This window comes from Carettochelys insculpta, chromosome 2 (assembly GCF_033958435.1).
Source record: "Carettochelys insculpta isolate YL-2023 chromosome 2, ASM3395843v1, whole genome shotgun sequence".
Lineage (NCBI taxonomy): Eukaryota > Metazoa > Chordata > Testudines > Carettochelyidae > Carettochelys > Carettochelys insculpta.
In genome coordinates, this window is record NC_134138.1 from 68,003,734 (window position 1) to 68,147,912 (window position 144,179).

General features: G+C 42.8%; 2 protein-coding genes across 4 annotated transcripts; one reads left to right on the plus strand and one right to left on the minus strand.

Annotated features, from left to right (window-relative positions):
* Positions 1–7,201: 7,201 nt before the first annotated feature.
* Positions 7,202–41,584, minus strand: MTFR1 (mitochondrial fission regulator 1). 3 transcript variants are annotated; one of them, XM_074987131.1, is made up of 8 exons: positions 41,430–41,584; positions 30,180–30,325; positions 25,815–25,913; positions 21,152–21,270; positions 13,852–14,090; positions 10,920–11,160; positions 10,573–10,738; positions 7,202–8,987 (listed from the first exon to the last, which is right to left on the minus strand). In XM_074987131.1, the coding sequence occupies exons 2-8, from the start codon at positions 30,243–30,245 to the stop codon at positions 8,928–8,930; spliced, it is 990 nt and encodes a 329-aa protein (XP_074843232.1). In that variant the 5' UTR covers positions 30,246–30,325; positions 41,430–41,584; the 3' UTR covers positions 7,202–8,927. The 3 variants fall into 3 exon arrangements, with proteins under 3 accessions (XP_074843232.1, XP_074843233.1, XP_074843234.1); XM_074987132.1 differs by lacking the exon at positions 41,430–41,584 and adding an exon at positions 23,487–23,526 and having other exon boundaries at positions 30,180–30,211; XM_074987133.1 differs by lacking the exons at positions 30,180–30,325; positions 41,430–41,584 and adding exons at positions 23,487–23,526; positions 26,742–27,111.
* A 4,945-nt stretch (positions 41,585–46,529) lies between these two features.
* Positions 46,530–92,748, plus strand: ARMC1 (armadillo repeat containing 1). Its single transcript, XM_074987134.1, has 8 exons — positions 46,530–46,790; positions 47,296–47,424; positions 48,352–48,541; positions 56,731–56,822; positions 83,884–84,073; positions 89,642–89,758; positions 89,868–89,942; positions 90,509–92,748. Exons 3-8 carry the CDS (start codon positions 48,368–48,370, stop codon positions 90,698–90,700), a joined length of 840 nt encoding a protein of 279 aa, XP_074843235.1. The 5' UTR covers positions 46,530–46,790; positions 47,296–47,424; positions 48,352–48,367; the 3' UTR covers positions 90,701–92,748.
* Positions 92,749–144,179: the final 51,431 nt, after the last annotated feature.

Here is a 144,179-nt window from a genome sequence, read left to right on the forward strand (position 1 = left end):
GTGTAAAATGAAGTGTCCTCTGTTATTTGCGTCCACAACTCCACTACCTGACCAGAATCAGCAGCTGCAATTTAAGTGAAGACACTCGCACTGCTTTTCCCAGACTATTTCTGACACACTGCTGTGCAAAGAGGAGTTACCCACCTGGGTGGTAAACGATGATTCTTCAAGACGCATCCCCATGGGTGCGCCAGATCACGTGTTGAGCCAGCCCCGGCACTGCAGATCGGAGATACGCAAAGCAGTTGCTGCTTGGATTGTGCATACGCAGAAGCACGCCAGGATCTTTGAGCATTTCTGGTCACGTGCGCAATCTGGTCTGAGCCAGTTCCTCAAAGCCTCCGTGAAAGTATGCATCTGAAAGACATAAGACAAACTCCAAAGCAGGGAGGATGAGTGAGTAGTGGCGCACCCATGGGAACACATGTTGAAGACCCATCATTACCACCCAGGTGGGTAACTTCTCTTTCTTCGAGTGGTCCCCATGGGCGCACCATATCACATGAGTATATAGCAGGTTCCCTGCCCCCTCCCCCGCAAAGTATGGAGGTGGGTACTGGAGTTAGATGTCAGTAGCCACTGACAGCAGGCATGTTGAAAGGCTCATGTCTCCTGCCACCAGCCAGCGTATGTCATAATGTTGCTGAAAGTGTTGTAAGATGTCCACATCGCTGTTTGGCAGATACCCTTCAAAGGGATGCCCTTGAAGGTGGCTGTGGATGCTGCCATCGTGCTAGTAGAGCGAGCTTTAGGAGGGACAGGTAAAGCTGCCTTCTGCAAAGACCACCACATAGTTATGCACGACGTGATAATGTTTGAGATTCTCTGTGACAAAAGCACCTTGCCCTTAGATCTCTGTGCAAAAGACAGTAATAGCCTGTCTGTTTTTCAGAAGGGCTTTGTTCTTGCTAGGTAGAATGCTAAAGCTCTTCTCACATCCAGTCTTGTCTCCTTACTGGAAGCATGTGGTCTCGGGTAAAGAAGACAGAAGTATGATTGGCTCACTCGAGTGGAACTTGGACGCGACCTTTGGGACAAAGGCAGGGTGAAATCGAAGCACTGCCTCCTTGGTAAATATTGTACATGGTGGAGAGGCCATGAGGGCAGCCAGCCTGCTAACTTGACAAGCAGATGTGATAGCCAGAAGGAATATCCTTTTTAAGGTAAGGAGACGTAATGTAATAGTCAGTAATGGTTCAAATGGAGGTTTGGATATTCTATCCAGAACTACGTCTAGCCTCCAAGTCAGTGATATAGGTTTACGAGGATGGTACAGATTGGCGAGAGCTTTTAGAAAGCATGCTGCAGTTGGGTGTGCAAATACCAATGTCCCATCCAGTGTACGTCTAAAAGCTGAGATAGCCGCTAAATGCGCCTTTAAAGATTGAAGAGCAAGTCCCTCTTGCTTAAGTAAGTAGTCCAGAACGGGGGCTTCTTCTGGATGCGTGCTCCATGTGGAGCACCATGCCACAAAACATTTCCAATTGTATGTACAAGGCTCTCATGGAAGTTCACCAACTGTGCATCAAAATGTGTCTGACCTGTTCAAAGCATGAGGCCTCTGAGGGATCAAACCAATTATCAGCCAAGCGATAAGGCGAAGCTTGTGTGGCTGTGGCTGTGTCAATAACCAGTGATTCTGAGTGAGCAGGTTTGGAACAACAGGGATCAACTGTGGAGGCCGTGCTGACGTGCTGCAGGATCGGACGCAGTATTGTTGAGCCCATGCCGGAGCTATGAGGATCAGATCTGCTCCCTCCAATCTGGCTTTCTCCAATACTTTGCCCACAAGGACCACTGGGGGGTGTAGCCGGAGAGAACCCGTCCCCCCTTTTGCTCTACTCCATCTTGCCTTCCCTAGGTGCTTCAGAGCACAAAAGGGTTAAAAGGAATAGCCCAGCCCTGGAATGCCCAAGAGCGCAGATGGGCTTATCTTAGCCACGGCCTTTGAAGCTCCAGAGCAAAGCTAAGAACAGCAGGCTAATTAACAGCTGGGCCTCGGACTGCCCTTGGTAATTACCATCAGTTGATTCGCCAGGACGCTTGTCCCAGACAAGAGGAAAAATCTCCCAGCCCATGAGTAAACAAATGCCCTCAATTGTCTACCCCACAGGTGTGAACTACGCCCTTGAACTCCCTGTGAGAACCAGCATCAGACAGTTTAATTCAATTAAACCAAGAAAGAAGCCTACGTGACCCAATGGGTATAAAAGAGGGGTCTGGCAGACTCCCTATTTGAGCTCCAACCATCTTTCCTGCCGGACAAGAGGGTGGGAATCTCCCCAGGTCCCCGGGGATGCCCAACTCCTGGAGAAAAGGGACAAAGGACTTCTTCCCAAGGGATTGAGAGGAAAACTGGCCAAGCCACATTGGTAAACACAGGGATGAGGATAAGACCTGCTAGGTATTTTATCTTTTGCTTTTTCTTTTGGGCGCATTTAACAAGTATAGATCTATGAATTAGAGTGTATCTCAGCTATTTGTAATCAAAGTATAAACCTTGTAACAATTATAACCACGAGAGCTTAACTCGCTAGGTAAACAAGCAACAGTTGTAACAGTAGGCGATTAACTTGTTAGATAAATAAAAAAGGAATTGATTAAGTGGTAACCTGACTCCTCCTGTTACTGTGCAAGTGGAACACAAAAGAAAGAACCCAGCTGCTTTCAGCTGCTCTCAGCCTGGTCACTGGTGGGCTCTGCCATAGACAAGGGCATAAGTGGCATCTCACCTGGCCATTGGCTAACAGGGGGAAACGTGTATGAGAGGACTTCTCCATGGGATAAGAAAAGCCTTGCCAAGAGACCCCCACCCTAGGCCTGCTCTGGAGCAATAAAGGCAGCATTTCTTGTTGCTGTAGGTTGCAAACAAGTCTGTGAATAGAGTGCCTCAAAACCGAAACATAGGATGGAGAATGTAGGACTGTACCTCCCATTCATGGTCTGGTGCAAATTGTCTACTGAGCAGATCGACCATGCATTGTTTACCCTGGGTAAGTATCAGGCCACCAGTGTTATGCCACTCTGTATGCACCAGTTCCATAATCGGCGGGCCTCCGCACAAAGACAGCAGGATCTCGCTCTGCTTTGCCAATTTATAGAATACATTGTGGTAACAGTGTCAGAGAACATTCTTACCAAGGCCCCTCACATGCGGGGCAGAAAGAGCTTACAGGTATTCAACACTGCTCTCAGTCCCAGAAGGCGTACATGAAGGGCCAATTCCCATTGAGACCAATCGGCCCTGGACTGACATGTTGCCCATATGCGCACCCCAGCCCATGGTGGATGTATCGGTGGTTATGGATACAGCAAGTTGGGGTTGGTGAAAGAGTACCCCAGATAACAGATTACTTGGTCTTGTCCGCCACTGCAGGGACTGCAACATGTGTGATTGGGGATACTTGATTGTGACTTGTGTGCCTCACAGGCATACAGACAGTTGCCCGCCAGTATTACAGGTACCAGAAGTGCAGCCTGACAGTCTGAACTACGTATGTAGTGGCAGCCATGTGACCCATCAACTATAAAGAGATCATTACCTACTCCATAGGGCTGCAAATGAGGACCTCGATTAAGCATCAGATTGCTTGGAAGCGCTGGGCAGATAAGTACACACTTGCTGATATTAAGTAGAAACAAGCCCCTGTGATCTCTCTGTTCTGTGTGGGCATGAATGTTGATTTCTGTAAATTGTCACTGAGGCCCAGAGATTGGAAGGTCTCCATGGTCAGGAGTATCAACTGGAGGACATCTAATGAGGAGTGGCCTTTCAGAAGGCAATTGTCCAGGTACGGGAATATTAGAATGTCTAGATGACACAGGTATGCTGACACCACCATAAGGGTCTTCAAGAAAACTCCGGGTGCTGTAGAGAGGCCAAAAGGCAGTACCCTGTATTGAAAGTGTTCTGTTCCCACCATAAACCAGAGGACGCATCTGTGAGCCAGATGAATTGTTATATGAAAGTATGCGTCCTGCAAGTCAAGGGCTGCAAACCAATCACCAACATCCAGAGCAGTGCTTATGGAAGCAACAGGAATTATTCTGAAGTGTTGTTGGCATAGGCAGCAGTTTAATGCCCATAGATCCAAGATGCATCTCCATCCCCATCTCTCACTGTGAGGAAGTAACAGGAGTAGAGACCTTTCCCTCTGAATTGGTGAGGTACTCGCTCCACCACTCCTATTGCAAGGTGGTGGTTGACCTCTTAAAACAAGAGGGTCTCATGGGTGGGGGGTGTCCCTGAAGAAGGACAGAGTGGGCGGAGTAGTAGGTGATATTGTGCAGAACAGGATGGCATAATCCTCTGAGACTATTTCCAGCACCCACTTGTCTGTTGTGATCTTGAACCACTGATGGTAAAAGGGGCATAGCCGATAATGAAAGAGTTGTTGAGCCAGTGGTTTGCATTGGACCATGGAGATGGTAGCACAGGCCTTGATGGAGGAGTCAAAGTTGTTCCCTTGGGTTTTGTGGAAGTGGATTGTGTTGTTGATTATGCTTTTTACTTGGCCTACAGGGTTGTCTGGATTGATCATAGCCCCTCTGCTGATAGGATTGCCATTGGTACGGGTAATTGTATCATCTCTGATATGGGCACTCTCTCTTTTGTATGGTGGAGTATACATCCCTAAAGTTCTGAGTGTTGTTTGAGATTCTTTATTGGAATGTAATGCAGTATCTGTACGTTCAGCAAATAATTTGCTTTTGTCAAAAGGCAGGCCTTCAACCTCTTTCGAAGTCTTTAGGTACCCCGGAGGTCTGGAGCCAGGATACTTGTGCCACATAACCACAGCTGTTACCATGGAACATGCAGCAGTGTCAGTGACATCCAAGGCTATCTGTACACCTGTATGGGACGCTGCATAACCCTCTTGGACAATCGCCTTAAGAATAGGTTTCTTGGAATCTGGTAAGTAATCCATGAGGGTTGTTAGCTCTGTATAGTTATAGAAGTTATTAGACGAATGATCAGCGTAGCTAGCCATGGGCAATAAGAGGGTAGAAGAGGCATAGACTTTTCTCCCGAACAGGTCCAGCCTTTTGGCATCCTTGTCTGAGACTGTGCATTTATATTGGGGTGCCTTAGATCTCTGCTGTGATGACTATACCAGAGTTAAGGCTGAGGATGTTTGAATAAAAATTCCAGCCCCTTGGATAGCACAAAATACCTTTTTGTCAGACCTCGTTAGTGGCTGGGATGGAGACAGGGGTTTGCCAGAGGTTATTCGCTGCATCCCTTATAGCATCATCACGGCAATCTTGGATGGTGCTGGAGGTCTCAAGTTCTTTAAAAGCTTGTGGTGTTTTTCTGGGATTCCAGCTATTTGAATGTCCTGGCTCTGAGCTACTCTTTTAAAGACAGTTCTTGAAATTGTCTTAAGTAGTCAGGGAGGGAAGAATCATCCGGAATAACCACTTCACCCAGAGACAGGAGGATGTGTCTGTCTGGTAAGTTTCCATGCATTCTTCTAAGTCCCCTGATTGGTCCTTCGCTGGTTCCAATAAGGCAGGAATTATGGATTGGGCCCGTAGAGATGGAGTGATGGTGGTGGTGGAGGGATAGTTGAATGCCTGTATCCTTATCTGGATTTGGGAGAAACATCTTGAGATCTGCCGTGATAGTGGTGGTGTTGTTGGTGACCCCTGTAGGCATGAGGGTAGCAGCATACCTGAGTATCTGGGGATGAGGAGCGAAAGTGTCTCCTGTATTTGTGATGGTGATAGCAGTCAGGCAGGTATGATAACCTCGAAGATGGTGGAGGTGAAGGGGACCTGCAGTAACCACCGTTGTAGGTGCGGTTGCTCAAAGAAAGGTGGTGGTCTCAGGAATGGTGACAGATGAGGTGTTGGACCATGAAATGACAGTAGCATGGGAGAGCATGAAGACATGGGTTGAGGAGAGATGTCAGAATTGGTGAATGAGGTGGTGGGCTATAGTACTGAATTTTGGCCTGTGCCTTTTTCGGCACCCTCTGGGGTGCTGGATAAGCCAATGCGGGTAGCTCCAGTGCTGTACTCTGTGCTGAGACAGTCAGTGCCACTGGCTCCGGTGCCGCTGGTGCTGGGGGCACAGTGTGTGGTGCTGGTGGTACTTCTGGTGCAAATTGATCTTTTTATGTCAGCATTGATGAGCTCTGTGAACCCATCAGTTCCAGGCAGGATTCTTGCATTGGCACGGGTGGAGCCAGTTTTGTAGACTTAGGCTGCTAGTCTTCCTTAGTTAGCGAGGAAGCTTGGCGCTCAGTATAACTCGTCTTGTCACCAGATGAAATGGGCAAAGATTGTGTTGGAGAGAATTTCTTTTTCTTATGGTCTTCCAGGGAGACCAATGAGACTGCTTGGCATCTTTGACCTGCTGCCATGCCTTCAGATATTGGCTGGTCTGTGGTATCAGACTGGAAAGCTTTTTCCAAAGAGAATCTGTCATTTCTCTGTCTTTCTAGCTATCGCAAGTTTAGAACAATGCGGGCACTTGTGAGGCACATGGGACTCTCCTAAATGACACACACATTGAGAGTGGCTGTCTGAGGCGGGCATTGCCTCCTGGCACCGGTCACACTTTTTAAAATCTGATGCAGGCATTTCAACTGAACAATAGAGCTGTTAACAGCTTAGCTCTTGGAATTGCAAACAAGGCAGTAACACAGCTATCAAACCTACTAGATACTAGACAGCTGGTTATACAACTGATTTTAACTTTCTTTTTACTATAACTATTAAATATAAAATTACTACTATTAGAAACTTGTTAAGAACTATGAATGATAAAGATCAAAAACTGCTTTTCAGATGTGCTGCTGAGGAGTGCAGGAGAGTTCGTCTACAGCCGAGGGTGGTTGAGAGGGCCTGGCTCAGACTGGATCGCGCATGTGAGTAAAAGCACGTGACAGGCCCAGCATGCTTCAAGCAGCAACTGCCTTGCAAATCTCCAATTTGCGGCACTGGGGCTGGCCCAACATCTGATATGGAGCACCCACAGGGACCACTCAAAGTAGTATCAGTTTTTCATATTATACACACTAATCTTGTGACAGAGTAAAGTGTCATACCAGATACTCAACTATTCTAGGAGGATGCAACTAGAGTCCTTTAAGATCACCACCACTTAAGTTTGGTTGAAATCTGACTGATCATTTCCCCTTAAAGCCAGCCAACTAATGCACACGTGATCAAGTAAGACACCGGCAAAATGAAGTCAGCATTTTTTTTTTTTTTTTATATTTTGTTCATCTCAATATAACATTAAATACAGAAACTTTCGAGACCAAATAATCTGACTTTGGAAAACGTCGTTCAAAGCTCTTAAAGCAAAGTAACAGGAATTTTATTTAAAACATTTATCTTTCTTTACTTTTAAACAGCTCTATAAATATGTGTTCAAGTATTACATCAGAAACAAAAGCCTTTATTGCTCTATTTAAATTTCCATTTGTTCATAGTGACTAGCATGCTTTATACACCTTCCATGGCTCCAGGTGGATGGAAAATGTACTTTTCTAGTAGCTGAATTTGGGAACAAACACTCCTACCCAGCTACAGCAGCCAGTTTTTCCTTTAGAATGTGACTGACTCCCCTGCTCTATCCATAATTAATCAATTCAAAAGAAACTTGTTGCGAGCTTACTTGATGCCTAGCCAAGTTAGTTATATTGAATTCCTGCTTTTTAATTTCCTGGATGCTAGAATGTTTTCTACCCAAGTCTTCAATACCTGAGAAAACTGGATTGTGTTTATGTACAAAGACTCACATCATTTCCCCCCTCCTCCCTGATGATCCACCTCTGTGCTGATGAGACATTGTATTAACACATTACCAAGAAACACCCAATAGTTCATTTCTAAGTACTTACTTTTTCTCATCTCTACTACTGTGTAACCTCCCAGACTTACACCTTTGCTTACACAGACACATACCCTGACATTCTGTCTCAAGCAGTGCTTCTCCTATGCTGGTCCTGAGTACTGGCACCTCAGCAGCCCCAGCCATGGCATTGGCTGGGCAGGGGGGTAGGGAGCCAGCTGAGTACCAGCACCTTTTTTTGTTTTCCTTCTCTTTTTTCAAAAAAAAAAAGGCACTGGTCTCAAGTATTTTAATCTATACTGCTGCTATTCTACCCTATGTCACACACAGGACTGAAAATGAAGCTAGCTGTGACCAGCTGCTCCAGATGACTGAAGGTCACCTTTAAGGCACTATATATTCCATTTCCATCACCCTCATCCCCACTAACATTCTGAATTGAGAGTCTTATTTGCAAAACCTTGCCTTTTTTGAAGTGTTGTATTCTATACAACTCATCTCTGTAGCAAGTAAAATCAATAAAGCTAATCAGAGTTTGTTTCTCCTTCATCACTAACTAAACAACCTGATACCCTGGCATGAGCTACTGATGGTACTTAGGCTAAAAACAACTATTGCTATGTTAATCTAATGGCATCTCCTTTGGAACAGAAGTTTCTAGTTGCAGACTAAATGTTGCAGAGCAAGAAACCTGTTAAATCAGCTACTACACGAAATAGAATGACAGTAACTTAACAGTACTTCATTCCCATTATCATCATTTACACAAACTGTCTGAAGACTGTCAGTCATGTGTATAAGAAGATTTGTACAGATTAATTAGTGTTAAAATAAAACCACCACGAGAAAGTCTTAGTATTTAGGTACTGAAATATTTTAAAATTGATTTGATAGGTTTTAAAATGTGCACGGTCTCCCAACGCCCTTGTTAAAAGTCACATATGGACAAGTACCTCCAGGATTCAAACATGTAAAACAAAGGCACTAATTTTTTATAACGTTATGCCAGGGTGGGTATTTTTGGATTGTTTCATAGCAGAGCACACAACAATGAGACTCTACCGGACACTGATTTCTCATAAAAGCAGCTGAATAGTCTCTTGTTGGGATGTATAAACAGTTAAGATTTTTCAATTAAGGTCTTCATTTTTCCTGTAGGCTTCAGCAGGTGCGGTCCAAACTGAAAAGGGAAAACCAAGTACAAGATCAAATGAACAACTACTGGTAATTGTAGCAATATTTTATAAGCCATGTTCATAAGTGACCCTAAAACTTGGGCCAAGGTAACCCAGCATTTGTCCATTTTGGCCTGCTTCCACAGGTGCAAATAATGGGAGTGGGTTTAGATGAATCTTACCCACAAAGGAATTAAAAATGGTTTCCAAGGAAACTCATATGAGGAACCAAGTGACAGTCAGATTAATCAGATAACTCTTCTCTTAGCACAAGTTCTGCTGACAGTTTCTTCTTGCACTCCAGCCACAAAGGTAACTCTTGCCAACAGTGCTAAAAATCTGTTGCAAGTCCTCTGTAAACCATGCATAATAAAATGCAAGGACTAGGCAGGGAAATTCCTAAGGGTCATTCATCGTAACTGATAAGATTAAAAATGGTACTAGAACTAACTAGTGTTTGCCAGCAATCACAATATTCTCTGTCGAAGGCTTCCAAGAACTCTGAGTTGCATTAGTCTCTGCTGTCCACCATCCAATCAAATCCCTTGCCCCAAAAAAGGAAGGGTCATAATCGCAAAGCAGAAGTAATGAATACTCTGAGAAGTAAAATGTTAACTCATTATTTTATCTCTTGTCTTGTGACATTGGTTCTATTAAAATTCGCAGCTCCTGAGAAAGCTCCTCAGGTATGTAAGTAGAGAATCTCAACCCACAGTCATAAGATATATTTTGACCCTCCTGGTTATGGAGAAGGAACTTCAGTTGACCTGAATGCACCCCAAAAATTCAAACAATAAAACAAATCAACTTTTATTTAGTCTCCTGATTTTTGAAAGCTTATGGATTTCTATTCAAATTTTTTAAGTCAAGGCTGATAGATGCATGGCAATCACTAATTGAAAGAATTCCTGAACACAGTGTCTGTTTAAAAAAAAAAAAAAAAAAAAAAAAAAAGTTATTTCAGTTTTCGTCTTTTCTAATTGAAGTTTTCCCTGCACCATGTTGAATTTTTTCCAGACGGAACCAGGTTGTCTTTAAAGGTCTCAGTGATAAAACCTCACTAGCCAGCTCACAGGTAGCTAGTCAGCAGACACTATACACAGTTGCCCCTTGCACTGCTTTGAACAGCCGCCGTTTCTCTGCTCTCCAACACCGCTGATGCACAGGCCAAGCATTCTTGATTCTCACTCAGTTGTCTACCTATTCTCAGTAGGCATGTACTGTATTGCCAATGCTAGGCACTCAAAAAAAAAATATCACAAGGCAGGCCTCAGTCATTTAACACTCACTCTCTCTTTTTCTCTCCCTCCCGCCCCTTTGGTTTGAATCCTTATGGTCCACATTTCATTGAATTTCTACAACTGTCTCATATAATCTGATTTCTTAGAAGTCCCAGCTCACAGAACTACAACCACCCTGAGGTTTGTAATACAAAAGATCGAACTGGCGGTCTGTGGCACATCTCTGAATGCTTACTGGGATTTTGTGGAGATGGCGATGGTCTGATAGTCTAGAGAGTCTGCTGATTGATACTGGCTTCAGTGTACCTAGGACTGAGCCCTACAACGTGTCAAAAATCTCAGTACTCACCAGCATTTCAGACTTTGCCTTTGTTCCAGATTCTGGAATCGGTTTCTCAGTTTCACTTTGGTTGTCGCTTCTGTATCGATAAGCAAATTTCTTTTTGAGCGCTTCAGCTATTAGTGCTGCAGGATCAGTCAGGTCAGGTGATTTGCATTTTGTGCCTTCAGCTGGTCTTCAAAGGGAAAGGGAAATTAATCGCACAGGCTTTAGAATGCAGTTAGTGCCCTCTGCAGTCCTGTGTGGCCATGCAAATGCAAGGCCAGCAACAATCCAAAACACAAATATTTCTTCATGAAAAAAAACTAAGGCTTTACAATTTGCATTAACAGTTACATAAGTAATTTTGTACTCACCTTTTCACTGAGCGCAGTTTGACACTGTTCATGTCTTTGAGGATCTCTAGCATGTTTGGTATTTCGGGTTTCTTTGGACCACTATCTATCAAAGTGTGTCCCACGTTTATTTTCTTGCTTTTCCTCTCTTTAATTAAATCAATAGCAGACACACTCGGATGGATCCCCGAAGGTGGAAGAGGTGGTGGTGGAGGCGGCGGAGGCGGAGGCACAGGAGCTGATGCAGTAGGACTTAATCCAGCTAAAACATACCCATACATTCATTCCAAGAAAGAACTGAATGCCCTTTTAAATAAAGCTTGAATATATCAAGCGTTTTGAAAAGGAACAAATTTACAGCACTATCAATGTATATTTTTATCTTTGAAGACTGTCTTGTCAAACGATTAACTTGGATTAAATTCTAAATCACCCAAAGAGGACAGCATTAAACCAACCAACTTTTGGGATTAATTCTTACTATTTTCAGAAACGAAAAACATCTCATGTGAGAGTCTTAAACTTGAATGACAGAACTGGAAGAGTTGTGTGAATATGAGCTAACATCATAACCTTGTGAAGACCAGTGGTGTGTTTTTTTTTTTTTTTTAAGTTTTCTGAAAGTCTGCCTAAGTCTCAATAGCAGAATGTGGCAACTTTCTGAACCAATTAGGTTGTCACAAAACATCTAATATTAAAGCGTCTTAAGTCACTTTAGGTGAACAGTAACTCAGTGTTACAGAAGTAACCAAAGATATTACAAAGGTCTTAGGCAGAAAACTTCCCAAATACTTTGTTTGGACACAAGACTATGGAATTTAAGTCACTGATTCTGCTCCTGAAAATTGGTACCTTATATTTAACAAAATCTTCACCTAACCATCCACAGTTAAAGGGCAACCAAACCAACTGAGACAGACAAAGGTATAATGTTAGCATATTCAAAGTAGATGCCATATCCTACCAGAAGAGGGAGGTAAAGGAAAGCACTATTTAAACTGAAGCCTAGATTGTAAGCCTTCTAATGAACAAGAAGGAAAAAATTAATCACACCTAGAAAAATTATTAACCAAGAACATTTATTGTTTAGGTCGCTTTGGTATGTTTCGAAGTGCACTAATTGTACACTTGTGGTAAGTGTATCATTGTGGGTTTCAAAAGGAGGAATGGAATTGAATTCCTTTTAAACTACTCCAGTCCACTGAGTTAATGTGTAGTGACCTTCCCCTATCCACTCACAGGTCTGGGTATTGAACCTCATCAGGAGAGCCAGCATGTGTGAGCTAATGGCTAAAAAACTCAAGGGCCGGGGGGAGTCAGTATACCTAGCCCTACCTTTCCCACACATTGGCTAAGTGACTTTGGCCCAGTTATTTAACTTCTGTCAGTTTCTCAACCCTTCATTCCATCCTGTAATGGGTACAGAATAAGTCCCACTCTCCTTCTGGAGCTAGGAAAATTCAAGTCTAAACACATCATGCATCTCAGAGGAAGGTGCTATAAAATTTAAAAGTATTGTTGGAGGTTGAAAGGGTGTTGACTTTGGGACTGAGGTTAGGATAGTCACCGTGAGGGCTCCCTGTAATTTTTAGCTTCTGTCTGAATAGAAACTGGCATTCAAGAGCCCTCAGACCAACTGATCCTGAGGATGGCACCTGTAACAGTGCAAGCATTTCTCCCTGCCCCAAAGATTTTGTGTGTTATTGTATTCACTGGTATAAGCTCATTTTCATGAAGAGGATTTAACTTGTGAACTTCTGCCCCAGAGCCAAGTGAGTTAGTAGTATTAGAAGCGAATGCTAAGAAATAAATCACCACTGTAACACTATCAGGAGTGTCAGGTCTGTTATAAACTGTGAAAAGATATTCCAAGCATAGTGCTTATTTAGTCCCAGTCAAGTAATAAGCATTGAAAATAAGCATAGAGGCTTCTGGTCACTTCAAACATTTCTAGCTACAAGTTGTTGCTCTTTCAAAAATGATCTGAAATATTATACTCAAAAAGCAAAATTAATACCTCAGCAACACTAGACCTACCTACTGGTACTCTGTCGGACTGAAGTATCCTTATAATGCTTATGCCCTTGGTTTCATTTCATATTTGTGCTCAGCTTTGTTCTAGACCCTCCTATTAACTAATTTTCTTCAGAATTCAAAACTCAAAACACTTTACAAACATTTGAAGAAATTCTAAAAAAAAAAGGAGAAAATAAGAACCTATAGGTCTTAGTCCCAACTCTGCTCTTCCATATCTGTGTGGTCCCTTAAGGTACTGTGCCCACTCATTTGAATGAGTTAAGTGAAAACAACATGAAGTCCTAGCAGAAGTTAATACTAAACTTGATCTGCAGAAAGTTAGGGCTGTGAACAACAGAAGTCTCATCTATTTGATGTTTAACAGATAATTTACAGTACCACTCGGGCAGTTTTTCTGGAGTTTCCAATCGCACTGTTACACACATCTAAGTTACTACTCATACGGTGAAAAAACACCATTTGCTGTTTACAAAAAAAGGTCAGATAACATGACTGGCTCAAGGTCAATTCCAGTTTTAGCCTTCTGCAGCAGGTCACAACTGTGTACGAATAAACCCATACATTTACAGCGGGGCTGGGAAAGAGCACACCCTGTATTCGTCTCTCAGGTTTCCTTTTCCATCCTATAAATCCAGATGGAATTTTTCAAAAGGCTTTTCTCCATCACTTGCAAAGTTATTTTGTGATGGAGTTTTCACAGTGAGACAGCACAGATATCCTGGAATCTTCATGAAGATTCTGTACAACTGCTATAAATTAAATTTGGTGATAGCACTTCTTACAACCCTACGAAATCACTTTCAATCCTGCAACATCTCACAAAAATGACTTCATTATATTTACATGGGTTGGTCAATCAGTTTAAAAAAGGAACAGGTTCCTTTTAGCTAATTTGATAAGAAAGTGAATTTAATACCTGCTGGCAGATTCTGCTGTTCTTGCAAGGTTACAATTTTGGCTATTTGTGCCCTTAAACTGGCAAGTTCATTTTCTAGAGCACTAATCTTCTGCAGCGCTTCATCATTCATGGTCATCACGCTCTTAGGAGCTGGCTCTCCTAACAGGTTTGGTAAGGACACTTGTCTACTTGGTGGTCTTTCAGAGCAACATGGTTCATGTGGAAGAGGTGGAGATGATTTTGGCCAGACTTCTGATCTGTAGCAAAGCAACATAATTATCAAACAAGGCTGCTTCGTGGTAAGAGCTTCTACCTAGCAGCTAAGAGGAGAGAGCAACACAGTTAAATATGAGCCTTAGAGCCAAAAACATTAAGAACTGAACTTAAAACCAAAAATACTTATATTTGGCCTTTTAAAAGGAACCAAAAAACCCCCACAGATTTTTATCATCTGCTTCAGAAGTCTTGTATTTTTACCTCCCTCTTCCCACAAAGGAATACTTGCAAGGAACGTCTGGCAGAATCAGACTCAAAGCCCTAAAACTAAATGGCATTGGTTTTAAGTATTTGGGGGAGGGAAGGCAATGCTGTCTCAAATACAGAACCTAGTAACATCGCTGACATTTACTGGTACAGGCTGAACACCGTAATCCAGCACCCTCTGGTCATGCAACATCCATAATCCACCATGGCCTTCCCTCCCCAGTTCACCAGTCCTACCTCTCAGTATTCTGTGCTGTTATTTAGCTCTACTTACCCCTAAATGTCTTCTAAGAACCCAGAAAGCAGCAGTAGTGTTGGTAAATGTGCTACACAATATTTACCTCGTGGTTCAGCAAATTCTCTGGTTTGGCACTGTTTAGGTACCAAGGATGCCAGACTAGGGAGGCTTAATCTGTAATTATGCTATACAAATTACAGGAGGGAGAAAGATCTTGATATGACCACATTCCACGATTGTGTAATAGCATGAAGAAGAAAAACTTACACTAAGGCAGCGATTCCCAAACTTTTTGCCATCATGCCCCCTTTTTGATTTTTGAGAAACCCTCATACCCTTCCACCTCTTCTTCACCATCATCCAAAGCTCCATTTTAACAAAAAAAAATTCAATTTGCAATTTAAAATACATACAAAAACTTGGTATAAAAGCTTTATTTAAATTAAAAATACTCAGTTTTTCTTGGCCCAAAAATTTAATAAAAATGTAATTTAACATCAAATAAAATTTAATGCGAAGGATGATGATGCATTTTCTTCACGAGTTGGGAAAAATCCTAGGTTTAAGGACGGAAGTGCGCTACACAAACAGTTTGACCATCCAGTCGATTTCTGTTTTGTTTTTAATGTGACTGATCTTGAAAAGCTTCCCCCCCCCCCAGCCCACAGAGGTATGTTGACGAAAACAGAACGCACAGAACTTCTCCAACTTTTGAGTACATTGGGAAATACTTTACCCAAAATTCCTCCAAACTTGAGTTTTCTAAGTTATCTTTTGCACTTGAACCACATTTTATTTTGAGTGCTTATTCTTGCAATGCTTCTTGCAATGAATAGACATCAACGTTGAATGGATTGCATACTAATTTATGAACGTGGTCTCCAGAAAAGTTGTCTGGAAACCAGCAGATGAGTTCATCATCAAGGCAGTCCAGAAGAAACACAGTTTTGTTCATGTCCTCTTTACAAAGTTCTTGGAAACCTTTATTTTCAGCGAGTGATGCAAATGTCAAAAAAAGATTAAAAGTTAGGCATCTGAGCTTGTGTTCAATGTTTCCAAAGCTGGATTTTCTGTTGTAAATGCTTTGATGGCATTGTGGCATGCTATGATGTTTGGAGCATTTTTTCCTTGCAGCTTCAAACTGAGGGTGTTAAAGATTCAAAAATGTCCGCAAGGTATGCCAGTGAAAGTTGAAATGTTTGGTCCATAAATGCACGACATCACTTCTTTCTTCTGTTGCTTGAGGAAAATTTCCACTTGATCTTTCAGTTAAATAATCTGGAACGCATGTTCCCTTTGGAAAACCATCGTACCTCCATGTGAAACAAGAGTTTTATGATCCGCTCCCAAATCCATGCAAACAGCAGCAAAAAGTCTCATATTTAAACCACTTTTCTTCACAAAATTGACAACTTTGATGGCCAAATTCAACCAAGTCACATAGGTCATCTGGAAGGGTTTTAGCAGCCAACACTGTGTATGACGCAGTGAGTTGTGGTCATGGCTGGATTTTCTTTCACCAATGTCACAAATCCAGAACAAGAGCCATGCATCGCTGGAGCACCAACCAGTTTTCACCATGAAAGTCTATTTTCTTCAAAAATAGAAGTCAAAAATCGTTTTCATAACATCAGAAGCCTCTGATGTGGTCAGTTCTTTAAAAAAAAAAAAAAAAAAAAAAGCACTAATTCTTTCACGTTTCCATTGTTAATAAATCAAACAGACAAGCAACTGACAGCATCGTGCTACATGAGTAGTATTGTTGCACTCAATTGCAAAACAAAGGAAAAGCCAACATTGTCTCCACAGCTTGAAGTTTAAGATCTTTCGCCAGGTCATCAATGCAATGCTTCACAGAACTGTTGGAAAGCAAAATTTCTGACTTTTTTTTCTTGCTTTTGACACCAAGCACAATAATCAGCTGATTTCAAAAGCGAGGCTTCACAAGAGTTTCTCCAGTTAGGTGTGCATTCTTAGTTTTAGCAAGGAGTAATGACAGTTCATAAGATGCTTCTATGGTCAATAAGATGCTTCTACCGCTTTGGCTGACATTTGATGAAAAGCTCCAGTAGTGTCCAGCTTCGTGCATTTCAAATTTTGAAGTTAAGCAACCAAAAAACTCTGTTGGCTTGTCTCTCAAAGAGCTGTGGTTCTTTGTCAAATGACGCTCAAGACAACTAGGTCTCAAAGCAGCATTGCTAGGAAATGTGTAGCATACGATGCATTGAGGATGATCAGTCCTGGTTTTTTCCATGTCAGTGAAGCCATACTTAATACAGTAATTGCACTTCCTTTTCTTAATTGTGGCCAAAACATATTAATTTACCAAAAGAACCCATAAAAACAATTTTCCTGATTAGAATTAATTTAATGGATGCAAGTTACTTTGATAAGTTATAGTGAACATTTACTACTACTACATATGGATGCATGCTGCTTTATATATACCCCACCACCAGTTAGCCGTGCAAGACCAGCTACCTACTCCTATGAAAGGACATTCCCACAAGCATGCTAAAAAGTTCAAAAAAGTTCCATTGCCTTTTACATCATTCTTTAGCCTTCCCACCAACTGAACCGCTACCCCTACACATCAAAAGGAAAAACAAATTGCACTTTGTGGTACAAAATTTGAAAATTTAAATTTTTTACAGTAGTCGCCGTCAATCTTTTTACATCAAAGGTCACTTTTTAAATGTCAGGGCAAGCCCAAAGACACCACCTTTTTCTTGAGGCCCTGACCTCTCTCTTCCCTTCCTCTCCATCATTTGCTGTCCTCAACCCTTACTCACGCTCACTGGGTTGAGACAGGGGTACGGGCAGGGGAGAAAGGTGCAAGCTCTGGGAGGGAATTTTGGTGCACGAAGCGGTAAAGGGGCTGCTGGCTCAGGGAGAGGGCTCCAGGCTGAAGAGTGCTGGGGTGCTCAGCAAACCACAGGCTTGTGGATATGAGGGTGCCGGAGTTCAGGCTGTGGTGTATGAGGGGCTCAGGGCAGACGCATTGGAGTACGACAGGCTCAGAACACAGATTTGTCGCGTTCAGAACATGCAGTAGTGTTGTGGCAGAAGACTGGGGATGTGAGAGGCTCAAAATAGGTGGTTCTGGTGTAAGCTCAGGAATTAGTGTGTGTGAGTGTGAGTGTGTGTGTGTGTGTGTGTGTGTGTGTGTGTGTGAGTGTGAGTGTGAGTGTGTGTGAGAGATATGCTGTGGACATATAGGGGCTTGGCCCTGGATGGGGGCTTGTTGGCCAAGCTTTTAAATAAAATATGTCCATTTCAGCCGTCTTTATTTATGGGAAGGGCAGGAAACCTGTTTTGGGTCAGGGACCACACAAGGGCAATGCGAAATCCCCCCCACTAAAAACCCTCTAAGCCCCCGATGTGACCCCAACTGAGATGCCTCCCTCCTCTGGCATCCCAGCCCCATGGGGGGGAGGGTAGATAGGACTGAGGTTCAAGGCCTCAGGCCAGATTAATTCTTCTGGGGTTCCACGGTAGCATCTTTGATCCTTTTGGTTTCCTGTACAGCTTTTAGAGCTTCATTTTGCATGGCTACAAATAGTTGAGCACTAGCTACATACCACTGGAATGTGAAGCACTCAACATAATTAATTGGTACAATAAAATATCTACTCAAGAGTCCACATTTCAGCATGCATAGGTGATGAATTTCTGCCTGGCCTGGGGCCATTATTGCCAAATTATTTATACTTGTCAGAGCCAACTTAAAATTATGCCACTGAATTTTTAAATTAACAGCAGTTTATTTACACAAATTAAACTAAAGACATTCAATACTACTTTAGGTTACTTGTTTTTTTTAAAAGCTTACTTAAATATTTTGGCAAAAGGGCTTCATCGTATAGGTACTTTGATGCACACAGTAAGTTTATTGAAATATTTTTTCCATGAGAACATTTGGAATTTACCACTTAAAAAAAATATCAGTTCTGAAATGTGACTATAGCATTCTGCATAGAGGGTGCAAAATATGCAGTTTAACTCTGCAAGGATCAATTGTATCTACAGAGTCAAAAACAGATTTCATCCTCTGTAATCATCCTCCTCAACTATGAGCTCAGTGCCCGTTGGTGTCTGATGTCTCTCTCTATTTCCTTCCACCTTTCCCAGTCCAGTGCAGAGTGGTTTAGTGTCTGTAGACTAACTCAGCACTGATTTACTATATCATCTATGCATTCTCTGTGGGGCCTGCCTCTCCTGTTCGAACCATCATTATATGCCAGAGTCTTGATTTATTTAGTTGTCATTCATTTTGCAAATATGCTCAAATAACTAACTTGCATTGAATAACTTTCTGCAGTAAGTTCTTTTGGCTGTATCCTCCTATATTATTCCTCATTGGTGACCTTCTGCATCCATCCTATTTCTCAGGATCTTTCTATAACTCCTCCTCCCAAACAGTAATATTCTACTCTTCACTCTTTTGTTAATCACCTCTCTCACATCTGTACAACATGCTGCTGAATACACATTTTCAAGATGCTCATCTTTTTTCCTTTACACAGTCAACCATGGAGATTTCTGCATCTATATGCTAAGAATTTTATGGGAAGTAGATATTGCAAATATCTTTATATTTATGTGGGCTTCTTGGATCAAGGATGACCCTTTCTACAGAGTTTGAAAGCATCTACTGGACATTACTGTATGTGTGAAATGTTTAACAGTACAAATAAGCCAAATTTTAGACTCTGCCTAATGAAGTAACATTTAGAGCAACCTTATAAACTCACTGTTTGCTGTCCAACTAACTAATGGTCAATTCAAGGACCTGACCGCTTTCCATGATGTTGGGGAGAACTCTTGAAAACAGCCATCTGAATTACCATCACCACAGACCCACAACCACTTACAGGTGCTGCCCTGAAGCAAAGAGCTACCCTTCCAATTGACACTATAAAACTGGATGATTGTGTCAGTGCTGAATTGTACAAAAGCCCAGGAGCTGAACAGCCAATTCCTTGTCCTGAAGTGTACCTATGAAAAGGAATTTACCCTGAAAAGTCAAGTTGATGGATTTCTGCTATTCCCTTTTGAGCTACTGGAATTAACAGTGACTTGAAGCCATACTCCTAATATTTCATTATAGCAAGTTGTGTTGGAGGGAACTGAGGTCATCACTACATGCATGCTTTTAGAACAGGTGTCCTGTGGAAGAAGCTACTGTATCTGAATTCCAGTGTCATCAGTCTGGGTGCTCAGATGCTCCTTATTTAAAGCTAACAGAAATCTTGTCTGCCCTAGAAAGTTATGCCACTGAAACCTGCACCTGCATGACTGAACCAGTTCAAACTGCCTCAGTACAGCAGCCACACTAGCCATCCTGTTCCCCATACACAAGGGGCCCTGCAACTACACAAACACTCTGGGCCCACTGCAGTAGTGCCTGTCCTACAGGTATGGCTGCAGCTCCCTATTTGCTGCTTGACCAGCTTCGTGCTTATAGAAATTAAGTACAAAATGCAAGTGAGTGTGTTTTTACAAGTGTCTCTGCTCTGCATTGCAGAGCCTTAATCAAAGAAACCAGAGGCAGGTCAGATATGGTGACACTGACAGAAAAACCAATTGCACAAGTGCAGCAGAAACCCCATTGCTTGTTCAGCACTACAATCCTATAGAGTGGGGCGGGTGATAATTTTTGATGGGGGCCACTCTAGGAATTGGGACAGCGGTCAACGATTTCACTCTTTCATGATATTAATGGAGGTATGGGATTTGGGATGAAGTTTGGGTGGAGGCGGCAGAGGTCTGGGTTGTGACCTAAGGAAGGAGGCGGGGATGGGTGCAAAAGGAGAGACAGAGGGTTTGGATTATGGTGTGGGGTGAGGCTGGGCTGGTGTACCAGAGGCAGGCTCTAGCTGGGAGACTTACCTAGGTGACCCTTGGCTAGCAGCCCAGTAAGTTTCTTGGACAGACTCCTCGTCTGCCCCGTCATGGCAAGGGCCACGTGTATCTGTGAACAGCTATGAATCTGAGGGAAGTGGGAGGAGTGCTTCATATGCTGCGTGTGCTTCAAAATAAGCAGCTCCCATTGGCAGGAATAGCCAGTGGAATTGTGCTGAGCGTGGGGGCAGCTCATAAAGCCTCAATCTCCCCTTCTCCAAGTTCTCAACAGCTACAAAACCAACAGGGCTCTAAAGCTGGTTTTCTGAGACTGCCTGAGGCTTCCCACTGCCTTGGCAGGCTGAATCTGGCTTGTGGGCCATATTTTGTCCGGGCCTAACCCAGAGACATGGTTCAGGACCAGCAACAATAAACCCTGCTCAGAGCAACTGCAGCAACAAGAATGTAGGCAATGGTCCCATATTACAGCCAGTTTTTGTATAGGGACAACAGAAATGCAGGTGCCAGCAATGCTATAATTATCTAGTCCAAGAAACAGGGCCTTTCTTCCCTGGATCAAACCTCCATTTCTCCTCTCAAACTGTGCACCTTTCACTCATAATCCTATTAACCTGACTTCAGTTTTGCCTGCCCCTTGCTGAAATGTTTGCATACTGATAGCATTAAGTACACTAGAGCAAATGCTGTGATTTGAGGGGAACTTGTGAAATTGAGTCATTGACTTCAACATACCTGAGCCTTGTAGAGACCTCACCTTCTTCTTCAGCTACCCATCCTACATCTGCAAGAGAGACTACTCTGTCTTCTCTGAGCTGCTTAGAACGGTTTCCTTCTGTAGAGTGAGAGGTAATCTAGATTTTTAAGTAAAACAAAAATCACATCTTTAAAACTTAAGGATTGTTCATTTTGAAAGCACTCTCCAACCCATTTTACAGGTTGTATTTTAAAAAGTACAATAGCTAACACTGCATGTCACTATCAAGAATACACACACACGCACACACCAATCTTATAGCATACTTGGCACTAAGGTAGTATTCAAAGCCCAATGAAGTCAATGACTTCCACAAGCTTTGGGGGCCCTTGTTTTTACAGAGGTTATTTTTGATATTTAAAAAAGTTATGGCAAGTTTCTGACAGTAGATAACCAGCTGATTTAGCACTATAATGCCAATGCAAGTTATCTGTTATATAAGAAAAAAATACTTCCTGGCACAGGCAAGCAAAGTATTCAAAGTCTGCAAACAGTACTCACCACTCAATTATAGTAAAAAAAAAAAAAAATTTTTAATCGTCTTTAAGGTCAGTAGATTAATACGGTCACTAGTACTTCCTACTTTGATCTGAATTATGTAATGTAATTCATTTTGAAAAATGAAATACTTTAGCTTAAATTATGATACTTCCCCAACCCCAATTTGGAAACTGATGTTCTTACTGTAAATGTCAGGGCTTTAAAGAAGACGTCAGTATTTAAAAGCCTGCTGCAGAAATCAGAAAACTATCAAAAGTGAGTAAGTGGATACTTCCCATTTCAATAACTGCAGATCTTTTTCTGTACAAGAGGGAGGGAAGAGACAGGAGGAAAGAGGGACACAACCATAACATTTTAATGAATTGTCTGTCCTTATAAGCCCTGTCTGTATTGAGAAAATGTACAAAAGATATTTGAACTACTTTTAAAAGGAGTTCTCTTCTATTTGTTTAAAAACTTTGCAGCTAAGGTGCAAACAAAGCTCCACTGACTGGAGCTGTTCTGACAACTGATTCAAGCCTGCTTTCACAAAGTTTAACTAAAAGATGAGAACAGCTTTGGCCACCAAAGCATGGTCTACAGAAGCACACCAGACTGGCTCTTTGACCAGTTTGAAAGGCGGAGAGAATTTGCCCTGTGAACCAAAAGCCAGGTAGTTTGAACCTGTATACCCACCCCGAACAATGATCACTATTACCCTCAATGCACTAGCAAACTGAAATGGAGTTGAAAGTGTTTTTCAGCAACAGTTCCTCCTGAACCAACAATGAAAGTGGTTTCAGAGGCATACAGGCCAGGCAAAACCTGTTACTATTTCAGAAAAATCAGCTTGGCAATATCCACAGTGCTGAAAGAACCTCAGTGCAGCTCAACCACTGCTAACACCAGCAGAAGATGGTATGCTTTTACTACTTGCCAAATACATACACCATATCACCTGTGGGTGAACACTTTTCACAAATCAATCGCTCTGTATCTGACTTCAGTCCTCATCCTCAAAGGAAGCCTGAACAATAATTAAAAATATGAAATGGGGAACTAAAATTCACATTTGCAATGTAGTAAAACTCTCAAGGTATGTGTGCATAACCCAAATTTTCGTGCAAGTCGAGGGGAGCCAGGAACCAGGCTTCCCTGAGCTTGCAGGAGCTGGAAAATTGTCCAGCCCACTAACAGCAGGGACCTGGGAACCAGGCAGCAGCCTGGCTCACCTCAACTTGCAGTGAGGGGAAAATGATCAGGGCTTCAGCCTTGGTCAGCTTCCTGACTCCAGCCAGCAGAAGAGAGCCAGGAACCAGGGCACCCAGGCTCCCTGCTCCCCTCCATTTCTTTGAGCCAGGAAACTGATCAGGGCTATTGCCCCACTCCGTTTCCTGGCTCTGCAAGCACAGGGGTGCTGGAAGCCAGGCTACCGCCTGGTTCCCAACTCCATGCCACTCCAGGGACCAGGAAATCACACTTGTCAGGGGCAGCAGCCTGACTCTTGGCTGTGCCCCTGACAGCAGCAGTTTCCTGTCGGGATGGCAACCATGAGTCAGGCTGCTGCCCCTGACAAGAGTGGTTTCCCCAGCTCCTGTCAGGGGCAGCAGTTGTGTTAACATGAGACATGCAATTTGGTTGAATGTATCTGGAGGGTTTACCCTATTAGCATGGTAGTAATAAGACATCGCCAACATATTTGTCAGAAGTTCAAGGTGAAATGAGAGCATGTCCAAAAATACAGGTTATAGTTCCTGGAAGGAGTTAAGACAGGCTGATTATAGGCATGCATTAATGGCGGAAAAAAAGTATTTTTTTTTTAAATTAACTTACAGCAAGTTCAGTGCATGGTCCTTTCATACTATAGCTAAAGCTAGCAGGAAAGAAAAAAGGAAGACATCTATAGGAAATTTTTAGAAGGAAAAACAGTCAACAGATGCTAAGAACAACACTTAAAATTCCAACTCCAGAGTCAAACATATAGAAAGCATCCTTACGCATCTGTAACATGTTGGACAAGGGCACAGGCCTATGCTTTAATCATTCATTGCTTTAAACAAACAGCTTTAATGGAATTATATATTTTAACTTGTTAACTAAAGCTCAGATATTTACAAAGTTTCAAAGCCAGTTCACGAGAGCAGGCATGCATCTACTTGTTGAGATCATCTTTCACCCACTGTCTTACCACCAGCAGATTTATAAACTAAAGGTAAATTTACATTTTAAACTTAAGTGACTATTCCAGAAGTAGTTTATTAAATGCCAAACCCTTCATTAATAATCATGCAAAGTTCAGACATCGATATCTGAGCCACATAAGCACCAGGAAAATAAAATTAGGGCTCCTAGAGTCTTTTTTTTTTTTTTTTACGCAAGACAACAAGCCACAGGCTTTTGTGTCTCACTAAAAGAAATGAAGTTCTTGGCAATAAAATGGGAAGGAACTTAATTTCTCTATGATAGGAAGACCTTGCCATGTGATTAAAAGCACACATGAAATTAACTCATCTGCTATTAAAGAGAAATTAGACAAGGTAATGTATTTTAAACAGTGAAAAGCCCACATTTGATTGAATAACCAAACCTTAAAATGGACACATTTTTCCAACCAGCAAAACTTGATTTCTACACAAAGCATTCTCCTCTTCCCACATCTCTGAAAAAAACCTGACAGTGTTTCCTTTTCAGCGTACGAATTTCAGCCCCTCCAAATTATCCTATTTGGATACATATATTTTGTTACCCAGAATATTTTAAGAAAGCACGTTGCTTTCTGTTGTTCATAGTCTGTTCACATTAGAACTGCACAATTTAGAATGCAGCACAGAATATGACATTCTTCTTTCACCTACACAATTCAAGTCTGTATTTAAAAAAATGTTAATTTTTAAACACTTTGTATCATGCGTACAAGCAACATGTATTTACTTTCCACTTATTCTTGAACATTGTTTGTTATTCCATTACTCGGGTTTCTAAACTCAGTTTATCAGGTAAGTACTGTTTTGGAAGTCATTTCTGATGTTGCTTATTTTTTGGCCACAATGGAATCTGAGTTACTTTTTGTAGCCAAAAGAAAAAGTCTCTTGTCTTGGAAACAGGCATTTTTTCTAAAACAGTACCATATAATAAATTGTAGTCTTCTGTGGTGAATGTCCCAGACAATGAAGGCATTGAGCAGATTATGAACTTGCCGTTTACATTCTTAGGAATCAGCGCAGATGACTCCCACTTTTGTGATGAGCTAGCATGCCCTGCAACAGCAACGTTAACCGTAGCACACCAGATTGGTGCAGGTCAACTGAAGTAGGGCTCTTTGAAATGTTGCTTAGTGTTAAAAGCAGGGAATATTCCACAGACCAAGGGTGCACAAAGTGGGGGGCAAGCCCCCCCAGAGGAGGAGCAACATTTTGTAAGGGGGGGGGGGCAGCATGATCAGCTCCCACATCCAAACACACACAGCTTCTGCTGTCTCACCAGACCTCTGCTTTTTCCCATGTGGCCTCTGCCACTGCTGTCACCAAGGGAACAGCCGCCCCACCACCATGCCAGTCAGAATGCACACAGGTCCCGAGTCAACCGGCAAGGGGCAGCTGGTGAGTTCCTGGCTTGATAAGGTACCTTCCTGTGGTCCTGCCACCAAGCACCCCTCCCCCTTCGGGGCACCTCCTAGAGCCTCCCAGCATGCCCTTCCCAGCATCCCACCTCCTTCCTGAGTTCCTCCCACAGGCTGTTGGAGGCAGATAACTGCAGGGCTGAAAAGTGGGACCCCAACGTAAAAAAGTTGCTCACGCTGCTGCAGACAAAAGTCTACAGGAGCCAAAGAATGCTATTTTACAAAATGAACATTATTACAGGCTGGATGAAGTATGTTGGAAGTTTCATGGTGTAACACTATGGTATAGAATGGTACAGAAACTGAAGAGACAAGAGTTTAGCAAAACATAGGGGTAGTCAGTGAGGAGAAGGTAGTAAAACTAAATTTGGCATAAATCAGGAGCCTCTTCTGTTATGCTTATTTGAGGGGTACAAAACATAACCTACACATTAAGTTTTAAATTCACCTACAGATCAACTTTAAAGTCTACTAACACAAAAACCCCACAGAGAAAAATGGAAGAGTATTTTAAGAAGTATTTTAAAAAAGAAAATTCTTACCTGAAACTGAACTCTTGGGCATTGGATAAGAGAGAGGTTAGTGCCAATTTTCCTTACGATACTTCGAGATGAACCATAAGGCTTGCCAGACCAGAGCACCTGAAGAAAAAAATTAAATTGTTATAGTACTTGTTAGGTCATTTACCTAATATACAATTAAGCTTTACCTGTACAGTATAGTTTTTAAGTATATGTGCCAAGATTATACTTTCCCCTGTAGCATGGAAGACGTGCCATGAACTAAAATTCATATTGGTCACCCACACTGGTTTGACAATCATGCTTTAACTTGCTTGCATCAGCTCAGATAATTGAATTCAAATACTTGTAGCATGTTCAGTGTAGTTCAAAGTGACAGAGAGAGACAGACATTCTTTTGCTCTAAAGAGTTCACAATCTATATGTGACACACAAGTTACAGCACTCCAAAAAGTGCTAGCTTTCTCTAACTTTGATAAAATAGATGAAGGGCAAGTTGGGGAACCAAAAGGAATTTGGAGTAGGTCAAATACCTCCTTCCACGACACGAGCAAAAGCAAAGTTTAATTATTAGGAAAACCCCTATTATCCCTAACTCTGTTTCCAAGCACATATTCTCTTACCGTAGAATATAATCTCTTTGGACCAGGGACTGCCTTTACTTGTGTGTTGTACAGCACAAGACACGCTGATGCTGCTAAGATTACTACCAACTAGCAAAGCCAGACCAGGCAGTTGTAGGCTTACATTTTAGCTTGGGGGAGGGAGAAGGCAAAATGAGGAGAAGGTGAGGGGAAAGAAAGAACAAAAAAGACTCCCAGGAAGACAACACAAGACTTCCAATCATGCGAAGTCTGTCATGCTTAGGGGTTGCCTACACAGGAAAAGAAATTCAACATAAGATACGCAACTCCAGCTACATTAACTGTGTAGCAGGAGTCAACCTACCTTAGGTTGAATTTTTGGCACAGCACCACTGTAGATTGATGGGAGAAACTTTCCTGTCAACTTCCATTACTCCTTGTAACAGTGAGAAGTACTACGGGTTGATGGGGGCATCCTTAGCGTTCAATTTAGTGCATTCCTACTAGGCATGCTAAATCCAACTCCAGATCGACTTAGTCAACTTCCATCTTCCTCTAATAACGATGAAGTTGGTACAGATGTTTCAAGGTGTGTTGTGGGGTGTATTGGTCCTTGTAGCAGTGGAGATATAGCTGCAGGTTTTGCATACGTTGTTCTGGCAGGGTCTGGTGCCACTGAGTTGGCATCTCCTGGTGTGTGGAGATCTTGCTTGTGATGACACACTTGGCAAGGTAGGTGGGGAGAGGCAGGAAAGAGTGGTTTGAAAACGAAAAGAAGGGATTTTAGAACATTCTTTCAGGATGCAGTCCCAATCAAGTATGTTTTGTAATTATGTAATGATACATATATATGGGTTCTGGTGGTAACAGATAACTAGGGGTGTGTGATTGACTAGGATTTCTCGTTTGTATTGAAGCAGGCTCTCTTAGGGTATTTAGGTGGCCTTTTCCATGATGTGGTCTATTTCTCCAGAGCAGTGTCCTTGTTTGGGGAAGGTGGTTTTTAAGCATGTATCCCAGACCACCACCTCAGAGCGTACGACGTTGTACCTGAGCACCTGACAGAAGATAACAGACTCCTTAGTGCATGAGTGTACTTACTGGTTGTGTAGATGAACATAAATTTAAGCCTACCAATCAAGCTCAATTCCTGGAAGCACACAAATGCAGGCAAACTCTACATTCTGTTGGAAGATCACCCAGCAAAGAAATCCAAGATTTTGGACAAGTATTATCTTATTGAAGACAGAGTCCTCATTTGGGAGGGCTCACAGACTGAGGATCAGTCTAATAAATGAAAATTAGCGAGGAGGCTCAGCATGTAAAAGTTTTATGTTGATACGTTTCTGGTACTGTGTATATGAAAGATGGCACTTTGTATCATGGTTGCTACCATTAATAAGCAACAAATCTTGTTGTGATTTGCTAAATATGCTCATTTAGATGCATGTATAATCTTTATGTGAGGTTATTAATATTGGCTATGCACTTGCATCAGAGAGTTGATGCATTTCACATATGGTGAAATCGATTTTTAATAACTCTTCATTAGATTAGTTTGTTTGGAAGCAAGCTAAAGGCAGGATGCCAAAAGGGGCCTGTGTTTGGCTTCCAGTAGCTAGTGTAGTATTGCAGAAGCTCTTTTGTTACTGGTTTGATGAATCTAGTTCTAGAATAAGTCACCAGTTTTGAACACTGCCTGCCCAATTTCTTGCAGTGTGCCCTAAGTGTGGCATTTTCAGTGTGACCCACCCCAGGCATCCAGTAACATTAAACACAAATTACCACACCGGTAAGTAGTCTATCAGCATAAATTCAGGATTCTAAAAGTGAGAGAGATATGAGCTCCGTAACAGAGAGAGGAGCGATTTCAGAGAGCCCCAGGCAGTATAATACTGAGAGGAAGTTTCTTTCTCTCTTCCCTTCCCCCCTCATTACAGTGAGGTCTAGACTATAAGCTGCTCACCCTGTGGAAGTAATTAAAAATTAGATTCAAGAAGGTACCTGAACATATAGTGAGGAAAGAGGGAGAATCAGCTCCTGCTAAGGGGAAGCCAACAGGCTAGGTGACTTAACTGCTTCAACCACTCAAATCAGAAACAGTACTGAAATCTACAGCACTTGTTCTTTGGAAATTTACTGCCACATGTCTGTTACTGGAAAAGAAAGGGCAGGTGAAAGGTTTTGGAATAGTTGAAACTAGCAGAGTACCATCTCTACAGCTCTCAGACCTACTACAATGGGAAAAAGGGGTGTTACCACATTTGCCACAGGTGGAGAACGGGGCAGCCCCTCTGCACAAGCGCCCCACCACATGGTGGGAAAAGTGTGTGGCAGCCGCAGAGGCAGCTCCTCTGGCCCCGGCAGGCTCCAGCCACATTCCAGGGTGGCTTCTGAGTAATCAGGGGAGTCAGAGCTGTGGCGATCCTTTATATAGCTTTTGGGCACCACTGGACTACAGGTATAGCTACACAGCAGCAGAGAGTCAGAGCTCAGGTTCACAGACTCAGACTCATGCTAGAGCTCTAAAACATAAAGCAAGGTCATGACATTCAGAAATTTAACATTCACAAATTTAATTATTTGCAGACGCTGGCCTCCCCCGCGTGGTACCGGGAGAGGAAGGTGCGTCACTTGGCCCCTCCGTCATGGGTTCGTCAAAGCCCCATGCTGGCAATCACTCCCTCCCAAAACAGCCTGAATGAAGTGGCCTCTTAAGGAAAGACCACCCCCATGTGAGGCTCATCTTGAGGATGCACCCTCAACGTAACAGCCACAGCACAGGGCCCACATCTATTTCATTCCCCCTGCCACAACACAAACATTTACGGATCTGGAGATTCAGCTCAGCAGACGTGCGCCATCACACTGCGCATGCCAGCATTCCAAGGAAACACTGTAAGGCTTTTGGGAATGCCACCGTTGTTGAGCGAGGGGCAGGGGCAGAGCGAGGCGCACTGGTGTCCCAGGCTTGTGGTTCCATCATGAACAGAATGGGGGAGACATGCACAGAGCTGACACATGCAGTTCTTCAAGCACTACCAGCTCTGTGTGGTGGGACGGCTGGGGGCGGAACTGCCTTCGGCTTCCATATCTGGGCAGTGGGCAGGAGGTAAAAGGATATTTGTGAAATCCAGCATTTGCAGGGGTTCTCAACATCAAACCCTTGTGAACATTGTGACCCTACTGTAATCATACAAAGGTTTTGGCTCGTTTGCACTCAAACCCATCCACTTTCTTAGGCTTCGGAATCTGACTGTCTACATGTCTATTTTTAGTGCTGAGACTGTAGTCCTGAGCTCAGACTCACTGCTACAGATATTTGTATTGCCCTGTATACATACCTTCAAAGACCTGCTAAATGCCTCTGTGTTTTACAAGAATTTCAGGAACCTGACTAGTACTAGACTATCCAGGAGTTTCTATGGTAGGTGGACCTATTACATCACATGAGTCTATTTGGAAGTTAACTCCTCTTCTGAGGAAAAAAAAAATCCCTTTAGGTTCAAAGTACCTGCAAAACCCCTTCCTTGTGTATCCCACATGGCAATTACATTATAAGTTATATGTTGTGTCATAAAAGCTGGTAGGAAGAGCCTTTTTAACTTTTTATATAGCACTTAAGTATAATCATAAGCATTAGGTTTCATAACTTAATGAAAATCAAGTTAGGTTAATGTAAGAATGGTACTAACACTGCATAAAATTTAAAATGGAGTCCCATTGCTCTCAGTGTGATTTAAGTTTAGTACATTTGAAATATCTGAACTCCACAGACTTTCAATGAAGTCAAAACACTTACTGATTCCATGTTTAATCCAGTTTGTTCAGAAATCATCTCAATTATATGTTTAATCCAGCAGATCATCTGGAACAGCAAAAAAACTCTTCCCAAACTGGTATTTAAACCTTCCAGATCTGCAGGGCTGCTGAGGTTCCATAGTCCCTCTGAAACAGAAAGCTAATATTATAAAAGGCTTCCTTAAATCTGATGAAAAAAAAGTCATACATTCCAACAACAATCCGTAGAAACTAACTCTGAAAGCAGAACTCTTTCAGTAAAAATTGTTCTGCTCCAAGTACCTTCACAATGGACACTTATTCTAAACAGATTCTAGATGAAAAAAGAAATGTCACTTTAAGATACTAAAACTGTTGTATCAGAATGTAGAAACCATTATATGACATGTTTTCACTTCAGCATTAAGCAGCAGAAAGTGCTAAACATAATTATCTGATTGTTAGTACGTGATCAAGAGTCACTTGGAACACAAACTGAAAATTGCATTTTGGACACCATCAGCTTAACAGTAACTTCTGTCAAATCCCTTCCCTAGTAATTGTTATAACTAAGACTACTGTGAACAAATCAGGGGAAAAAGTATTTATCCTGTTGATTTGTTGACTATTACTCTGCATTCTTTTGTAACACCTTACTGTTCCTGGGGTCTGGTGAGGGGTGGAATCCTGTACACCCAACAGGTGAGTCAAGACAAAAAAATGGGGAAATTATTGTCAAACTACAAGACAGAAGTCAAACGCAGATCTGGGATTTGAGAATATTTGAAAGCCATTTTTGAAAACTGCTATTCAATTTAATCATTGAGAGTCTTTTTAAAAGCTTTTTGTGGAGAAAATTTTGACGGTTTGGCTTCAAGGTCAGAGTAGAAGATGAACAAAAGTGCAGCCCAAACCTCCTCCATTTATTGAAAAGATGTTTGTGCTTCCACTCAATGACAATTAGTAACTATTGTAAGATTCAGGACCATTTTTAGCTTCATCTCAGTTCAGATACAGAGTAAAGTGCACTGAATCATTCGGAACAACAGGAACATTGTATTGTGAACTGTACACGTGGATTTGTTGGAAGCTAGTAAAATTCCTGAGTCATTATTCAAAATATGCTTAAGTAATGGGGAAAAAATGATATGCACGAAATATGTTCAAGTCAAGGGATTAGAAGACACACGAAAATGCCTGCAAGCATCACAACAGCTCAGAGAGCTAGTGTTTCCATTACAAATATGTTTTTTTCAACAGTTTACCACTCCTATGCCAAGTTTCCACACACAGTATGTTATTACTGAAAACTCAGCTCTGAAGATTCTTTTAAAAGGCAAGATTTGAAAAGCTGGTTGACCAAGTTTCTTTCCACCACCATAAGCACTTTTTAGTTGTTTAAGCCATGTTTTTTGCACATGCACAGAGCAAGAGGTTAAGTTTGACAGAACAACTATTCTACATCAGAGCTAATAGAGAAAGGACTACTCATAATTTAGGGTGTAAACTGCTATAGTTTTAAGCAATATCAGATCAATGGTAATTCAGACCTCAATGTTCAGTAGCTAAACTACTGATCAGTATTACTGAAAAAGACGCACTAGTGTGAATTCATTCTTTCATTTACATTCACGTAAGTAACGTTCTCACATCAAAGTAAATGACCAACTATTTTATCAACTACAATTGGTTAACATAATAAAAGCATTGTGAATAATTAATAATAAAATCAGGCTTTTTTCAATATCCTCTGCTACAAAAAACCAAGGGGACATACTGAAGAGGTACTTGCGGTTCTCTCGTCTCAGTCTGGTTATCACCAGTCTGGATACTTAAGGAGACATGCGAAGACGGAGAGAAAAACTATTTCAAGCCACTAATTTCCTTTTGAAGAAGGTCCTGATCTGGCTGTCACAGAAATTAATAGAAGTTGTACCATTTAGATTAATCAACTTAGAACCCATGAAGCACGAAAGTGTGTTACAGTCTGCTTCATGCTAGCACACAGTACCTCCCTAAAACACTGCATTAACCCAGGGCAAATACTCTTAGGGTTTGTCTACACTAGCCGCCTCCTTCGAAGGGGACACAAACGAAAGAGAATAGCAATGAGGTGTTGCACTGCATATGGAGCACCTCATTAGCATAATTCCCGCTTCATGAACTGCAAAGTTGCTAACTTCAAAGCAGCGGCAAGCAGTGTAGCTACAGGCACTTTGAAGTACCTGGACAACTTCCAAGTTCCCTTACTCCCAAAAATAAAAATTCCTGGAAGGTGTGTCTCCTATACTTTATATAGCTCCCATACTTGAGACCAAACTCAACACTTGTTCGTTTTATCAACAGTGGTGGAAACCTTAAAGTATTTGTCAAGTAGCAGCAAGATGCTATCTTAAGGAACAGTTACTTAGCACAATTTTGTCTCATCTTTTCTCTGGGAATGCAGAAGTGGACAATATTTAACATTGCATCATTATCAAGGTGACTGACACTTTGTCACCTCATAAATGTAGGTAGTAATATGGAAATTCTGCTAGCAAATGCCTAAAAAATAAACAATTTTCCACAGTAAGAATCCACTCAATTTACTCTTTGAGAGAACAAACAGTTTTCACAGATTCTGGATGTTGTTTTAAAAGTTTCTAGCTTTTATTTTTGTAAAACAACCCATTAAGTGTTAAGTTAGCAAACAAAATGATTCAGTGGATGCTGCACCTCATAGCTTTCTCAAGCAAGTGAGAGAGATTGGCCAGTTGTGATGAAGGGTATTCACAACCTTGAGGACTACAGAGAACCTGACAAGCATCATGTCAATTTCTCCTTTATATAATACAAATTCAAAATACCACAACATCACCACTGTAAAATGCCACAATTTGTAGATACTAATTCAGTTTGTGAAGTTATAAGTAGGATTTTCTTCTCTGTGATGATGCCAACAGACCCTACAAGAATACCAGTAAAAATTAATAACTCTCCTAAATAAACAGTAAATTTGAAGGGAAAGACAGAGTGCCTCTTTTATCAACCCCAATTAGCCTGAAAATGACAATGCTCAAGGACACTTTCCTGGCACTTCTACTCTACAGACTGGGAGTGCTGCATTTTTCTACATGAGAAACTAGTCTCTCCTTCCCCCCATTTTTCACATATGCCTATATTAGTACACATTACTCAAGATTTTTATATCAGACATTGATCTGTAATAGTTAGGGAAATAATACCAATTATTTAATAACAAGTTATAGTTGTAAATCCAAAAGCAATTTTTGAATACAAACATAAAACATTGTGGAGGAAACTTAAAACAAAACACTCAACCAAGGCCTACACAGAAATGGGGAAAAGGAAAAAAAGTTGAGACGCCAATCAGAAGCGGACACATTTATGAAAATAGCTGCATGTCTTATTTGACTGAGTCTGTCCACAAGTGTCACTCTCCTTTTTAAGTGAAATAGATGCATTTTCCTTCCTATAAAAAAATCTCCACCTCCCACTCATTTATGTAAAAGCTATGCAGACAACAGAAGAATGTGATCAATTTATATAAAGTGTTACCAAGTGGACAAACTAAACAAAAAGAAAAAGAGGAAATCTTCCCTAATCTCTTATACAGCAAGGAGATGTTGCCTACAGGTACAAGATTAAGGGAAATATGATACTAAAGTAGGCAGTGTCCCTTTAAAGCAAGGATCTTAAAAATCAGGTTTACCCACTTTAGCAGGTATGCATGTCTGCACAGTCATTAATGCTGGCACATGCCCCAAAAACATCTGATGACATCACACCTATAAAAGGAAGTACATGGAAGCCAAGCCTACCATGGGCTCTACAGGAGCATACCTCCGGCTCTGTTGCCATGTCACCATAACCCCCAGAGTAGACACTGCCTTGAGCAGCAGATAGGGTTTTCCCATTGCTATAGGAACTTCACCTCACCAAGACACAATAGCTAAGAAGCATTTGTCTGTTGACCATCTGTTTAGCGGTGTTCACAATACGAGTTAGGTTTGAAGAGCTGACACACTGTGTGTAGATTTTTTCCACATTTTTGATTACTGTAACTATGTTTAGCTACATTTTCAGTATAAACCAGGCCCAAGTGCCCCAAACAACCCACCCTATAGAGAGAGAACAAGATTTCAGACCAACAAACAAATAAGTTAAAAACCCAAAGCCAACATAATCCACACTCAAAGCAGCAGTATACTAAAGAACCATCAAGAGTCTTAATGTGGGACCAGCTTGAAAACCACCTCTTTCCCAAACTAGTGCAGACTAGGTATTTATAAAGGGTGACATGACTCGTAAACAGAGATTGCACAGTCATTACTAGGATCTACTTATACCTGAGCACCACAGTAACAGTCTTAAGCTGCACCGACACCATGGAATTTATTGACAAAACAGGGGTTTTGTCGAGAAAACCAGCAGAGCATTTACACTTAAAATGTGTTCTGTTGGGAAACTGTTGATAGAACGCAGTACTTGTCCCAGGAGAATTTTGTCACTCCTGTATGAAGCAGAAAGCTTCTGTCGGCAGAGTCTGTCGACAAAAATAAAGTGTAGATGCTCCAGGGTATGTGTGTGAACAGAAGAGTCCTCCATGGTTCCAGCCAGCTGGAGCCAGGCTGTTCCCCTAGGCAGTCTTAAAGGGAAAGGAGCCCTGGAAACTCTGTACCAGGAAGTAACCGGCGTGCATGCAGCCTGGTGTCAGACACCCCCCGTGTGCACACCAAGTACACAGCAGCTTCCTGGTCACCCAAGGACCCTCCTGGCCCCTCCAGGGAGCAGGGAGAAGAGCCCCAGGACCACTCCTGGACAGAAAGAGGCAGGCCCCATCCTGGACTGAGCCAGAGATCCGGGACCCACTCAGCCTCTTGGCAGAGGAGACTGTGCTCCTCAACACTGCAGCCAGAAGGTGAAATGCCACAGGCTACAACCAGGCCAACACTGCCCTCGCAGCCTGGGGACACCCCGCCTGGACTAAGCAGCAGGTCTGGGAGAAGATCAAAGAGCTCTGGCAGGGCTATACCCAAGCCTGGGACATTGCCGGCCGGTCAGGAGCCCAACAGCCAACCCACACATACACTGCAAGCTACAAGACCTCCTTCGAGCAGAGGACACCTCCCCTCCTGCAAGCCCCCAGGACATGGCTGAGGAGGCCTGTCTCCTCTCCCCCATGGAGCCAGAGTCCCACCCAGAGGAGCAACAGCATGGGATGCAGGGCAAGGCAAAGGCCAAGGGTGACACCACCTCTGTAGCTAGTGATGGGACCCTGGTTGTTAGCCGGAAGTCAGGTCCCTCCTCCTGCCAGGGCACCTCCAAGGCTTTCCCAGACTTATTCAAAGGGCCCACCAGTGAGTATCGCATGGGACACACACCCTGGCGAACAGTGGGGTCGGCTCAGGTAGGACCCCACCCTGCCAGCCCAATAACTGCACATATGCGCAAGGCATTGTGTTCCACCCAGTCTGACCGTGCAGCCTCAGGGCGCGGGTGCCAGCCCACTACCAGGCCCATGGGAGGCCACAAGAGCACCAAGGCCCCCAGAGAAGGGGGAACCGCCTGCCCCTGGCACGGCTGGGAGTGAGACAGCCACATGGGCAACAGGCCAACACCAGACACACCACTGGGGACTGCGGCCTTCTGGCATGCCCATGGGACACTGGCAGCACTCGCACCCACGGACAGTGTCCTGAGCTGCACACATTTGGGAGCCCACCTGCCACCCATGAAGGATCCCCACCATGGCTGTCAGGTGGCAGGGGGAGCATGTGGAACGGGCTAGTCCCTGGGGCATTGCAGGCCCCCCGCAAGCAGCAAGGGCCACCTGTGCTCCTGTGACATTCCCACCCCCAGGTCAGGGGTGGGGTGAAGAGCCTTGGAGTCCATGTGGTGGGAACAACCCACTGTTTCTCCTCGTCTCCCTTACAGCAGCACCATGCGGGGCGGGGGGGGGCAGACCAGCCCCAGGGAGGGGCCAGAGCTGGGGTGCCACCAGGGCCACAAGCACTGGGATGCATTGGTGCCCCACTGTGGTGGGGGCAGGCCTACAGCACGAGGGCCTGTGGCAGGGACAAGGAGAGCCTTGGGCGGGTTGCTGACATAATGGAGCAGCGGCTACAGGCTGACAAGGTACAGTGGGCAAAGGACTGGGAGTGGCAAGTGCAGGCAGGGGACCAGCTGATGTCCTGGCGAGACATCATCACTGGCATCTGGCGAGACTACCTGGCCCATCCACCCCACACCCACACCCACTGCCTCCACTCCCCCCACCAGCCCTGCTCCCTACACCACCCCCGTCTGTCTTTCCCCAGCCTGGGGGGACTCTGGCAATCTTGGACATTGCCTGATGGATCCTGTCCTCAGCCACTCCCCAGGCTCTCCCAGACCTCCCCGCACTTTGTCTGCCAAACCCAACACCCCTACTCCCCACGTCCCCCCTTCAAGCATGACCCTACCGCAGCCCCTTCCCACACCAATGGCCACAACCCAGGCCCAACGCAGACCCCAAATCCGCAGCATGATGGGATCCTACGGCCGATGCTGCTTGGGGTCACAGTCCCTACCCACCTCCCTGAACTGAAGACTGCCACCCCCTGTCCCATTACCCACCCTCAAAGTTCTGGTGCCTGCCTCCCTGTCCCATGCCCCCCATGTATGCAGTCTGCAAAGCATTTACCCCATACACAGTTAATATCCCAGCTGAGCTTTCACATGGTTTGTTTTTTGCACGGTGCCTGTCATTATTGTGGAGCAGTCAGGAGGGGTGAGGAAGAGGGGTTGTGGCAGGGCTGCAGGTCTGAGGCCCCAAATGGTGGTGCCCTGGGGGTGGTTATTGGGGTCCCTAGGAGACTCTCTCCCTCAGTGCCTCCCAGATCTGCAATCTATCTTGATGGGCCTGGCAGATGGGGCTATACTCCCAGCAAGAGCAAGGCCTTCCCCTTCCCCAGGTTGCGGAGTCACAGCATGGGGGACATCGTCCTCCCCCACGTCTGGGCATGTCAGAAGACAGTGACAATGCACCTTGAGATACCCAGAGGCACACTCCACCTGCATCTGTGCCTGCTTGAGGCAGGCATTAAAAAGTTCCTTGGGGGGGGGGGGGGGGCAGTGGGAGGAGGAGGTTTCTAGGTATCCAGTGTAGGGCCTCATCAGCCAAAGCATGATCCAGTGTAGGGCCTCATCAGCCAAAGCATGAAGGAGTAGGCTCAGTCCCCACCATGCACAAAGGCATGTCCATGTCCCTGTTGGCCAGCTCCTGTCAGGGGACAAAGGTGCCCACCTCCATGCTCCAGAACAGGCTGGAGTTGGGAACCCCTAACACCGTGTGCCCGGCCTGCCCACCCGATAAACACGTTTATGAAGCGTTCGCAGTGGTCAACCAGGGCCTGCATCACAATGGAGTGGTACCCCATGCTGTTGACGGACCATGGAACACTGTGGTCCAGGGCACAGATGGGAATATGGGTCCCATCAATAGCCCCAAAATGTTAGGAAACCCCAGGTTGTTGAATCCAGCAATGACCATGTAAACATCAGCCAGACAGAAAAACATCCACACCAGGAGTGGGTTGATGGCCCTCATGACCTGTGGGAGGAGGAAGCAAGACACATAAATGAGGGAATGGGGCAGAAGGTGGTGGTGTTTGAGCCCTTGGGCCTGGGGTATTCCCAGTTCTCCCCCTGTCCCCTACCAAGCTCTTCAGGACCCCCCTCCACGGGGCTGACCCCCAAGTAGAAGGACTGTGTGCAGATGGGTCACTTCCCTGTCCCCCTGAGACTCTGCCCCTGCTCCCCAAGGATTCCCACTGGGCCGGACCCCCTCTTTGCACCCCTGTGCAGGGCCTGGGGCCTGAGAGTGCCTTACCTGAATGAGGACAGCGCTGACAGTGGACATGCTGGTGTCAAAGTGGTTCTCCATGGAGTGGTAGCTGTTGGGGGAAACCAGCTTCCAGAAAGCAATAGCGATCTTCTTCTCCAGGAGGATGGTGGACTGTAGGTGGGTGTCCTGTCTCCAGAGGGTGGGGGCAAGCCAGGTGCAGAAATTCTGGAGCCACTGTCTGAACTGGTGCACAGTCTGAACTCGTGGTATATCGCCAGACCCTCCTGATAACCCGAGGGTGCGGGGGCTGGCAATGCCCTGTGGCAGTGAGGAGGACATCCTCCTCATGGGAGGTGTTGGCCTCACCCCCCTGGAGCAAAAGGGCCGGGATGAGATGCAGCAGAAGCTGCAGCAGCAGTGTGTGAGGACAGAGCAAATCTGTGGGCTGCTCTGGCAGCAGGGCACACTGGAAAGGTCAAACTCTCTCACAGAAAGCTTGGGAGCCCTGCACTTCCTTTGCTGTCCGTCCAGGAGGTATGCAAGCCTATGCATGGGCAGGGAATGGGGTTGGGGTGAGCCCTTCAACAGCGCGCCTGTCTGGAGCCCCAGGAAGGGCTTGGCATCCATGCAAGCCTGTCTTCCAGGTCACTGGGGCCCATTTCTGCCAACAGAGCAGTTAGAGTGTGTCAACACTCTATCGACAGAGCAAGCCTCTATCAAGCGTAGATGCGTTCTGTCGACAGGAGTTTGGTCGGAAGACATCTTCCGACAGTGAATCCTGTCAACAAATCACTGCAACATAGATGCAGCTTTAGTGTTTATCTATGCTCCAGTTTCCAGAGAGATTCCTACCAGAAAAATCAAGTGCTACAACATATTCAAAACCATAAGACATTTATAGTAAAGTTTTATAAAACAGAAGCAAAATTAAGTCGTTTGCATACCTGAAAGTATAGAAGAACAGTCTCTTACCTTGCTAGCTACAAAAAAAGAAAACTTCAAAGAAAAACCTATATGAATATCGCAGTTTGACCACTTGTCTTCACAAGGAATTGTTCAACACAGATCTAACCTTTGCTAGCTGATGTTGATAAATAGATTCCTTGCTCTTGCTTATCACAGGAGTGCTCCTGTCTTTTCAAAGACAACAGAACTACAATTTAATTTCTCCAGTTAATGAACAGCTTATAAATTGCCATCCCACCATGTTGCAAGATTATTAAAGACATTCCATGATCATTTTCCACTTCCAATGGACTTTAGAAGTGACTATATGAAGCTGTACTGGAATCAAGCAAGTGAAAGCTCTCATAGCCAATTTATGAATCTGAAGCCACCTAACTTCCATACCTGAATTGTGCTAAATGCAGTCTTGTGTAGTATCCACTTATGCCAAACAGAGTAATGAAGGCATAAGTTGATGGTGGGGAGCAGATTGTTAAAGTCTCTGTGGAATTCTTCTAGAGTCTATAAGATGGGTCCAAATCATAAAGATGTCTTCAATGTATCTTAAGTAGAGGCAAGGTAATAGGCGATGAGAGCTGAAGAATCGTTGTTCCAGGTCAGCCATAAATATATTAGCATATTGTGGGGCCATGCGGGTGCCCATACCAGTTCCACTAATCTGCAGGTATAAATTGTCCCCAAATTGGAAATAATTGTGAGTGAGAACAAAGTTACAGAGAGACTTTAACAATCTGCACCCCACCACCAACTTATGCCTCAATTACTCCACGTGAGAGATGCACATTTCCTGGACGCTACAGTACAAATCAAGGATGGCCTGATCGGTACCACACTGTACTGGAAACCCACTGATCACTATACTTACCTACATCCTTCCAGCTTCCATCCTGCACACATAACTAGATTCATTGTTTACAGTCAAGCCCTTACATACAGTCGCATTTGCCCTGATCCTACTGACAGAGACCAAAAATGACAAGATCTTTACTAAATATTCATAAACCTGAATTACCTACCAGAAGAAATAAAATAAATAAATAAATGGACAGACAGGGCCAGACAAATACCCAAAGACCAGCTACTCCAAGATCGGCCCAAAAAAGCCAAGAACAGAACACCTCTGGTCTTTACCTACAGTCCCCAACTCAAACCACTGCAATGCATTATTAAAGACCTACAACCTATCCTTAAATCAGGATGCCACACTCCAGAAGGCCCTAGGTGACAGGCCTGTTCTCTCCTACAGACAACCTCCCAACCTTATGAGGATTCTCACCAACAGCCACAGCCTATACCACAGGAACACCAGTCCTGGGACTTTTCCTTGCAACAAAGCCCGCTGCCAGCTTTGTCCATACATCTTTTCTGGAGATACCATTACTGGACCTAACCAGGTTATTCACAGAATCACGAGCACATTCTCATGTTCCTCAGCTAACATCACATATGCCAACAATGCCCAGGGGATGCTTTGTATATTGGACAGACTTCAAACTTCCTTAGACAAAGAGTTAATGGGCACAAAACAGACATAAAAACACTCCTGTTCCACAAACCTGTTAGTCAGCATTTTAATGGAGTGGGCCATTCTGTTAATGACTTAAGAGTTTGCGTATTACTGAAGAGAAACTTTCACAGCACCCTTCAAAGAGAGGCTGCAGAACTGTCATATTCAAGTTCAACACATTAACACATGGTTTGAATGAGATTGGAATTTTCTGAGTCACTATAGGGGCTCGTTTGCATACTTGGCTTAATCTAATTCTTGACCTTCTCCCCACTGCTGCCCCTCTACTCTCCGGTTTGCTCACCCTGATATTTTTTTTCTGATTTGTCCACCTTGATTACTATTGTTGGCTCTCTGTACCTTAAATATTGAGTCTGTTCTGGTCTGGCTATGGTCTGAGGAAGTGGGTCCATCCCACGAAAGCTCACCCAATAAATTATTTTGTTAGTCTTTAAAGTGGTACTTGGCTGCTTTTTTATTTTGGACCAGTAATAGTTACAGCTGTGCTTGAAACAGGAACTCTCTAGACCTGCACGTGAAGGTGCTGAAGGGTTATCAGAAAGGCAAACACCAGGCAGACTCCAGGGCGCTAACCGAAGCTACACGTGGCGGTTACTAGCACCGACAGGCTCTGCCATGGCTCCCAAAGGGTAGCACTATGGGAGGGCAGAAGCCCGCAGCGACCGAGTACGCGCTGACTCCGAGCTTACCTCCCGCGGGGTGGCGTAGCCTGGCCTAAGGGGAAGGAGCTTCTTGGGGCGGAAGGGCTCTGGGACCCTGGCAGGGCGAGGGGAGGGGAGAAGGGGGGGGTGGGGACCCCAGGCTCCCTCCCGCCACTGCCCAGCGGGAGGAACCGACGACAGGGAGGGGCTCAGCACCAGGCCGAGCTCCGAACCGAGCTGCCCGCCCGCGCCTTACCCAGCCCCGAACAACCACCTAGCAGCGCCCACCGCAAACCCGCCCAGACTCACCAGCCTGCCGCCCAGCCTAGGCCGCGCTCGCCGCTCGCCGGCTCCTCAGCGCCAGCGGCTCACGCTCCGCACAGCCGCACCAAGGACGGCATTGACCAATCACCGCCGCGCCTGCGGGAGGCGGGGCCTAACCTGACCCTCACTAGTCAGACAGAGCCGCGGCCAAACCGGCTGCCGCCCAACTCGCTTCTGCCCCGCTCCGCCCCGCTCGCGTCCGTGATTGAAGGGCGCCGTCCACGTGAGAGTTCCTTGATGACGTCTCCTGCGCGGCTCGTCCCCTAGTAAGCGTGCGCGGGCTGGGGATTCTGCGAGCGGCTGGGCTTGCTGGCCCCGGGAAGCCTGGAGGGGTAAACAAACCTCGGTGGAGAGTGGCACAGTCGCAGGCACCCCCTGCGGGTGCACCGGCCTCTCTGCGTCTGTGATCCTGGTCCCCCGCACCCCAGGCCGATCAGCTGCTGGGTCTGCTCCAGCGCTGGGTGCTGCAGTGTTTTGTTTCCCAGAATGGCACAAGAATCATGAGCTTTTCATTTGTCTGTATAAAGTCAGTGAGTTTATTTGAACTCCACAGAAAAGATCTCTTTCCGTGTTACCATTGTGTAATGGCAACAGATCCAGGTCTGTACTTAGGACCTTTTGGGACTAAAACCACACGAGCTTCAAGCACATGAGCTAAAAGGCAGTAGTACAACAAAAATAAATCTGCGAGAGGCGTGTGAATTGACCACTCGCTAATGATTTTGAGGCACAGAAAAGCAAATCACTTTGGAAATTATACACGCGTTTGGCTCATTGGCGGTTTGTACCATGAGAAGCCCTTCCCATCCCCCAAGTTTCTACTGAGTACACCCCTGATTGCAAATATTAATAATTCATTAAAGCATTCCCAAAGAATGAAGTTTTTACTTTTAAGTTGGTGATGAATGGCTTGCGTTCATGCCTGTTATGAATAAAAGGAAGCTGATAAGAGCTATGTAGTCAGCCAGAAATCTTACCTGACCCTTCTAAAAGCTCTTGTGACAGATACTTAACTACATGTAGCATCTTTAGGGACTAGGGCAGCGTTTCTCAATGTTTAGGTGAGTTGACATACCTCCTGGAAGACCTAATGTACTGTCAAGTTAAACCCTGGACTAGGGACCATGTTGTTTATATAGCCCTGAGGCCATGGTAAGCAACTGGAGGACAGGAGGGCGACCACAGCTCCTCTAAGATATAACAACAGGAGGGAGTGATTAAAGCAGTCACTCATATTGTAAATGCCTCCAGAAAAGTACCACCATAAACTGGGTTTCAGTCTGAGTATTCCAGCAGATAGAGGACTTTTTTAACGTAAAAAGGTGAGCTTGACCCATCACAGACAGAATGTTCTTTCCAAGGGAGGGCAATAGTCTCAGCTATTACTATGGCTATTAGTCAGTAGCTTGACAAATAACAAGCAGTTCTATAGCACCTAAAAGACTAACAACTGAGATTTGCTGAGTAAGGCCCACTTCTTTGGACAAGGGAGGGAAGCAACGTTTGGGGAACAGGAATGATTGAAAGATTGTAGCCTGCTGTGCCCCATAAGACCGATTTAGAGTCCTGGTATATTTAGTGTGTTTAAATCAGGTTACTGTTTTTTACATGTTTTCTCAGTAATGATTTTGACCATAAGAATAAATGCATTGTGCTTTGTAAATGCTGGCTGGTAACTGATGTACACTGTTGTAGCCCCCTGGAGAAAGGTTAAATACAGTGCTGGAACTTGTTCAGAACTACTCAGGAAATCACAGTAAAGTGTAGAGGCACTGCAGGCCTAAAACCTAGGTCCAAGGGGGAGAGATGTGGGTCTCTGAGGAAGGTGACAACAGCAGCCTGAAACTTTAGTAGGTGCTCTGGAGGAAGGGGGAGGGGGTGAAAGGAGGAGAGACTCTGTGGTACATTTCAGCCTGAAACCGTGACAGCTCTCTTTGTCCTTTTAAATTGAAAAGTGCTTTCCTATGTGTCTTTTCAAATTGACGTGTGTTATGAATGAATGCCTGTAAAGGGTTAAAATCAGAGAGTGGGTTTTCTTTTGCCAAGCCGCCAGGTGAGCCAATGGGAAGAGAGAGGGGGATTTTTGGAATTGAAGCAGTTACCTGCTGAAGAGTTTTTTTTGTGTGTGTGGTTAGAGGAAAGAGACACAGAGGTGTTTAAGCCTAAACACGCTTAAGGAATTCAGTAAATATCCAGGACAACAGGAAATCTGGGTATATCAATATGTAAATAGAAAGGAAATGTTTACTCAGATGTGAGCAGGTTATTTTTTTTTTTATTTGGGGGTTGATCCAGGACTTCTTAGGCTGGCTGATATACCCCCACGACCCCCACTCTGTACACTGTTAACTTTTAAACTGGATCCCAGGGATGTAATAGTCTGTGCTTTAATCAGTTTTCTTAAGTTGTTCTGTAACACCTAGTAATCAGGTATGCTTTAGCACATAAATCTTTCGTTTTGGTAATAAATCAAAATTTTTTAAAGGCAATGATTTAATTCCTGTATCCAAGAGAAGGGTCTGTGTATATGCATGCCTAAGACTGAAAGGTCAGCTATTAAACTGCTGCTTAATTTATTCCTCTTTGCTTTCAAGAATGGGGTTACCCCCGCAGAGACATTCCAAATGAGCCTTCCTAGATTTTAAAGAGGGGTTTTCTCACTTGGGTGGTGGCAGCTGCCTCCCAAGATCAGGGCATCTGTGACTTTCAGAAGCTTTTAAGCAAAAAGCCTACAGAGGCAAGGTATTTTTAAGGTCTTTTGCAGGCACCCACCTTGGAGTGTCAGAGTGGAGGTCAGCCTTAACAGACCTATTCTCAGCTTTCATACATTATTGAGCAATAATAACAGAGAGGGAGCCGTGCTAGTCTATATATTATCAAAACAAAAAGCAGTCAAGTAGCACTTTAAAGAGTAGCAAAATAATTTTTTAGGTGAGCTTTCATGGGACAGACCTACTTCTTCACTGGTATGGCTATCGTGTGAAGAAGTGGGTCTCTTCAATGACAGCACCTAATAAATTATTTTGCTAGTCTTTAAAGTGCTACTTGACTGCTTTTTGTTTTGATATAATAATATTTGTTTTGATATTATTGAGCAAGTTAGTCTGTTCAAACATCATCCACAAGACAAAAAATACAGTTTAATAGTGTTACTGGAATTCTGAAACCCAACATGCTGTGCTATAAGTAAAGCAATTTTTTCCAAAGTGTAAGACTTAGAGAGAGAGAGAAGAATTAGTAGTTGAATAAATAGCAAATAGATCTCTTTCTAGTCCAGGATTTCAACTTTCATTAAAAAGAATAATCACTAGTTATCAGGGTTGTAAGGAAAATTTTCAAACTTTCAAGTGGATATAACTTTTGAAGAAATATCCATACGTCCTGAGGTTTGGACTGCCCCATTCTTTTAAATGGGAGTTAATTGAAATGCCAGTGATACTTTGTCTAAATGGCTTTGTTTAGACTGCATTTGTATTTCAAAATAATGTACCCAATTTACACAATGCGTAAGTGCATACATTATCTCAAAATACCTTATTTTGAACTTGGTTTTGTCCAAACAGCACTGAAGTTTGAAATAAGGGCCTATTCCAAAAGTTCCCTTACCCCTCTCACGATGAGGGTTAGCGGAACCAGAATACTGCACTTGAGATAGCAGTGCTATTTTGAGCATGAGGAAAAGCCAGGGAGGGAGTTGTTATTTTGGGACACCTCTGAAGTGTTTCCATGAAGAACTAGCTATCTGTGAGGATGCAGAAGATATATTCATTAAGATGGGCAGGCCTCTATCAGCACAAATTAGGGTTGCAAGATAGTCATTTTCTCTTGCATGGTTTCATTTTCTCAACAGAAGAGAGGGGTTCGGCTTTCCAAAATATGGAACATGCTGACACTGGATTAAAGAGTAAGTTTAAATTTATATGAAAATTTAAATACTGATGAAACAGATGTTTTCATGATTAAAAAAAATGCAAACTCTTGTTTAACAAGTTAACATTCACCTGTAATGACTGTAGCAGAAAAACAGCCTGATTGTTTCTAGTCAGTTTCAAATGTAAAACTTTTCTTTGTACAAACTGAGAAAACTGCAGAAGTCTAAACTGATTGTGGAAACACAGGTAAAGATATATTCATCTGAACATGTTTGTTTAGATGACATTGATAATTTCAATCAAATTAGTTTGCCTTAGAACCACAAAATGACAGATCTTAAAATTAGGTAGCCTTGTACATTACATCTCTGGTATGATTCCAGATTATCAGGTACAGTATCGTCTACTTTTCCCTTGCAGGGAGCACATCAGAACCATATACTTACTATACGGTAAGTCTGTTTGTATTGAACCTTGTTGTGTCACAATAACCCTGCATTACGCTTTCAGTAACCTCCCGCATTCACAAAACAAATACTCACAGTAACCCACTCCTGCCTAACCAAAATCCACTTATACAACAGAACAAAAAAGCGGTCAAGTAGCACTTTAAAGACTATAGGGGCTCGTTTGCACACTTGGCTTAATCTAATTCTTGACTCTCCCCCCTTCTGCCCCTCTACTCTCTGATTTGCTCACCTTGATAATTTTTTTTTCTGATTTTCCACCTTGATTATTATTTTTGGTTCTCTGTGCCTTAAATATTGAGTCTGTTCTGCTATGGCTATGGTCTGAAGAAGTGGGTCTGTCCCACGAAAGCTCACCTAATAAATTATTTTGTTAGTCTTTAAAGTGCTACTGGACTGTTTTTTTTTTGTTTTGATAGTGTATAGGCTAGCACGGCTTTCTCTCTGTTACTATTGGAGAGTTCAGGTACCAACATGAGATGTTTATAGGGGTTCACAGAGACTACAGATCCCACAGTACAATAGTCCAGCTGCAGAAAAGTGGCCCACAGGCAACCAAGTGCAAGGCACCCATGAACCCGAATAGCCAACATATGACATAATGCAGCATGCAGTGAGCGAGCGTTGGCGCCATAACCCCACCGAGACTACACATCCCATCATGCTATTATCCAGGGGGCGCCAGAGTGCGCCAGGCGAAAGAAGCCGAGCGTTCTGGACCGTGTAGTTTGCCGCGGCTGACTCCGCTCTCCCCACAATGCCGAGAGAGCGGCCAATCAAAGCGTAGCGCAACAAGGTTCGCTTTGAATGGCGGAGGGGCGCTGTTCGCCTCGGCCAATCGGGCTGCGGTAGGTGGTCCCGGTGGGTGTTGTGTGGGTGTGTGGGGGATCTGAATTCCGTTCCCCCCTATTGTCCCCCTCTGACGCCCGTTGCCAGGCCTCAGCGACACCAAGCTCAGTTCGGCCACGATGCGGAGCCGCCCGCGCCTGTGAAACCTTCCGGCAGCGGTAAGTGGGGCGGAGGAGCCCGGCAGGAGCCGGGGTCGTGCCCTGAGAAGGGCGAGCGGCAGCTGGAGGGTATAGGGGGGTCGGGCTAAGGAGGGAGGCGGGCAACGGCGTTGCCCGGGGTGTGTGGGAGTGGAGGGGAGGGGGCTGAGGAGGCGATGGGGCGGGAGCAGTGGGGCTGAGACCGGGACACGCACTTTTCAGATGGCGGGGCGGGGTGTCCGCCTTAGGGGGTTGCTTGGTCTTTGTGCAGCATGGTATGGACATAGACTCTGTAGATTATGGCCGGGTGGGGGCTGCCCCAGGCTACTGGTAAACTCCATACAGATCCTAGAGGGTTTTCGGCGCCTTAAGCAACAGTTTCTCCTAGTAGCGAAGAGGGCAGCAAGTAACTGGGTTATTTGGGATTAAGTCGTCTGTTGCTGATTTTGCAAAGTGTGTCCGTGTATACGGCAGCTTCACTAGTTTCTTCATTACTCCACTTACGAGGTGTTTTTTTTTTTAAAAGTGGCAGGAGATGGGTTCCAGAAGCTGCTGTTTTTGCCATGTATATGAATCTACTACATTGTGGATGCTGTAAACAAGGAATTCAAAGCACTTTGCAAACGCTAATGATTCTCACAAAACCTATGTGAAGGTCAGTAAATACCCTAGTATACAGGTGACTAGGAAACTAAAACAGAGCCAGATTAAGTTATTTTCTGAGGTCGCTCACAAGGTCCGCGTTAAAGATATGAAAATAATGTTTTGATGCCCACTCCATTTGTTTAACTTACTTCTCAATTCTTTTTGTTATTTCTGAAAGAAGACATAGTAACATGGTTTTGCCTTTTAAAAATTAAACACATAAAAACAACCAAATTATTTGTACATAGTGTTGTTGCAGTCTGGTTGGTCCCAGTAAGACTGGGTGGCTACAGTGATGTTTGTTATTGGACCATCCTGTGTTCATGAAATAAACTTTTGAGCTTACAGAGAGCACTTCTTCAGAGCTGAGTTAGTTTTCTAGACCTAAACAAGGAACTGTGTACATTTGAAAGCTCTCTGTCATCAACAGAAGTTAGTTCAATAGAAGAATTATTTGTAGTATTTAGTAAAAGGGAATAAATGATCTAGTGCAGAGGTGAGCAAACTTTTTATGTTGGGCCCCACTTTTCATGCCTACAGTTAGCAGCACCCCCACACCACCACCACCTGTTTAATGTGATCCAAACTGACAGAAATTTCAGTTATGTTCGTATGGGAGAAAAGCCTTTTGTCATGTGTCAGAAAATAAGTACGTATAATTTAAAAACTATTAATCAGTATATATCTTCTGTAAAGGTTGTTGGGCCTAAAAATTATATACAAATATTGAATGAGTAGCAACTAGCAAAAATTGTCATTCTCTGTATGTGGACTTCTACATTTCCAGTTTCACAGGCATAGGGCCCTCATCTTGTGAATTCCATTTGTCTGTATGCCCTTAAGAACAAGGTAGAGTGTTGAATTCGATGTTGACTGCTGTTTAATCGGAGATTCATTAAGAATGAAGTGTTAACTAATACAGACTGTTTTGAAACAGGTGTTGGCATAGGAAAATGAACTCCACTATGAATGAGGAGCCTGATGCGCTGGCAGTAGTTAACCAGCTGAGAGACCTCGCAGCTGACCCCCTAAATAGACGAGCCATCGTTCAGGATCAAGGATGTCTACCAGGCCTTATTTTGTTTTTGGATCACCCCAATCCTCCAGTTGTTCACTCAGCATTATTAGTAAGTAATTTGGATTAGTTTGTTTGGTTTTGATCAGTGGACTTATTTGCTTTGTATGCTGCTTATATCAAATTGTTGTCACTGTTCTGTTTAATTTTATGCCATGTCCATTTCAGCAATTGAAGTGACAAAGTCATTCTGAAATACTTCATGGACACGGGTGGAAAAAAAATAACTGCAGATTACTGTGTGTGTTTGTGTCTTTCCAAAGTTAACCCTCTAACTGGATATACAGGGAGAAAAGCTCTAATGTAGCTTTTTATATGTAAAAAAAAAAAGCTTTTTATATGTAACTGTATGGATGCTTCTCTTAAGACTTTGCCTGTGGTGCATGATAAATGTTGATAATGTGATTCTTAAAAACTAAATACTACACTGATATTATGCCTTTCTCTTGATTGGAATTGGGCAGGTAAAAAACAATATTTTTTAAATAGTTTTTATTTAACTATATCTTTAAAGTTCGATCCTATTATACGTTAAAAGCTCTGTTATCCAGCACTCAATTAGAAAGCTCAATTAACCAGCATTATTGATGTCTCACAATACAAATCATCAGTCTAGTAACCAAGACCAGTATGCTGCCCAACCACATTATGCAATTGTGTATTCTACCCTCTGACTTTCATGCAGAAGAGGCAGAAGGCAAGTACGCAAGCTGAAATAAGGGATTTAGTCAAAAAAAAGGAGCTTCAAGGGTGTGTCATGAGGTCATGACACATTACATCTAGAATAATTGATCTTAATAATGATTTATCTGAGGGACTGCAAGATCCGGAAGAGACTTCTGAATCAACAAAGAAAGATTGAATTCTGTTCAGTATAGTTTTATTAAGAGTATTTTTAGTGATCTAGATATGTCATGTGCTACCCATAGTGCTGTGTAATGTCCTAAGATACCCTACTATAGAATAAACTTTACCTGTCTATAGCTAAGTGGTTCAAGAAACCAACCATTCTGCAGTGCAGTACGGTTAATAGACTGGTGAGTACCTGTGTGTCATTTTATACTTTAATTGTTTTATTGCATTCTAATTCTCTGAAAGTTGGAATTCCAATTGTTACGTATAACTCCCAGGTAAACAGAATAGTGGATTGACTGGCACCACCCATTTCCTCAATGTGCCAGATAAGAGTTTTTACTGTATTTGTGTGTGTAGCCCTAGCTTTTTCCTGTCTTCCTATTTCATAGTTGTAAATTCATTAAATGATTTTTTTACTACTTGTTTCTTTAATTTTCCTGTTATTGGTGTTTAAAATTTGACACATTTCTTTTCCTAATGAAAAGTTCCACACTTTGAAAGCTCATCTGTTTAGAAAAGATGTTCATGGCTTCGTTAACATCCTTATTGCAAAAAACTGCACACTTAAACACAAAATTGGTAAACATAAATACATTACAATATAGTTTATGCTATATTTAACAACGAACTTCACCCTCTAATATAGCGAATTGCCACAAGTCAAGAAAACTGAAATGCTTCCACCCACTATGCTTCTCCATCAGAGTTTTCAGTTTCAAGTCAGATGACTTGAGACCATAAGTCCCATGCAGTGTTTTTAAAAATTCTATCTGCAGATGCCATAATACTGTCTTTGGAGAAGAAGTTTAGACTCCAGTTCCTTCAAAAATGTAGCCTGTGAGTATTTTTTTTAAAAAATACTCTTAATTATGTATTTAAAAGTCTAAAGAACTTTTTATTGTTAACAGGGAAGCAATTTATAGAGAGACAAAGATTTTATGACACTAAATTTTTAATAAAAATATGTCAAGGCAAATGTCAAGCACTAGTGTTAAATATTATGGTGAATTGGGCCTGATCTGTGAAATTCAGATTAAATCTTTCATCTTATTTCAGTGGCCTTTGGATTAGGCCCTCAATGACCTCATTTCAAAAGTGCTGACTGAGCATCAGTGTTGTTTGTAACATGAGCACCTGGGCGGTCACTCAGGGGAGATGCAGCATAGCTGATTAGTAGAGTGCCCACAGCCAGCAACATCCACATCCACACATGCCCTGGTGCACGTAGCAAAATTTGTTCTCTACATAGAGATGAAAAAGAGAGGGAACGTTGCTGAGCATCCCATGCTTCCATTTATATCAAATCACATATTATTACAGAAGGAATGCTTGGAGTGAAAAATGTTTGATATTAAATGGTGAGCCAAAGGAATAAGCAAAACTCTATTGCTTTGTCATTTTCTGAACATGGAAATACTGTGCTCAGGTCTTTAATTCCAATGATTGTTTAGAACATAGCAGTGCTTCAAAACTTACAGATTATAAATGGAAATGATTACTAGAGTATGATAAAAGTACAGTAGACCCCTGACTTGCGTTCTTACAACCCCTATGTAATTCCAATTTCCTGCACAACTTGGTGGAGCCAGGAAACTGCCCTGATGAGCAGGTGGAGGGGAGCTGGGGATCAGGCGGCGGCTTCCTGGCTCCCACAGCGAAGCAGGGAGCCAGGGACCAGGTGGGCAGACAACAGCAACAATGCAGCTTCTCCCAGCTGGGGGAAGCTGGAGAGGAGTAAGGCTGCTGCAGCTGCCTGCCCAGCTCCCCCCAGCTTGGGGAGCCGGGCAGGTGGACAGCCGCAGAGTGGCTTTGAGTTGCACTTAACTCATGTTAACACAAGTTAAGCATGACTTAAACTCACACATTTTGTGTGTGTACTGTGAGTCTTTACATCTTGGCAGGTTGCAAAGGTTGTAATTAAACTGTCAGAAATGTAGACCATGAGACTTCACAGACGTCATGTTACTTAGGTGGCGATAAAATGGCCTTGCATTCTAACTATCAAACATGCCAAAAGAGTGGAAGGATTTAAGAATAAATGTTATAAGTACATATTTGAAAAGAACAGTATATAGCACTTAGTGAAATGAAGAAGAAGAGAATAAGCACACTGTTGTGAGGGTTGTAAGGGTTCATTGAGGACTAACTGCTATATGATTTTACTTAAGGAATTAGTAACCTTTCATACTTCTATTATTATTATGTACTAGTGCAAGTTATCAGATATCTGCATGTGTATCTGATATCACTGTATTTTATGGTCCTGGAATGCAGGTAGATAAGTGGTGTTTAGATTCTGGGAAACCATTGAAGCACAATACAGTATTGAGCTTAGGAGCAACACTCCCTATCCCCCGGAAAAGGTAACAGTGCACCTCATCAACTTAGGAGTTCAAGATTTTTAACTAAGAAGATGGTATTGCAAACAGAGCAGTGTTAATAATCATTTGCTGGGAATCACGAGTTGTCAGCATCAAATTTTGCAGAAAGTTTCTTCTGTAAAAATAAAAAAACAAAACCTTTGGCAACAAAGTAAGCCCATATTGGGCTTGGGAAACAGCAGTCTCAATGCTCTAACCTTGATTAAAAAGAGATTAAAGCTGTAAAATCATTAGCTGTAAGGTGACCCTGAAGCTTTGCTTACAGTCATCTTCTTTACAATCTTTTTTAGATTTTTTTTTTCTTTTTTCTTGTCATAAGAGAATAATTAGCAGTCTGCCCTTAAGGTTGTTTAAAGAAATGAAATTTCTGTTAAACTTATGGCATTGTGAACAATGATTCCAAACACATCAGATGAACACTACATATAATATCCAGGAATCCTAAAAATGATACATCTTTCAGTTTCTGCCTGTTCTTCATCGTTTCTCTCTTTTTTTTTTTTTCTTGACAACAGGTTGAAACTTGAAGGCTGAAAAATCCTAGTTCTTTCACGTGGTACTTTTCATCCCATTTCACTACTCCTCTTATAGTTTCAACAGCATTTTTGATTTAAAAAAGAAAAAAAGCTGTATCTGTTCTATACATTATGGCACATTCTACTGCTCTTCTTTTAATTTGTTTCTTTAGTTTGAGGCTGCAACATTCACAATCTCCTTTTGTGGCATGCACATAATATTATAACATCACTATTGTAAATGAAGCCCTAGTGACAGCAATGATTAAGGCTATTCAGATATTAATCTGTGTTTGCAGTCAGACTGTTATATTGAAATTTTGGTTCTTTTTTATGTGTGAGTAGAGCTGCTGTTGAGTATTCAAAAAGTAAATACATAAGCTACTTTCCTGTTAGGAATTTTTTCTTTAAATGTGGTGCTTTTTTTGGCTGTAATGGTGAAGTGACCAAGAGCAGAAGGTTCTTAGAGAAGAAGCTGCTTTCAGTATTCTAGTGAAAGTTGGTTTTTGTTTGTTTAGTTTTTAATTTCATTGAATGTTGAGCCTTAAAAAATTGTGCAGTAGATTTGGCCAGTCGATTAACATGCTAGTAAAACTTCTTAAAACAGCTGTGGAAGATAAGTCACCTTGAGCATGTATTGCAGCTAATTTGGCTGTGTACTTAAAGTTCAAATTTAGCTGAAGTTTTCACACTGAATGAGGCAGAGATCCTGTGGTGCTCTGCCTTTATTCAAAGCATATTTTTCTTGCACAGCTGAAAACTGTGGGTGGTTCATACACTTTTCTCCAATACTGAAAATTTTGCTTTTTACATTAAAATTTGTGTGGCACAAGTTGTAGGTTGTCAAGAAGTGTTCTACACGCAACCTTATCTTGCTGTTCGGGCAACTCATTGAATAAGGCTGGGCTCCCCCTTCCCAAAATTCAAGATTGTGCTCTTTTTAAAGAGAGAGAGAAAAATATATAAAGAGTGCCATAAAATACTCAAGCATATCGCTAATAAATTTAAAAAAAATGGTTCTGTGGATAAGGTGGCACGGGCGAGGAAGTGGATGAGTTAGGGTCTTTGTATGTGCCGTCTTAAAACAAGCTATTTGGCACCCCTGTGAAATACAGTAAACCCTCGAAATATGAGCTTTAAGTTGCACGTAACTCGCTTTAATGCCCGTTAAGCACAACTTGAAGCTGCTCTGCAGCTATCAGCCTGCCTAGCTCCTCACAGCTGCGGACAGCTAGGCAAGCTATGAGCCCTTTCTCCCTGCCTTCCCTCAGCTAAATGGCTGTCAGCCTGACAGTGGCACTGCTGGAGGAAGGGAGAGAGAAGCAGCTAGGAAACTGACCTGCCCTGTTGGGCTGTTCAGTTTCCCAGGTCCCACAAACTGCGGGGAGCTGGGAACCAAGCAGCAGCATAGCTCCTGGCTCCCCCTCTGCTTGGAGAGCCAGGAAACTGACCAGAGCAACAGCCTTGGTCAGTTTCCTAGATCTAGGACACAAATTCTCAGGTCTTTAACAGAATGGCCAACTCCATTACAGTGTTCACTGACTCGCTTATGTGTATTGAAATTCCTGATGTCTGCTCTGTTTTGTTTTTGCCCAGTCTGTCCAGTGTACATAGTGGCAGGGCATTGTTGGCACATAATGGCAACAGTGCACTGCTGCCATGTACACTGGACAGACTGGGGCAAAACCTTTGCCAAAACAAAAATGGACACAGAGCAGATATCAGGAATCTCAATACACACAAGCCCGTCAGTGAACACTGCAATGAAGTGGGCCATTCTGTCAGAGACCTGAGAATTTGTGTCCTAGAACAAAGAGAATTTTTAAAAACAGATTACATCGAGAAATTTGTGGATTGGAATTCACATTGGTATGAACAAAGATGCCAGTTACGTCACACATTACAAGGACTGCTTCCTTTCCTTTGATGCTCATAATTATCTCAGGCAGGACACTTAACATCCCCCCTCTCTTCACCTCCCTCCCTCCATCCTGTGTACTTGATTTGTCAGTTTTTATTGCAATTTTTTTTTGGTCCTCTGTACTTATGTCAGTCTGTATGAGAAATGAAATTGATCTGATGAATTGGGTCCGTTCCGCAAAAGCTCATCACCAAGTAAATCATTTTGTTAGTTCTTCTGTTTTGTTCTGTATTAGAATCACCCTTTCTATGCATATGGCAGGATCTCTCCCCTGCCATTGTTTCTCTTTCCATGGTAGGATCCCTGTATTCTCCCCCTTTTCCAAATTCAGTTGTGTACTGGTGACGCTGTATGCCCTCGAGTGCATTTCCCTATTCGTGTGTATGCTAGAGACTTCATGTGTCACCTTCCCCAAGTACGAAGGTATTCTGGCACTGGGAGGAGAAGTTAGGGTATCTGTATACCCTTTATATCTCCACTCTTCCTCTTCCCTATGCTAGGGTCTGTGTACACACTCACATTCTCCTTTTTCTCCCCACCATTATTATTTGTTTGAAAGGTAAATTGTTTGGGATATCCGTGTGTTCAATTAGGAGTGGGCAAGATATGACTTTTTGTCTGGCCCGTGGTTGACCCTATGGCTACAGAGCGGGAAGTGCTTTGGGTACTGCTCTCATCCCCATCAAAATTTTTCAGCTTCTATTGGGTGGAAACCAGCCAGTGGGAGCTGAGAGATTTTGCTGGGGGTGGGGATAGCACAGAAAGCCCTCCCCGTAGCTCAGAGCTCCATGGAACAGCCAATGGGCTGTGACTGCTGGCAGACAGGGAAGCTTGCCTGAGAGTGCTGCTAGCCAAGAGCTGCTTAGATAATTGTCTCCCAGACAGTGCCTGCTTCTGGCACTCCCTCCCACCCCTGACCATGCTCCCAATCATATACCTCTCCCCCAAACCAGAATCCTCTCCTGCACCCATACTCCCTCGCAGACTCTGCACCCAATCCCATGCCCCAGGTCACTACTCAAACCCTCTGCACCCTCCTCCTCTCTGCCCCATGTCATAACTCTCACTCTTACATCTCTCCTCCAGGACAGAACCTTTTCCTGCACCCATATCCTATTCTGGACCCCAGTACTTGCCCCAGGTCACAACTGTACCCCAGGCCCCTACCCCAAGCTCCCTTCTGCATGCAACTTCCATCCCAGACGTCAGACAACCTCAGCAGAAAATGTAGCCCCTTGACTGCTCACCAGAATGTTGGAATGACCCCCTGCTCCCATCCAAAATTATTGCCACCTATGTGTTAAACTCCGTTGAGGGTATAGGCAGAAATGAAATGGGTTATTGTTACACCTGAAGGTTTTAATGGCTACTGTCAGCCAGTTGGTAGATCTGTAGACCATTTCAGAGGTGGTTTAAAGCTATAGCTGTGCAAAACTGATCATCAGTATTCACTAGTTCAATTATCAACCCTACTCCCCCCCACCCCCCACATCCCTGGAAAAATCCAACCAAGGTTCTGGACACTGAGACCTAGAACATTGCTGAGATTTTGGAATTGATTAGATGCAGTGTTCAAAAATGCGAACAGAGATGCCATTGGGTTGCATGTAAAATTTTCCAAAGTTCTGCCACTTGTTTCTGTATTCCATGAAAGAGGAGACACATGAGAATAATCAGTACAAGAACTCTTAGATGCAAACTTTTAGGCAACATCTATATTAGTGAGTTTTTTTTTAAAAAAAAAAAAAAAAAAAAAAAAGCTGGAGCTTTTTCAAAAAATCCAGCAGCGTGTCAGCACACACAATGCATTTTTGATATTAAATTGAAAGAATGCAGCAGTTTTTCCAGCGGCTCTCTTCTCCTCACATGAGGAAGAGCGCCTTTTCCTGAAAGATTCTTTTGGGAGAAAACGTATGTAGACACCCCAGGTGCCCTTTTTTGAAAGAGCAGTTCTTATGGCGTCAGGTTTTCTGATTCCTGGGCCGTTCTTTCAAAAGAGTGGGGGCTGTGTGGACACTCTCTATTGAAAGAGCAAATTGATTTTTTTTTTTTCCATCTGCTTTTTTGTGCGTGGGCACAATCTTTCAAAATAAGTTTTTTTGAAAGAGATTTTCTGGAAGAGCTCCTTTCGAAAGATTGTAGTAGATTTAGCCTTAGTGTGTCAGAAAGACTTTTCTTTCTTGATACTGTGCCTACAAAATGAGCGGTGTATTTGCGACTCTCAGAGTAAATTGCCACAACTATTTTCCTCTTATAGAGTACTGGAAAGTCTGAATGTTGCTAGTAGATACAAAGAAATAGTTACCTGAAAGACTTCAACTATCTTAATATTCTAAGGAATCATTTTATGCCTGAAATTGCTGCTATTTTTGTTCCCAGTATGATGTAGCAAATATCTTTAAGGTGTAGCTAGAGCACTGAAATTACATATTTTAATTATCCAACACATTTTTCATTTTTAGAAACTATGAATTGTTAAATAGTTAATTATTTGAAATATCAGAAATAGAAAATAATGATGAACTAACAAAAGCAGCTACTGATGACTATTGTCTTTCTCTCCTTTTAGGCTCTCCGGTACTTGGCAGAATGCCGTGCCAACAGAGAAAAGATGAAAAGTGAACTGGGTATGATGTTGAGCTTACAAACTGTAATACAAAAGTAAGTCTACAGGGGCTGCTAAATCTGAAAACAGACAGGCCATGTTCTTTTGTGTAATCAGTTAATATGAGATAAAACTCTACCACTTGAATTCAAGTAATGCATGCTATACTGTCCTGAAATTCATTTATTTCTTTTTGGGTTTTATGGTTAAAAGCTATTAGTAGTTTTGATTTTTTTTTATTCGGTATAGCAGCTCAGTTAAAAGTTATTACACTACAAAGGTCCAGTTGAAAGGCGGTTGTCTATTGAAGGAGGTTTTATCTAATCATGGTTCAATTCTATACCATATAGATTCTTGTATCACTTTCATCAGTCAGGTATGTAAGTGACTTCCAGTATTTCATTAAGAGACTTGACTAACATGTCACTTGGGGTTATACTTTTTCTCATCATCTTTTCAGAGGGAGACCTGTGTGTGTATTGTCATGGTTTAAGAGGGTTTTTTTGTACCTGCTACTTTACCCTTGAGAAAGCAAGGTTGAAACATACCTTGCAATTGAAGTAGAAGGTGGTGAGATTTGTGATGATCCTTAATTTCTGTGGGAGTTAGCTCATGGTCTTGTATCAAGCTGTGGGATGGCTCTATCTCCTTTACCCTTGTGGGAGCAAGTTCCATTGTATTTCAGCAGCAGAGTTGTTGACCACAATTCATCCTGGAACTTCTGAGAACCTCGTAGATATGCTTGACCCCCTGAAAGTTAATTTTTGCTGGAGAATTTCAAGAGTCTTTATTTAAAAAGAAATCAGAATAATCTTTAAGTTGTACAGTTGTCAGATCTCTCTCTTTTGTGAGCGAGCGGAACGGAGATACTTTAATTCTGAACAAGACTATTGCTGTCTAGTTACTAAATCTCATTGTGGAAACATTTGCTAGCAGTTGTTCACCTATTACAGGAATACATTTGTGCTCAGTGTAGTAAACAAGTGTTCCCTCATATTCCCATATAATATTGCTATTCTCCAGGGAAGATATAAAGCTGTCTTAATTGTTAAGAACCACATTGTTGAGCAGAACACCTTAATGTGATACTTTTGTGTCATTTCAGAGCTGTAAATATTAATATAAATGTTGACGATGACAGCAGTGATAATTCAGAAAGAGCTAGTGAAGTATTTCCAGAAACTCTTGGAGAAGAATATTTAAGCAACTGGTTGCTATCATTTGAGGATATTCTAAATCTAAATTGCACGAACATGAGCATCTCATGAGGTTTGGTAGTGATTAGCTGAAATCGCACAGTTCCATTAATGTAAATCATTTGAAGTACGTGATTAACATTCAACTGGTAAAATAGTCAAAGAAATTATGTAGAGGAAAATGTTTACAGGAAGTGGGTGGGGGGAGAGGAGTAATACAGTGTTTCAAGGTTCACAGTTTAAAATATAATGAAGGATAAAACCAAACCATGATGATTTTGTGAAATATGATTGTGTAAAGTGGTTTATAAAAGTTGTCTAAGGAAGTGAATTCTTAAAGCCAGCAAAAACTATCCACTATTAATTTGTCCTTAAAATGCAAGGGCAGAAAGTATCAAGTTTAGTATCCTGCAGACAGTTGCAGAAAAGTGGAAATGAGTCCCTTGCAGATTCTTTTTTCTGGGTAGCGCTCAGACCAGGAAAGCAAAATACATCTGATTTGGATGTTTGTAGCATTTGGAAATTGTATTATCAAGCAATGTTGTTTGTCTTTGTCTCTTGTAGGAAATTGAGACTGTAATGTGGATAAATGTTGAGGCCAAAGGATTTTTTTTTCTGTTGCTTGGAGAAATGTGGAGAAAGATGTAGATGAAAAATTAGTCACCAAATAACACTAGAGATAGATGTATGAGGAAAGGCCTATAGAGGAAATAGCCTGGTCTCTATCTTCTGCAGCTTTTACTTGGTGATAATGAGACTGTAACTGGGTATGTTTTCAGTGTTTTGTAAGTTCTTTGTAATGTAAGGAGGTTCTGCCATTCTGCTAGCATCTGAAAATTTTAAAAAGTGAAAGAAATGTTCTTGATCCCAGTGGCACAGGTACTTCTTTGTGGATTGAGTCAGAAGGGCCTATGTGCTCTGTGTATATTCCTCTAATCTCAGACCACTTGTTTGAATGCACTGTACTGCGTTCAAATGTGCCTGTTCTTTCCTGCCCCTCAGTAAATCAGTCAGTTTGTCTAGTGAATAGAGGCATGCTAAACCAGAATTTGGTGCCCCAGCTTTTTGTGGCCTGGTAAACAATCTTGAACAGATTTACATTATGTTATAACAAATGAGAACAATAATGGCACTATCCCAACTTTTCTGAAATTTTTGCAAGTAGGACTGAATGAAAGCTTTGATCTCGGCCTCCAACAGGTGCAGGCAATTTCTTCTTTCTGCTAAACAGCCCCCAACCCTCCCCTTTACTTTCTACTCTACCAGATTGCATGGTTGGCCAAGCAAGGAAGCCAGGTTTGTTTTTTGTTTTGTTGGTTACTTAAAAGCATTTCCAAGAACTTCTGCAGGTTCATTCTATAGTTATCAACTATATCCAGACCTTGTTGGATGGGATGTTTGTTCAGAAACCTGTGGTCGATCTGTTACTCTGACCAATAAAATTATATAGTCAGACTTCCAGCTCCCTTCTTTCAGCTGAATGAATATTCAAGTGCATGTGGGGTTTGTTTTGTTTTGTTTTCTGACTGACTGGTTCTCTGACATTTGCATCAGAGGCATCCAGACCATGGAAAAGCATTTCCTCACCATCTTCTCTTCCATGATCACATCATAACTCAGAATTTATATATTTTCTGAAAAGTAATTTTAATGGTTAAACATTTCTGAATTGGTTGGTTATTTATTTGTATTATGGTAGTGCCTAGGAGCCTATTGTGCTAGGTACAAACATGGAACACAAAGATGGTCACTATCCCAAAGAATTGACATACTTAAGTGCCAGTGCCAAACAAGAGAATTTGCTGAACCACAGGCAGTCCATGTTGTCTAGCAGTATTGCCAACATCTCCACTGCTTACTGGACTCTTAGAAGACATTTAGGGGTAAATTATAGCTAAATAACAACACAGAACACTGAGAGACTGGACTGGTGTCTATAAACAAACTTAATGGGACCACAGAAAACTTGGCCACACCCATGATAAGTGGCTAACTAAAATCATGCCAGTCTACAAATGTTGCCGAATCAGAGAGGTTCAAGTTTAATTGGGTAATTTTAAGATAGGGAGATGTTCATTCCTCCTAGGAAACCTCAGAGGGCAAGAGAAATCTTGACTAGGATTGTACAGTCTGTGTTAATATCAGTGGATCACAGAAAATGGGTCAAATATTTGTATGTGTGTGCAGTCATGTGCTTCTGAGAGATACGTGTTGGCATATCATCATTCTCTAGTTATAGATCTGTTTTATGCATCAGTCACAAATCACAGGACCTACAGAATTCTTTCTTCAGATTTTTAAGGTTGTTTTTTTTTATGGTAGGCATATTGGTTGCTAAGGTTATTCCATTGCTGAAACTTGTTTATTTACCTACATTATACTTAAATTATTATAATTAATACTTTGTCAAAATTAAGGAACCAAGAAAATGTTTTAGGTTTACTTTTACTTTGTTTTGCACTGTAGATAATAGCTAGTCACTTGCTAACATAGAAACAGTAGTAAATGTTGCCAGAGTCATTCAGCTCTCAAGTCCTGTGTTAGTAGTACCACAAAATATCAGCTCAATGTACTAGAAAAGCTGAGTTTAAAGACCATGACTTTGGGTTTTTAGGCTCTTTAAGAATTACTTTGGTTTAGAGTGTGTGTTAGATAGCTTTCCAGGATACTTCATAAATAGGTCATGGTGCAGTACTGCTTGTGAGAAATCCAGGTGAAATCTGAATGTTATAGAACACACTGAATAGCCATTTTATTTAAAAACACTTCTATCAACATGTTCCATGTTTTCTACATTTTTAAGCATTTGTAAGATGAGATTTGTATGAAAACAGTATTTTTGCTTCTCAGTAGGTTTTCTGTTCCTGCTGACTTTTCTTCATTGTGACTTGATTCTCCTCTCCATTATGTTTGTGTAGATCAAAAATAACTTGATTTTTAAAGGACTTAAACTAACACAGGCTGTGTCTACACTAGCCAAAAGCTTTGAAATGCCATGCAAATGGCCATTTCGAAGGCTACTAATGAAGCGCTGAAATACATATTCAGCGCCTCATTAGCACGCGGGTGGCCGCAGCACTTCGAAATTGATGCGGCTCATCCAGACGGGGCTCCTTTTTGAACGGACCCTGGCTACTTCGAAGTCCCCTTATTCCTATCTGCTCATAGGAATAAGGGGACTTAGAGGCTACGTCTACACGTGCCCCAAACTTCGAAATGGCCATGCAAATGGCCATTTTGAAGTTTACTAATGAAGCGCTGAAATGCATATTCAGCGCTTCATTAGCATGCGGGCGGCAGCGGCGCTTCGAAATTGACGAGCCTTGCCGCCGCGCGGCGCGTCCAGACGGGGCTCCTTTTGGAAAGGACGCCACCTTCTTCGAAGTCCCCTTATTCCCATGAGCTCACGGGAATAAGGGGACTTCGAAGTAGGCGGGGCCCTTTCGAAAAGGAGCCCCGTCTGGAAGCGCTGCGCGGCGGCAAGGCTCGTCAATTTCGAAGCGCCGCTGCCGCCCGCATGCTAATGAAGCGCTGAATATGCATTTCAGCGCTTCATTAGTAAACTTCGAAATGGCCATTTGCATGGCCATTTCGAAGTTTGGGGCACGTGTAGACACAGCCATAAGTAGCCAGGGCCCTTTTGAAAAGAAGCCCCATCTGGACGAGCTGTACAGCGGCGAGCGGTGTCAATTTCGAAGTGCCGCGGCTGCCCACGTGCTAATGATGCACTGAATATGTATTTCAGCGCTTCATTAGTAAACTCGAAGTTTTTGGCTAGTGTAGACATAGCCATAGTGAGATAAGAGTCCAGCCCTTGTAGCCCTAATCCTTTCTGATATTTTTTTCCTCAGCAACCAATTGTGTTATAATTGGAAATCTGGGACTTTTCAGGTGATGAGTGAACAGCTGGAGCAAATGCTTTTAAATAAAAATCTTATTTCCATTCACCTAATTTATTCTTTGTTGTGGTAGTGTTGTCGTCAGGACCAGGATCCCCTGGTGCAGTTTGTTGTGCAAATACACAGAAGATATTATCCCTGTCTTGGAAAGCTTTACCAGTCTTTAGCACATAGAGAGGGAGAGTGAGCATGTGTGTTTAAAATACTAATAATAATTAAAGGGGGGTGGAATGTGAGGGAGAGCAACTTGTGTCAAAATGAAGTGTCTCAGGATTCTTCAGGAAACATCATTAGCTCTTTAATATTACATACTGAGTCTTTACATACATAAAGTCTTTGGGTTCATGGTGTAGGGAACTTAATGCATGTGCTTGGACTTCATAAAATGTTATTAACGTCTAGAATTAATGATCATTTATAGCCAACAAGAAAATTTACTTATTTTGTGTTAAGAATCATAGTGACTCTTGACTCACAGTCAGGATTAAAGTTCACAATTATTTCATAATCTTTATGAACATCATAATGGCAATCTTTCAATATAAGTAACATACTAAAAAAATACTGATGGGGAATCAATATACCAAATAGTTCTTATTACAGAATGGCAAATTGCTCAGAGTAGAATTCCAATTACTTAGCTAAAAGATCTTTTCAAAATAGTGCTCCGTTTGCCAGGATGTTAGACTTAACACGCTGAACTAAATCCAGTGTGTTAATCAACTCTCCAATTTATTACTTGCTTGAGAAAATTAGGGCAATTAATGTGTTTAATTATACTGGATCCCTTGCAGATATGGTGAAATGCATGCATTTCAGTAATTCCAGACTTCTGATTTGATTTTAATTTTGAGTTGTCTTAATTACCTATATTTTTGAAAATTTAATTACTCTCAAACTGGCAAAGCTTATAGGTATGATATTTTGCTTAAAAATCCCAGTAATTCAGATAAGTATTTGCTTAAATTGATACAGTAAGAGAGGTAGAATCACACTGGTTCTATTTATGCTCCTTGTATGGTTTCTTCCTTTTAATTTTGTGGGAAGGGAGAACACTTGGGTTCAAAATAGTAAGTTGCAGAACTGATTATAACAGGGGTAATGGGAGGGGGGAAATGTTGATTGGAGAAGGTCCTTTTAATTTCATACTAAGAGTACAAATATTTTGTCTACTTGGCTTGTCTCATCTGCTGTATACTTTAAAATGTTAGTTTAAACATTTAACGTTGCATGCCTAAATAGGGGGATCAATAGGATCTCTTTAAAACTACAACAGTGTGTTTCCCTGTTATGTATATAATCAAGAAAAGGAGGGTGGGAGTGACGCAAAACTCTCTCCTGTTGTTTGATAACCTTTGTGAGGGGAGTATGAATGGTACAGTGATTGTGGTCAGATACTAACAAATCACTGCATCTTTTGTATGGAAGCTTTCATATTTGTAAACCCCCATTTTCAGTATTCTTGTGCACATAGAAACTGATAAAGTGCCTGCTCTCTGAAATGCTTGGCTTAGTAAGGTTTGATAATTACAGCATATCATCTTGTGCAAGTATAGTGTAGATGTGCAAATTATGTTCATATTGCCTTGCCTTTCTTGGCTCACTTTGGCTATGCCTACACTAGCAAGTTGCTTCAAAATACTTTTCAAAAAGAGGGCTCTTTTGAAATATTGCGCGGAACATCTACACACAGAACACATTCTTTCAAAAGGAATTTCAAAAGAACATGGCCTGCCTTTTGAATTCTCTCTTCCGTTCTCATTTCAGGAATAGCATCCTCTTTCAAAAACGCTTTAGAAAGAAAGTGTGTAAATGCTCCATGGGCCGCTCTTTTGAAAGAGGGTGTCCTCCATGGTGCTGGCCAGCTGGAGCACGGAGATGCTGTGCCAGCACAAGTGGGGCTCTGTAGTCATTGTGTCTGGCCATGTTTAAAGATGCAAGGACCCAGAAACCTCATGGCAGGAAGCTGAGCATGTGCTGGCGGCAGGGAGAACACAGGCCTCCTCCAGCACACACTCCCAGCAATGTTTGAGCGGCACCAGGCACCCCACCATCTCCATAGCTAAGGGTACCCTTCCGACCCAGTCAAAGGCTCCCAGGAGCCCACCCCGGGGGCCAGAGAAGAGGGTTCCCTCCTGGAGTGAGGCTGAGTTAAAAGATCTCCTGGGACTGTGGCAGGGATGAGGAGGTCTTCCTCCATGCCAGCAGCTGGTGCTGGAACACCGTGGCATTCAGGCACCTGTCAACTGGACTGACCTCCCAGGGCCACATCAACACCCCCCCCCCCACTGTCAACCAGGTGTGCTCCAAAGTGAAGGACCTGAAGGATGCATACAGCCGGGCCCAGGATGTGGCCAGCTGCTTGGGGCCAGCGCCCACTGGCTGCCCTCACTACAAGGAATTACGTTGCCTCCTGGGGCCGAGGGACACAGCCAAGCCAGAGATGGTACTGGACACAGCGGTGCCTGAGGAACAGCTGGGACCCTCAGGCGGGACCCATGACCAGAAGTTAGAGCCCCCATCCAACGAGGAGGAGTCCCTGGTCATAGCAATACCATCTGGATCCTCAAGCCAATACCTTCCACCTGGGCCTCCCCCAAATTCCTCGAGGGACCTTCCGGTAGGTAACTGGTGATTCAGACACCTGGGTTGGTGGAGGCTGGCCACACTCGTCTGGATGCATCCCAGAGGGTTACGTCCCCCAGGCCATGGACTGGGCCACACAAGGCACTCAGCACCCACTCCTGTGGACATTACCACAACCCACACAGCACACAGTCAACCTGTGGAACTCCTTGCCAGAGGAGGCTGTGAAGGCTTGGACGTGAAGGTGAAGACTATAAGAGTTCAAAGAAGAGCTAGGTAAATTCGTGGAGGCTAGGTCCATAAAAGGCTATCAGTCAGGGAGTAGGAATGGTGTCCTTGGCTTCTGTTTGTCAAAGGCTGGAGATGGATGGCAGGAGACAAGTTGCTTAATCATTGTCTTCGGTCCACCCCATCTGGGGCACCTGGCACTGTCCACATTTGGCAGATGGGATGCTGGGCTAGATGGACCTTTGGTTTGACCCAGTAATGGCCATTCTTATGTTTTTATGTTCGTGTGCAGATTTCATTTCTTTCTCAGTGCTACCCAGATTATCCACAACAGAGTTGGATGAAATTACCAGCAATCTCAACTGGCCAGTCACATGGTCAAACTCGCTGACCACAAGAAGTGTGGTTTTTCCCTAATTAACTTTCAGGCTGACTTTTGCCCTTGGACTTTTCATAAGGGAAAATGCCACAACCAGCTTGTCCATTGATTCAGTAACTAGCATTACATGTGGGTAAAGCATTTCCAGGCTGCTGAGGTTACTCGTCTGTGTCTGACCGTAAGCAGAACAACTTCATAATCCCTGAAGCGAATAACTGTTTTGAAGAGTGAATCAAATGCCTTTTGTTTTTGTCCACATTGTAGAGTAGCATCCGTTTTTTCAGTATCTCTCCTGGGACACACAGTCATTATTGTTTGTGTAATATTTTTTGTCAGTGTGCTATGTTTTTGTGTTCAGGGAAGAGCTGAATCACTCAGTTAGGGTAAACTGCAAACTGACTGGAATGGACAAACCCCAAAAGCTGGTGGATAGTCCAATATCTAGATTTACCAAGCCAGCACAAACAGCTTCTTTACTACCTCACTGGTTACTCAGAAGTTCAAACAAAGGAGTTCCTTTAAAGTATCCAGCCTCAGATTTCCATGTAGGTACCCAAGTTAAATATGTTGATTACTGAAAATCTTCTGTCATCACAGAAAAGATTTTTCTAATTCCAAAGAACCATTCTAATTCTAATTTTTCTAATTCCAAAGAACAAGCCACATTTCCAGGCCATTACATAACTTAAATCTTACCCAAAATGCTTACAGCTAACTATTAATGATTAAAATTTATTAAAAATAAGAGTGAGTACAGTAAACCCTAGCTTTATGCGTCTTCACAGTGTGTGAAATTCACTTTAATGTGAGTTTCACATAACTTGAAGATGCGTGGCTCTCAGCCTGCCTAGCTTCCTGCAGCTGTGGGCATCTAGGCCGAGTAAGAACCCCTTCCCACTGCCTTCCAGAGCAGAGCTAAGCACCACTCTGGGAAGGTAGGTGGAAGGCTTTTAGCTCACCTAGCTGCCTGCCCCTGAGGACAGCCAAGTGGGCTAAAACCCCCTTCCCAGAGCAGTGCTGCAGTCAAGTTGACAGTGGTGTTGCTCTGCGAAAGTAGGTAGAAGGGGGTTTTAGCCCCGCCTAGCTGGTCGCTGCTGCAGGCAGCTGGAGGGGCTAAACCCCCCTTGCCCCTGTCCAGGATCAGCCCCCCTCATGTCCCCAGCTCAACCCCAACCCATGTGGGGGCCTTCCAGCCCCCAGTGTGGCACACAGGGCTCGGGCTCCAGCCCCCTGCCCACCACCCCCGCAGACCCTCCTCCAACTTCCTCAGAACCTCCATCTGACCCCCACGCACTCCAGCTCAACTCCACCCTCCCACAGCCCTAACCCGCCCCAGCCCACCACCCAAGCCCCCTTCCCCCTGACATACCCGAAATTCGGGATACACATGGAATCCTTGCATATCCCAAGGGACAACTCTATTGGTTTAAAGATCAACATACGTACAGACATGAGTTCAGTTCTTGAAGCTCAGAAATATAGAGATGGAGATCTTGTAGATGCAAAGAGTTCTTTTCAAACAGCCCATGGGTTAAGGTCCTGCTGTGACCATATTCAGGGTGATTCCAGCCAAAGGATTCTCAATCCTTTTGGCTCAGGTTTCCCCTGTATGAGACCTTCGTCAGATCTGAGATAAAGAGGATCAGGACCCAAGGGCCTTTTATACAGTCTTGGGATGATTATAACAGATCTGAATTATTGTCCATATATTAAATTACTCGTCTGAATATGTGAGGGTCCACAGCCTATATTCAAAACAGCCCTAGCTCAATGATTTTTATCAATCTTTAGGACTCTAAGGATAAATACATTCTGTGTGCTGGTTACTGAAGAAAATGGACATTCTTGTTTTAGCTTATTGGCAGAGAAAGGATCATTCTCACTGTTTAGTTTGAGCTCTGCCTGCACCTTTGTCTTTAAATGCAATGAAGAGGACTGCAGACTTGCAAAATGGACTGGCATCTTAAACACAATTCTTGGTCACAACCAAGGAATTTTGTGAAGCGGTTAAATGTAATCTCAAAATAGTAAAGTGAGATTTGAAATTTATTGTGAGAAAATACTACGCCTGAATGGTTATAATAGAAATAAACTTGCTTGGCACACATGTTGAATACAGATGTTTTCAATATCCTGTTTTAAAAGCTATGATAAGTGCCAAACAAAAACATTAATTTAAGGGATTTCCATGTAATTTGGAATTTACAGTGTGTTCTTCAGCATTTAATCATGCATTTTACATCACAACAAATTTCTGCCCCTTTATCTGTGAAGTTTTCTTTACAACATATAATCAGTGCGATACTGTTTTCCTGAGACTTGAGGGAAAGGGACTTATTTAAAACCTTTTCTCTCTCTCTCTCTCTCTCTCTCTCTCTCTCTCTCAGACACACACACACACACACACACACGCGCGCGCGAATAGCACATTCATCTCTTTAGTGTAAAAGCTGATACTGAATAATTTACATATCAATGGTTTTAATTGCTGATTGCAAAAGAAACATCTCGCTAATGTGTTGAATTTAATATGCCAACTTCATTTTAAAAGGCATTCTGGGGAATGAGATTTATTTGCACTCTAAGACCTGCATCGATTCTGTATCTGTGGAGAAAAGGAGGGTTGCGTACTCAGCACCGGAAGGGAAAAAAGGGCTTGTAAATTGGCAGAGAGGAAGATTTAATAACAAGAATTCAGGTTGTCTAACACTAATTAAACTTTGCAGTCAACAAAAGGTTAATATATTTTAGCTGTGCTTTTTTTTTTTTTTTTAAGAAAGTGCTGGTACTAACCCCTGGCTTGGGGGAGGGGAGAGGAGAGGAGATCCTGCATCTGGGAGCTGACTGGTATGCACAGTCCCATGGCAGAGGTGCAGAGCCCCTCCAGCACCCCCATCTTCAGGAACCCTGACCAGGGTTCAGGGGTGACGATCTCACAGCCCCATGGCTGGGGTGCGGAGCCCCACCAGCAGCTCCATCTGCAGGAACCCTGTCCAGGGTGCTGGGGGTGGGATCCCACAGCTCTGTGCCTGGGAGCTGGCTTGTGTGCGAAGCCCCTCTGGCAGCTCCAGCAAGGGCTGTGTGTGTAGGGCCCACAGCTGTGGGAATCCCAGTGGGGCAAACATTCATGTGGAGGTGTACAGAAAAAAATCCCTGTATTTTTAGAACTACAGTGTCCTTTCTTGATAGCTGTTCAGTTTACAAAACAAAATGCTGAGACAGGGTCTTCTGCAGTATTGCCAATCTCAGATGCTCAAAAATAATGTTAGGTTCACCAAAAATCTTGAGATTATGTAAGAATAATAGATCTGGGGGATTTTATTTGCCTCCTTCACAACTAGAAGGGCTAGAAAATTACTTTTTCTTTAAAAATTAGACTGAAATCATCAGATCCTCTTGACTCCAATAATCATCATGAGATTCATGATGCAGGCGTGTGATGGTGGCACTGCTTCTGTGATGTGCTAGCTTTGACAGCTATCTGGAATAAAGAGCAAAAATTGGCAAGATAGTTTTTAAAAAGGGGGCTGCACATTCTTCTTCTTAGAGAAATTAGTACCCAAGAAAGGTGCCAGATAGGTGACTGGTGTCCAGTCACTATCAACACTATCTATGAAAGAGGAACAACACAGACAGTTGGCAATACATTTTGCCCCACCTTCCCTTGGCAGTAGTATGCCTTCAATCCTCGCTTCTGGGGAACATCTCCACAGTTGATGCCAGTCTCCATGACTTTATCCCTATTGTTGAGAGTTCCAATGAATGTTTCATGAAAGTTTGTCATGTTAGTTTTTATGAAGCAGATGCAGGTCTACTAGGAAGTAGACTGAGATCACCTAACTTAATGTAAATAACCCAGCAAATAATGTTGTGAGGGCTTGTCTATATGCAGGGCCATCTGTAGGCGAGTGTGGGGCCTCAGGAAAGCCCCTGAACCAGACCCCACCCCTGCCTCTTCTCATCCCTACTCTGACTTCCACTTCATCCCAGCCCCTAAACTGCTCCTCTCCTTTTCTTGCCCCTGTTATGCTCCTCCCATCCCCCACTATGTCCCTTTCCTGAAGCCTCCTACCTCAAAAGAGACAGCTGAGGAGGCCAGTAGTGGGTTGGAGGCCTCATGCAGGGCAGCAGCAGGAGTCAGGCCTCCCACAGTCACCATGGTGGCAGGAGCCAAGGGAAACCGAGCAGTGCAGCAGCCTGCCCTGCTCCACCACTCATCTCCCAACCAGGTTGTTCCTCTTCAGTGCAATGGAGGGAAGTGGAACAACTTATCTGGGACATGTGCAGTAGAGCAGAGCAGGCAAATGAATCCAACCCCCACCTCACCACAGTGAGTGTGTTTGTGAGAGTGGGGGGGGCGCTTGGGGCCACCCTGGGCACCACAGCTAACATCAATATGGGTGACTGTCCCAGCCATAGGGTGTTTGAAGCAGGTGTCATTGGGAGCCCCCAAATGCAGGTCCTGGGACAGCTGCCCTGAACTGTCCGTCTACATGGAGGAACAGACTTGAATAATTATTGCAGTATTCCCAAATAGCTCTCCATTTGGATCCTCTTATTATTCCAGAATAAAGTGACTTTTATGATGGGAATAGAATTAACACTTATATTCCTGAATAGTGTGTACTCACAGGAAGTATTCTGCAGTGGTTTTTCCAATAAATTTCTCCATGTAGGGGAGCAATAGCTAACAGATTTGGACAAATTAAGGCCAAAAGGAGATATTATGATCCTCTAGTCTAACCTGTGTAGCACAGGCCATGGAACTTTATGAAATAAATTTCTGGAGCAAATCTTTATAAAACATACAATCTGGATTTTAAAATTGCCAGTCATGGTTACAGAGACTCCTCCATGACCTTAGGTCAATTGTTCCATTAGTGTTCGGTCCTCTGAAAATCATCAGCTCCACTGAGGGTTGCCGAAGGTTTTGAAGTTTTGGCACATGCTTTTCTAGATCCATGTCCTTGGGCATACTGTCTTTCTGACCTACTGTGAAGCTGGTAATGTGAGGTTTGTCATAAAAATTCTCATACTGCGGTACTGACATGGGAATAGCTTTCACAGCACTAAAACAGTATATAATATTACTACCTAAACGGTCTCAATTTTCACCTGTATTCTTTATATTGGTTGATTTAACATTAGCAATGTCAGATATCTACCATTTTGTAATTTTTGTCTAGCTTGTAAAAGTATTTTTCTCATCACAAATTTCTTCTGTTAATTTTAAATTCTATGAGAGCAAGACTTTATTTTGTAGGAAATGAGCTCCAAATCTCTGTTCCAGAAGCATAAAAACTTGAATGAAGAATTTGTTTCAGCATTTATATTTTTGCAATGTTTTCTACATTTGAAAGTTTTTTGAAAAAATCTTAGCTACAGTAGTTAGCCTCACAATTCCCAGCATCAGCAAAAGTTAAAGCAGATTTGTGAAATGAAGCTATTAAAATTCAGGTGGACTTTTAAAATATACTTTTGAAAATAACCAACCCTTTATTTTCGGTGACAGCCAACCAACTAACGAGACTAGTGTTTCCCAAACTAATTTGGACATAGAACACTCTTGGGCTTGGAATATATTGATGGAACACATACATGCTGATCCAGAGGAGGAGGAGGAGTGTTCATACCGAAAAACTGCCGCACATCATGCTCAAAAGTTGATGATATACAAGAGTTAGGAGTTTTAGATGTGTTTTATTTTACAAAGAACAAAAAGTAACGAGAAAATCTGAATGAACTAGTACTGTCCTTCTGATAGGAGGATGGTTAGCAACCCTATAATAAGTATAAAAATTAAGTACAAACCCAAAATGAAACGTCAGTATAACAAAAAGGATAGTTAGTGTTGCTCTTTTGTACAAAAATAGAAAGGACAATATTGTTACAAAAAAGAATGTCCTCCTTTAAAGCTTTAAAAAGCTTTTTATGAAAAAGAAATGCAAAACAAATTGGGCATGGAAAAATATTTTTAAATTTTGTTTTTATAATTTTTTTTTTTTTAGAAAACTACTGGAAAATAAAAATGAATAACATTTGACAGGATTTTTTAACGGGAAGAGTGTTTTTGCAACTTTTGGTCACAAATCTGCTTACTATTAGGAATGATGTTGGAGAGTTGGATACTCCTATTAGGTGCAACATCATTTGATTTCTCTATTCCAACTCGTGCTGAAACCATCCAAATCGACTCTGGTTTCAGCACAAGTCACATTATAACAACTATACTATTATGAATGTGTTATAAATGTAAATATATCTGCCATCTAAATATTATTCAAATATCTTAATATTTTGATACTCATCATTTCATATTTAATATTTGAAGAGGAAAAATAATGGAAACAACAACATTTTTTCATGCAACATCTGTTCACATTGGCCGTTTCTACACAGCCCACTTCCTTCGGAAGTGGCATGCTAATACACGGAGCAAAAGATCCAATTCCCCACACCTCATTAGCATAACATCACATGATTTGGAGTCCAGAAGACTGTTCTTCTGGACTCCAAAACGCAGTGTAGAAGCACGACGCCTGGGGTGGCTTCCGGAAGGACATGCTTCTGCTGGAGGCCCCTTTTTCACAAAAATACCCAAAGAGGATAACAGCATGCATCTGTGATCAGTTTCTCCTATAGGTGAAGTGATCTGTGATGTGCATGTGGAGGTTGTGAGCTCAAACTTGGATGATGACTCCGAGGCGGCAGTATATATGGGTGCATTTACACTAGGAGCTAACTTCAAAGTTAGGCACTGCTTCGAAGTAGCCAGAAGACAGTCTACACATGTTTTCCCTTACTTCAAAGTTAACTTCCAAGTAGGGAGCCCAGCTTTGAAGTCCTTCCTCCATTCCCGGGAATGGAATACTGCCTACTTCAAAGTAGGGTATGTGTAGACGCTCAACTTCAAAGTTGTTTTTGTAGTGTAGACACAGCCGTGTGCGTGTGTGTGTGTGTGTGTGAGAGAGAGAGAGAGAGAGAGAAAATCTTTGGAATAGTTTTTGAAATTGTATTGCAAGCTATAGAGTTATTTTGATGTTGAACACACGTTTGATTTTAGTTTTAGTTAATGCCAGTACTTTTGAGAACAGAGTGAGGCGTGTGTTTGGGTTCGCTTGAAGAATGAGGCCAGTATATGGTAGGTGTTGGTTGTCTTTGAAGAATGTGGAAAGTGCTAGAATGTAGAACTTGATTTAATATTCCTTCTAGAAAACTTGACTTCTGAAAGTATAATAGTGGTACTAATTGGGGTTTTGAATGCCTCAGGGCATTGCTTATGAGCTTCAGAGACTTTTGCCTGTAGGTCACCAAAATAAATCCAGGTTTGGTATTAATATTATCTATACAAGGCTTCATTAAACACTAGGTCAACCAGATAATAACTTTAAGTTGTTGTAAGCATGCCTAAAATTATATATATTAAGCAGTTTCTACCTTCTTACTGTAACAAACATTGATAAGCATTTGATCAAGATAGCCATGAAAGTGCTAGGTCTGGGTGCTTAAACCCTTAAGAAATACGCTGCTTAACAAACAAGTGATACCATGGCCAATTGCTGACCTTTGCTAAGAAATAGAGTGGCACACTTTGGGGTCAGACACTTTTTTTTTTTTTAGATCTGGAGTAGATAAAAATTGTGCGTGGGCTGCTTTCTTCAAGATAAGGTCAGTATGTTAAGGGACACAACCAGAACATTACAAAACAAGTTGAATCAGTTCATGACAATTTTCTATAATTTAGTGTTTAAAGGACTTTTCCTCCTATCTTATCAGTCACCTTTTAATGTCAGCGTTCTTTTCAAAGCTTGTCTTGCTAGATGCTGTATTCCTTCTAGCCTTTTAAACCTATTATTTTCAAGGCTTTGTTACATTTTCCAACTTTGTGCACCTTAGTGCTGATTGGAATTATCCTTACAGAGTAAAACTATCTTGAATATAATAGTGAAGCTTATGAGAAGTTTGCCATCTGAAAATGCCCTTCCAGTTCTATGAGGTATGTAACCCTGAAAATCTGTGGATATCCATAGGCATCTGAATCCATGGCTTATTTTTGTGGATGTGAATACTAATTTTTTTTTTATCCACGCAGGGCTCTGTGTATTGACTCTCTTCCTCAGCTAGCCTGGACTGAGCTAAAGCCCTTCTTTTTATATGCTCTTTTCTCACTGACCATGACTGGCATAGATGGGGGGGCATGGCCCCCTTCAGTCTACAGTGTGTGGTTAACAAGTCACTCTGGGGGTAGGTACACGCCATCACATACTCTCCCCCTCAAGCAAGGATCTAGCAAATGTCCTTCTCCTTCCTCCTACCCTCTCACCCAGGAAAAGAAGTCCTCATTAACATGATCCTTCCTTACTTGGTGCAGTGCTCTGAATTAGCAGTGCTGGACAGATACCATTGCATTACTCAGGTACTGGAGCCCTTCATGGGAACTCTTCATGGAGATCCACAGGAGAGGTTCTTCCTCGAGTGTCCCTGTGGGTGCTCCACAATAGGTGTCGGGCTCGCCCCGGCGCCGCAGATCGGATCTTTCCAGCAGTTTCTGCCGGACCGCACGTGCGCCGGCGCGCTCCGCTCCCTTGCGCGCTCCCGGCCACGTACGCGATCCGGTCCCCGCCAGCTCCTTCTTAACCACCATCAGCTGCAGACGGAATCCGCTCAGGCTGCGGCCAGAATCAGCATATTTAATGTTCTTAGTGTTTTTAGAGTTTCTTTTCAGTCTTTCAGTTAGCTTGTTGTTTTCTCTTATTGCAAAAAAAGTCTATAACAGCATAGGCAGAAAGCCTTAGTAACCAGAGGAGCAACGGAGGCCTGGGGACGTAAGGCCATTAGGCCTCCTGCCGTGGCAGGCTGGGTCTGACAGAGGGGAACAAGCACAGAGAAGGTGCTAAGTACCCTATTAACAACTCAAAGACTCACCGCAATGTCGTCTTCAGGATTCAAGAAGTGTGAGTCATGCCGTGAAGCTATGCCGGCCTCTGATGGGCACAGTCAATGTATTAGGTGCCTGGGGGAATCTCACATCACCCAGAAATGCTCCTTCTGCAGAAAGCTCACGGCCAGAGCCAGGAAGGACAGAGAAATGCGGTTAAAAATGCTGCTCTTTGATAAGGCCCTCCAGCCAGACGTGCCGGAGAGGCCTCAACAAGAGGGACCCACAGGGCCCCATAAAAGGAAGGCGGCGTCCCTCACCCCATCAGTGCAAAAACGGAGGAAGCTCTCTCCAACCCGATCCCTGCCGGCAGCCACAGCGAGCGGGACGGGTGCAGCACATAGCCCCCAGCCGCAATTACAAACAAGCGGCGGCACGGAAGCGCACGTGGCAGAGGCTGAGCCTCCGATGATTAAACAGCCGGCCCGCACCGCGATCAGAGTGGCGGCCAGGCAAGCGCCGGAACCGGTGGCGCCACAGCTAGCAGCACGGATCCCCGGGACGCCGACGGTGCAGGGCTCGCAGGCACGCGGCCTGCAGGCGCTGGGGGAGACCACCCGCGCAGCACCGCAGTTAAGCGTGCCGAGTGCGGCGCCGACAGCGGGGCCGAGATCCCCGGCGCGGAAAGGGGCGGAGTTAGCCCCACAGGGGAGGGGAAAGGCAGCAGAGAAAACCCGGCACCGCAGCCCTTCTCCAGACAGGGCTGCAGGGCTGCTGTCTCTAAGCCCTCCCCTTATGCTGCGAACTCCAACAAGGAGGCAGGGGTCTCCCCCAGTCTACCCTGAGCCTCCCTCCCCGTTCCTCCAGCCAGCGTCACCATGGCTCGGGCCACCCTCGCCTTTTGTGGGATTTAACCCCCTGGAGTACTACCACAAATCAGTTTCACCACTGTCTCAATCACCCAGACGATCTCACTCCCCCAGACGCCGGGGATATGTGCCTCGAGGGTGGTCCAGGCCTCCATCCCAGGAACCGTGCCCGTGTTGCCATGGTCGCCCCTGTCACGCTGGGCATAGACAGCACACCCCCAGGGACAGGTCCCCCCAGACGGTTCACTATCCCTGAGGGCAATCGCGGACGGGGACGGAAACGCAGCTATCTCAGGGGGAGTTGGTTCTGGAACCCCGAGATTGTCCCTTGCAAGCCTCCAGCGAGAGGATGTATCATCGTCAACAGGACCCCGAGGGCTCAAGGGAGGCTTACCCCAGTGGTTCCTCTCTGTCCTCTCCCGACTAGGCTACGGCCCTAGGGGATGTCCACCCCACGGACGATCTCAAACAGTTCCAAGAGCTGTTTAAAAGGGTGGCCTTTACGCAAGGCATCCAAACAGCAGAGGTGCAGGAGAAGCACCATAAGCTCCTCAAAAACCTGAGACCTCTGGCCTCTTCTAAAATAGCTATTCCGCTCGACGAAGCAATTCTGGAGTCCGCTACCACGATATGGCAGACCCCAGCGTCCGCTCCACCTATAAACAAGAGAGCGGATAAGAAATACTTCGTCCCAGCGAAGGGCATAGAGTTCCTGTTTAGTCACTCACAGCCAAATTCACTGGTGGTGGAATCGTCTCAACAGAGGTTGAAAACTTCCCAGTATAAGGCAGGGGGAACAGACAAAGATGCCAAGAAGCTAGAGCTATTCGGCAGAAAGGTCTACTCCTCCTCTACCCTACTGTTGAGAGTGGCAAATTATGCAGCACACCTAGCGAACCATGATTTTGACAATTACTCCGGACTGACTTCTCTCATGGACTCGCTTCCAGAGGATAAGAAGCCAGTGCTGAAGGCCATCGTGCAGGAAGGCTACGCAGCCTCGAGGACAGGAGTTCAGATTGCCCTGGACGTAGCAGATACGGCGGCACGCTCAACGGCTACGGCAGTGGTCATGCGCAGGGAATCCTGGCTTCAGACATCGGGTATCCCGAGGGATCTGCAGGCGAAGATTGTCGATCTCCCCTTTTGACACGCAGAAGTTGTTTGCTGAATCAACTGATTCGGTCCTTCATTCCAGTAAAGACTCAAGGGCCACTCTCAGAACCTTGGGGATTTATACCCCTACCATACAGGAAGAAAAAGTATTACCCTCAGCAAAGACGATACCCGTATCAACCCCAGCGTGCTCAGTACCAAAGGGGCTACGAACAAGGGCGGCATCAACAGCACCAACAGTATAGAACTCCCAGGCGACGTTCCCAACAGAGCCGTGCATCCTTGGGGCAGGGCCAAATGCAACAAGTTTGACGGACAGATCGAGGGCTGCACTATCACTACCATCGTGCAATGTCATCCAAAGCTAATGTTCCATCATCGCCTCCGACCGTTCTACGCCCAGTGGCAAAAGATCACCACAGACAAATGGGTACTGGAGATCATAGCCATGGGTGACGCGATCCCCTTCCAGTCGCTCCCACCGCCACGACCTCCACCCAGGCCCCATCTCAAGGACACCTCCCACGAAGCGAGACTCAAGCAGGAGGTGGACCATCTTATGCTTATAGGGGCAGTGGAAAGAGTGCCGGAGCAACTCCAAGGGAAAGGGTTTTATTCAAGATACTTCCTCACAGAGAAAAAAACAGGAGGCTGGAGGCCCATCTTAGATCTTCGAGGCCTCAACCGGTACTTGCGCAAACAACGCTTTCGGATGATCACAGTCGCCTCTATTCTCACGGCACTGGACGATGGAGATTGATTCGCAGCCCTCGACTTACAAGACGCGTATTTCCATATAACAGTCTACCCGGCTCAGACGCTTTCTCCAGTTTATGGTCTGCAAAGAACATTTCCAACACAAGGTTCTGCTGTTTGGCCTCTCCTCGGCCCCCAGAGTCTTTACCAAGACCCTGGCAGTGGTGTCAGCCTACCTGCACAGACAGGGGGTGTTTATATTCCCATATCTGGATGACTGCCTACTGAAAGGGGCTTCGAAGGAAGAGGTACTACGCATGATACGCGTTAAAGCAAGCACGTTCTCTTCGCTGCGCCTGGTCATCAACCTGGCGAAGTCAAAGATCGACCCCACAGAGGACATAGAGTTCATAGGGGCACGCATAAACTCCATCACAGCAAGGGTTTATCTATCAGATGCTCGCTTTTGCGCTAGTGGTTTCCTTGTACAAGTCATCAACTTCAGCCCCATGGTGCCGGTTCTAACATGCTTACAGCTGCTAGGCCACATGGCAGCAGTAACGTTCGTAGTACAGAACGCCAGATTGCATATGCGCAGCATGCAGCATTGGCTGGCGAGCATCTACAAACCGGCAACACACACCGTCCGCAGGGTGGTGTCGCCCACGACAGAGGTGCGCAGATCCCTGCAATGGTGGGTGAACCCCAAGAACATGCTAACAGGGGTACCCTTTCATCAACCACAAATCTCTATCTTCCTCACCACCGACGCCTCCCACATAGGGTGGGGAGCACACATGGGCGAAAAGGTGGCGCAGGGACTGTGGTCCCCTACAGAACAGTCGCTGCATATAAATATACTGGAGCTCAGAGCAGTGTTAAACGCCTGCAAACACTTTCGAGACTATATACAAGGCAAAGTAGTCGGGATCAATACAGACAATACCTCCACCATGTTTTATATAAATCGACAAGGAGGAGCTCCGTCCCGTGCCTTATGTGCGGAAGCAGTCCGGCTGTGGAACTGGTGCATCACCAACAATATAACCTTGAAAGCCTCGTATTTACCAGGCGCTCACAACGTGAAGGCAGACCAGCTGAGCAGGCGCTTCGCACTCACACACAAGTGGCAGATCCATTCCAATCTGCAACGACCACTTTTTCACGCATGGGGGTTTCCCTAGATAGACCTGTTTGCCACTCAACACAACAAGAAGTGCCCTCAATACTGCTCCAGGGCAGGACTGGGACGGGGGTCCCTGGGGGATGCATTCGCGATCTCGTGGAAGGGCCCCCTGCTCTACGCATTTCCTCCCACAGTGCTCATCCACAAGGTCTTGCAGAAAGCCAGGAGAGAGAGAGCCCGCATGATCCTAGTAGTCCCAACTTGGGATCGACAGCAATGGTTCCCCTTGCTCCTGCGCATGTCGGACCGCCCACCGATGCCCCTTCCGGTGGGGCCGGACCTGCTCACGCAAGCCCAGGGGTCCATAGTGTATCCATACCCCCGAGGCCTGCGACTGCAAGCATGGTTAATCCGTGGCTCAGCTCCCTAGAGAGTACATGTACGGAGGGAGTGCAACAAGTCCTAGAAAGTAGCCGAAGGACTTCTACCAGGAAGACCTACAAGCAGAAATGGACTCGATTCACTGCATGGTGCTCTACCAAGCAAGTAGCTCCCCTTGATGTGCCTATATCTGTAATATTAGAATATTTACTGGACCTCAAGAGAGGCAGACTTTCCCTATCCTCGTTAAAGGTCCACCTTGCCGCTATATCGGTTTTCCGACATGAAGAGGAAGGGCCCACGGTGTTTGCCCATCCCATGGTTACCAGGTTCCTCAAGCGGCTGGTAAACCTGTACCCCCCTCGGAAACCGCTTCCACCTTCGTGGAGCTTGGACCTGGTGCTTAACGCACTAACGGGACCACCGTTTGAACCCTTAGCCACAGTTTCCCTCCGTCTCCTTACGATAAAAACAACCTTCCTTCCTGCAATCACATCAGCTTGCAGGGTGAGCGAGCTCGCGGCAGTTATGGCAACGCCACCCTGCACAGTATTTTCAAAGGAGGTGGTAACCTTACGGCTGCATCCAGCCTTTGTTCCGAAAGTTTCTTCAGAGTTTCGTATTAATGAACCTATAGTTTTACCCTCGTTTTATCCAAAGCCCCATAACTCCAACGAAGAGGCGCGCCTACACCTCCTGGACGTGAGGAGGGCGCTGGCTTTCTATATAGACAGGACTAAGTCCTTCCGGAAAATGGATAGACTCCTAGTCTCTCTCGCTCCCAGATCAAAAGGAGAAGGTCTCTCTTCGCAGAGAATCTCGAAGCACATCGTATCCTGTATAAAAATGTGCTACGAACTTAGAAAGACTCCTTTACTGGCCCTGCCTAGGGCTCACTCCACCAGGGCGGTGGCGGCATCAACAGCCTTTTTCAAGGGCATTGCGTTAAAAGACATCTGCAGAGCGGCAACCTGGTCATCCTACGACACCTTCGCCAAGCATTATGCCCTACACAGGGTATTCCAAGAGGATACCCGTCTTTCGACAGCGGTCCTTTCAGGGGCAAGCTGCACATAACCCGATTACCCACCTCCTTTCTTGGGTTACTGCTGGGTAGTCGCCTATCGTGGAGCACCCACGGGGACACTCGAGGAAGAAAGAGAAGTTACTCACCGTAGTAACGATGGTTCTTCGAGATGTGTCCCCGTGGGTGCTCCACCACCCATCCTCCCCGCTTTGGATCCCTGTTTAGTATTTTTCAGGAGCATCCGAGGCAGTTGGTCAAGGAACTGGCGGGGACCGGATCGCGCACGTGGCCGGGAGCGCGCAAGGGAGCGGCGCGCGCCGGCGCATGCGCGGTCCGGCAGAAACTGCTGGAAAGATCCGATCTGCGGCGCCATGGCGAGCCTGACACCTATCGTGGAGCACCCACGGGGACACATCTCAAAGAACCATCGTTACTACGGTGAGTAGCTTCTTTTTCATGGTTCAGGATGAGGTTGAAGGGGCTCCCTAATAAGTAATCACCCACTTCACTACCAGGTCCTCCTTCTCAGCAGAGTAAGATTTAGTGTCCCTGGGGAGCAGCTTCTGGGACAGAGTGAATAGCTTTGAAAAATGTGGGTGAAATAAATAGAACTTTCACAATGTGAAAAATAAGAACCTTGTGATCAGCTGTACACACTCAGTACAAAAGTGTAAAAAATTTGTGAGACCATGCACCATCCTTCAAGGGCTTAAAAACTTAATAGCAGAATAAACAGGATGTATCCCACACATCCTCTCCTGATGTATCATGTACCAGTCTGATCCAATGTTGACAGAATTGATAGAGCTTTGATTGAACTTCATTGTATTTTAGTCTTTGTTAAACTGTCTTGCCTCTTTAGATTTTACTATATTTATACTTTATATTAGTGGTTTTCATTTTTATGATTTTTATATTTTTATTTTTTCAGTAGCCTACTAGTTTTAAGTATGATAGTGGTTTTATAATATATAGTGTGTATTTTTTAGATCATGACCAATCTATTTGTATTCTGAAGAATTAATTGTTTAAAAATTTTTTGTTTTTCATATTTTCATTCTTGATTAATTATGTGGTGATAGTATATTAATTCCTTTAACTGAAGCAGAAAAAAGTTGTTGCAAGACTTAAATTTTACTCTATTTTGCCAGCACGTGAGAAACTGTAATATTCGGTATAATGCTGTCTTTTCCTTGTACAGTAAACTTTCATATTTGACATTCTATCATCCAGAACTCTCAAATAACCAGCATTTTAACCATAAGTAAATTTGTTACGTTTTCTATAAATACAATATAGTGAAAGTAAATGCAAATAAATACAGCAAATACAGTAAGTTTACAGTGTACAATAATTCTGTTATTTGTAAGTAAAGTACTCTGCGTACAGTTTTGTTTGTTTCTTAATATCTAATCTTGTTTTTCTTTAGTGTTGTGCATTGCTAGGTATACCTCTCTATTATCCAAAATAGTTGAATAGCCGACAGCCTCCTGGGCTCAGGGCTACCAGATATGAAAGAGTTTACTGTATCTTAGTTGTTTAGTCAGTATTGTCAGCACTGCATTATATGGATGGATAACATGATATAACTTCACTTGAACTGATATTCCTGTTTCTGTTATGTCTCTAATTTTATACTATGGAGTATCACTTTTGGCTTCTCATTCTGACAGTTTGTTTATTTAGTTATATTTTGAGGCTCTCTGTTATAGGACATATATGATGTAAACAGAATCTGGTTGAGCAACTGACTCCATCAAGCAATACATTTGTGAGAAACCTGCTCCTTGCATTTTTAGAAAACTTAATTTTCTGCAGTTTATACTATGGAGCCTTTTTAATGTGTTGGTTTAGAGATCAGTGTTCAAATAGTGTCACCTATTTCTGAAAAATAGTAAGTCTTACATTTTTTCATCTTTGTCTGAACAGACTTTGATACCCAATCCCAACTCCCATTAACTTCAATGGGAAGATAATTTGTGGTCCCATGGAGAGCAATAAGTAGAAATTGTTGTTAACAACTTATCTGCACTTGCAAGCCAGGCATTTGTTCTGTGTTTTTCCATAGCAATTTTATTGCTGAGATCATTTAAAAAGGATTGTTTTGAGAATAACCTAGAGACTACTTATCTAATGTGTGTGTTTTGTTTGTACCAAATAACAGATTTTACTTTTGGACTGTCAAATTAGCAGGTTATTTTAATAATAAAATTATATGAATTTAGCTGGAATTATACAAGAATTCCTGCCAGCTGTGATTTTGGGAGCACTAACCATATATGCAACTTACTGTTATATTATTCCTTAAGTTTCTTTTCATTATTAGATACCATATGGATAACTTTGAATTTTAAGTTTCTGTGCCTTTTTATGGCTAATGTTTCTGGTATTTTTTTTTAAAGAAACTTTTATTATTGTGGTCTCTCTCTCTCTCTCTGAACTGATTTTTTTGTGTTCCACGTTGTATTCTAAAGCTAAGAAGCCAAACTTGTAGTTAAGAAAAAGATTTTGGGAAAAAGTTATACTGTGTGAATGAGCCAGTTAAGTTTAATGGAAAAATCAGTTCTATTTTAATGAAAATAGATACTACAGAAAACTTTGTTTCTGTGTCTGTTTATTTTGATGGATGCAATTTAATGTAACAAATGGCTGTTTAATGTTACAATGCCCTGAAAAGTTGTGATTTGCTTGAACGTTAACTTATTGTTCCTTGAGGCATTAGCTCATATGGCACTGCTGTCAACTTTTAGCACCTAAATATAGATGGCTTCCTTCAACTTCAAGCTGTGAACCACATGTACACATTTTGTCCAGTGAATCTTAGTATTATGAAGAAAGTATGCATAATGTATATGACCCTGATTGATTTAAATATGTGCTTTCTGTAGGGGGATGGACTGAAGCAGGTGCCTAATTTTAAGTGAATTCTTAAAGGATGATCCTATTCAGGCCCCATCCTTGCTTTTTTATCATCTTTAGCACAAACCTCACAGCATGTCTTAAGTGTTGGGGGGCTGAGCATTGTTCAGAAACTCAAAAGACTCTTCCCTGAAGAGTTTGCAATCTAAAAGATAGTCCCAGGGCAAAGAAGATATGACTCAGTAGGAGACCCAGAAGAAGGGAGTTGACTAAGATGTTTGCTCCAGTGCTATTTTTCTATTATATGCAATTGGAATGGAGGTGATGATTGACTCAGATTATTTATTGGCATGAACTAGTAAGGAAGAAAGCTTCAAAGGCAAAACTTAGGTATTTACTAACATATTTATGTCTACAAACAAATCTATGATGGGTCACAGTAAGATGAATTGTAGGATGTTGATATAGTGTTCTTTATTCATTCCAAATATTTTAGTTTTTTAAGGATGAGTCAAATCCTGCCTTTCATGGAGCTCAGTGAAATTATTTCAGTGATGAATTTGTCCCATAAAATTTAGGTGTGATTAAGCAATAAGAAAATTATAGATGCCTAATCTAATATCAAAATTCATTTACTTTTAAAGGAATATAGTGGAATAATTTACCTAATGGATTTTGACACACCTTTTACTTATTTGATAGGGAATATCCCCACTGTGCTCTTTTTAAAGACCCACAGTCGAGAAGTGTGTGGGTTAGACCCTGGCAGTCTGAATTTTGGGATTTAATCCCTGCTCTGACTTTCTGCATAACTTTTGACTAGTTAAATAATCTGAGTGACTTCATTTAAAATGTATAACTCCTTGTAAGATGGAAATAGTACCTACAAGGTAGGTAAAAGATGAGATTGTTACCTTAAGCATTTTGATATCCTCTTGTGTAAGGATCTACAGAAGATTAAGTAGTAACAGTTTGTCAGATTGGCAACTATTTGCTTGTTGTAGCAACAGCTGTGTCAACATAGTTCAGGGAGCTGCGGCTAAGATTAATCACTGATGCTGTTGAGCAAAGACGGAATTAGAACCCAGCATGGTTGTGTTGAGTGTCCTAATCAGCATGGTATGAGGAGGTATCCGAGTTGTCTATCAGTTTAATTATTATGTTTTGTAAATTTCTGAATAGATATAACAGAGAGAGAAATAAAAGTGTAAAGAGTTCTTGATATGTCATTTAAAAATAATGGTGGAGTTAGACGCTCATAGGTCTAAAATGAGCACAAGGATTCTGGTTTCCGTTTCTACCTGGTACAGGTTGTACTTCCAAGAACTGGCATTCTTTGGGCTGGCGACATCTGTGGTATAGATGTTCTTGGACCAAAGAGTGCTGAGCTGGAGCCAGCAACAGTTGGGCTGGACCTGGTGTCCAGCAGCCTGGCTGGGGCCAGAACCAGCATCTGGCAGTGGGACTGGTAGTAGCAGAGCTGTAGCCAGCAGCATTGAGACCAGGACTGCCAATAGGGGCCACACAGGGCTCAAATTGGAGCTGTCAGTGGGCTGGGCGGGTCAGTCGCAAGAGACCTCCCTTGGTCTGCCAAATTTTCCTATTCGGGGCCAGTTATGTCACAGGAATGCCAGACCAGGGAGGTTCAAACTGTAATAGGACTGGCATATGAATGATGGAAGTGGGTTTGAGTAGCCCCTGCTCCCCTGCCCCCTTTTTCAATTTTTATGACTTTTTTTTTCTTTTAATGCATATTAGCCATAGAAACATGCTTCCATAGTACAGTGATCGTTCAAGACATTGAGTTGTAAATGTCAGCTGTTTGAAATAAGACTGCAAGAATATATCATGATAAATCTGTTTGTTATTTTTTTAAGGACTACTACACCAGGAGAGACTAAACTTTTAGCCTCTGAAGTCTATGACATTCTTCAGTCTTCCAACGTGTCAGACATGGATGGTGTGAATGAAATGAATTCTTGCCGGCGGAAAGCTCAGTTTTTCCTGGGGAGCACAAATAAACGAGCTAAAACAGTGGTTTTACATATAGATGGCCTTGATGATTCAGTAAGTATATCTTAAGTGCATATGATCACTAGGAATCCAACTGGAAATTATAGGGAAATACTGTGATAATGCATGTGCACAAGATAGTCAATATTGAAATATTGCTATATAATTCAAATAAGAAATTTATGGCTAATTGCTTTGTAACTTTGTGTCTTTAAATAATTCCATTTCCAGCTTTGCCAATTTTATTTCCTGTTTCAGTCACCTGTGGAATAAATCAGGTACTGTTTCAATCAATGACATCTTGTAGTCAGGGCATTGGAATCAAAACAATTCTTTAGTTTTCACTGTTGCCTGTATGGCATGGGAGATTTTGTACACTGGTTAATCTTCTGTTACAACTGCAATGTAAGGAATGTTCAGTGTTGTTTGTTAGTTCCATTTTGCTACATCTTTTTGTATTCCATGACATATTTTCTATTATAGTGACCAGCCTGGCACTTGAGACAGTGAGATCGCACTGAGTCTTTATGTGATGTCAGAATAACTCCTGTAGATTTATCCACCATACCCCTCTGTATAATACCCCAAGGCTATGTTTGCCTTTTTACGGCTGCCAAACAGCATGTAGATTGTTCGAGGATGTTCTTTATAAATGCCCTCAGGTCTCTCTGTATTCAGCTTTGTACCCGTTTTAAGTGTTCAAACCTGATCCTTTTCTTACTTTGTTTTGCCAAGTAAGTGTGTCAGTTATTCAGTAGCATTCCCTTTGTCTTATTTTCTTGTAAGTATATCTAGCTCCTCCTGAAATCAGATTGTACTCAGTCATTTGTATGCATAGTAAAGGAATCTTACCTCGGAACCCTTCACTTGTTCATTATTAAGGACTCATCCTCCCTACAGGGTGGATCGATGCTTCAGTGATCGATCCACCAGCGGTCAGTTTAGCCAGTACAGTAAAAACCCACTAAATCAACCACTGATCATTCTCCTATTGACTCCGGGACTCCAGCAGAAACAGAACAGTAAAGGGGGTCAACAGGATGGTTTTCTCTGTTGACACCCCTCCCTCCCCCTTGCAGTGTGGATCCTGCGGTAAGTAGATCTAAGCCCTGTCGATCTGAGTTATGCCACTAATGTAACTCAAATTGCATATCTTGGATTGAGCTGGACATAGACAGGTAACTGTTTGTCAGTTCCACTTGTTTTTGTATCTACAAAAACAGTACCACATGTTTTTGTATCTTCTGTTACATTTTCTAGCATTGTAGATTATTTGTACACCAGAGTCTCAATCATCTCTAAAACCTAGATAAACTCTGTCCACTTCTCCTTTGTCTGCCAGTTTAAGTACATGCGATCCTATAAATGGTCATGGACTAAGGTCAGCAGATGTGAAGACCACTTACTTGTGTTCCCTGACAAATGGAGGTTTATGCAATTTCACTCTTTAAGCATTGTGCCAAAGGTATCATAGCTATCCTAGTAAAACATGTATAACAAGGTATTTAGACGATTGAATCCAGAGAGCAGAACTTCAGGCTTCCCCATTTGCCTGGAGTACATCAGCATGTTTTCTCAACGCCTTATTAAAGGAAAAGGAAAATCTGGCTGCGTGCTGACTGGATTAGCTAATATATATAGTGCTGTGACTTTCATGAGACTATTAAAGAAATCCTGCTGGTATTCTAAGTACCTGATGTAACACGGCACCAGTAAAACATCCCTACAAAGCAGTTCTAAGTGTTAGAATACGTTGGGCACTATAAAATAGCAAGAAGCTATGAACAATAACAATAACTGAGCTTTATATTGCACTTAAGGAAGATTAGGTTTGAGGCATGCATGGAGTTGCATGTACTCATCTGCATGGCTGCCCTTAATGATTTTTTTGTCATGTCTGTGCAACATTTTGCTATCAAACTACTCTTTCCATCCTTGCCAAAATTAAAACAAACAAAGCAACTTTTCTCTCCAGTGCTGCTTCATGGTTGCCACAATTGACTCTTGGTTGCAGTGATACTTGTCACCTTCCTGTCTGAGGTCATGTTAATAGAGAGCAGCATCTGCTTTTATTAAATTATTTTTCTTTGTTAATTTAAGCATTATCTCAAAGTGTCAAACACATCTGTAGTAATTCAAACTTTTGGATAGACCTCTCTGGTTTTTTTTTTTTTTTTTTAAGCCAACACATTCATATGTCAGACTTGACCTACTTAGGGCTTTTTAACAGTTCATGATCTGTAGAAACAAGTGGAAATCCTGTAAATCTTTCTTGACTTGTAAACTTCAAGAAGTTCTTGTTCAGTGCATTCAGAATGAAGCTGCATTCTATAGAGTTTGATAGTGATCTCAGTCAGAAATCAAAAGGTGTAATACAACAGAAGTCTGTTGATTGGTATACTGCAGCTTCCTAATGGCTACGTCTAAACTAGACAGTTTGTCGACAAAACTCAAGGAACACCTGCATTACAAACACGTTCTGTCAACAGTAAAGCGACAAAAGTGGCACTTTTGTTGACAGCGTTCTGCCACTCCCCCCATGAGGCAGGACGCCTCTGTTGACAGAAAGCAAGTATGGATGCTCCAGGGGGTCCTCTGTCAACAGACAGGGCTTCCAGGACACTGGACAGCCCTGTTTGCTGAGCTTCTGGTTGTGCATTCTGTCAAGAGAGTGCCGGGCAGTCCAGCCACTCTGTCAACAGAGTGGATCAGTGTTTAGATCCGCTTTGCACTCTGGCTGTGATCTGCCGACAGAAGTTTTGTCAGAAGAAATCTTCCAACAATAACTTTTGTTAACAGATCACTCTAGTGTAGACATAGCCAATAAGACTTGTGAGAACAAAAGGATAGTCTGTATAATTATAGCTTGAATTCAGAATAATCAGAATCATTATTTTTGAGAACATTATGCTAGAGAAAGGCTTATCAGTTTTGGGCCCACTTATTTTTTTTATATTATTATTATTATTATTATTCCTCCCACTTCTCACTAGTGGTAAATGACTTGTCTACCATAATTGCTTCACAGTTGGTCTGATGGTTTCGGGAAAAGATGCAAGATGAGTCTTTTATATGCATCTCCGACTTGACTTACTCATTAAGTAAAGTAAAGCATAGATATCTGTGGGTATGTCTGCACAGCAGCCTTATTTCACAATAAGTTATTCCAGAAGAGCTATTCCGAAATAGCTTAGTTTGAAACAACACAGTTACACACAAAGGCTGCATCTACACTACCCCCTTCCTTTCAGAAGGGGTATGTAAATACCACGGATCAGAAATGCTAATGAGCCACTGATATGAATACTCAGTGCCATATTTGCATAATAGTGGCCACCTGGAGCATCAGAAGGGCTGCTTTCAAATTGAAAACTAGACGCGTAAATGGGGTTCCTTTGGGGGGGGGAAAAAAACAAAACCCAATTTCAAAAGCACCTTCTTCCCAGTCATTTTTGTTTTAACAGCACCTATTTTGAAATAGCTAGTTCAAAATAAGCATGATTTCTTGTAGAATGAGGCTTACCAATTTGGAAACAAATGACCTCTATTTCAAAATGTTCAAAATAGCAGTTGCATTATGTAGGCTATGTCTACACTAGCCCCAAACTTCGAAATGGTCACGCAAATGGCCATTTTGAAGTTTACTAATGAAGCACTGAAATGCATATTCAGCGCTTCATTAGCATGCGGGCGGTTGTGGCGCTTCGAAATTGACACAGCTCGTCCCGACGGGGCTCCTTTTCAAAAGGACCCCGCCTACTTCAAAGGCTCCTTATTCCCATGAGCAGATGGGAATAAGGGGACCTCGAAGTAGGCGGGGTCCTTTCGAAAAGGAGCCCCGTCGGGACGATCCGCGCGGCGGTGAGCCGAGTCAATTTCGAAACGCCGCGGCTGCCCACATGCTAATGAAGCGCTGAATATGCATTTCAGCGCTTCATTAGTAAACTTCGAAATGGCCATTTGTGTGGCCATTTCGAAGTTTGGGGCTAGTGTAGACATAGCCATAGACACCAGGATAGTTATTTTGAAATAGTGGCTTTGCTGTGCAGAACTACTCTGTGAGTGACCTTTAGGGTTTGTTTTCCCGAACGCTAGGTTCTATGCTGTGGTATAAGGATTGCCCACTTTGGGATTTGTTTATAGTTGTCAATATTTAGACAAGTTTTGTTAAAGGACAGTGGCCCAAATAGATGGGAGTCACCAAGTCTCCAGCTAGTGAATAGATTTGTGCACGTTCTCTTGAGACTTCGCGTTCCTGTACTGTTTTACAACTTTAAGTAGAAAACCATCTGTGGAATAAGAATTAGGCACATTTAGGGAAATGGCGGTACAGGTTATATGATTTGACCAAGCACTCAGAAAGAGAGACTGTAAATTCATATATGTTTCCATATAATCCTTGTATATGCAGTCTACTAAACTGTGGTGCCTCTTGTGCTCTTATGCATTCCCTCCCTGTGGCATTGGTTTTATTTGTCTTTCACTTATACAGTGCAGTTTGTCTTATATCTCTCAGGCATATGTTTCATATAATGATATTTAGCTCAAGCCTACTGTATTACCCACGATTCTAATTATTAATGTTCTTTAATACAGTCCTTATGTTTTGATGTGTACGGAAGTAAGCTGAGTTTTGCCTTTGTATAGTCTAGCTGATCCAGTTTATGGGCAGATTGACTAAATGAATGTGCTTCTTCCTGTAGGGAAACTACCATTGTCTAAGTATTGGCCAGTAATGACTGCATATAAGATTAATATGCTTATACATTGCCTTTCTGTTAAAGATCTCATGGCACTTTTTAGTTAAAATGAATTACTAAGGCATATAGAAATATGATTTTGAACCTAACACTTGATTCTGTACAAGCCTGTCAAGGTATGTGTTTCTCTAGTAATCCCACTACAATCTAGAATTTTTGTTCATGGTAGCAGTCTCTCAATAGATATTTTACTATGTGTAATAAACATGTTGTTTTCTAAATATTAAAGTAATAAAACATATTAAGATGATGTAGAATAGATGCAACTAATACAGGTCAATGTAATGTTATTGCACAGTCGGCATTGTCATTTGCTTTAAATATAACAGTCCAGTGGGGTTTTTTACCATTTTTTCTCTTGAAATCAGAGTTAAGGTTACACTGTGCTTTGATGTCCGTGAGCTGCCACAGATGAGGTGGCTGAAGGATACAACAGCTGCTTTGATGCATTCAGTCAGTATGGATACAAGTTGTCTGATAAATAGCAACTTAAACACTAACTGCACATCAATGAGCATTCCACTCAATCCTAACTTAACCTCAGGGGACTGTTTAGCTGATCATACGGAGAAAAGCATTCTTTGATTTTCAGCGCTTTTTTCCCCGATTATTTACAGTTGATTCCATCCTTGTTTTACTTTTAAAATGTAAGCAAAAATGTTTTCCTTTTTTGTTATGAAAGGATTTATAGTACTATTTAATGTCAGTGCATGGTTATTAAATAGAATTGTAACTTGCACTATTTTTTTCTGTTGCGAAACTACCTTTTTTACCACTTTTCTGTCATAAGAAATGCCGGAGATTATCATAACATCCATATTTTTATATGGCTTTTGTGTTTTAATTTTTTACATTTTTTTAGTCTCGAAGGAATCTTTGTGAAGAAGCCTTGTTGAAAATTAAAGGAGTTATTAGTTTTACATTTCAAATGGCGGTTCAAAGATGTGTAGTCCGAATTCGCTCAGACTTAAAAGCAGAGGTAAGTACTTAAAACTCCTGGCTTTGAGGCCTATGCATCTGTTGCAGTTCTATAACATTAAAGGTCTACCATTTTATTTTATTTTATTTTGTATTTTTTCCTCTTGTAGGCTTTGGCAACAGCAATAGCATCAACCAAAGTTATGAAAGCACAACAAGTTGTGAAAAGTGAAAGTGGAGAGGAGGTGAGATACAGTTCATTCTGAATAGAGGTGTGGCTGGCTTAGATCTTTGAGTCCTGTGGTACCACACCCATCGCTTCTCCAATAACAAGCAGTGCATTGTTTGATTGGTCTGAGTTTCATACACAACATAAAGAGGTTAAAATGTACCCTACCAAAGATGTTGATCTGTATAATAGTAATGCTAGAAGTTTCCATTGAACTATGTGCAAGAGAGACAAAACAGCCATCTCTTTCTGATAATAGACTCTCCTGACCTGGAGAGATGAGTTTGGAAGCTAGGTTTGCCTTCTTGGCAGTAACCACAGGTGTGGTTTTATTTTACAGCTGTAGAGAGAGATGGTCTGACTTTTTGATGCTATATTTTACCTTCAAACTTGACTTTTTTGTGTATAGTTTTAAAAAAAATGAATTGACAATATCTAGTATCTACCTGTGACAGTTATATGGGAGATGACCCAGAAAGTTGTTTGTTTGCCTCTTAAGATGAAGCCCTTATTTTTTAATCGTTTTGGTTCACAACATTTGACATAATCTATAACATATTGTACAACTCTTCTATTCATCAGGTGTTGGTTCCATTCCAAGATACTCCTGTAGAAGTAGAGCAAAATATAGATTTACCTGACTATTTGCCAGAGGATGAAAGCCCAACAAAGGAACAAGACAAAGCAGTATCCCGTGTTGGGTCACACCCAGAAGGAGCAGCCAGCTGGCTCAGCACAGCAGCAAACTTTTTGTCCAGGTCTTTTTACTGGTGACTTGGGTTTGGGGTTAAAGGACTGCATGAACCAACAGGGTGGCCAGTTTTCCATTGGTGTGGTGAACTGCCAAGTGCAATTTGCAATAAATTATCACAAAAGGATTTTAGATTACACAAATATATGCTGCATTTTACATTTTATTGGCCATTTAGCCTTTTAGGCAGGTCAAAAGACAGAGGCCTCAGATCAAGTCGCTTTTGTTTGTTTTCATGTACATTTTATTGCCTCCTTTTTAAAATGGGTCCACTATTAAAAACCAAACATTTATGCTTATGGAGCTTTAAGTTTTGACTACACATGAAACAAGTGATAGGGAGTACCCCTTCAACTCAAATCTCAGGACCTCAGTGCAAGGAAATTCTTATTAGTGCTAGTTGTACATGAATCAAAATGCCTTTTTTGCTTTGCCTTATTTCAGATTAAGAATTTGTTTTTTTTTTCCTAAACATTGATTCCAAATGAAAATATACCCTGCCTTTGGTTTGCATTTTATTTTGCCAATCATGTTCAGAATCAACATTTCATATTCATTTTCTGTATTAAAATAAAATTGCTACACACTTGAACATTATAACCCCTTTTGTTTACGGAAATATTTTTCAGTCCTTAAACCACTGGTGAGCTATGAGATTAACACGTAAGAGATTAAATGAGCAGAAAGAAATATGTATGCATATGTTATACAGTAAATAAACTGCTGAAGGAAAATCATTTCTATGATGAGTGTGAGTGACTTTGTGTACGCAGTACCAGATGCTGCTGACTGCCATGTAAGTTGGTTAAGACGATCATAGTTGGTCCAAAAGCTCTGATCTGCTCAGGTGATGGCTTATTGCTGTTTCTTCTGAGGTAGAGATGAGTTGTTGGCCTTACTCAGTTATCAGATTGTGTCCACTGTTAGTGAATGTAATGGTGACTGAAAATGTATAAACTTGAGAAGTAAAGCCAATTGAATGCCTATTTTGCCACAGTGCCACTCTTGCAAATTTTGAACTTAAACTTCCATTGCTGGGCAGAAATCTGATCTGTAGTTGTTGTTGTTTCCTCATATTGCCTTTCATGATTTTCCCAAAGCATCAACTTGGATAAGACTAAAACCATACCTGAAAAATTGGCTTTACCTTGTTGCTTGCAGACATTGTGAGTTTAAAGGTGTCTTGGTCATTATATCTTCTTTCTGTTTTATGACCAGAAAAGATAACAAAAGTTAAACTCCTGTAGATAGAAACTAAAAAATTAGGTATTTGAACTATTAGAAAACATTTTCAGTGTTCTGAAAATTGAAGTACTGCTTTGTTGCATCACATACATATAGCTGAAAAACTGTAACGCTATTACAAACCTTACAAAATGTGTTTTTGTTTGGGGTTTTTTGTTTTGTTTGTTATTTTGTGGTGCCATCCATGCTATAGCATTGGCTACAATTTCAATTTGGAGTCTGAGACAAATGTTTTGTCCATGAAAGTTACTCTCCTGTGTTACGGACAGGGAATAAAAATCATTCACAGGCTATCCTATTAATACAACAGTGCACAGGAAAAAGTTGCGTAAAATAGTAACAGTAACAAAAGTCAGAGCTGACCCATTCAAATTCAGTGTCATTCTGAGACAAAAATGCTTACTTGCTAACTAAATGTTTGTTGTTTTTGTTTTTTTATTTTTTAATGAATCTAGCTCATTTTGATTCAGGTTTACATGCACAGATTGAACATACAAGCTTTCCAGGGCATGTATTGCTTTAAATATGTAATATTACTTATATTGCTATCTAGAATGTTACAGTACCAAACGTGTTTGAAAAGCCCTCTGTTCTATAGCCATGAATGGAAAGTTTATTTTTTTTGTGTTTGCATTTTGCAGTACTGCACACCTGTTTACTAAATTACTACACCCCTTTGGATATTAATGGTTCAGTACAAGTACTTATTACAGTTTGTGTGTTCAATCTTTAGGTATGCTATTTTTGACAGTATTGCAGGTCTTGTAGAGCAGTTAAGGCATCTGTAAGAGTTTTTGAAATATATTGTAAAATAATAAAGGGTAATATAACTAAATTAACATATTCCTGCATCCTGTGGTTTTTGGGGTGTAGCACATTTGGCTCTGTTACATTCTTGGGCTTTCTGCTGCTAAAAGCTTATGATCTTTGTTTTTGGATTTTGAAAAAGAGCAACACAATTGCCTCATCATGGTATCAAATGAAGCATGTTGAACCATTTCTTTAGTGTATTATGTTTTTCATGCTGCTGATATTTTGAGAATATGCTCTTTGTTTAAACAGAATATTCTTCTTTGAGTGCCTGTGCATACTGTCACAGTTTTTATGCTACCCTAATGCAGCCAAATGGTAGAAGCTTCTACCAGCAGTGCCCAGTAGAGTCCATGTACTGCTCAGCAGCAACAGTCTGATTCTCTGTCTGAAGAGCAGGATGAGGAACTACTGTTCAACAAGAGGAGCAATCAGATGGATGCACATTTTGATGCTGATTTGGTACCTGATGAACATATGGGTATTGCTTCTGTGTCATTTATTTTTGAGAACACATTGCAGTTCTGTGCCCTAGTGAATTCTGTGGCATCTACTTTGAACTTACCTTCCTTTGCTGCTGCAAAGGCATCACATCTTGTGTTCCAGTGCTTTTGGTGCTATTTTGAGGTGGTTTGTGTTACCACCTGTGCTGGATGGTCTTTTGCAGCCTGTTGAGACTATGTGGGCTACCCGTGTGTCTTGTAAGCCTGTATCTAAGCCTATCTCTACGCTAGAGGCATATGTTGAAAGAAGGTACACTCATCCCTCATTAAATGAGTGCTTCACTTATGAGTACTCGCTTAAATGAGGGACACATTTACTTACATTAGTTCACTCTATGAGTGAACTCCCACCTCAATGTGAGGCTAATCCCCTCCCTATGGCTCCAACCTGCCCTAGTCTGACCCCACCCCCCAATTTGCCCCACAGCCCCTACCCACGGCAGCCTGACCTCCCACCTCCGCCCCCTGCCGGCCCTGCGACAGCCTGACCCCCCCGACTTGCTCTGCAGTGCCTACCCGCAGCAGCCTGACCCCCACCCCCTGCCAGCCCTGCGGCAGCCTGACTCCACTAGCAGCCCTGTGGCAGCCTGACCCACCCCCATCCCGCTGGCCGCACGGCAGCCTGACCCCACTCCCCAGCCGCCAGTCCTGCGGCAGTCTGATGCCTGTGACAGCTCCACAGCCCAAACCTGTGCAGTCTTAACCCCCACCAGCCCCACACACTGGCCCGGCAGCAGCTTGACCCCCACCTTCCCACCCTGCCACCCCGGTAGACCTAACCCACCACAGCCTGACACCTCCTCCCTTCACTGGAGCATACACCCAACCTTCAGCAGCCTGAACCACCCACCCACCCCACAGACCCAACCAGCCACCAGGTTTTAACCCCCCCGCACACTCATGGCCCTACGCTCCCTCCCCCCTCAAACCCAAGATTCTCTTATCTTCCAAAAGCAGCGCCACATGCTGCCACTCCTTTGCAGAGCTGTAAGAACCAATCAGACACATTTACGTGTATTCTAATGAGAATTTAGTGTCCCTCTTACAAGTTTTTGCCTATGAGCACAAAGTTGGGAACGAATTGTGCCGTCGAGTGAGTGTACTGTCAGAAGATATCTTCCAACAAAACTTCTGTTGACAGATTATGGCCAGATTGACAAAATGACCAACCGGAAGCACAGCAGACAGGGCTGCCTGGTGTTCTGAAAGCCCTGTCTGTCGACAGAAGGCCCCCAGAATGTCCAGACTGGCTTTCTGTCAGCAGATCTCTGCCAGAGGTGTTCTGCCTCATGGGGGAGTGGCAGAACACTGTCAACAAAAGTGCTGGGTTCTGCTGACTTTCTGTCAACAGAATGCCTTGGGAAAGTGGACGCTCCATGGGTTTTGTTGACAAAACTTGTTGCCAAAGCTCTCTTGTTTAGACATAGCCTAAGAAAGCAGAAAAGTTGTATCAAATACCTCATAAAGGCTTATTATATTTTCACACTCATCCCACACCAAACTCTGGTGGCTGCTATTGCTGCCAATAATAGACTCCAATCTGGTGATGGCCACTCAATTGCGGACATAAAAAGGGAGAAGACTGATGCCCTTGGGAGATGTTTTTTCTTTCTCATATCTTGGAATTAGTGTGCCTAATTAGCCAAGGGTAATAGCCTATTACCAATCCAAGCTATGGGAGAAGATGGTTCTATTTGTGCAAGATCTCCCAGATGACTGGAAAAGCTTGGCAAATGCATTATTGATAAAGAGTCAGCATCTACAGACTAGATCTTTAGCACAGTCTCAGTATAAAAAGAAGTCCAATCCAGACATAAAAAAAATCTGTTCCTTTTCAACTTTGTTGTATACAAGGCCTCAAATGTGATGTTAGTATAAACATTCATTGACCAATTGGTGAGAATGCATCCCTTTCTTTATCTGGAGACATGCCAGCTCATTTTTATTGATGCATGCTTACTGCATTGGACAAGAAGGCCTTAGAAGTTACAGAAAAGAGCAATGCAATATACAATACAATTCGGCTGGGTCTACACTACAGAGTTTTGTCGACAGAAGGGACCATCTGTCAACAGAGCTCAGAGAGTGTCCACACACTTAAAGCACTCTGTCAACAGTCTCGACCAAACTCTGCATTTTCCTCGACAGCATTGTCACTGAAAAATTTGAGGCATAACAATCTCTTGACATAGTACTGTCAACAAAAGTGCAGTGCAGACACTTCTGTTGACAGATGCTTCAAGTGTAGACATAGCATCTACTTGACTGAGAATTTGTTTTAATAGGCTTTATGCTAGACTAAATAGCTAGTAGAGTTTTCCTTTGGGAGGAAAGATTTTTGAAGATAGAACAGCTTTTTTCAAAGTTTTAATGTGTTACACTCAGAAAATTGCTTTCTTTTTGGGTGCAATACATCTTATGTCAGTAAACCACTTATTACTCCATTTGCACACCTCAGAATGAAATTATTGTAGGATTTGGATGTCACAAGTTTATAGATCTCATGTGAGCAAGCTTCAGATGTTCATCACTCATCTCAGGATGTTCTAAGTTTGTTGATAGGATGGACACACAGGACAGATATTCTCAAAAGAGCCTTTCTGATCCCCTTTGCTGTGTCACAACTTCCAATGTATCCAATGAAGGATTGGGAACTCATCCATATGGTTTGAGGGCAGAGGATGTCTCAAGAAAAGTGCTAAATATAATTTTTTTTTTAATTAGGAGTAATTAGTTTGGCCCACAGATCTTTCCATCCTCATGTAAGGGAGAAGGTTTTTCAGCTAGTAATGAGCAACACAACTGCTATATATTATGTGAACAAGGCAGATGTTCATACTTCCCTCTTATGTGCAGAGGCAGTCAGTTTATGGCACTGGTGCATTCTTCACGATATCTATCTGGTAGCCCTGTATTTAGCAGAGGAGAACAATGTGTTAGCTGTCATTTCAGCCAGGACAGTTCTAAGATGCATGAGTGGTTCTTGAAGGCTCAAGTGATGAGTTTTTTCCAGCTGGGATCAGCCCAGTGAAAACTTGATTGCCACCCAGTTCAATACAAAGTATCATACATGTTCAAGAGCAGAAAGGGACAGTCTACCATCTCAGATGCTTTCTTGCTGCATTGGAGATAGGGCCTTCTAGGGAATTTTCCCTCCTTTTCCATTAATTCAGAAAGAAGTGAGGAAGATGAGTCATGACAGAGCAAGAATTATCCTGATTGCCCCAGGTTGGCTGACACAGCAAGAGTACATGAATCTGATTCAGATGTCAGGTAAGTCTGCAAATCTCTCCCTTTGTCTCTAGACCTGTTGTTGCAGTTCCACATGGAATCTTAATTTGGTTGTATCTATACTTATGAAGCCACTTTTTGAAGCCTAGGCGGAGTGTTCTTTATTATACTTACTGTTAAAACTGTTTATTATTTCTGTAACATTAGCTAGAAAGGCAATCAGATAGTATTCTTTGATGTTGATCTGCCATTTCCTGTTTTCCATATAGAGAAAGGGTTCTTAAATCTGATCCCAGGTATTTTATCAGAAATAATGAGTTAATCAGACTATTAATTTATTGATATTTCCCCAAAGCTGCATACTAATAAATGGATTTTATATTCTAGAAATATGCTAGCACATGGTCTAAACAGAACGGCTATGTCTACACTAGACGCATCTGTCGACAGAAGTTACTGTCAACAGGGAAAGTTGTAAGGAATCATCCACATTGTTTGCTATTGCTAAGAATCATATTGGTCATATTATCTCTAGCTGCAATGTGGTTGTAGCTGTGTTGGTCCCAGGATATTAGTGACACAAGGGGATGAAGCAGGGCTCCCTCTCTTTTTTTTTTTTTTCCATCCATGGGTGGACTAAATTTTCTTATGCACCAAAGCATAGGGGGATGTGTACCACCAGTAGAAACACATGCTGCCTACTGTGGGCACACTGCTAATCAGCTGGGTGACACCTGAATCTCTGCTCGGCAGCCACCCAAGCATTCAACTTACAGGGAACGCTGGGGTGAGGTAATACCTTCTATGAGACCAACTGCTGTTGGTGCATGAGACATGCTTGTGAGCTGCACAGAATTCTTCTTGTGGTCCGAGAAGGTTACTCTCTGTCTCAGGCAAGTACAAGGTAGAACAGATTGTTTAGCATCCGTAGTTAACGTACATTTTAAGAGTCCTTTCAAGGTGAAGTGACCCTCTGCAGTTAACAGCTCTGGAGCATTGATGAGTTAGATGGTTATAATAAGCCTTAAATCCAATGTCTTTATTAAGACCACGATTTTTATTGTCTGGCAAAGTTACAAATTTAAGCTTCCAAGTTCGTCTTTTGAACAAGGTGCTACACATACCCCTCATGCAGTGCATTATGTGCCCCTGGAACAATTATGTGGCTGAAACTAGACAATCCCTATGCTCTTCTGTGAACTCCCAGAAAAATGGTAAAAAAGGTGCTATCACACATGGATGAAATCTTCATACAATGATCACTCCATACTAGACCTCTTAGTTGTCATCATCAAAGGAAACCTTCAATGCATCTTCAAAAGAGAAGCCTCGGAGTTTCAATTCATAAATTTGTTAGATACTAAGCATCATGATCTTAACAAAGACACTGGATTTATGGTTTATTACAAAAATCTGTAATCCACTAACCCTCCTTTTTTGTCCCATACTGAAGAGATGCTAACTAAAGAGAGTTACTTCACTCTGAGTTGTCTCTTAGAATATGTATTATCTAGTTTATGCTAGCCAATCTTTTCCACTTCAGCTGTAATCCTGAGGCTATGTCTACCCTTCAAAATAAAGTCAAATTTATTAAAGTTGACTTTTTACCACTAGATTTTATAAAGTAGAGGTTGTGTCCACACTTGTTCACAAATTTGACTTAGTGTGTCCCCACAAAATTACCTAAGTTTGACTGTTGCAGCAGTGCATTGTGGGCACCTGTCCCACAGTTCCATCAGCCCTGTCTGCATTTTGGGGTTTTTTGCTGGTTTTTATAGGGAAATATTTTTATGGGGAAAAAAATGCCTCACAAATGGTTGTGGGTGAGTGATGTCATCTTCCCAGAGTGCGTTGCCCTCTTTCCCCCTGCTATTGAAAACAAATGGCCATTTTTCAGAAGTATCTTCCCCCCAGTGAGATAAATTTTTTGAGTCCACATTACAGAAAGAGGCAGCTTTTACAAGAGTTTTTTTACAAAAGACTTTAAATTGACATGAACTACAAATGAAGAAAAAGAGAGGCTGTGAAGGAGCGAGGTTTGAGCTAGAGAGGGAAATTTGTGAGCTTTCACCACAGAAGTGAAGAATGGCCATTTTTCAGAAGTCTCTTCACCTGGTGAAAATACACCAAACAGGAATGGTTCAGTAACTGAAGCCCATGATACTCAAGTGGAACGTAGTGTATCTGGAAGGTGGTGTAGAAACCAAATATGAGACAGATAGAGAAATTTGGACTTGTCCGCATTATGGAAAGAGGCACTTGATGAGAGAGAGGCTGAAGGAGCCAGGTATGAGGTAGAGAGAGAAATTTGTGAGTCATCACTGCATAGAAGTGAAGAACGCTCTAAGGAAAGGCTTCATATTATTCACAAAGAAAGAAAATACAATGACATGAGAAGGAAAGACTCCGTATGGAATCCCAGAGGGCATTGGTGTCTAGTGGTAGAGGGTGTCGGTGTCTAGTGTGCTGGAAGGAGCCATTATACTTATGTTTCCAATATGAGATGAGGAGACAGCAGTAGTAGCTCCAAGACTCATGAATCCACAAGACTAAATAGAAGAGAAGGAAAGAATTCATATGGAATCGCTGAGGGCATTGGTATCTAGTGGCTGCTGGAAGGAGCCATTACCTGGTCAGAAGAAGTAGTGGCTGAGAAGAGAAGTAAAAGTTCAGGATGCATTAGAAGATGGAAAAGTCGAGGAAAGAATTAAGGGATTCCCTTTCCTCTGTTGGTAAAGAAACCCTGGCTCAACTGCCTGTGTGTGAGGAAACGAGTGAGTCCCTAAGCTCCATTCCTTCATAGGAAATCGTCCCCCAAACCATATATTTTGGGAAGGGAGAGTACTCCATATGTCCCCCCAGTCACAGTCTGCTGCCATCCTGCTGATTCCTGAGCCAGACTGCATGACTGACCTACTGTCTAGGGGAGGTTGTTAAATGAATGGAAAACACAACCCGACAGGGACTGAGTCAGAGGTGTACCTGTTGAAATGGTTCAGTCAGCTCAGGGCTACCAGAACTGCCCAAAGGAGGAGAAAAGACAATTGGTAAGAAGGTTATCTTTAAAAGCACTGTTTCAAAAGTCATGGTCCATACAGCCTGACAGCTACGGAGCAGGGGGATGGGGGCTAGCCTGCTAGCTGCATAACAGCTTGGGAGGGGCAGCCCTGTAAAGTGTACATTGCTAGATGCTATAGGGAATATCCTCTTTTTGGCTTACGGTAGTGACTAGTATTTGTTGCTAGCCCTGGGAGGGAACCACAAGGGTAAGCTCTCTCAAGCGCTGAAGCCCCAAGCAGGACAGGATGTGGTGCTGTCTGGAAGCCACTTGGTGGTGGTGGTCATGGTGGTGGGGTCCGAGCCAGGTGGTGGAGTAAGTAGGCTAGCCCACCAGCTGCATGTCACTTGGGAGGGAGGGGAGCCAGCTCTGCAAAACATGAAGTACAGCAATGTTTCTTGGCCTCTCCTGTTGAACTGCTTGCAGGGAAGATGACTTCATCTTGTGCAGGGCAGGACATGCTGCTGTCTGGAAGCACGGTTCATGCTGCCCAGCAGCCACCTAGTGTTGGTGGGGGAGGGGGCTACCTGACCAGCTGCATGGTGGGGCTGCAGCCCTGTAACAATGTGAAACACAGAAAACAAGTTGAACAACCTGTTGAAATGGTTTTGTCAGCTAGGTGCTCCCAGGCTTACCCAAAGGAGGTGAAATACATTTGATAACAAGGGTTCTTTTAAAAAGTCTCTATTTTTCTTTAAAAAGGGACAGAATGAAGCACAGTTCCAGCAGGGACAACTTAAAAATATAACCACCACGTAGTGGCTTGGGGTGGTGGGGAGAGCATCCCCCTAAAATGTGAAGCACAGAAAACAAGTTTCTTGGCCTCTCCTCTTAAATCCTGTTCAGGGAAGAAGCCCTTTCAAGCACTGAAACTCCACGCAAGACGGAACATGCTGCTGTCTGCAGGCATGGTCTGCACAGCTCAGTGACCGTGGGGGCAGAGGGGGGGTGTGATTTTCACCTCGCACTGCTGAGCATCCCTGGTGCTTAGTCAGTACAGATTCATCCTGCACTTGGGATGGAAGAATCCCAACCACTGTTACGGGCTGCATCCAGTTCTGGGCCCCCCCAGTATAGAAAGGATGTGGGTGCATTGGAGCGGGTTCAGTGGAGGGCAACAAAAATGGTTAAGGGGCTGGAGCACATGACCTAAGAGGAGAGGCCAAGAGGTTTGGACAGAACAGCTGACCAGGAGCTCCGGAAACAGGGCTGCCCAGTGAACCAGAAGCCCTGTCTGTTGACAGAGGGGCCTTTGGGGCATCTGCAAGGCTTTTTTGTGAACAAAAGCTGTTGACAAAGGTGTTATTCCTCATTGTGGATAGGCAGAAGGCTGTCGGCAGAAGTGACTGTTAACAAAGTGCATTTTGTTTGTAGATGTGCTGCACATTTTGTTGACAGAACTCTGGTTTTGTCATCAAAACTCTCTAGACGTAGCCCCTGAGCCATTCAAAGAAGAAATGGTAACTGTTAGTACCAAGAGTTCTCGGGGAGGACTGTGTATTCATGCCTCTCATCAACCTTCCCACTTACTCAAAGACCTATTGTGCTTTTTCTGGGTTGGCAGAGGAAGTAGCCGAAGCATTAGAAGAACCAGCGTCCATTATTTAGCCTTGCCCTCAAAAACTTGAGAGATGGTTGTACACGTGCTCTAACTGGCACTGTTTGAAGTAGGTTCTACCTGTAAAGTGCACAAGATGGCGCAAAATGCATAGGTGAATATGTGGCATCCATAAGTAGAGTAGAGTTACCAGTAAGTGACCTTCATTTTTCTAAAGAGTAATCATGCACATACTGGTACAAGGACGTGGTCTCAAGGAATTAATTTTTGGTTTTGATAATGAGGGAAAGCTGAGGAGCAGACCCCAGAATTCATAAAAAGAACACAAAAGTCATGAAAATTTGGACTCTTCACCAAACTCTGTTTTTTGGCAAAATGCAAGAAATGAGTGAATATTGCCAACTTTGGCAGTCATGAATTGCTAATGCTGGCGTAGGGCAAATCAAGGATAAGAAAGTCCTCCAAAGCTGTGTTAAGGAGCTAAAATAAAAAGCTTGCAAAATCAGGGGCCTCAGAAAAGAATTCTACCTGGGAGAGACATATTAAAGAGTAGAGGTTCCTTGTGCTCCCCTTGGAAAGCACTGCTTACTGACCAGGATGCTACCTTCTGTATTAGTTTAAGAGCCTGGGCTATTGATGTGTAGTCTCACATAAAGCATTTTGCAGTAATCACTACCATATTCTTTCATAGTGAAAATAAAGTCTGAGAGGGTAGGTAGAGGCAAAATCAAGACCCATAAATGTGTGTCTATATAAAAGGCTGTCAAAAACTGTAGAATGTTTACAGCACAATGAAGTACAATGTAGGCTGCTGTTTCCTCTCTCTCCAAACGCCTATGGCTTGTTTGTACAAAATAGCGGGTGTTGCTTAGTTTTGCCAAAGGGTATGCAGTTTTGCAGTAGAGAGTGGGGCTAATCCGAAGCAAACACTGAACACCTGGGTAGATACAAACTGACAGGGATGAAGTATTCCTATAGGTGCTTACACAGGAAAATAAAATGGGGGAATCTTCTTTTTGCCCCTGAACAACTCTCCAGCTGTCAGCTACTGGAGTTTAAAAATGTGTCTAATAAAAATTAGGAGTAGCAGCAGCCTTTGCTGTATTCACCTTGCGGAGACCCGAATCTTGCACTCCCCTGTTTCTCCATCTACAACTATTTTTAGTACCCACAAATGCAAACATGACAGTTTATTAAAACTAAGCATTGAAAACAAATGAAGAGGGAGAGCAAAACACACCCAAACCCTTTCACACACATGATGGTTGTGAGTCTGCGGGATTCAAGCAAACGGTGGAAAAAATCATTTACGGGTATACCTGACGACCTGTATCTGGTACTGGCACATCTGACCTCCAGTAGTATCACAGCGCACTACATTTCACAATAGACATGTTACAACGCTAATTTTTCTTCTCAAATTAGACACCATTGTGCTGTTAAAGTTTGACGTGGGAAGAATCAGTGGTAACAGCCACTCCACGCTCTATGACTTCCCTTTACTGGTGGTTCTGGTCCCCAGTACCTTTGCATGTGATCTAATAGGGCATGTCAGACACTTTGCACACTAGTATTTTCCTTCCCAACAGGAAATATAAGTAGAAATTACAAAGGAGATTTCCTCTCTTCTATTAAAGATTTTATCCTGTGCCCATCACCATTGTATCTAAGCACTTTCCAGTGATACGTTAGGCAGTGTGACTCTCATATGTAGTTTGTTTTTTTCTTCATTTGTCCTAGTGGAGGAAATTGTATCTGGATTTTTATTTATTAAGGTCTGTTTGAAAATATGGAATGAAAAGCACCAAGGTTTGTGGTGGTCCTTGGGCTCTGCAGGAGCAGGCTGCATGCCGTTGGCCAGGATTTAAAAGAAAGCTCCATGACCTGTTCAGACGATTATTACCCTTTTAGAAGACTTTGTGCTGGTGGCGGAGAGTTAGTTTAATTTTACATAAGAGTGGCATAAAGGTGCTATTTAATTGGTATATTAACAAGATTCACTTTTGCTAATAAAATATGAACTACCTCAAAACAGTTGCTTAAAAACCTACATGAACCATAGTGATTACAAAATTGTGCTGCCAATGCAAATGTGCCATGATGAATAGTGATCCCTTTACATATTTTCTACATGCTTATGAAATAAAGAATTTATATGTATTCATGGCATTCTTTTATTACAATAAATATGCTATTATGTTTTAGCAAATAAAGATTATTGTTTATACTCTGTAATTCTGTGAGACATAATAAATGCCATTTTAAAAAGTCTATTTCGTGGTATATGAAGTAGCAATAAAGCTCACTGATAGTGAATAGTGGGTACTGCTTAACACTCAATTGTTGGCTACATTACTGAAACAATGAAGACATATCACTGACTATAAGAGGGGAAAATAGCAGGCATTTAACATAGCTGATCATTTACTGTCATTTATGCTACAGAAGCAATCTCATTATTAAAGTGAATGTAACCAGTTTTGTTTCTGCATATGTGGAGATGTATTGGTACATAATATGCATTGCTGTTTATAACAATAAATTGCATGAGCTGCAGGGCTGTTTTGACTGATTGAAATGACGGTTTATCCAAAGCTTTCAATTTAGTAAACAAAGATAAAGTTAATAAAGACTATATATTTGAAACTGTTTTTATTAGCAGTAGTTTTCCCTAATGAAAGGTCATGCCATCTTGTTCAATTTTATTCTAAGAAAAAAACAGACGAGATGTTGCTTGTACCTACAACCCTTCAGTGAGATAACAAGTAAGTCATTTTCATGTAGCTTCTCTGTTTGGATGAGACCTGGTGTTATTTATTTCAAAATACAGACTGTTATATTTTATCCATTCTGGAGTGCATGCACGGAAGATTAAATCTGGCATAAGCTATTCACCAATCTAAATGTTCTGAAAACATACTAAACTCCTTGTTTGTGGCCCAGATTGGTGTGTCCAACACCAGTCAACCAAGATTCTAACATATTGTGGGATGGAGATCTGTGTGCATCTTTTAATGCCGATTTGTGTTTCATCAACACATAGTTAATAAAATGAGTCATTACTAATGCCCCCTTTGACCTGTAGAGTAAGATGAATTTTTGAATCTGATATCAATTCTGCAGTAGTGTAATTTCATAGGCAATATGAAACTGAGAAACCGTTCCTATATATCATTGAATGATGAAAATCATACAGACTTCCATTATAACATATATGTAATTTGACATTCATAAACTATGAAAAGTGAGTTGTGGTTCTCTGAGACAACACTGAATGGCTTAATATTTTTTAAAATAGTAAGTGCTATGATAAATACAGTAAAATATGTTTTTGAGCTATTTCAACAAATGAACACTGGGGAATTCACACATTCTAACAAGAGGGTCCTTTGTGAAGCCCTTTGAGGTTTGATGATGAAGTGTTACATAAGAATTAGATAGTATTATTATTGGAGAGAAAAAGATATGTGCACAGCCATGTTAACAGCATTATTTCAGTAAATCAAATTAGCAGAGAAAAAATTTCAGTAGGAACTGCCTTCAGTCTGAATGATTGATGGGACTACATCAGATCCTGCTGTTCTAGGGATCTTCATCTTTCTCAAGCAATCTGATGCAAGCTGGGCTGGCTTCCTCATTTCTCTGACCAAAGGTCCATCTAATCCTGATATCATATGGGCATGGCATAGAATGCGTCTGCATTTCTTATGTGGAAAGCAGCATAGTAACTCTACTCTTAATTCCTGGCCCCTGCAGGTGTGTTACTTGAAGCTACAAAGCCATAGATACAAAGAGATAGGGAATTGTCACAGGGTGACTGGAGAGGAAAAAATGTAAACAGGAAGAGATGGGCCTAATCTCATAGATTTTATTGATTTGCAACTCCCATTGAATGGAGAAGAATGCATTGGTGGGAGCTAGATGGAGCATTGCAGACATTATTTCCACTGGAAATATCGCTATTGGCATTTTAATATTCTAGTTGTCAACATGGTGGCTTATAATGTTTGTGGTCCAGAAAATGGGTATTTATAAGTCATGATATGGACAATCAACATCAAAGTACCAATAGAGGTATTTCTAGTGAAAGAACAATATGGTAACATGGCCTGTTAGCATAACCAAAGTTTCTTGTCAATGGCTGATGTAAAATTATACATCATACCAGGGGATGTGTAAGGGATGTGTCTTAATCAAAATTTAACAGATAAACAGCCCAAAGCTTTAGGAAAATTAAGATCTATTTTTTAGCTTCACAGTTTGAGCCCGTTCCTGTAAAGGGTCAAACTAAAACCCTGCATTTAAACGTCAGTGAATTTTAGAAAGTTTGGCTCTGAATCCAGGCATTGTGGCTTGAGTCTATCTCTAGTTCCTTACCTACTAGATAGACTGGTAGCCAGCATCAGTTTGGAGATCAACTACCGAACCAGTCCAATTTTCCTTTACATCATTGATACAAAATGAGTCCTACATCTATACAGAAGTGTCCTTATTAAACAGCAGCACTTGCAGTTAAAAAATTATCAGTGTGAATGAAAATGTCCTTTTTGTAATAGGAGTATTGTCCCTTGCATAACTGTTGGAGTAGAATATAAACAAAAAAACAATGCCATTGAAATATTTTCTTCTGTAAAAATAAATGATATTCCACTAATAAAAATGATGCATGTATTTTGTTAATAGATAATGTGAATTATGTTGTGGTACTTAGATCTGTACACTCATTTATGAAGCAGGTTTTAAATACAGCATATTATTTGCTCTGATCTTCTGGTAGCTTGAATATATTCAAATGTCAAAGTATCAACCAAGATATTTAAATAATTTTAGATTTTTTCATATTTTTAATTAGCATTGTATTATTTAGTCTGGGCTCAATGTGGCTCCTTTTTAAATAGGTGGGATGTTAATTATAGTAGATATATAATGTAATAGAAATACATATAAAAGAAATGAAAGTAGTGATTGGAAAACCAACAAAACTAGCTTATACTACTGGAAACCCAAAATTTTACAAATTGATAAAAATCAGAAAGCAAAATGGACTGATCTATTTCCATCACCTGATGTGAGTAAAATGTTTAAACAACTGCAATATACACAATGAAAACCATGTTCAGTTTTAAAAATGTTTTTTGTGTTAATAATAAACAGTAACACATGTACAGAAACATGAATGTTAATAAATATCTTGATAAATATTCCTTCTCAAGTTTTAGAGTCAGCTCCTATGATCCAGTCCTACAATGATTATTAATAAAATAGCACCTTGCTATGCAGTGGTAGTAGTATATAAAAGCAACTACTCCTCCTTCTGTAATCAATTCTCCCTAGCACAGAAATCTCTTTGATAGGAACTTCTTTCCGGCTTATCCTTTGGGACCGTCCCTTTAAATCTTGCGGAGGAAAGCAGCTGCAGTCCTTCAGTGGCCATTTTGTAATTAGCAGCTTTGTGTATTGCCTTCATGGAGTCATAGATTGCAAGACAAGAAGGAATAATTGATTGTCTAATCTGATCTCTTGTATGACCAACGTATAGAACTTCCTCAAAATAATTCCTAGATGCTTTTGTATAGTTTTTTCTTTCACCATGGTACACCCCAGAAAGCCTACTATACAGAATATGTGTACCAGAATGATTGGTGTTGAAATAACCATACTGGGTTTTGTCATCCCTTTAGTAACAAGTTTGAAGGCCACTGGCTTCTGCCTCCATGTAAATGTGTAGCTGCAAACTTTCTTAAGACTGAGCTCTGTACTTTTAGCTTGCTTCTCAAGCTTTTCTCCTGGTTAACCTTTCTTATCTCTCTAACTTTCTCCTTTCCTTTGGTATTTACCCTGTTCTCCTACATGTGCTTATCTAATAGTACTACTACAGAATCCTACATTAGAGATTCTAACTACTGTAGCATCACTATAGTAATACATAAGGCTAAATTAATTCTTTAAGGTTTTTTGTTACTCCATTTCCATTGTCTGCTTTCTGGTTACTGTTTGTTCCCCTTCCTGCTCTGTCCTTTCTTTTTGCCTCTTTTCTCCCCCTCCACCTGTTTTTCCTGCTGTGATCTTCTCCTTTCTGTCCTCTCTTATTTTGCATCTTTCATGATATAGTTCTTGGAATCTCACTCCATGGTGATTCTGCTTGTGCTATGTATGCATGTGAGATCAGACTCCCGATTATCAGTGTTTCTAAGGCTACACCTGTTCCTTCCATGTCCTTATCTCTCCACATGAGACATTGTGGACAGAGAAACCCTGGCTCAGTACTGTTGTTCTGCCCCTGGACATGAGAGAGAACTCAACAGTGTCTGCTGCTGCCTCACAGCAACTTCTCTTCATAGCTTCAGACAGAATTTTCCTGCCCTTCATCAGCTTCTTACTTGGTTTTATTTTAAATATAAACAGTCTGGTTCACTCTAGCATGGAAGTGCCTCCCCTGGAAGAAGTTGAGCTCAAAGCTTTCAACATCAAGCCCTGCCCAGCCTGCAATGGGCCTTGTTCCTTTACTGGATGGTCATCATTGTTGCCTTCTGTGTTTGGGTGAAGGATATGTTCCAGACCATTATTTGCTGTGTCATTCTTCCTTCAACAGAACCCCCTCCCTCCAGACACTTCATTAAAATGTGTTCTGTTGCAGCTGTCCTTGGTTGGGGAAGGGGTGAAATTCAGAAAGATGTCTTTTTGATTCTCCAAAAGGACTTTCCTCTCAAAAATCCCCTACCTTCAGCACTGCGGTAAGTGGGGATTCTGTCCATAAGAATCCTTCGGTCAGTGCTGAGAAAGAACCCCTCTATCCCTTCAATAAGCTGCCTTTGGCTCCTCAAATCAAGTTCTGCTGGTTAGAATCTCAGCTCTGAAATGTATCTGTTAGTCATTAAGGTGCCATAAGCCACCTCATTTTTTTTTTGATGGAAGCTAACATGACTACTTGTCTGATTTATGGAGAACTAGGAGAGTCTAATATGAGAGAACAACTGATGTGCTTTGTTTCCTTCAACTGTATTTGGAAGGAAGTATTGCACCCTGTCCTTTCAGAAAGACATTAATTACTGTTAGTATTGATGGGAAGAGTTGTGACTGGTATTACTGTTAATATAGATATATTCTTATGGTTGTTTGAAAAGTCCTGTGGAATTTGCCTCGCTCATTAAACTCTTAGGCTACTTCTATACTACAGTGATCTGATGACAGAAGTTACCGTCCAAGGAGATCTTATGACAAAACTCTGTTTACAGATCATGTCCACACATAGAAGCAGATCGAAAAAGCAATCCACTCTATTGACAGAGCGTGGCCTCACAGCCCGGCTGCTCTCTCGACAGAATGGCCTATTAGAAGTACAGCAGAACAGGCTGCCCAGTGACCCAGAAGCCCTGTCTGTCGACAGAGGGCCCCGGGGAATGTCCACACATCTTTTTTGTCGATTCTGTCAAGAAAGGTGTTCTGCCTCATGGGGGAGAGGCAGAAGGCTGTTGACAAAAGTGCTGAATCCTGTCGACTGTATACCACCAGAACACATTGTTAGTGTGAACGCTCTGTGGGTTTTATCAACAAAATGCCTGTTTTGCCAAAAAAACCCTTCTAGTGTAGATGTAACCTTAGAGGTTATTTAACTGTTTCCACTTTCATATAAAAAAAAATCTTGATGGCCTATTGTTGTGATTCTACCCAAGGATGAGACTATTGTCAGTTTGTACAGTGGAAAAGTTGATTTCCTTTTATGTTGTGCCTCTGGTTATGGCAGCACTGACTGAAAATGAGGCCACATCTGTGTGTCCCTTGCCATAGTTCTGCAGCCTATGTGAAAAGGTGCACCTGGACTGGAGCTAGAGGTGCTGATATAGCTTCAGACTCCTCAAATTATATTACGTTTGTCTATTGCTTCTGATACTTTTTGTTCTTTGTTCCCACTTAACTGAGCTTAAATGTATTTTGAGCATGGTGGTGTGCTTTCATTCTCTGATAATGATACTGACCTCTGTGCTCTGAACTGTTTCAGATATTTAATGCCTTGGTTCAAGGTGAATTTTTATTCACTAACTGTTTATGCTGATCTCCTTTGGCACATAAATACACTTTAATTTTTAAGAACAGCTTGTGCTTATCGTGTTTCAGGTCCTTCTGCCTCTTCAGATTTATCTTTCTCTACACTTGGCTCAACCCTAAAACTGTTCATTAATTGCATAGTTCTTTCAAACTCAGAAGGGGCTGCAGGACTGGACTTTATGTCATGATTATATACAGTCAGTTTCTCTTATTAATCAATTAATAATGATGCACTCTTACAGAAACTAAAATCAGCACCTTTTAAATATTGTTTCGCAAACTTGGCATGAAGAAATCCGAATAAATTTGTATCAGAATATGGGTTTCAATGTAACTAGTAGACAGATGAAATGAATATATAGTAATTGCTATAGCTGAGAACCAATGAAGTTGAACTGTTTGGTGGGCACTGAAAATAAATAATTTAAATGTGGACATACTAGTTTTATCCAGACAACATGCTTGTATTCTTTAAGGAGTGCACTAGATGGCAGCATAGAGATATTATTGCAAGCCCTGTCACAAGATTAGAAAACATTGAATTTGACACTAGAAAGGTATAATTTTTCCTTGCAGTTAGTTATGCCAAAAAAGTGTGGGTGTGGATGGCAGAGGGGTTGTTTTTATGAACTGTTAGACCATATTCTCATCTTTAACATAAGGTGGTAGATTACTTTTTCTTTCCATCTTTAACTTTCTTTTGATAAATGCCTGTACTTGACTAGTAAGTTTTGTTGTGATTGTGACTGAATACTTTAGTCTCTTTGTTCTGCATTGCTAAATCTTTTTACGTGGATAACTTACATAGGCTGGAACAGAGGCAGATTTCATCTAACTTGAGTTTCTATTTTTCCATTTCAGAGGTAGTATTTCATAGAACATTAGAACTGAAAGGAACCTTGAAAGGTCAAGTCCACTCCTCTGCACTCACAGCAGGACCAAGCCGCATTTACACCATGCCTAAGAGGTGTTTGTCTAACCTGTTTTTAAAAATCTCCAGTGATGGAGATTCCATGTCCTCCCTAGGCATAATTTATTCAGGTGTTTAACCATCCTGGCAGCTAAGAAGTTTTTCCTAATGTCCAACCTAAATCTCCCTTGCTGCAATTTAGTCCCACTGCTTCTTGTCCTGTCGTGAGAAGTTAAGGAGTAAAATCATTCTCCCTCCTCCTTCTCCAATGTCTATATTTTTGCTGAAATGTGGTGCCCAGAACTGGACAGAGTACTCTAGCTGAAGCCTAATTGGCACAAAGTAGAGCAGAAGAATGAAGTCTCATGTCTTGCTTACAACAATCTTGCAAGACAACTTTATTTAACATGTGTTTTTAATGATTTTGTAAATATAGAAGGGTTGTATATGTGTGTGTTTTTCCCCCATGCTGTTAAAGTCATCTATTTTTAGAGGCAGGAGGCCTGATGTGATCTTATTTACACCAATCTAAATGTAGAGTAACTCAGTGATATAATGGATATTCTGAATTCACACCGGTATAACTCAGGGCATGTTTACACAGCAAAGTTAGTGTGAACTAACTGCCCTTATTTTGAACTAACTTAATCCACATCTATGCGATGCAACCATGATTTTGAAATAATTTCGGAATAGTGGTTACCTTATTTTGAAATAGGTAAAACTCCTTCTACAAGGGATAGCTCCTATTTTGAAATAGCTCTTTTGAAATAGGCACTCTGTGTATAGAAGGGCCACATCTACACTGGCAAGTTCTTTCAAAATATTTTTTTGAAAGAAAGGTCTCTTTCGACATATCCAATGTAGTGTCTACACACAAAAAGCGTTCTTTCAAAATTAAATCAAAGGAATGTGGTGCTCCTTTTGAAAGCACTCTTCCACTCCCATTTCAGGAAGAGCACCTTCTTTTGAAAGCATCTTCAGAAGTAAAATGTGTAGATGTTCCATGGGCCCTTTTTTTCCCAAAGAGCAGTCCTCACTGCACCTGGTTTTTTTTCCATTCTTTCGAAAGAGTGGGGGCTGTGTGGACACTCTTTCAAAAGAGCACATCACTCGTTTGAGCTGCTATTTTGCATGTGGATGCGCTCTTTTGAAAGAAGCTCTTTCGGAAGAGATCTTCCAGAAGAACTTTTCGAAAAATCGCTGTGGTGTAGACATAGCCAAGATGCATTTTGAAATAGCTAAGTGCCATATCAAAATGCATTTTGTGGGTAGCAGTGTTTTGAATAGCTGTTCCAGAATGGCTTATTTTGGAATAAGGCTGCTGTGTAGACATACCCTGAGATCAGAATTTAGCTTAATCTCTTTGTCAACAAACCATAGGTTCTGGAACAAGGGGTGCTGACTTGAAAAGGCTTTCATTATGTACAGGATTTACAATTTGGTTCAGTGGCTCTCAGCACCCCCATTATAAAAATTGTTCCAGCACCACTGCAATAAACATGGATGGTCTGGATTATCTTGATTTTAATGTGATCATGGTACCATACCTCCTGAGTCCAAAATTGATGCTTTTTGTTGAGATCACAGCTTTGATTGGTGAAGCCCAGTAAGCATGCAAAGGAGTTTTTAGTTCACATAAGTAAGTACCACAAGGCTGGTTGTCTTATACATTCCTCTTGCTTGTGCAAAATTCTTGTAATTTGTAAATTCTTGTGCTTGTAATTCTTGTGCAACCATCCTTTTCATGTTATTTCTGGAATTTCATGTTCCTGGTGGATCTGGAAATACACCATAAGAGGAATCTTTCTCTCTCTCTCCAGTGTTTCTTTGTGTGGTATAGCTGGCAACCTTGAAATATAGCCATGTAAAAATGAAAACAATGGGGCTGGGGATTAAACTTTTCAAATCTCAGCATAGCTGGAGGTTAGAGGTGTGTGTGCTTGTTTTGATGAAGTCAATGGTGTGCACTGGTGGCAGTATAGAATTGTCCTACCCTAGAAGGAGAGGTCTAGGAAGGATTGTGCCTTTTGTACCCAGGGGAATGTGTTCACATGCAGCATCATATAGTATTTTTCAGATAAAATCATTTTACTGAGCCCTTACATATACACTGGTTTATATCCTAGCTATATAGTAGTATCCTATTATGGATGCAGTCATAGCAGTATAATGATGCTTCTGGTGGTTTACCTTACTCCCCTCCTTATATGGTGATAAATGTACAAGCACTTTTTACACCAATGTAACTGCATCCATGCTAGTCAGAATCTTACTGTTTTTAGCTACAGTGGTATAATTAAACCAATAACACTTTTTTTGTGTGTAGACAAGCCCTAAGATCAAAATTGCACTGTTGTGTATGGGTTGTTCAAAGGTTACTTCTCTCTGGCAGTTTTGACTCAAGAAAAGTGGGTTGCTAAATTATGAAATCAGAGGAAACCAAATTCTTCATGTTTTTGGCAGTGCATGCTGCAGCAGTCAATAAGGTGTTTTAACTGGCTTTGGCAGTGTGTCAGATAGAACCAGAGTAAGTGAACTCACCTCTGCTGGTCAATATTGTGACGTGGGCAGGAGACATGCCAGCTCTTGCTGAAGCTGAGGCAGTAGCTAAGAACTGACAGCCTCCAAGCTGGAAACCAGGCCAAGTCACCTGTATGTTAGGTTTGCTAAAAATAGGTACAGTTCTTATAGGAATGGTATTTAATGTTTAGATTCTCTGAAATGCTTGTGTGTTGCTGCATGTACTAAGCTTCTAACATCTACATTAACACGTCATAAGGTAATATAAGTATTTGCTCTGAAATGGTAAACCCCACAGTGAGGAACGAAACGTTACCAAGTCTAAAATATTAGTTTGCCACAGGAGCTGCTATCTCCTTCCCAACCAAAGATGGCCCATAGACACCAGACAAGTCAGTGTGGAATAGCAGAGGTGTGACACTATACCCCCGTTTTTTATGGAAATATGTTTTGTACATGAATATGCATAACTCAGATATGCTTTATGCAAAATGAGGCATATAACCTCTAGGGCTGTGTCTACACTAACCAGGTCTTTTGGAAAATCAGGCCCTTTTTCGAAAGAACAAGCGGCGCATCCACACACAAAATGTGCTTTTTCGACCTGCAATCGGAAGAGTATGTCTCCTCTTCCAGAATCCCTCTTCTGCTCCCTTTCGGGACGAGTGCCTCCTTTTGAAAGCTTATTTTGATAAAAAGCATGTGTAGATGCTCCACAGGCCCCTTTTTTGAAAGACCAGTCCTCATGGCATTGGATTTTTCTATCCCTGGCCTGCTCTTTCCAAAGACAGTGGGGGCTGTGTAGACACACTCTCTATCAAAAGAGTGGATCGATCTTTCGATTCAAATTTTTGTGTGTGGATGCAGTCTTTCAAAAGGAGATCTTCTGGAAGACCATCTTTCGAAAGATCACTGTAGTATAAACATGGCCTCATTGAAAAGCTTGTAATCCACCGCATGTGCATGTTCTCTTTATGTGCATACAACACTCTTGTATCTGAAGTTAGATATATGAAGTGTAAATCTGTTTATTGATCAGGCCTTCTAGTGAAAGCCATTAGTGGAACTTAATGGTGTGGTGCCATAAATAGTTTTGCTTTTCCTGTACGCCCAAAGTCTGGTTGCTCCTACAAAGGCAGGTGACCATGCCACCTGGTGCTAGAATCCATTTCGAATTTTGTATTCTTCCAGGAGAGGGGTGGAGAATTGGATTCCCATCCTGGCAAAATTCTATTTAAAGGATAGGGAGTGAAAAATTATGGTCTTCATCTCTGGCTTTTAAAGCTGCCTGCCCACCCTAAGAAAGTAAAGAAGAACACTTGGAAATGAACTTTAACGAGAGGGGTGGAGAAGCATTGCTGGGCCTATGTTAAAGAAAAATATCACCTCTGGCTTGTGAAGAACTGTACCCGAAATAAGAGCTAGGATGATAAATATGATTCGTAACAACTTCTCTTAGCCTGTGTCTACACTACAGAATAACTTTGAGTTGCTTAGAGTGTCTAAACACAAAAGGCACCCTCCCTTACTTTGAAGTAGGCTTCCCCCTACTTTGAAGTTATGTGTCTACACACAAGTAGCCCCGACTTCAAAGTAAGGGTCCAGGAAATGACACAGGCATAGGGTCGCAGGGGCAACAAGTCCTTCTGGGCTCACATCCAGCCGACCCCTTGTCCCTCCCAGCACCCCCACCCTGCACATGCTTAAGGCTGACAGGCTGTGGACAGCAACAGAGCAAGTGCTGGGGAGAACAGCTGAGCAACATGCCTGCTCCCACCCTGCTTCCTGGTGCCATGGTGGCCAGGGATGGTGGATGTGGGCTGGTGCTTCAAGCAGGGGCAGTCTGAGTGGGAGCTCGTGCCGTCCCTGCTTGTGGCTCTGTCTCGGCTTCCTGCCTGGGGTTGCCGGGGAGCTGTTTCCTTTAAGATGGCCGGCAGGGACCATAGAGCCCTGCTTGGGCTGGCCAGAAGTAAGAAGTGCAGAGCATGTACACACACTTAACTTTGAAGTTAAACTTCAAAGTAAGCCACTACTCCATTCCCAGGAAGAGAGTAATGACTATGAAGTTAGCCTCCCTTACCTTGAAGTAAAGGAAAGTGTGTGTAGACATTCTGCATGATACTTCAAAGGATCAGTTTACTTCGAAGTTAACTTCAAAGTAAGTTTGTAGTGTAGACGCAGCCTTATTGTATTAGGCTTAGCTGGTATATTTTGTTTTATTTTAGTTTAATAACCTACTTTAATCTGTTCTCATTTAAATCATACCTACATTCGTCACTGTCAGACGACATGATACTGGACTGGATAGACCTTTGGTGTGACCTGCTATGACCATTCTAATCTTATATGGAACCCAGGTGTATTTGCGCCCAACCCAGAAACCCACTAAATCCCGCTCCCCTCCCACAGGCTTGATGGCATCTCTCTCTGCAGAGTTCATAACAAACAATATACATTATCATTCTAAACTTAAGAGTCTTCTTGAAGAGACTTGCTCCAAGATGTCAGAGCATGTTATTAGAGTGGAGTGGGTCTAATATTTATTTAGTTTTCTTTCTTTTATATAGGAAATAGATACAGAGCTTTGGTCAGCTAGAATAGTGAAATTATCTGCCCCAAAACCTAGAGTTTTCAAGTTCCTAAGTAGCCCCTGGTATCATAAGTAAAATTTCCCCTCTGCCCCAACCAAAAGCTCAAATGATGCTTCTGACTTGCTGCCACTGCTGCTACTTGCACTAGGATCAAGAGTCTTGATGTTCCTCCAAAACACTTTGGAAAAAAAAAACTTGAGAAAGATGATTTCCTTACTCAGAAATAGCATTTCCACCATTAATATGAGAAATATGTACCTATTTCCTAGCAGAAAATAAACCAGAACCACAAAAAAGTGTATGCAAACACAATCATTCTATACCAAGAAAAGCAATAAATGAAAGTTGTGGGTGTTATTGACTGTGCTACCAAATATTTTGATACCAGTTACCATGTAGTGCAGCTAAAGATGTTTTCAGCACTCTATGAGACAGAACAAATACTGAGTCAGAGAAAGAATGTCAGGATAAGAGCTTGTGCATCAACAGATGTAGAACAGAAAAGCAGCCTGCATAGCAGAACATGATTCAGAAAATATGTGCACAGCATTATATACTGTACAGATTTTGAAAGTTCACATTTTAGTTTGAGGGAATCACAGAGAACATATCATCCTCTTCTCTCAAGAGGAAGAGTAAAAGCAGAATTAAACTGTAACGTCATAAAAATGCTCCAACTGGCAAGAAAAACCATTAAAAAATGGCAATGGTTAGCAAAAGGTCAAGAAGTTTGTGAGCTAGAGACTTATGTGAAGTTATACACCCAAATGCTTATGCTTTTGTTTAGTTTTCTTTATTTAACTAGAACTGTAATATATTGGTAAAGTGAAAATCTCCTTATTGCCTTGTTCCCAACTGTCCTTTTGGAACTATTTGTATCAAATATACTCTGAAAGAGATTTTTTCAAAGCACAAATGACAATTAGGCAACTAAATGCCACTGAAATCAGTGCCTTGTGTGACTTGGAAAATCTGCCCCATCCCCATTTGTTCCATTGGGTTGGGTGCATATGACTTCAGGGCTGTGTGTACACTTACTAAAAACTTTGAAATGGCTATGCTAATGTCCACATCAAAGAATACTAATGAGGTGCTGAAATGCATATTCATCACCTCATTAGCATGTTTCATTCACCCACGGCTCTTCTACATGGGGATCTTTTTTGAAAGGACCCCGCCAACATGGAAATCCCCTTTTTCCTATCAGCTGGGATTCAGTGGGAATAAGGGGATTTCGATGTTGGCAGGATCCTTTTGAAAAGGGACCCCCATGTAGATGAGCCGTGGGTGAGCGAACTGTGGCACTTTTGAAGTGCCGTGGCCGGCAGCATGTTAGTGAGGCACTGAATATGCATTTCAGCGTGTCATTAGTATTCTTCGATTTGGCCATTAGCACGGCCATTTCAAAGTTTTTGGTAAGCATAGATGTAGCACAGAGGTACAGAATTGTAGAAAAAGTTGTGGTACGCATACCAATTGTAATGGTCTCCTTCCCAACACGAGACACCATGCAAAGCAGAGTAGGTAAGGTTGACAAGTCCTGGGTGCCTTTGTTAAACATACACTTTCTTTATTGAAATTGCAAGACCAAGGAGCAGCAAAAAGAATGGCGTACAAACACAATCCACTTTGTCCCCAGCGACACAGGGATTCTCTACATGGGAAACAAAATATGAGCTACTTCTGTCGTCTCTTCTCATGTGACCTCAGGCACATCCTTGGGCGTTAAGTGCCTAAATACCTTTGCAAATCCAGGCTGAAGTCCTTCTGTGCTTCAGTTGCACGTGTCAAAGGAGTATAATAGTACTTTTCTCAGTTGCAGGGGAGTGTGTGTGTGGGGGGTGGGGTAGGGGCTAAGTACAAGAAAGGAAAGTCTACTTAACTCTCATATATATAACTTCTTTCAATGTAAAGTCCCCATAACTCAGTGATGGGCAACCTAGGTAGTGAGCAGGCTTCATGAGTGGCCTCATCTCAGGGGCTGCAAGAGTACCATAACCAAGACAGTCTCACAGGATAAGGTAGTTTTGGTAACTGGGCTTGCATACTTAGACTGTGTAGTATGTGCTAGTAGAATGGTAACAGCACATGGATTGGATGCAGAGAGTGTGCCCAGATCTCTCAGTCAGTGTTCTGTGCAATCAGCAAGCACCTCGCTTCAAGCGCCTTTGCTTTATGCACATGTCGGTTTAGAAATACCACTAGGGAAAAAACTATGTAGTTGGAAGCCCGTGGAATCTGGCAGATGGGCTTGTGGGCAACAGTAAACTAAAAGTCTCACAGGCCACACATAGAACATCGATGGGCCTCGTGGTTGCCCACCATGACTATAATTGAATCAGACCTGAGCTTAAGCTCTTCCATTTCCTAAAATTTGAGGATCTTTCTACATCAGACACTATTTCATTTATTCTTTGGGTACCTGAAAAGGTTTACTGCTTCAAAAGAGCAAATAAATGCAATTCCTGCAACAGACTCAGTTGATGTGATGCTATAGAGGCGTCATAAGCAGAGGATGCAGGATGGCACCACTAAGATCATATGGTCACTCAGGTCAGTGAGGCATGTGCTCAACAGTGCAATACTTATTTTTTCATCCATGAGCTTCCAGAAGCAACAATAGAAGTGAGGCTATAGGAGGTCTTTTGATGTGTTCGGGGTAAGGGTTCAGGGGAACAGGAGGCACTGCATGCCAAGTATAAGGGGCATGTGGGAAAGGTTGCTTGACAGAAGTTGAATAGAGTATAAAAACTCGCATCATTAATGGAACAGAAAAGGTCAGGTAATGCCAAAGAAGACCAGATCAGAGATATTACCGGGGCTGTGTGATGAAGGGCCTTTAATATGATAATATTGGGATTTGCCAGGTTGTCCTAACAATTTTTGCTTGACTGAACATGTTACCCAAGATTTTCAGACCCTCAGAGTTGTGAACTTTTTCCCACTAGGTTAGTGGTGAGCAATCCGTGGCCCACTTGGGCCCCCACCTATGGTCCATGGCCCCTCTGGCTGCTCCCTCCCCCAAGTACCTCTTGTACACTGGCGTCCTGAACTCCCTCGCTCCTCCCTCTCCTTCCCAGTGTGCGAATCACCTGCTTTGTGCTCTGTCCCCTCTCCTCCCTGTCCCTCTTAGAGCTGGAATGCCGTGAATCTGTGTAAAAAAGAAACTTTTTTCATAAAAGGAGGGAAGTAATTTGGCATTCGTTTGGGGGAACACTGCAAACAGGGTTCATAACCATTAACCACAAGCAGAAGATCTGCCCCCCAAGTAGATTGGACAATGTCCTTTTCTTCTCGGGTTCTCAAGTCCTGCAACTCCAAATTCCTTTTCATCTGCCTGATGCTTCTGTGTGCTCCACCGTTCATTGTTCATCGTTATTCTCCTGTTTAAAAGAATTGTCATCCAATCAGAGAATAGAAAAAATCCCATGTGATTTAGATGAGCAGTCGCATACCACAGATGGTAAACGGCTGGTGGAAACAACTAATAGGCTAAAATATGTTTGTTTGAACGGGGCAGTGGATTCTCCGGAATGAAAAACACATTCACAGAAAGTGGACTCCATTTGTGAATAATGTAATAATTCACAAAAGGGACTTACGCTTGTTTTAATGAAAAATTAAACTAGCTCTATTATAATGTTTTATATAATGTGTAAAGACAGAGTAATAATGTGGTAGGATACAACTACTGGACAGTTGTTTTAAATCATGGGTTTGGTCTTTTTTTTATTTTTGGGATCAGTCAGCGAGATATTTAATACAAATAACATTTCCTAAACTGAAATATCTGAATGTATCTTCTGAAAAGAGATTTTTGTGGGACTTGGAATTTTTTTCATCTGCAGCATATTCACAAAATTGAAACAAAGATATTCTGAGACATATGTGTGAAACAAAATAGGCTCACTTTTCATAGAATGCATAGGGATTAAGCCTAATTCTTCTCATTCCCATATCACCTCTAGAACACTAAGTGGAGATATCAGGGAGCACTATATTCCATCTATTTTCTCCAGTGGAATATTTCATCTGGGTTATTATCACCACTATTTTGCTATGTACAATGAAATTAACAATGATTCTATTTGCTGAAATCATATGGAGACTGCAACTGCACTCTGCCTTAGTACCAAATGAGTACAGTGTGCCCTTCAGTAATTCTCTAAACTCTCAAATGCCTTGGAAATAATATGCTGGAATATTACTGAACTGTGACTGAAGCACCATTTGTGCTAAATGTGACAGTGCACGAATGATATTCCTCAATAAAAGTTCAAACTACATTAATCTTTCACAGAGGTTCATTGACTGGGAAGATGCCTTTAGATACAAAATAAAGATACAGCGGCCACATTTCAGGTTCTTTCTAAGCATTTTCTCCTTCAGAAACACATACATTAATTTTTCTTATATATTTAAACCTAACCGATGGGAAGAATGCAATAAATTATAATATCCCTACAATCATATTAGTAAAATCTTTATATCCACATTTGCAGTAGAGAAATCCCTTCTTGGCCATGGTATCATTAAATATAATATGTAATGGTAGGCAATGTAATATACTTCTTATTTTCATTCCATAGGGAGGACCACGCATAACTCATTTGAAGCCTTGCTTTCCTCTGCTGTCCTGATCGACAGCCATTCTTGATGTGAAAAAAAGGTTTTACTCTGGCTACAAACATTTTCTTTTATAGTCTCCTTTCACACCCCACTTTCTCTGTCTGTGACCTGTCCTCTTCATTAATTACCATTCCCTGGATTTTTGTGTCCTCTGAAAACTATCAGTGATGATTTTGTGTTTTTTCTAGGACATTAATAAAAATATTATATACATCAAGACCAAGAACAGCTCCCTTTGGGACTCCAATAGAAACTCTCTTTTGTTGAGTCCCCATTTAAAATTACATTTTGAGCGTTTCTATTGTTTACATCTATGGTTCCCACATTTTTCAGCATCATGCCCCACTTTTGATTTTTGAGAAACCCCCACACCCCCCACCTCTTCTTTACCATCATCCAACCCCTCTTTTAACAAGAAATTCAATTTGTAATTTAAAATGAACACAAAAGCTTGTTATAAAAATGTTAATTAAAAATAGGCACAAATAATTTTTCTTGACCCCTTGTGGGTGCCTGGGGCAGTCCCAGCTGGCCAGATGTCTGAACTCCGTACCAGCCACGAGAGCTGCCTGCGTCAACTGCTCAAGCCCTGCTCCGCCAGAGCTGGCCACCTGAGCCAACTGAGCCCTTCACTGCCAGGGCCAGCTGCCCTGCCTGCCCCCCACCCACCAGCGACCCAAGCCCTGTACTGCCAGGGCCAGCCATCTGCCCAGCAGCTGCCGGGGCCAGCCGCCCACTCTCCAGCCATATGAGCCCCTTGCTGCCACAGCCAGCCACCTGCCCACCAGGTGCCTGAGCCCTACGAGCTGCAGACAGGTGCCCACCCACCAGTACCTGAGCCCTATGCTGCCAGGGCAAGCCGCCCGCCACCCAGCTGCCCCAGCCGCCCTCCTGAGCCATGGGGCAGCCATCCACCCACCAGCCCAAGCCCTGCAATGCTGGGGCCAGCTGCCCTAGCCCCATGAGCCCTGCAAGCCAGCCCTACAAGCTGCCCACCTGAGCCCCTCCTCTGCCATCCCCCAAAGCCAGGCACCACAAGCCCCATGCTCTTAGCCCATGATCTCAGCCCATCCCCCTCCCCGCAACCAGGCATCCCCAGACCCTTATCTAACCCCATGTTCACCCTCTGCCTACCCACACTCACTCACCTTTGCAGGAAACAGTTAGCTCCATGTGGATCTTTGCTGGCTGCCTGCTTTTTATAGCAGCTGTGCTGGATTGCCCAAGTGAAATGGCAGGGCTAAAAGCTGGAAGCAAAGGCGGTTCTTTCTTGGGGTGGGAGGAATGATGGGGTCAGGGCTGGGACAAATCGCACCCCTCCCTGGAATTTCTTCATGCCTCCCCCTGGGGGGCATGACCCCAGTTTGGGAAACCATGGTTTACAGTAACAGAGAGGTAGCCATGTTAGTCTGTATTCTAACAAAAACTGGCAGTCATGTAGCATTTTTACAGTGTCATTGTAGCAATGGTGGTCCTAGGATAATAGCAAAACAAGATGGGTAAGATAATATCTTTTGTTGGACCAACTTGTGTTGGTGAAACAGACAAGCTTAGACAAAAAAGCTTGCCTCTTTCACCAACAAAAGTTGGTGCAATAAAATATATTACTTCACCTGCATTGTCTTTCCAGTTATCACACCTATCAGGTATCCAGACTTTACATAATGTGTGCTGTGTTAATTTTATATCTTTGGGAATTTTTAATCAAAAGGTGTGGTGCCAAGTCTAAAGCCTTACAGAAATCTAAGCACATTATATCATCACTATTACCTTTTCTCAATTAAATATTTAGTCTAATTTAAAATGAGATATCAAATTAGTTTGTCAGGATTTATTTTGCATAAACCAATGTTAATTGGTATTAATTATATCATACTTCTTTAATTCTCTATTAATTAAGTCCTGTATCAGCCACTACACTATCTTGTTGGAGATCAAAGACAGACTGACAGGTCTATAATTATTCATGTGATCCCACTTACCCTTTTAAAATGTTTTCACAACAGAAGACTTGAAGAAGGCTAATGGAACTTCCCAGTGTACCAAGACTTATCAAAAACAATCTTTAACAATCCAGTATGCTCCCCAGCCAGTTATTTTAAAACTCTTGGATATAAGTTATCCAGACTTGTTAGTTTTAGAAATGCCTAACTTTACTAGTTGTTGTTTAACATCCTGTTGATATACTAATGAAATATGGAGAGTGTTTTCATATGAAAGGACTACATCATCTGTTTCTGAAAATATTAAACAGAAATATTTATTGAAGACTTCTGCCTTTTCAACATTACTGCTAATTCTGCCACATCCTACAGTTGGTAGGAATTTTTGGGTTTTGTTCATATTATAACTAAAAATCCTCCTTATGGGCTATGGCTACACAAGAGGGTTTTGTCAATGAAATTGTTCTTTTACCAACAAAACCCACAGAGGGTCTACACACAAAATGCATTTTGTCAATAGGCTGTTGACAGAACTTGGCACTTCAGCTAACAGCATTCTGCCTCTCCACAATGAGGAATAACACCTTTGTTGACAGTTTCCTGTCAACAAAAAAGCCACATAGACACTCCAGGGGCCCTCTCTCAAAAGACAGGGCTTCCACTTCGTCAGGTTGGCCATTCTGTTGAAAGAGTGGCTGGACAGTCTGGCTGCTGTCTATCAACAGAGCAGATTGTTCTTTCAGTCCACTTTTGTGCATGGACATGATCTGTCAACACAAGTTTTGCTGGAAGATCTCTTCTGATTGTAACTTCTGTCAACAGATTGCTGTAGTGTAGATGTAGCCTACATCTTTAACTTTGCTGGCTATAGATTTCTCCTTGTGTCACTTTGTTTTCCTTATTAGTATTCTGAAATTAATAGCTTCTGATTTATATTCATTACTAACCACCTCCATTTTCTTTCATTTGTTAACATATGTATGGCTGCCTTCCCTTATTCTCTAAACCAGACTGGGTGTTTTTAGCCAGTATAGCCTTCTTTCTTGATTGTGGGGTTATAGACTCAAGTGAAATGTTCTTAAACAATTCCTAATCACCATTCCCATTTTTCTGATTAAATTATTCCTAGACGATTTGCTTATATTTGTTTTCAGTTTTGTGAAACTGGCCTTTTTAAAACACCAAGTGGATGTATTACCGATTGCTCCTTCTGATTGCTCAAATCATGATTATTTGTACCTGAACTACCATAAATTTTTGCTTCTGTGATCAGTACCTCCTTATCTGTTGAGAAAAGATCTAAAGAGAATTCTCCCAGATTGGATGCAACACTTCTTTAGTTAACAGACTGTCATTTACAACATTTAGAACTTCCAAGACATTTCAGTCATGGCAGCATGAAACCTCTAGCATATGTTGTTTATATTGAAGGTCCCTATGATCACAGAGCTTTTCCCCCCTGCCCCATTATAGCTAGATGTGTAAGGAGCTCGTCATTCTAGCTCAGTGCTATTAGGTGGAGTGTAGCAGACACCAGCTGATGCCCCCATCTTGTGTTTTATCTGTTATGACATTGGTATGAGAGCCTTTAAGACCACTTTTTTTCAGAGTTTTCAGTGACCTGGAAGTGGATAATGGCTACTTCTCCTGCCCTTTTGACAACTTTATTTTTCCATATAGGTTATAAGCATTGATTTCAGCATAGCCAATGATTTCAGTAATACTACCTGGATTAACTTTTTCTCTTGTTTGTTTCCCAGACTCCTAAGAGGTCCTGGGTTTTAACCGTGGTCCTTTCCTGATTCACTCTGTGGGCCTCAGCACATCCCTTCACCTTTTGTCTCATTCCCCATCTATAAAAAGGAAATTAAAATAGTTCCATCCCATCTCACAGAGGTGTGTCAGCGTCACTTAGTATCTGAACTGTACTTAGAATATATAAAAATGCTATGAAAATGTGAAGTAAGGTGACTCACAAGTCCAGTTGACCTCACTGGGGATAAGCCTATACAGCAAAGTTATTTCAAAATAACTATCCTAGTTTCTACACAATGCAACCACTATTTTGAAATAATTTCAAAATATCATTTGGCTTATGTCAAAATAGGTAAACCTCATTCCTCAAGGAATAGAGCCTATTTTGAAATAGATGCTGCGCAGACAGGGAAGAGAACCTATTTTGAGATAAGACAAAATGCATCCAATAGCTTTATTTTGACATAGGCTCTATTGTGCGTAGATGCTCTATTTTGAAATAGCTGAGGGCTATTTCAAAATACAGTTTGCATGTAGCAGTGTTATTTCAAAATAAGCTAGTAGGAATAATCTCTTCTGGAATAGCTTGTTTTGAAATAACACTGCAGTGTAGACATACCCTGGGAGCTGTGAGAACTCACAACTTCTGATAAATACACCCAGATGCTTCAAGTTTGGGGACCAAATAACAAAGGCACCCAAAACTGGTCTGAATTTTTCCATCCAAGTGACTTGCCCAGAGTCATGCAGGAAGGCTGTATGTAATAGACTCAGTTCTTCTGACTTGCTGTTTTGTCCTATAAACACAGAACTTTTTTTCCCCCTGTGTACGTATCATTTGTTTTACCATATATTATCCAGCACTCTCAATTTTAAATGAAGTTTAGACATTCAAATTTGTCTCAGTGACCTCAGAGCTTAAAATGCCTCATCACGCTGGCTGAGGATCCTGCTGTGAGCAGCAGAAGTATGCACAGGACTTGACATCAGCGCCTGTCCTTCAAAAGTGGAAGATTTGGGTGTGGCAATGCATTGCTAAGCTGATGAGAGCTACAAAGGGTTATCTGTCCATTCAGCGGTCGATAGCTGCGCTTCTCAATCTTTTTTATTAAGTACCCCTTTTTCAAAAAGAAAAGAAAAAAGAATTCTAAGTACGCCCAGTACTCACAATTTTCAGACATGCAAAATTTTTTTCTAACATTGCAACACGTTTGTTTAAAAAACTTATTTGTAACTGTTTGGTTGGAAGAAATTGCTTATAGGCAGTAAACTTGCCATCGTACTTACGAATATGCAAATAGGACGAATAAAAAAATTAGATGAACATAAAATTAGTCCATTTTTTATATTCATACATATGTATATATTTCTGTGCAAACATCAATGAAGAGTGATCAATGAAATTACAAGAAACTTTATAATTAATTTAATGAGAAATTTGAGTTTGTTTGGATGAAATCAAATGCTCAAACCTAGGTTTCAAACTGCTGACGGCCACAACTAAATCAATGTTTGTGATACAGTTGCCTGTGTACGACCTTCTGCCAGACCTGCAGTTTTGGTCTCTGTTTTCACAAGGAATTGGTCCTTTTTAAACCCTTTCAGTTGTAATTATAAATGCTAAACTAAAATCGTACAAAATAGCAATTTTATCACTTCAGATAACAAGCTTAATATTCCAGAGCCAGGCACCACCAACTCCCTGCATTAAGCCAATCCCTCCTCCCATCCCCCAGAGCCAGGCACCCCTTTCTCCTGCTGTAATCCAATGCCAGCGACTCACTGGAGTCGCAGCTGTCGTCACCACCATTGCTGCTGCCATGCACTTTTCCCTCCAAGTGCTAGAGAGAGACGTGCGCAGAGTGGAGCACAGTGCTCTCGTGGCTCTGAGCATTTTACTGCTCAAAGAGATGCATATGGCTCCAGTGTGCGTACCCCCCAGACCTCTCTCACGTACTCCGAAGGGTACGTGCAGCACATGTTGAGAAACACTGGCCTGTAGAAATCCACATTCAGTATTAAGTGCTAACTTTTTTTTGGTACTGTTAGTCTGGAAAGTGCCTGCTTGAGCTCTGATCAGTTGACTGTCTGCTGTCACTTCGCTCATGTTGGAGCAAGAACTTAGTACTACATAAATACAAACGCTGACATGTTTCAGCATCATTAGTACAATGCAACCCTGGAAAACAGATGAAGGACGATAAAAAGCAAGTGAAAATAAGTATTTTCTGCAATGCCAACCCATGTTTGGGTATTGACTACTCATACTACAGTGGAATCACTTTTTCTTACATCATTTTTCACCTATGAAGCTCACTCCTGCCATTTCCTGGTAAAGAATATCCCTGCCCACACTCTACATTGTCAGCTGTATTTGGTGTGGCAATGATTAATAAGCTAGTGGGTGAGAAGTAAATATTTAGCAATATTGTTTTTCACTTTGCATTGCATGTAAAAGAGGTACATTTGCAGGATATTTGTCTTTCTTAAGTTTGCCTTCTCCCTTTTGGGAGGTATGCCCATAGGGATAGATATAAAAGGATGATTAGTGAGTCTTTACCATTCACTTAGTGCACATTGTTTTTGTGTCAGCTTGGGCAATAAAACCCTCCTGATGGTTACCCTAAAACTGTCTCTCATCAATTTCCAATTATGGCCAAGTGTATGCCAAAAATGTCAAGTGCTTTCTAATTTTGGCTGACTGTTGTTAGACAGCTTGGGAATGATTATTTCAAAGATGCCGAGTGACCACATTTTCTACAGAGGCACCCAAAATTAAATAGCTATTCTATTTTTAAAATGTTGTTCATAGCAACCTCTCTCTGCTAAGTCTGATACTCTCAGATGCTTGTTTGACCTCCTTTTAATTTTGAAATGCTTTAATGATACATTGCACGCACTTACACCTGGTCTCAGAGTCAAACCTACTCCACTGCTGAAATCCTTGCTCCTTGAATGAACCTCATTGCCCTTTGCTATATTAGCTTTTAAACCTGAATGTCTGTCTTCAGGGCCACTGCACTTGAATAAATTACTGTGTGTGGCCTTGTTAAAGGGACTGGTAGTAATTTCCTTAGATTTGCAAATCATTCCTTGGAACTATATTTTCTTCTTTTTTTCCCTCTTGCCATGGAAGCCTAGGCTTCTGTTTTCTGTTACCTCTAGCATCTTTTCCTTCTCAATTTCCTTTAGTAAATTGCCACTCAGTCATATTCTGCCTCTTGATTTTTTTCTCCATAGGTTTGCATTCACTGAAATTAAAGCTCATAAACTGCAGTTTACTTCATTACCCTTCTCTGATTAAATTGTCAGTTCCTCATGTGTTTCCTTGATGTGCTATTTGTAAATTTTTCTACTTCCCTGCTATTGGAAAGCTAGGAATCACCTGGAAAATCTTTAAAAACACAGTGTGAATGGAGAGCCCAATAACGTAAATTGTTGTTGACTTGTGTACCACAAGAACTTTGACTATTATAAGCTATTTAATGGCTCAGTTTGGAGAATGCAACCCCCAAGCACTGAGGTGGCCGGAATACAAGACCCAGTCATGAGAGACCAGGGCCGCGTCTACACGTGCTGGCTACTTCGAAGTAGCAGCGCCAACTTCGAAATAGCGCCCGTCACGGCTACACGTGGCGGGCTCTATTTCGAAGTTGACATCGACGTAAGGCGGCGAGACGTCAAAGTCGCTACCTCCATCAGGAGATGGGAATAGCGCCCTACTTCGACGTTCAACGTCGAAGTAGGGAACGTGTAGTCATTGCGCATCCTGCAACATCGAAATAGCGGGGTCCGCCATGGTGGCCATCAGCTGAGGGGTTGAGAGACGCTCTGCCCAGCCCCTGAGCTCGATGGTCGCCGCGTGCAGTGGCCCCTTAAAGCTCCCCGCCCCCTGCCTTCCTGTGCAGGAAGCTGAGAGAGCGTGCAGGCGGCAGCCCAGCCACGCGGCCAGCCTGCACGCTCCTCTGCAGCCAGACCAGCCACCCACCGCTGTGATGGCCACCCCCCAGCCCCCAAAGTGCCCCAGGGCACCCCCCACCAGGGGAACCAGGGCTCCCAGACCAGCAGCCAGGCTGGGAAGCAGCAGCGGGGCCCCTCCTGGATGGAGGCTGAGCTTCGGGACCTGCTGGGGCTCTGGAGTGAGGAGGAGGTGCTCCAGGTAATGGGGAGCAAGAGGCGGAACGCGGATGCGTTCGCTCGGCTGGCCGAGGGCGTGGCCGCCCGGGGTCACCCTGCCCGCACTCCGGATCATGTCCGCAGTAAAGTGAAGGAGCTGCGGCAGGGTTACGCCCGGGCCCGGGATGCGGCCGGCCGATCTGGGGCCGCCTCCGTCACTTGCCTCTTTTACAGGGAGCTCAGGGACATCCTGGGCCCCTGGCTCACCTCCTCCTCTCTGGCCATGCTTGGTACATCGGCCAATGAGCCCCAGCAGGCCCCGGAGGTGGAGTCTGCCCTGGAGGTAAGCCCTGCACCCCGGGGGCCCCCCCAGGAGCCCACCCCTGGGGCACCAGAGGAGGAGGAGGAGGGGACGTCCTGCTCTAGTGACGGGGGGCTGTGGATTATGTTGCCCTCAAGGAGCTCCAGCCGGGCATCTGCCCACCAGGTGTCCCCTGACCGTGGGAGTGGACCATCAGGTATGTACCACCCCGGTGCGCACCCCCGGGGTTGAGGGGCGGGGGGTAACAAATATGACCAGGGCCCTCCACATGCCCAGATGACCATGGCCCCAAGGACAGCAGTGGCATGTCCCTCAGAAGAGTGCATCAGCCCCTGCCGCCCCAGTACGACAGTACCATGCCCCATCCCCGGGGTTGGGGGGAGCAGAACCTAGGGTCCCCCGGGGGGAGGGGGTGGGACACCCATCATCATCATCATCAGCATCCCCCGGGGACAGGGATGGGGAACCTGCAGCAGAGGGGTGGGGGGACAAGGGCCATGGCTCGGGGCCCACACTAACGCCTGTCTCCATTCTTCTTCCCCCCCCCGTGTTCCGCAGCTGCACCATCGGAGGGACAGGAGAGCGCTGGCAAGGTGTCAGTGGTCCTGGAGAGCCCACCGGGGCCATCAATCCAGGCCAGCCCCTCGGTGGAGGACTGACCAGCCCCACGGCGGGGACGATGGCGGACCCAGCACCACCACCGGACGGCGACGGACCCCCAGCTGCTGGAGATCCACCATCGGCAGCTGGAGGTCACCGAGCAGCATCTGCGGGCGGAGGAGCGGCGCCTTCAGCTGCAGAAGCGGGCGCTGGCCTGGTGCCAGGAGGCATGGGGGGCCTTCATGCGTACGTTCGAGCGTATCGCGGACTACCTGGCCCCCCCATGCCATGCTGGCCACCGCTCTGCCCACCTGCCTGCTCCACCCGCTGCTCCACCCGCCGTCGCACCGCCACCCGCCACCGAGGGCCCTTCCGCCGAGAGGGACCTGGGGCCAGCTGACACCCGCTGGCCGTATCTCCCAGTCCGCCCAGCCCCCAGCCAGCCCTGGCCAGGGCTGAGGCCGGGCGTGGATCGCGGCCGCCCACCCCCAGCACTGGACATTAGGGGTGTGGGGCCCAGGACGTGCCCCCCACCCTTTGTATATATTCCCCTCAGTTTTATGTTTGTTTGTAAATCGTTTCTATTAGACCCCTGTTGTTATGTTGTTGTTATGATGCTGATACCTGCCCCCCCCATGTACATAGTTCTCCCCTTCCTTGTCTTCCCCTTTTTTCCTTTCATCTTATCAGACTTATAATAGATACATATGTAATATTTATTCGGCCTGTAAATAGTTAGTTAAGATATTAATAAGGAGAGTTCAATATAGATCTGGCTTTACAAACAAATGTCTGTTTTTATTTTCAAGAAAGGTGGGGGTGTGTGCTCTTGGGTGCTCTGTGGTGTGTGTGTAGGGGCAGGGAGTGTTGTGGAGGATGGGGGGGTGCAGTGGGGGGCCTGCCAGCGTTCACCCCGTGGCCTCATTGAACTGGGCCCGCAGGGCCTCCCGGACCCGGGTCCCTTCAGGGTCCACCTGGCGACTGGGGGCAGCGGGTGGCTGCACATCGGCCCTGCCAACCTCCACAGCCCAGCCCTGAAAGAAGGCCTCCCCCTTGCTCTTGACGAGGTTGTGGAGGGCGCTGCACACTCCCACAATCTGGGGGATGTTGGTGGGGCCCGCATTGAGGCGGCTGAGGAGACACCTCCAGCGCCCTTTGAGGAGCCCAAATGTGCGCTCCACCACCTGGCGTGCGTGGTTCAGGCGCATGTTGAAGCGCTCCTGGCTGGCTGACAGGTGGCCCATGTAAGGGTGCATGAGCCAGGGCTGGAGGGGGTATGCCGCATCTGCGATGATGCAGAGAAGCATGGTGGTGTCCCCCACAGGGATCTCCCGCTGGGGGATGTAGGTCCCCGCCTCCAGCCAGCGGCACAGGTCCGAGATCCGGAATACCCGGGCGTCGTGGGTGCTGCCAGGCCAGCCCACATAAATGTCCAGGAAACGGCCCTGGCTGTCCACCAAGGCCTGGAGGACCACTGAGTGGTAGCCCTTCCTGTTTAAGTAGCGTCCTCCACTGTGCTCTGGGGCGCGGATGGGGATGTGGGTCCCATCCAGAGCCCCAAAGCAATTGGGGAAGCCCAGGGTGGCAAACCCCGCGATGGAGGCATCCAGGTCCCCAAGCCTCACGAGCCTGTGGAGGAGCAGGGCGTTGATGGCGCGGACAACCTGCAGGGGAAGCACATGGGAGGGCACCAATGAGGGGTGTGCAGGGTGTGTCTGGCCCTCCCCTGCCAGGGCTCCCCTCCCCTCCCCTGCCAGGGCCCCCCTCCCCTGCCAGGGCTGTCTCTCCCTCCCCCGTGGGTCCTCTTACCTCCATGAGGACAGCCCCGACGGTGGCCTTGCCGACGCCAAACTGCTGTCCCATGGATCGGTAGCTGTCTGGAGTGGCCAGCTTCCAGACAGCGATGCCGACCCGTTTCTCCACGCTGAGGGCACGCCGCATGAAGGTGTCCTGGTGCCTCAGTGCGGGGGTGAGCCACTGGCAGAGCTCCAGAAATGTCTGCCAGCTCATGCGAAAGTTCTGGAGCCAGCGGTCATCGTCCCACTCGCCGAGCACCAGCCGCTCCCACCAGTCGGTGCTGGTGGGGTAGCTCCACAGCCGGCGGCATATGAGGCGGGGGGAGGGCTGGGTGCTGCAGGGTTGGGGGTTGAGTCCTCCTCCCCTGCGGGCAGCTCCTCCTCTGTGGCAAGGATGCGCTCAGCTGCCTCCTGCATGGCATGGAGCAGGGCGAGCACTGCTCCTACAGGGGTGGCTGGGTGGACCTCTGGCTGCTGCTGCTGCTGCTGCTGCTGCTGCTGGGGGTCCATGACTGCGTCGCTCGAGGTGTGCGTGCCTATGGCTCTGCAGACTGCGTGCTGTGCAGGCTGCGTGTGTCTGGGAGGGGCCCTTTAAGGGAGCGGCTAGCTGTTGCCCCGGAAGTGCTAGTCCGCCCTGTGATCCTGTCTGCAGCTGTGCCTGGCACCCCTATTTCGATATGTGCTACTTTGGAGTGTAGACGTTCCCTCGCAGCGCCTATTTCGATGTGGTGCTGCCCAACATCGACGTTGAATGTCGACAGCACCAGCCCTGGAGGACATGTAGACATTATTCATCGAAATAGCCTATTTCGATGTCGCTACATCGAAATAAGCTATTTCGATGTAGCGTGCACGTGCAGACGTAGCCCAGTTGTGTAAAAACAGTTTGACTTACAATCCTGAGGTGCTGTTAAGAGCACAGAACTTGAGAACTAGACACTGGGAGATCTTGTGTGGAAGATACAGCACTGGCATTATTTCAGACAGACATACTAAAACTTGTGCCGTGTATTCTTTAGTGATTTAACACAAGATTTCTTTCATTTCAATCACTGTGAAGGTGATAGGCAGAGATGTCTGCCCTTGAGTAGGAAACTGCTGACACCATAGCCTTTCCAGAGGCTCTGATCGCAAAAAACATAATTTATATTTTTATTTCTTGACAGTAGTCAAATTGCAAAATTCTGGTAGGTCATTTTGAATTAGTGGCGGTTTGTCGCAATTCCTCTCCCCTCACAGGTGAGAGCTCTGAATTTCTATTGAAATGTGTAAAAGGTATCGATGGGACAGGGAATTTACAAACATATCCAGAAGGTATGCTTACAGAATCTGTTAACCACTTTTTCTCAAAGAAATGATTTGAAAATTATAACAATATTCAGGTGGCCAAGAGGACACCAATAAAGCATGCTAAGTGCATGATCTATAGTAAGAACACATTTATTGGTGGAATGCAGCCTATCTGACACTTTTCCTGAGGGAAAACACTCGCTTTCTGCCATGACGAGACTGCTTATTTGCTTGTGGAATTAAGAACCTATTGTCTTTTCTTTTATCCTTTTCACATGCTGCCTCCCTACCTTCCAAATCCATTGATCCAACCTAGGAGGCCCTCACATTTCCACAGTGGCATTTATAGGGATTATACCACATTCTGTGTAGGTTGGTAGGATGTCTGCTTGATAACTCACTCTAGATTACCAGTTTTATTGGTGCTCTATTTGCCAAGTGAATCTTATTACATTTTTCGACTTATTTCTTGGCAAAAAAGTGAAAAGCAGTTAACAGACTGTGTAATCACACCAGTTTTGCTTATGGTCCCAGCCTTCTTTTCTTATATCAGCAGTGGCTTAAAGAGTTCATTATGCTCTGGAGTTTAATACTATGATATAAATGAGAAGCAGGGGATACTCAACAGGAATGGAAGCTTTTGTTTGTCAGAAACTGGCAATGGGTAATGGGATGGATCTCCTGATAACCACCAGTTCTGTTCGTTCCCTGGGAACATCTGGCACTCACCACTGTTGGAAGACAGGATATTGGGCTCGATGGACCTTTGGTCTGACCCAGCATGACTGTTCCTATGTTCATTGTACGATGGCTCATCCTGTAAAGCTTTGTCTGAATCTTAACACTTATAGTTGTATATTATGTTTCTTAAAACCTTTAACTGGCAATTATAAGCTAGTCAGGGAAAGTTGTTAAAGAAGGAGTGGATGTGTGGTTCAGAGCTGGAAATGAAGTCTCCTAGATTCTATATCTATCTTTGCTAGCAATTTCCTTGTGACCTTCTGTAAGTTGCTTAACCGCTCTGTGCTTCAGAGTCCTCATCAATAAAATGGGAACCAGAACATGTATCTACTGCAAAGCAGGATGGAGAGTAAATTTATTAGTGTTTGTAAATGCCTTTGACACCTGTAGCTGAAAACCCCTGTGTATTATGTGCCCTAAATCATTTTGGAACTCTAATCCTGAGGTAAACTCTACCATAAAGCCTCTACGAACTCCATGGCAGTCTGAAGCCTGGATGAAGGAGGAGGGTTGGTCAGATGACTGTCGATGCGCTGACTGAGAGACTAAGATTGCAGACAGAAGAACATATAGCAGACAAGCAAGTGGGGTTCAGAAAAGATAGAAGTACCATACAGCAAATATTGGTACTAAGACCGATAGCAGAGAAAGCTCAGCAAAAGAACAAGAGCATATACACTTGCTTTGTCGATTTTCAAAAGACATTTGACAGTATAGGTCAGAAAGTGACTAGAGTGGTATTGGAATCATATGGAGTGGATAGCAGACTGATACGGATGTTGAAGGATATCAATGACAATGTGGAGTCAGTGGTGAGAACATGCGGGGAGTTGGGAAGCTGGTTTAAAACAAGTAAAGGCACAAGACAAGGAACTCCAATATCGCCAAGTATCTTCATCACACATCAGGAGAGAGCATTGGACAAGATCAAGGAAGAGGTAGAAGGGGTATCTGTGAACGGGAAAAGAATTAACAACTTGAGGTTCACGGATGATATAGTTATCATTGAGGAAGATGAGGAGAAGCTAGTGAAAATGGTGCAGGTGCTAAACGAAGAAGGGAGGCAGTACGGACTGATTATGAACACCAATAAAACAAAAACATTGGTACCTAGAGAAATAGGAAGGGAGATCAGTGTAGATGGACTTGAACTAGAAAATGCAGAGAAGTTCACATATCTGGGGAGCAACATAACGTATGATCTAGACTGTAAGAAGGCAATATCAACTAGAATAGTGAAAGCAAGAGCTAGTTTGAAGGTGATGGATAAGATCTGGCAAAGCAAATCAGTTAGCTTAGGAATGAAGCTGAGCATCTTGAAAATGTGTGTATTCAGCAGCATGTTGCACGGATGTGAGACATGGATGATAACAAAATATTCGAACAGTAGAATATTGGCGTTTGAAAGTAGTTGTTATAGAAATATTCTGAGAATAGGATGGATGCAGAAGTTCACCAATGAGGAATTATATAGAAAGATACAGCCAAAAGAGAACCTGCTGCAGAAGGTTATAAAACGGAAGCTACAACTATTTGAGCATATTCACAGAATGAATGACGAACAAAAAATCAAGACCCTGGTATCTTATATAATGGACGGTTCGAATAGGAGAGGCACGCCCCACAGAGAATGAATGGGTAGATGATATAGTAGATTGGTGTGGAGCTAGTCTACAGAAACTAAGCCACTTTGCACTGGACAGGGAAAGATGGAAAGGAATAGTGAGAGAAGCATCAGATACCAATGAGTGCTGAGCCCGCGGTTATTGAAAATGATGATGAAGAACCCTCAGGTAACTATTCACCAGTCTGCAAATAGCTGTGATGGGGTCATCCTACCACTTTGGCAAGTATAGTACTAAATACAAACTGCCTGCAAAATTGCTTACATGAAAAACATCCAATCCTCTTTCTCCACATCAGTGTGTATTAATACTGTTTCATAAAAAAATAATAAAACCTCCCTCTCACTAACAATACACTTCATTTTATAAAAATGGTAGTCCTTGAAAATAAAATATCTGAAATTTGGCCTGAAAATACATCATGAATGTACTGTTCCAATAAAAGAAAAAGTAAGTTATAATAAGCTGCTTCCTAAAAAATTTCATATGCCACTATTTCCCCAGTTTTCAAATGGTAGCAATGAGAAGTATGGACGTTACATAGGCATGTGCATCTTCCACCTGCCTAATTTTAACAGTAGTGAAATACCCATTTCAGTAAGTAGGAACTTTTCCTGTGAATCTGAAGTCCTGCATATTCCTCAAAGCACTTAGGGTAAAATTCTTCCATGTGATCCAGCCATGAAACCCTTAGTGAGGACACCACGGACATAATCATCAACATAGTTAAGATCAGAATGTGGATTAGTTAGCATACTTCCTCAGTGTTCCAGATTTTGCTTTAAGCTGCAGCTTGCATGTTGTTTAGCCTTCTTTTTCCTCAACACTGCCAGGCCAGGTAATCTAAAGGGAAAGGTGTAATGGAATGGCAACCAGTAGGCCATGGCTCACCTCCTCTGCATTGACTGCTTTCATATTTCTGTATATTTCACAACCCTGACTATTGATCATGGCTTCTGGTGGTTGCACATGATAGAATTTTTGCTTTTTTCAGTTTTTCTTTTAAACAATCAGTTTATTTACTCTCGAGAGTGAGAAAACATCCAAACAGATTTTAATAGTTTTAAGCCTTATGTCAGCAATGGAGTGATTTGCAGCGCAACACAGGTGTTGCCTTGTGAGGCTTTCCAGGTGTCCCAGGGTTACAAAGCATGTAGCAGTGATGTGTTGTTTGCATGAGGAAGCACTTCAGGGTGGATGTCAGCCCCCCAACTCTGCCTGCCATGGGCAACAAACACTTCCTCCTAGGCCTACAGAGGCCCTGCTGTTTTTCTACAGATTAGCAATAGGCACACTCCAACCTCTGGTCTCTCCAAGCGTCTCTCTCAAATGTCCAAGCCCAGTCCACTGGATGCTCACCGTATTCACAGTTTTGCAGCATTTGAAAGAAGTAGTATGCCTCCTCTTACCAATTTCATCTTTGGAGTAATCTATATTAGTGACATAAGTTGATTTCAGATATGCAGTTCTAGCTACTGCAATTGTGTAGCTGGAATCAACGTATCAGAAATTGACTTACCTGACTCTCAATTAAGCACTTCTCCCATTGACCTCCCTTACTGCTTGCGATAGCTATCACAAGGAGCACAGGGGTTGACTGCTGACCCCAGAGAGAGAAGTTTTGTGGGTCTTTATCAGACACACAGAATCGAACTCTGGAAGATTACACCGACCAGGTCTATCTTCCCAGAAGTATAGATGTCTCTCGTAGATTGCTATTTTGCTTAACACTCAACACATCGATATATTTATAGTGAAATCAGTGTTTAACAAAACAGAGATTCCTTCAATAGCAAGTCGAAGTATTGGAAACAGATGGTTTAAATGTAAACCAAGTCATAATGTGCTTTCTAGACCCCAGACATTAGGATATTCTCATGTCCGTTAGGATGCTGCTCATCTTTGCAGTATTTTATAGCCAAGCTCACTTTGACCCTTGTTTGGAAAGACAAACATGCTGTTAGTTTGCCTCCTCAGGGAAGATCCAGTGTGTTCCTTTTACTCTCAAGGTATACAAGTCTCATCTTCATTTACAAAGGTGACATACCTCTGCTGTTTTGTTTCTTTGTGTAGATTTTCCTCTGTGTAGTTTTGCAACCTTTCAACCCGCATCAGACAATAGGCCTCCACTGTGGGGCAGACCACGCACATGTGACCAATCAGGAAGATAAGCGTTTGTTACCTCCTGCCTGAAGGGGATCTGGAAGAGGCATGTTACCTCCTGGTGACCTGCCCTAACTTCAAGACCTAAAGAATGTAACTTTCAGTACAGACGCTTATCTTTTCAGTATTGTCCATACATACATTTCACAATGATTATGACAACCTGTAGGCACCTAGTTCTCAACAGAGTCTTCACATGCCACCCACTGGTGAACTATTAAGTATATGTGGTATATATCCAATCCAGAGGTTCGAAACCCTGTGCCCTCTGCTACTGGTACCAAGAGGACTGTGGATCACACCCATATTTTGGTCATTGTCATATATTTCATTTGCTTTATACATGTACTGGCAACTATGAAGGATCTGAATAATGTTAGTGAGTGGAGCCTTGTTTAATTTTATGTTGACAAAATCTGTTTATTGATAAATTATCCTGGGAAAACAGGAGTGGCTTTCCTATGGGGAACAAAGCACAATGCTTGGTGCTTCCTGTTTCTTTCAGAGAGAGAAACATCACAGAGACATTCTTTGGACCAAAGAATCTCAAGAACAAAGCTTTTGAACAAAAGACTTACGTTCCATCTGTCATTGCCATCTACTACTAAATCTACCAAAGATTGAATTCTTATCCTACTGAGCGCAATACTCTCATATCTAACCAGGAGGCTATTGATCACTAGAGAGCACAGGCCTGGCTGCTTAGCTCTTGGAAACTGTTAAGATAGATTTAAGTGCAACAGAGGAGGTATGCATCCATGAATGCTTTATTGGAATGCTCTAGATTATCTCTCAGCAGGTGAGTTCAGTTCCTGCACTTAAAAGAATAACCTCCTAATCCTAGAACACTAATTAAAGTAAGAGCAGCCTTATTACATAAAACACATAGTAGGGAAGAATGTGGGAAGTGTGTAACCTCAGAGGCCCTGAGACCACTGACAAGTGACAGTGAAAGGCTCTGTTCTACAGCCTTGGTTGAGAGCCAGCTGGCTTTTAGCTCATGCAGTAGAGAACATAGCTTTACCCCTTATGGTCACAAGTTCATGCTCTCCCGCTTATGATTGGACCTGTCAGCCTTGAATTTGCATCCACCGCTCATCAGCCAGGCCCCGCTGTCAGTGTGCCACTTGGGCTCCACCCAGTAGAGGACTGGTTTATTTCATATCCCTGACTGACAAATTGCTAGTGTAGATATAGTCTAAGTAACAAAAAAGCTAAGCTCCAAATCTTCAAAAATAGCCTCTGATTTTTATGGTTCCTCTATTTCTGTGCGATCAGCTTGAGACACTGAGATCCTGATTTTTAGATGATCTAAGCACCCGCACATCCAGTTGAATTCAAAGTGTGTGGCCAGGAAAAACATGTGAAAGTGCAGGTGGGAGAAGGGAACCAAAACATGAGCCTTGGGAAGAAAGTGGATGGGGAATGAGGGCAGGAGAGAATGAGAGCAGGAATTTAGGGAGGTGTGAAGTGGTGCGAAGACTAACAGCTTTTTTTCTTCTTGTGTGAGTGGTCAGCCGTTCTTAAGCCATGTAACTATGAGCCAGTCTGAAAAGGTTGGGGTATCAGCAAAATGAGGGAGATGAAATAGTTCTGTATCTGATGCATATACTTTTAAACACTTACTACACATAGCTTTTGTGCCAGTTTGTTCTCTCAAGTTTAGAAATAGTTATATCAATGTGATCCTCTGGGGTGAATGCAATTATACCAGTATAAAGGTGCTTGATAGTAGTAGAGCCAATTCCTTTACATTTAGGAGAATTTTCCAACCTCCTCAGCCCTTAAAGTGCATGACTCAGCTTGTAATCATTGGGGGGGGGAGCGGTTGGGGATTGTTATCTGACTCTAGTTTTGGGACTTTCTCAAATTGCAACATATGATTATTTGTCTCTTCCTTGACTTTTTGCCATCTTGAATGTATAAAGTGCAAGTTACAACAGATATTCCTGAATAGGTGTTTATGTACCTCCTCCCCATCACATCACTGTTGCATCTGATTGTTACACAGTCATTCTACATTTATCAATGAAACATCATCCTGTAAGATATGGAAATATGAACCTCTCCATTTTACCACTGGGGTACAAAGACATGTAGGCTATGGCTACACATAGTAGCTATTTCAGGATACACATCTATACACATGTATACAGAATACAAATGTTGCTGAAATAGCATCTCTGCAGCTAAACAACATGCTCGAAATAGTGGCACTATTTTGAGAGTGGTGTTCTGGTACCCCTCATAGTACAAGGGGTAGCGAAGACTTAGAAATAGCTGCTCATTTTGAACTCAAATTTGAAGTAAGTTACCTTGAAATACAGTGTAGCCATAGCCTAAACATATGTCTACACTTCAAAGTTATTCTGGAATAGTTTATTCTGGAGTTATTTTTCGAAAATAAGATATTCTGGAATAATGAGTCTACACTACAGGGAAGCCTCAAAATAAGCAAAACTTAGTCCAAAATAGCAAGTCCCTACACAATAGAACCTATTTCAGATTAGATTCCCTGGAAGGACTGCTCCCTAATCCAAAGTACTATGTCTACACAGCAACTTTATTTTGGAATAAATTATTCTGGAATAATTTATTTTAAAATAGCCCCTGTTCCTGTTCTACACAGCCCCTATTCAGAAATACCTTTTGTGGAATAGGCTCCCTTCCTTGTGGAATGATGTTTGCCAAATTTGAAAAAAAGCCATCCACTATTTCAAAATTGTTATGAAACAGTGGTTGGGTTATGCAGACACTCACAAAGTTATTTCAGAATAGCAGCCGTTATTCTGAAACGTCTGTAGTGTGTAGATGTACCCCAGGTGAATTGTTCAAGGTCAGACACAAGAATGTTGCAGAACTGGGAATGAACCCAGACCTGTGTGTGCGTGAGCATCTACACAATAATCTGTCCACATAGCACCATTTAGTGCAGATTTCCAAACTACAGTGATGTTAGGTTGTATAAATACAGTAGTCCCTCAGAATGCACAATTTCAAACTGCGCTTAACTGGCATTAAGGTGAGTTAAGCACAAGTCAAAATCCCTCTCCCCCCGGCCCTCGCTCAATGCCCCCACCTGGCCCCACATTGCAGTGGTTCAGCAGCCCCAGTTCAGCACCCACTGCCATGATTCAACCCTCCCTGTGTGGCCCTGGTTCACACGCCCTCTGCATGGCCTAGGTTCAAATCCCACCCATGTGGCCCCAAGCCAAACTCTCCACTGGTTCAACACCCTCCTGCCCCAGTTCAATCCCTCCACGCAGCCCCGGTTCAAAGGTCCCCTGTCCTGGTTCAAACCCCCTGGACCCAGTTCAACCCCCCCGAGGCCCCGGTTCACCCCCACCCCACTTGGTTCCAGCTCATCCCCAGCCCTCTGTGCCTGGCTCTGGCTTACTACCCCACAGGGCCAAGCAGCCCCAGCTCTACTCCACCCCTCACCCCCCTGCAGCCCTCACCCACCTCAGGCTTAACACCCCTGCCCCCTTCCCATGGCCCCAACCAACCATCAGGTTTAACCCTCCCCAACTACCCCTCCCCCACCAGCCCAGGACTTGCCTTTCAAAAGGAGCTCTACGTGCTCCGGCTGCTTCCCTGGCTGCAGAATGTGCATTCCGCTGTGGAAAAAAGCTGCTGCCCAACTTATGCGAAATTTGAGTTATGCAAGGGTGCGTGGGGCCACAGCTCTCACGTAACTCAAGGGACTAGTGGTAGTGAAGCTAACACAAATACTCCATCTCTTGAGAAATGAGGATGGGTTCTAGTTTATAAAGAGTGGATGGTCCTCTGGTCTTTCCTAGTTAGGGGTTAGTATAAATGACTTGTGAACTGACAAACCAGATGCACTCCTAGTAGCACACCAATCAAACATCGTCTTCTCTCTGGGCTGGTCTACACTACCACCTTCCTTCGAAGGAAGGATGATAATGAGGGTGTTGTGAGTTTACTAATGGAGTGCTCCCGTGCATAGGCAGCACTTCATTAAGCAAATTCCCCCCCACGGCAACTTCGAAGTTTTAAACTATGAGGTACCGGCACATGTCTAGTCATGGCTCAGCCGCCGGTACTTCGAAGTGCCGGGGCAACTTTGACATCCCCTTACTCCTCAAAAATTTGCCGTGGCGCTTCGAAGTACCGGCGGGTGAGCCTTGACTAGACATGTGCCGGTACTTCATAGTTTAAAACTTTGAAGTTGCCGTGCGGGGGGCGGGAAATTTGCTTAATGAAGTGGTGCATATGCAGCGCAGCACTTCATTAATAAACTCCCAACACCCCAATTACCATCCTTTCTTCGAAGGAAGGTGGTAGCGTAGACAAGCCTTCCACAATTAATTTGTTAAATGGGGGAATTGCTGTTTGTGTAGGGATAGCTTCTATGTATCATGCGTCTGCTCAAACCAGTCCATGCTTGGTTTATCTGGCCATCAGAAAGGTTTTCTTTCTTGGTATGCAATCCCCTTGCAGGAATGTATCTCTCTGCCTCATTGACTCTCTCTTTTCAAATCTCATCTTCAAACATCTTTTTCTTCCATGCCTACGTCTTTTAATTTCTCTCTTCCTTGGTTGTTGGCCTTATGACTGAATGGCTTAATTTATTCACCATACAGTCTTTATGACATTGTTTCCTGTAATTAATGTCATATACCATCCCCTCTCTGTGTGAGTTTAATTCCATAAAACGTTTTAGGGTACAATTTGTTTGAAAGGCACTGCACAAGTCTGAAAACACTGGGTCATGCCAGTAGCCTCATTACAATCAATGAGACTGCTCAAGTGAGGAAGGGATTGCAGCCCTGGAACTTAATCTTGCGTGTGTGTTGCTGACTTGCTGGCTACCGTTTTAAAAGAAACCAAATGCTGTTTTTAGAAGACAAATTTTAAATAGCCAATTGAATTCATTACCACTTCAAGCCTGTATGATAGCCAGAAATGAGGCGCTCTGCTTTGGAGAACCAGACTTTGCAGCACAAGGAGAAGTGGATGATTTAATAATGTACTGAGAGTAGCTGAGTAGTTCATGTTCCACCCGACTTTTAAACTTTGGCTGCCATCATATTTGCTTATTTTGTTCCTGCACATATTAGCCCTGAAGCTGTATCTCTGCATTTGAAGTTTCCTTGCTGGAAATGCTAGTTGGCTTGTAATTTTATGTCATTGCATGAAGCCCCTGCCATATGAACATGCTACATCCTAGCCATGTCAAAGAAATACAGCCCATGAATAGCTTTAGCATGAGTACTTTATAGTGGTCTGCTGTCTTCTTCCTGAATCTGCACATCAGATCACCAAATTGGAACATGTAATGTATGGATCTTGCTTTAAATTTTTTTGTAAATCTGTTCTGTGTAATGGTGTTGTCACTGTTTGTGTTACTATGGGCACTAAGCACCTGCTAGAAAATGAAAAGATTTAGCCATAACTTGGGGCAAAAATTGAAATAAAAAAAGAAACTCCAAGTATCCTTCTCATGTAAAATAATCTCAGCGGTGTTAAAATATTCCCCACTGGCATGTTCCCTCCCCAGAGCACCTTCAGTTCAGTAGTCTCAAATTATGACCTGTGTTCCTGACTATGAAGGCTTTTGGCTGAGGCTGAATAAGCTCTCTGGTAAGACAGATGTTCACTCTTTGGATATATAATAGAAAATCCTTCCAATGTCTCATCAGCACGAAACTGATGATGTGATTCAAGTTCAGGTGCTCTGTCTCCTATGTAAACTTTTATATCTATTACTTGGAAAATGGGATGATGATTTCAAATTGGATTCTAGACGCAGAGAGAAACCAGGTCCTAATTCACTGATCTAACTTTGTCTTTACAGTTATTATGCCCTGAAAAAATAGAAACACTTAAATGGCATTTCTCATTTTCTTTTTTAACCTCTCTTTTTTCTAAGATCCTTTAGAATAGCAATTTGACTGGTTCCCCTTTTCAGTGTGATGGCTAAGCTGGTCCTGCCAAACTCCATGATCATTCTTTCTGATGGCCTACCCCTTTTCCATCTCCTCTAGAAATTCATAGGTGACTTCAACCATGTCAGGGAATCCTCCTGACCGGTATCTGGGTTTGTTTACTCCACAGATTATGTTGGTATAAATTGCGTCACTTTAGTATGTGAATAAGCCACCTCCTGAGCAATGTAAATTGCATTGACCTAAGCACCAGTGTGAACAGCTCTGTGTTGGTGAGAGAGCTTCTCCATCTGACATAGTTACTCCTTCTTGTGGAGGTGGTTTTATTATGCTGATGGGAGAGCTCTTTCCTGTTGGCATACAGCATCTTCACCAGGGCTATGTCTACATTAGACCGATCTGTTGACAGAAGTTATTGTTGGAAGAGATCTTCTGACAACCCTTCTGTCGATAGATCGCAGCCAAACACAAAAGCAGATCGAAAAAGCAAGCTGCTCTGTCAACAGAGTGGCTGGACTGCCCGGCTCTGTCTAGGAAGAATGACCAACCTGAAGCACAGCAGACAGGGCTGCCCGGTGACCTGGAAGTCCTGTCTGTCAACAGAGGGCTCCCCAGAGCAGCCACATGGCTTTTTTGATGATAGATTCTGTTGAGAAAGAGATTCTGCCCTGTGGAGGACAGGCAGAAGGCTGTCGCCAAAAGTACCAAGTTCTGCCGACAGTATGTCGAAAGGATGCATTTTTAGTGTGGACACCCGTTTTGTTGAAAAAACCCTTTAGTGTAGATGTGTCCCAGGTGTGCAACAGTGGTACAGGAGCATGGCTATAGCATTTCTAGTGTAGACTAACCCAAATTCATCTGTGTGCTTCTTGGACTCTGTAGATTAAACGTTCTGAATGGTAATGTAATAGCCCAGGATACCATATCGGGCATTCTGAAATCTCCCCATTTCTGGGGCCAACCAGCCCAATTTCTATACATTAGCTGTTTGGAAAGTTGTTAAATGATCCACTTAGCAATTCTTTGACTGGCTGAACATGAAAGAGTGGGCTGGCGCAAGTTCCCTTTTCTTAAAAACATTATCCAGGGAGACTAAAAAAGACACCACCTTTCAGTCTGAAAACTCTTCTTTCTCCCCACCCTTCCAAAAAGAGACACAAGCCAAAGGAGGAGAAAGTCTCAAGAATATCCTATGTTGGGGAACAGCAGCGATGAAGTTTTGGACTTTTTTGGAGTACTCCTTGTGATGAGTGCCTATCAGTCCCGTATCTAAGTATGCAGTGTATTATAAAGTCTGGTAACGTCCTCCCTTCTACTCTAGGCCAGACATAACAATTAAGTCCAGTGCGCTCCCATGTTCTTTGTAAGTTTGGGTGTTTCTTTTCATGAACATTCCTTACTTTTCCTCCACAGTCATCTTTGCAAACTTTGAGGTCTAAGTTTTCTTTCTGGCTGAGGTGCGGAGGACTGTACTGGTCAACCTGGCCCACAGGTTGAGTTTACTTTCAGAGGATGTGCCACTTGGAAACCTATGAATAATGAGATCTGCTCTAAATCCTTTGGGTGACTCATGTTGACTTCAGTGGGGCTTTGGATCAGATCCACTTTAATTTGTATAGTTGTAGGTAGTAGCTCTGTAGATCCATGGGTTAAATTCTGGTTGATTCTGTTCAAAAGATGAAAATGGACATAATTTTCAAACTAGCCAGGTAATATTAGGTGATGAAATGATTGCTCTAGACTCTTTGGAAATTGTCAACTCACAAGGCCAAAGCTGGACAGGATTTATGGGATTCACTTCAACACAGAGTTGATTATAGACAATAGTATTTTATTAATCTTATCTACTCCAAGTTACTGCAAATTATTCACAAGGTACACATTAATAAGTGAAGTACAACAGAGTGTATAGATCTGGACAACAGGCCATTTGGCATGCTTCTGTCCCTTTCTGCCATGGGGAGTTCCAGTCCCTAATTGCCTCACATCAGGGCCACAACAGACATTGCTCCAGCGGGGGGTAAAGGTCCAAGGCACTCCTGAGGCATAGAGAACCTGGCTGAAACTCAGCTAGGGTTGGGATCTTACAGTGATTTTATCACCTAGGTGTTTACTGGGTGTGTGCATATTGGCCC

Excerpts from the sequence above, each read along its gene's own strand:
- MTFR1 (XM_074987131.1), bottom strand. The coding sequence starts at position 30,245 with ATGATCTGCTGGATTAAACATATAATTGAGATGATTTCTGAACAAACT. Across the intron at positions 11,161-13,851 it reads ACAGCAGAATCTGCCAGCAG|CTGGATTAAGTCCTACTGCA; the intron begins GTATTAAATTCA and ends GGTATGTTTTAG. Across the intron at positions 8,988-10,572 it reads AGGCAAAGTCTGAAATGCTG|TTTGGACCGCACCTGCTGAA; the intron begins GTGAGTACTGAG and ends TTCCCTTTTCAG.
- ARMC1 (XM_074987134.1), top strand. The coding sequence starts at position 48,368 with ATGAACTCCACTATGAATGAGGAGCCTGATGCGCTGGCAGTAGTTAAC. Across the intron at positions 56,823-83,883 it reads TTACAAACTGTAATACAAAA|GACTACTACACCAGGAGAGA; the intron begins GTAAGTCTACAG and ends TATTTTTTTAAG. Across the intron at positions 84,074-89,641 it reads TAGATGGCCTTGATGATTCA|TCTCGAAGGAATCTTTGTGA; the intron begins GTAAGTATATCT and ends ACATTTTTTTAG.